The sequence below is a fragment of the Apis laboriosa genome, unplaced genomic scaffold (assembly GCF_014066325.1).
Source record: "Apis laboriosa isolate Shangri-la unplaced genomic scaffold, ASM1406632v1 scaffold1_cov151, whole genome shotgun sequence".
Taxonomy (NCBI): domain Eukaryota; kingdom Metazoa; phylum Arthropoda; class Insecta; order Hymenoptera; family Apidae; genus Apis; species Apis laboriosa.
In genome coordinates this window covers 2,578,226-2,722,404 of record NW_025222279.1, presented here as the reverse complement: position 1 = coordinate 2,722,404, position 144,179 = coordinate 2,578,226, and the positions used below count along the sequence as shown (strand labels likewise).

Here is a 144,179-nt window from a genome sequence, read left to right as displayed (position 1 = left end):
TCCTTCCACTCCTCCTACCCTCCGCCGAACCTTCGTTCGTTCATCCTCCTCGCGATTTCAATTATTCGAATAACTTGCAATGAAGTTTTGCTCGCCTCTCTTTGGTATTCAAGCTATTTATCATTTTTTTCATTCTATATATATATGTATAAATATTTTAACTATTTGATAATCAAGTTAAATCACGATTACTTCGATAAATAAGTATGTTAAAAAGTGGAAATGAAAAATTAAACTTAAACATTAAATTAAATTAACTCGTTTGTAATTGAAATATATCATAACTTAAAATATCCCTTAACTTTTTTTCCATAATTAAACGTAAGCTAAGAAGTAATCCTTTGAAGTAAAATTCTAATTCTACCGATTTGTTGTTGGGGATGGAATGGAAAGTTTCAAAGAAAAGAAAAGAGGGAAGAAAATTGGACGCGAAATGGAACACCATATTTGCGCGAGGCTGTAAAGCAGCCGGTCTTAACGTCTTATCTGCGACGAAATACGGGTGACACGAAGTGACGCAGATAAGGTGGATGCCTTTCAAAATGGACGTACTCGTACGGGGGTCATGCCCCCGCGAACGGATCGGCCGCTCGATATCGCTCCTCTCCATTCCTCCTCCTCCTTCTCCTCCTCCTCCTCTTCCTCCTCCTCTCCTCTTCCATTCGCCCTCTACTATGTTTTCACGTTTTTTTTTTTTACGTCCAGCCGCTTTCCTTTCCTTTCCTTTCCTTTCCTTTCCTTTTCAGTGTTTCTCTCTCTCTCTCTCTCTCTCTCTCTCTCTCTCTCTCTCTCTCTCTCTCTCTCTCTCTCTTCGGCGTTACGCAACTACGTATGGTCGCGGGACAATTTTGGATGGCAGAAAACGAAACGGGGAAACGGGGTCGACTCGGCTGTAACTCGCGAGACACGGTCAATGCGGTACTTCGCCGTAAAAGTCGCCCGTTTTTCGATGGAAATGCTCGTGTTAAAACAGTACAGTCGGGGAACGTTACGTGTTCGTATTATCGGTTTATCGATTATCATTTCGAAGGAAAATTTTTGCAGACGTTAAGACGTTAAATTTTTTCTGCTTTCTTTTCTTTCTTTTTCTCTTTAAGGATTCGATTTATTTGTAATCAAGTGAGATTATATGATTCAAGATAAGATCCAAGATTTTCTTTTTTTTTTTTTAATTCTAGAATTTTATTCTAGAGAAAATATTTCATATGCGACGATAGAGGTCAAGAGAGTGCTTTTATAATTTTATAATTATATAAGCAAAATAATTTTCGAAGAATTGTCTGTAGAAAATATAAAAAAAGAAAAGTGTACAAGATACGAGTCATTTTTATTTAGGATAGGATAATATTTACTCCTAAAAAGCTTGGCTATATGTTACCAACACCGTATAAGGTGAAAGCTCATTTCCTGCGAAACGTTCTTCTCTATCATCCAACAGAAAAGACCACTTTCTGCGTTTCAAGCCCACGACAATGAAAAAGAGAAAAAAAAAAAAAACGAATTCGAAAAAAACATTCGAGCAAGAGGAAGTAGTAGTAATTTATGTGTGTTATCAATTTTAACCAAGGCAGGTGCCCGCCATCGTATCAGAAAATCCACCAATTTGTACCTAAACTGGTACTGGGGGAATGAAATATTTTTTATTTAAAAAAAAAAAAAAAAAAAAAAGAAACGAGCCAACGTTCAATCTGTGAGATACGATCGGCTTCGTGACTTCTTTTCATTTGTCCCTTTTTTTGTTCCTTTCCACGGCCGCTGCTCTCTTTCTTTTTCTTTTCTTCTTCTGTTTCTCCAACAGTTCTGCCTCTCTTCTGCCGGTTTAATGAAATTCGACGGCGACAGAGCGTGTAATTACCGGCTTTCGCGGGCCGACGCTTGTTTAGCACTCAATTCATTAACCGGCGAATTCGTAATTATCCGAAAAAGAGGCGGCTGATTCAATTTATTTTCCCCGTCCCTCTCCCTGAATTTTTCCTTTCTTTTTCTTTTTTTTTCTTCTCTCTCTCTCTCTCTCTCTCTCTCTCTCTCTCTCTCTCTCTCTCTCTCTCCTTGTACGCCTTTCCATCTTAAGCATTGAATTTTACAATACGCGGGAGAACGCGATTCGGGGAAGAGATTTCTTCTGCTCTAGTTTTAAATTTCTTTGAATTCGATATATTGAGGGCTTTTTTGAGAATTTGCGAAAGAGTTTGGGAAAATTGGGAAAATTAAATTCACTCGTTATTCAATATCGATATCTGGATAAATTCCATGGCACGACAAGTGGGTAGTATTTGTTGATGAAACAATCACCGGAGAATGAAGTGGAAATATTCCACTTAGAATCTTAGAAAAATTCTGGATATCTTAAACTTATTCGAAAATTATATTTCCACCATAAATAAAATATTTCTTTTTATCAGAGAAACCAATTAAAAAAATTCAAAAGATCGACACAGAATATCGTCTTGGTTTAAAAATATCCCGTTATATCTAGCTGAAACTCAAAAATTCGATAGATCGTACCTTAAATCCAAAGATATCCCATCAACTCTATCATCTTACATTCAATATTCAAATATTCCATTCCAAAAATATTGCATCAACTTTAACTTGAAACTATACATCATCAAATCCAAAAATATTGCATTGGAATATCATTTTAGCCCAAAAATATCCCATTAGATCTACCTAAAATTCTTACTAAATTCAAAATTCGATAGATCACTCACTATCTTAAATAGATATCCCATCAACTTTAACTTGAAACTATACATCATCAAATCCAAAAATATTGCATTGGAATATCATTTTAGCCCAAAAATATCCCATTATATCTATCTGAAATTCTTACTAAATTCAAAATTCGATAGATCACACATTATCTTAAATTCAAAGATATCCCATCAACTGTATCATCTTACATTCAATATTCAAATATTCCACTCCAAAAATATTGCATCAACTTTAACTTGAAACTGTACATCATCAAATCCAAAAATATTGCATTTTAGCCCAAAAATATCCCATTAGATCTATCTGAAATTCTTACTAAATTCAAAATTCGATAGATCACACATTATCTTAAATTCAAAGATATCCCATCAACTGTATCATCTTACATTCAATATTCAAATATTCCATTCCAAAAATATTGCATTTAACTTTAACTTGAAACTATACATCATCAAATCCAAAAATATTGCATTTTAGCCCAAAAATATTATATCTATCTGAAATTCAAAATTCGATAGATCTCACTCCACTATTTTAAATCCAAAGATATTCTATCAACTCTAGTCAAAACTCTACTCAACACATTCAATATTCAAAGATTCCAATCCAAAAATATCGCATCAACTCTAACTTAAAACTATATACATCATCAAATCCAAAAAATAAATTCAAAGATTCACATCGCACACGCTCGATCCAAAAAATACCTCGAAGAACGAACAATTATTATTACATTACTAAAACCAAAAAAAAAAAAAAAAAAAAAAAACCATACGGAATATACATATATATATATATATTCCTAAAGCAGCAAGGAAACGGTTCCCTTTTCTTCCATCCGTAATCCGGGCGCACGGTTTCGAGACGCTCGGATGAGACGGGATGATCGCAGCTGCCGCAAGGATATATAGGAGCATCTGGTCGTTGCACGGTCGCAACATTGGCAAGCTTGCGGGTTACGGGAGCCGTGGCGTGGCGCGGTGGAGGGCCTAGAGGGATAGAAAGGGAGAGGAATCGAGGCGAAGAGGAGACGAGGAAGAGGAAGACGAGAGATGGAAGAAGGGAGAGCCGTGTACACGGCGTGACGTGGCCGAGGGAGAGGAAAACGACGGTGGCCTCTCTCGAGTGGGCTGTTCTCCAAATAGCTCCACCTGCCCTCGCGATGCCAACGCTCTTGGCCCGTCTCTCTCTCTCTCTCTCTCTCTCTCTCATCCCCCGAGCATCCCGCTCGCGATTAATGCGACTCGCCGCTTTTTCACCCGTGCTTCGCGGCTAATGATCGCCTCGTGATCCCAATTCTCCAACGCGCGGGAGAACCAACTCTCTTCGATTCAACGGGGCCCCTCGCACCTGGCCCCGGAAGCGGATTCTCCTTGAAAGGAAGGGCGAGGAGGAAAGTTGAAAAAGGTACGCGGGGGAGAGGGTGCGTTCGCTCGGCGCTCAGGTGGAGAGGAATTTTTATTTAAAATGGCGAAATGAAAGTTGACGAAGAGACGTCTTCGATTGGGGGGGATGCGTTATATAGGGGCTACTTGGAACAAGGATTCCCTTTGTTGCGATGAGTAACGAGAAAATTGAATCATTGACGATTGGTTGTCTGTATTGCAAATTGAAGGAAATGAGGAATAATTAAAATATTCTTCGATTTTTTTATATCTTTGGAAGAATGAGAGTTTGTTATCTAACATCGATTCTTTGATTTACGAAGCTTCGTCAATTTTGAAGATGAAATTTACAGAGCATCTATTAGAAAAAAGAAAATCTAATTAAGTATTTTATTCATCCTGAATGAAATTCAACAATTAACTATTGCTTCTTATTTCTGTTATTATGAGATGTCTTTGATTGGAGGGGATGGGATGCGTTATATAGGGGCTATTTGGAATTTGGAACAAGGATTCGCTTTGTTGCGATGAGTAACGAGTTAAGAAAGTTGAATCGCGACGATTAATTATCTGTCTTGCAAATTGAGGAGGAATAATTAAAATATTCTTCCATCTTTCTATATCTTTAGAAAAATGAGAGTTCGTTACCTAACATCGATTCGTTGAAGCGTTCAATTTTGAAGATGAAATTTACAGGGCGTCTATTAGAAAAAAGAAAATCTAATTAAGTATTTTATTCATCCTGAATGAAATTCAACAATTAACGATTGCTTCTTATTTCTCGAATCCCAACAACTCAAACATCTTTTCGTAATTAATTCTAACATTTTAGGAAAATATTCGATCGGTATACGAAAAATTACGATCAGTGTGGTTTGAAGAAGATAAAAAAAAATCGTCGACTTTGCATACGATACCAAATAATTAATACAACTCAGTGAATCGTGATGTCGTTCCCCTCTTCGAGCACAATATTTTTACGTTGTTTTCGAAACGCGGGTAAATTCATTCAGAATCGAAGAAGATCTCCTCGGTGGAGAAGAGCGGCATCCCCCTATTGGTTACACGGGGGTGCAACGAGAGCGTGGCGTGATTTATTAATTCATCGCGAAACTCGACGTCGGATTGAAGGTATAATGAAAAAAACGCGGCACAATGAGACGGGTAATTCTGGCTGTCCCAGAAAAGCCGGAGGAGCACGATGAACTCGACGATACGTACGTGTCGAGACCGACGAGAAATTTCAACCTTTTATCGTGAAAAGAGACCCCGGCCCCGTGCTCCAAATACCAAATTTTAACCCCGGCGAATTTTTGTTTGGAAAGCATCAATTATGAATAATTGCCACGAGACGAAAACTCTTCAGACGGAACGGGACACCCACTACCTAATTAAATCCCATCTTTTCGAACCGTATCCATATCGTAGTATCTTATCCCAAGATTATTAAATTAAAATTATTCCAAGCGAAAAAAATAAAAAATTAAAATCTCAAAGAATCCCTCGATTACAGAATCAAAAAAATTATTACGATATATGATTCGAATTATTACGATATATTTGATTCCTCGTCCCATTCTATCCCAATCTCCAGAGATACAAAATGAATTTACACTGGTGCTGGATTCTTCAAATACGGCTCGATCAAAATAATAATAATAATAACAACAACAACGAAACGAAACGAAAAAAAACTCAGTTTCAGAATCGGAGGAAAAATTAAAACAGCCTCGAATACAGAAGAAGGATGATCGTTCGTCGGTTGAACAATCCCCCCCTCCGGTTCCCCCTCCACCCCTGCCCCCAACCCCTAAACCGCCCTCGCTCGACCCCCCTCCTCCCCCCGATCCCTTCCATCTGCGACCTCTATTAAGCGTTATATTCCGCTATCCAGCAGCGATGGAGGATAGTTCCAGTGTATTGGCATGCTGAAATACGGGGCGCGTTCGAAGCGCCGGCAGCCGTCAGGGTATTGATTTACAATGCTTACTCCACTCCACCACCGACTCCCATAACTACAGACCCATTCACCCTTCTCCGTCCAACCAACTTGGCCAGAGCTTTGCCGCGACCAACGCGACGTACCCTTTCTCTCTCTCTCTCTTTCTCTCTCTCTTTCTCTTTCGTCTTCCGTTCTTTCCTTCTCCCTTCGCCGACGATCCTTCGCGATCCTCGAATCGAAACGCGGCTCGAATAGGGTTACGAGTGCGATTTAGGGAAGCGCGAATGGAACGAGAAGATTGCTTTACAGTTTTATCGAATTGTGCAACGAAATGAGGGAAAATCGAAAAATGTATGCGAATGTTCGTGAGGGGAATAGGATCTAGGATCTATGGATCTGTCTTTCTTTAGATATATATATATATATATACTTAATACTTAACTTTATAATATAAAGTTTAATTAAAACGCGAATCACCCCAAAATCCTTCCTTCCCCGAAGAAACAATTCTCCTCGATTTCTACTTGAAAAAGAGATCACGATCGGTATCCCGTTAACAATTTCCAAGAATTATTCTCAACTTTCATTGTTCCAATGTTCCATTATCCTTTCTCTCGCAAGCTACGATTCTCCGCAAGAATAAAATAACCCCTCCCCCTCTATTTAAAACACACTTATCCTACTCTCTACCAGTAAGGAAGCCAGTATCGAACGTCGTCGAACCGCATCGATATGAATGAATAAAGAAACATATGAATTTCCAATCGATTCCGTGGCCCAGTTTCCCACACACCCCCTCCCCCTCGTGAGAAATTTTATTTTCGACGGCGCTCGAATATTGCGCGGATTTCCGTGATCTTGCGGGGGAGGGAGGAGGAGAAGGGGTGGTGGATGAGGAGGGGCATCTAGGAGGATCGGTGACGGGCAGGGAAAACGTCCGTTGCGAGCGGAATGATCGGAAGCAAATTCCTCTGGACGAACGCGAAATGAATATTTAAACAGGGACACCCGTCGTGTCCTTTTCCCTTCTTCTCTCTCTCTCTCTCTCTCTCTCTGTGTGTCTCCTCTTCCCTTTTCCACTCTGCTCGAACTCGTTTGTTCGCCAAACCTGCGCGCACACCACCGCCTGCATCGATGTCCCACTTTACCTATATTCGTCTTTTTGCTTTTCTTATTCTTCTTTTTTTTTCCTTTTTTTCTCCCCTGTTTTATCTATTTGCGGGAGGGGATTGTTGTTGGTTGTTGAGGATGGAAATATTCGCGTGGATAACCCATTCCGTGTGGAATGGGTTAAACTGCGAGGAGAAACAGAGTTCGACAGATCGTGGAGAAAAATTGTAGCGATTCGGGGGAATATTTGTGGAGATTTGTTTCAAAGTTGCGTTTGCTTTTTCGACGAGTACGCAGTTGAACGGGCTTCCTGAAGGAAAGGATTCGATTTTTTTTTTTTTTTTTTGAGTATTTTTCAATAGAAAATAGTGGAGGATATATCCAAGAAAAGATCATTTTTATATAATCGAATCTCTATGTCTCAAAGAGATAATAACGATTGATGATTTAAAAAAGATGATTTAAAAAAGAAAAAGATCCATAAAGATCCTTCCCTTTCGAGAAAGTTTCTCTTCAATCGCCACTTTAATAACTTCAGCAAACAGAGCTACAAAGCAACGAAGTTAATCATTTATCCCGCGATCCATTCTCTCCTACCTCTGCATATTTCCCTTTCCTTTCGAAGGAACAACGAAAAGACTAGAATATTCCCTCGACTTGGCAGAAGAAATTCAGGGTTAATGCCTGAACGAAGATTCACCGAGACGCATTTCTCCATCCCATTTCCGTTTATTGAAGCCTTCGAGAAAGAGAAAGCAAAAACAAAAAAAAAAAAAAAAAAACGCGAGCTCTCATCCGAGAGATTCCCTTTCCCTTCTTCTCTCCTTTCCGTTCTTTCCGCGAAGCGCGGAGAAACCGCTAAAAATGCACGTGCACTTTTCCCGCGGCACACCGTTTCTTTCTTTCTCTTTCCTTTCCTCTTCTCCTTCTTTTTTTCCCCTCTCCTTTATCGTCGATTCATCTTGGAATCGCATCCAGCGGGGAGGATGCAAGCAAGCAACTAATAACTACGGTTGAACGAGGCGATTCGAGGGCCCTATTGTGCGCCGCCTTTCCAAAACGTACGACCAGCCGAATCCCGCGTCGCAAGGAAAACGGAGGCCGCTGCTGCTGCGCTGCTGCCTTTTACAGAGCACTGACTCCGCGTTCTTTCACAATACCGACGTCATCGGTGCAGCCATCGTGTACTCACTCACTCACTCACTCACTCACTCACTCACTCACTCACTTATTTACTTGCATGGACGAAAATAAGCGTGAAAGTAACCGCGAGTTCCACGTACGTACCAACGAGGAGGAGAGAGCTCCGAGATTCGATAATTTTTTAACTATAATTTTTTCCATCTTCTTGTTAATTCTTGCTTTTTTTATTATTGTTCCATAATCGATTGTGATAGATTTCCAATTGGAATTTTTGATATATAGGGTAGTTAGTAGGCAAGGGTACTGCGATATGAAATATCGATCGCGTATTAACGTATGCATTACGTCGGTGTAGTTTTAATGAAAAATAAGAGAAACTGAGAACAAATTATACATAAATAATTGTTCAGAAATTGTGAAATAAGAGATTAAAATAGAGATCCTATCGTACTATTTTATGCGTTTTGTAAATTCTCTGCACGATCGATTATCGCCTGTCCTTTCCACTTTAGGTTTAATCCAAAAAACGTGTACCGTAGCAAATATCGAAAATCTTTCTTCGAAAAGATTTTTTTTTTCTTCGAAAAATCTTTCCGACCATATTGAACTCTTTGGCGCTAAACTCGTAAAAAATTGAAAAGAAAAGAGGAAAGGAGAAGGGAAAATAAATAACTCGTCGGTTCCAGAGACACCGGCGACGTAATCCAAAGTAATCGTAAATTAGCCTCGCGATCTTGACATCTCTCCCCTCTCTCCCCAAGACGCGAGCTCGAGGAAAAGGGGAAGAAGACAATCGGAGCCAGAAGAAATTTCCAGACGTGGCCTCCTCTTCTTCCTCTTACCTGCCGAACCAGGGCGACAAGGGTGGCCATAATAAATATATTTACACCGACGTCGTCGCCGTAATACCGCAACTCGGCTCACGACCCACGTGGCCGCCCACACGGGGTGCCTCGACCGGAAGTTTATTACCCGATTATCCGGACTGTAACTCATTTTACGCGGTGTCGTAAAGCCAGGACGACCACGGACGGCCGACCGAATCCCGAGGATTCGTGGCGACATTTCTCACATTTCTCTCTCTCTCTCTCCCTCCCTCTCTCTCTCTCTCTCTCTCTCTCTCTCTCTCTCTCTCTTTATTTTAATAAATATCAGTAGTCGTAAGATTTATTTTCAGTGGTGAGAGAGGGATGAGAATGACGTTTAGAATTATTATATTCGAGAACGTGTTCGAGAATTGCTTTCGAGATTATTTTTTTTTTTTTTTATTTATTTTCGTAAATGATCGCCAGCAATTTTCAAATGTCTTCCTGAGGGAAATAATTCTCGACGAGAGGCAATAATTCTAGATGACAGTTTTAGAAATACATCATCTGTATCCTTAAGGTGAGAAATGTGTTTGGGATCTCAGGTGAATGAGAATATTGTAATGCTGTGGAGAAGTGGGATTTGCGCAATTGGGTTTGTGGAAAGGAGGGGGGAAATGTATGGTGAATTTTTCGTCGATGAGCAATGAAAAAGTTGCTAAGCAGAGTGCTTAAGGAAGGAATTTAAAGCGTGCCCCACATGAAGAATAGATCGCGAACAACGATAAGAGGAACATCATCCCGGTAGCTGCATTCAAGTCAATATTTAGTTGTCGCTTGAATGCACGATTGGATATTGCAATTTGAATACAATGCTATCGTAAGTGGAACATTATTATTCGTAACCTTGATTGTTAAATAGCGAATTGTTGAATCGTTTTGTAATCGCCATGTTATTGCCTCTGTCTGTTAATTATATTATTCGATCGCGTATTGGACTGAAAATAAATATCGCTCGTCTAGCTCGGGGAAAAATAAAAATAAAAGTAAAAATGTCGCAACGAATTAGAATAATTTTATTAAGGAAGAGGCTCGAGCACAATTTACCAGCTTAACCTAACCCTAATAACGTCCACTTATTCGATTCGTTATCGCGATCGTCAGCACTGTATTACGTAGTAGTTGCAACATGCGATGGAATATAGGTGAATCCCACTTTAGTGTCAATGGCTCCCTGGGGATCCTGCCATGTGCGCATTCGCAACGAGCGAAACACGAAATTGCTGAATACTCGTCCAGCGTATATTTTTGTTTCTCTTCGTTCATCGAAGAACGAACATACAAGAATGGAATACCTATATCAATTCGTCGTTAATCCGTTTCCTGAAAAACGGACGAACATGGAATACAGGATCAATTTTTTCTGTAAGAAGTAACGAGGCAAGGAATAATTCGTTCTCTGTCGATAAATAAATATAAATGTTGGATTTTTGAACGAAGCATTTTAAACGAATACGTTGAATTTTTGAAGGAATATCGAGGCACTTGTTCTGATCAAAAAAATATTACGAATATATAATGAGTAAAGAGTGCGTTGAAGGAAAAAATAATTGGTTCTCACTGTCGAATAAAGTGTCGATAAATAAATATAAATGTTGGATTTTTGGACGAATATCGAAGCATTTTCTTTCTTCAAAAAAATATGACGAATATATAATGAGTAAAGAGTGAAGGAAAAAATAATTGGTTCTCACTGTCGAACGAAATGAGTCGATAAATAAATATAAGGAATATGTTGAATTTTTAAACGAATATCGAACATAGGATCAATTTTTTTTATAAGAAGTAACGAAGAAAGAAATCGATTCTCCCTGTCGAAGGAAGTGTCGATAAATAAATATAACGAATATGTTGAATTTTTTAAGCAAGATCGAAGCATTTTCTGATCAAAAAAACGTGACGAGTATTTAACGAGCAAAGGCTGCGTTGTTATCTGACAATCATTCTCAATGTAGTAACGACCCCTCTCGAAAATTTTACCCTCAAATAGTGAGTAAAATTTAATAATCCAAATTGCGAATAAAATTACTTCGATAATTTATTTCGTTCAAAACATAATAATTATTGTAACAAATAATTGTAAAAATTAATCGCAAAACGGGCGAGATTATATAAGAAGCGGATTGACTATAATCGGCTACGAAAATAAATGTTATTTAAGCATATTAACAAATAAAGTAACTTTATTCAAAATTTTTAATTAATTACTTTTCCAACCGGTCAATGCCCAACTCAAATATACCCACACTGTATTTCCATCCAACCAAGAAGATATACACTTCTTTCCAACTCCAGCTAGATCGATAAACACATCGTTCGACGTAATTAACGGGTCAAGTTCTTGAACGATTGAAAAAGATGAGTTTAGCATTTCGAGTACAACGAAATATCTTAAAAAAACACATATACAAAAGAAATACAAAATTAATATACTAACGATACTCCAAATATATATTCGATATAGAAGATGATTCTTTACAAGGCTCTTCTCTCTTACTCTTTAAAAATTTCTTAAAAATTATTTCAACCTACTCTCCGTCCGCAAATACGAAGTATCTAGATAAATTTCTCACGGAGAGCAAATCCTATATATATATCTGTAAATAGTTCCTCAAAAAGCGATTCGAAGGGAACACGAAATGCGGTACACCATTTTCGGTGTACGTAAAAGGCGAGGAGAGCCGTCGTCTTCGCGGTGGCGGAGGAGAAAAGATGATTCGAGCGGGACGTAAATTCACCGGTGGCGGCTACCTGCGCCACTACAAGCCGGGACGGAAGCAATCAATAAGGCGGGTTAAATTACGGGTGGAATCGTCGTCGACGTCGGAAGAAGGGGGAGGCGCGGCGGGGGCAAGCGCTAATAACCCAGATGCAAATTGATAGTGGTCATTATCATAGCAACAACGAGCACGGTAACGCAACCTAAGTAAAAGGACGTGCCGCGCGATTTATTTCGCTCGTTTAAATTCCCTGCCCCTCGAACGACGAAAAACTTGCAACGAGTGGAAACGGAAGTGATCGGGATTTATCCACATTCCTCCGATTCTCATTCCCTTTTTTTGAACGAAATTAAAAGGTTAGAAGGAAATAAGTGTAATAATAATAACGACCTAATAGAAGGAACAACCGTTCGATAATACAAATAATGTTAAATGTAATCTAAATGTAGTTACATTAGTAGAATTAATATTAAATGAGAATGAATATTTAAATGATTTTAATAGCGAGCGAAAAATTTGTTCAATCGTTTTTGGAATCGTTTCTTTGATTATTTTTGATATATTTATATTTGTAATATAGCTATGTCTTCGATGGAAAATCTTCGAAGACTATCATATCACTCGGGAAAATATATATTAGTCCTATTAGGGAGAAGATTCGAAGAATGTACGACGTAAGGAAAAAGGAATTGGATTTCATCGTGATTATAATAAAACGTGATGTATTTATCATCGAATTGAATTCCATATCGTTACGTATACGATACATTAGACTTTCAAAAATAATTTTTATTCAGAATCATGAATTACGCTCGCTCGTGTGTCCTCGTTCAAAACGTATTTATGATATTCAATTCGAATTCATTAGCGATACAACTAGACGGATCTCGATACGATACTTCCCCACCGATTAAGATCTTTATTCGTGCGATTCCATTATTTGTCCCGAGTGCTGAATTCAATTAAACTACTGTTTGTTTCCGCCATGCGAAATTCACCGTTTCTTTTCGTTTCTACGATAAACAATAAGTATCTATACATTTATTATTTTAGAAAAAATTGTACGAAACTGAATAATAAAAATAATTGGAACTCAATTTCAACTTCACGAAATAATTATAATAATAATAGTCAAAGTTTGCTCGATTAAAAATGGTAATGGAAGGTAATTAATAATAAATGTAACGAATCGAAGCGGAAGACGAATCTTCGACGTCGACAATTTCGCTCATCGCGTGTACGCAAGAGATTTCGTCGAAGGAACAATCACGCTTAAAAGTTCCTCGACCTCTTACGGCCGCGATCGATCGACTCTAACTCGATTCCAGGGAAAAACGTGGAAATTCCATAGCGTCTAGGCGCACATCGCCGTCCCGACGAGGTGTCACCTGTTGAATCCAAGCCACCTCGCGAAACACGGACCGCCTGTTTCCCTGGAAATTTCGTACGATGGAACAGCGGATAAAATCGAAAGGGAAATTAATGAGTTGTTAACCATCGTCGAGGACTTGTAAAGCAACTTTTTCTAACTTTTTATCAGAAATATCTTAAATGATAATGTTTTTTGGCAATATATCGTTTAGTTTTAATTAAAGAGATTTATAAATGTTGTTTCTTACGAATTCGTTTAAAATGCATTGCTTTGAGTATCGTTCAGAGTATTTAATTATCAGGTTAAGATCAATATTGGATAAAGTAAAAGAAAATTATTATATGGTTGGAGAAAATTCAAGTTGAGGTACCCAACCTGCTTGGGATTTTAAGGATTAAAGTTAGACAGATATTACTTATTGTCATATAAATGAACGTTGGCAATGTATACATTATTGTTTAAGATTTACAACATTTTTACTGTTTTTTGAAAAAATTTGCAATATATAATACGACGATACAATAAATACAATAGATGTAAAAAATACGTGAATGTAGAATAAAAAAATAGAATAAATATTGGTAATAAAAATTGGAAGAATCCATATAGAAAGAAAAATTTCACGAACGAGAGTAAAACGCAGATGGACGTCCAGCAACAAGTAGAAATCGATCGTGAAACGGGAACAAAGCAGGCCGTAAGCAGGTCGCTTGGTGAATTACACATTTAATAATTCGTATCGCTGTTAATTGAAATCACCAGCTAATGGATTATTAGCCGAACGTTCGCGGTGAACGACCTGGTAAAATTTGATTAAATGCAACAAAACTTATGGGGAGAAACGTAGGTTTAACGACGCGCACCAATTTAGCGATATTGGCCCACCTCACATATGGAATCGTTCGTTTCCTTCGATTAAATTAAAAGCACGTTGGATTCGTGATGTTTCATATACTCGAATAAAGGTGATAAATGGATATGCAATAACGCGTTTTGATTAATAAAGTGCTAACGGATAATTGATAACAAAGTAAAAGAATTTACTCTTTCCATTATTATCGAAAATTCTAAAATTCGAAAACTAAATTTCCCTACTACAAAATCGCAGAAATCATCCAAACATCCAAATCTGCTACGAAGAATCGAGAATCACGATCGAAATCCATCTAATAAAAATAATAACCTAACCTAGAAAAAGATATAAAGAAAACAAAGCGAGAACGCGATCGACGGCTAAAAGAAGAAAGATCTGGGAAAGAGAGAAAGAGAAAGAGGGAGAGAGAGAGAGAGAGAGAGAGAGAGAGAGAGAGAGAGAGAGAGGGAGAAAAGGAAAAGTCACGTGAGAGGGTCGCGTGCACGCGCGTCCCGACATGTATACGCATCGTGAAGCACGCACGGCCGCGTATCCTCTCTGGCTACGTTCACGCCGCTACGCTTCCTCCCCTCCCCTGCGCCCGCTCCACCACCCTACCCTCCCCCTCCCTCCACGCTGCGCTCTCCCTCTCTCTTTCTCTCTCTCCCCCGCCCGAGCCGTCCCCCCACCCCCGACCGGCCGGTTACCCCCCTCTTGTCTCCGCCTCCTCAGTCCTCTCTCGTCCGACTGCGACGGGTCCCGAAGGCAGCGGACAATTTATGCCCAATTACACCCTAATTACCGTAATGGCACGACTCCATGGGTACAGATGGTGCACACTGGAGTTAAGTAACTGTCACGGGCCACGGGAGCACGGGAGCCTCGGTTCTTCGATCGACTGTTACAACAACCGCGGCGCTGTTTTCTACGCCTCTAGCGCGGGCTGCCACGCTCTTCGTTTCGTTCTCGTCTAGATCCACGTCCCCGCCGCTGGCTCTCGCCGCGACTCATTATACACGCGATCCATAAGGGACAACAAGTGGGGGAAGAGGGGAGTTGATGGTCGATTAGTTCCAGTTGGAAGGAATCGTCGATCGGCGTTGTTGCCTTGTGATTTTTTCCATTTCGGTTTTCCGTTCTGGAATATAACGGAATATAACGCGCAGTATCGCGTTATGTAAAATCTTGGATAAAAGCTCGTAAGTAAGTGGAAGTAAACTCGATCGCTTTATCGAGCAGCGGGGAATTGAAATTGAATCCTCTGGCGTGATTCGAGATGGATTCTGGATTTCCATCGTATCTTGGAAGAGGATAAGTGGAGGAAAGGAAAGAGAAAAAAGGAAGGCGAAATAAACGTATCGATGAGTTGCGTCGAAGGGGATCCCCTCCTCTTCCTTCGATTGTTTGGACGATTATTAGGCACTTGTTAGTCTAGAGATCGTTTCTTACGCAATACGTGTAATATTTTAATATCGGTGTCTCATGCAATGATCAACGATGTGATCCAACGATGAATAAATAATGTTCACGTAAGAAGTAGTCACGAAAGAAACGACGAGGCAAGAAATTTATTCGATCGACAAAGCGGTAATCCGTCCATTTTTTTTGCGACGATTTACCAGGAAACTCTCAACGACGCACTTTGTTTTTCTTGCAAAGCCGTTCATCGGTTCCGATTTTCTTGGAAGAGAGAGAGAAAGAGAGATTCAAGATTCGTTGGTCATGAAATTCATTCGTTTACGATTTGAAATTATTGAAAAATTATTGAAAATTGAAGGAGGAAAATATCGAGGAATATCGATGTTGCGAATGAATTATTAATCCGATGAAGTTCTCCATCGAGGAAAATTGATAATGAAAATATATAAATATATAAATATATTCATTCTCGGGTAAATTTGAATTTGTATTCAACTCTTCGTATCATGATAAAATTCATATGAACAAAATTGAAGAAAGTCTTTATAAATATTGATTTAAAATCTCGAATTGAATAATGAATTTCGAAATTTTTAGAATATTTAATAAATATTCCTCTCCATTATTTTGTCATTCCTTATATTATCATTCTACACTGTTACTTAATCGTTCCAAAAGATCAATAATAATCAATAGGAAATCAGAAAAACAACCGGTTATCCGGATAATACAAATACTCGACGCAAAATAGAAATCTAATTAGATTAACGCGACGCTGTTGAATTTTATTTCTTCATCCATTCGTCGAAATAACACTCTTTCTAAAATTGTCTCGTTGCCCTTACACCATTCGCCATTTCTCTCTCTCTCTCTCTCTCACGGTATAATTTCCATCTTCCGTCAATCCATCGGTTCTTAACTAACCAGAAACGTTACAGCGTGCGTGGAAATTAGTTGGATCCCATTTTCGAAGCAAATTGCCAGACAACTTTCCAACTTATCACCTTCGATAACGCGGTTCGCGCGATCCCCATTATCGGGTTCCTGTTGGTCGGTGGAAAGCTTATGATAGGCCCGTGGACGAGGAGACTTGTTAATAAATGGTTCTATTTCGAGGAAACGGTCGCCTAATCGACGTGAACCAGCCAAGATAGAAAAGCAGGCAAACGGGACCTCGGAGTGGCATGTGGGATGCACGTGCTGCTCTGCAAGCCTCACCTTAGAAATCGTGGCTCAGCCTTGTCTCGTTGCTCGGCTGTCGTTGAAAATCGACTCTCGAAATTTGAGAAAATACATTTTTCCAAGCGAGGATTATTCGAATATTTCGCCGTTTCATCGGATAATCAGACTTAAAATCGTGTTAAAATCAGATAGAAGAAAGTTGAAAACACGCAGATTTTGGAATTTTTCGACTCCTTCCTTCGATTATCGAAATCGATTAAAATTGGCGGGAAGAAAATTAAACGGCGTTGCGTCGTAGAAAATTAAAATTTTAGAAGAGAAATAAGACTGACGTTTCGCTATTAAGGGTGATTATGATTAAGGGTTGAATTGAAATTGGCAAGAAGAAGGAAATCAAAGATTTTGAAAATATCGCAAAAGTGTTTGGCTCTTTGAAATTTTCATCGTTCGGGATTTGAGAATTTATTGTAATCGTCGGATAATTTATCCTGGTGGTAACTCGATTCCTGAACCGTGAAATATTATCAAATTCTAGGAAAATCAGTGTCGAAACGAACGAGGGGTTGTAACGACAAGCATCAACCACGACCCCTAGATTCGCCCTTCGACACTCATCGATATTTAATGAGACAATCAAGATAAGGGGAAACCGTAGCGAAACGATGGAAAATTCACTTTATTCCCGAGATTTTCTCTCGACAGGATATTAACGGATTTTCTTCTTACCATATCTAAGAATAATTCTACCGATGTGATCCAATTAGTATTGGTTCGTTTTAAGACAAGGAAAGTTTAAATTATTTCGAATAGAAAAGACTAAACTATCTAAATCGTTCTACGCGCGTGGAATAATCAAGGAATAAACTTTTATTATTATTTTCTAAATTCTTCAAACACCTACCCATTCGATCAAATTTTGGAAAATTTACACATATAGTTTCTTCTCTTATTATTCTTAAATTGGAAAAGAAGAAAGCAGAATTGCAATTTTTCGAGATTTTAAAAATAAATTTCGCTATAATCGATATAAAAATGAAGAGAGATCGAAGTATTGGAAAATATTTTTAATTTTGGACAATTTCGTATATATTTTTCGATAACAGGATCAAAATCAATATGGAGCATGCTATACAAAATAATCGTGTGTGCGTTGCAAATTATCGAGATGCTCTCGAATCTACGCGATAACTCCTATAATATCTTCCTATCTATATTTAGAAATTATCAGTATAACAGTCTCGCTCCAACTATATATGTATATCGAGAAAGTTTAATCTAAAACTGCAGATAGAGCCGCGTTAATGCTGCAAGAGGAACTGATAATGAAGCCAACAAGAGTTTAAGTACAGTTAATCCCTGAATCTGATGTGATAAATCAACTCTTGCCTTCTCGACAAGATTTTCGCATAACATTCGAGCAGTTTTACAAATTATCATTTTACAAATTTCCCGAGAAACTTGTTAACGAGCTCGTTCCACGCTTTCAGACTCGATTAAAATTCGAGTCGTAACGATGATTTACTTGTCACACGATTTTTATTTTTTAATTCATAACAATTATATAAACGATTGGATATTGGAAGATCATCAGATTCGTGTTATTTTTTTTCCCCCACTTCACGTGATGTTGAGTCACTTTGTGCATTTATTAAAATTAGAAGCCGGTTTTAAATACAATTTGATGTATTCTACAGAAATAGAACTTGGACAAACAGAGTTCGCAAAAGGCATTTAAATACATGTAATTCGTTTCCAAGAAAACATGAGGTTGCAAACGCCTTTCATAACCAAGCCTCTCTCTCTCTCTCTCTCTCTCTCGTGTATTTCACATTGTAAATTTTAATCAATTCGCTTTCCAGCCGAGTCGAAGAAAACATCCACACGGAACGAAATTTCTTCTCCGATTGAAAAAAAAATATATATTTTCCCGACAAACGCCACAAATTAGTTGCACAAAATCGCGGACAAGTGTAAAATAAATTTGTTCTCGAGACCAATTGCCAATTGCTGTCGCGTAAATTACCAAACAAAAGGACAAAAGTCGGCGAAGATGAACTCTCGTTCGGAGAGTTCCGTGTCTTTCTCTTTTTTTTTTTGTTCCGGATGGAAGAGAGGGAGAGAGAGAGAGAGNGAGAGAGAGAGAGAGAGGAAGGAAGGAAGGAAGGAGAGAACGAGGCGTGGCTTCGACCGCGACCCCATGGTATTTCACCATACCCCTTTAATTCGGCGTATAACGCTGCTCGATAACGACTACCACTACTCCCCCATGGGACTCGTTTTCACGGCTTTCCTTTCCACTCGATTCGCCCCTGTGTCGAAATTTTCGACGTGCTTACTTTGGACACGGATGATCATCGTTTCGAAGGATCGGGATAGAGATGATGTTCGAGTAAATGGGGACGAAGGGCACGAGGAATGGAAGATTTCATTAACTTTTGAGTCGATTTGAAATTTACGATCTACGAAAGTAAAGTAATCGTAAGCATTGAAGTAAAGATCTAGGATCGTTCGAGTTTCGACTGATCACAATTTTCCAATTCCAATTTACAAATTTACAAATTCAATGGACGAATAAAAAAGATTTATGGGAAAAATCTGAGAAACAAGAATCTAGAAATTGTCAAATTGACAGTAATGACGCGATCGATGATCAACAGGCGATTAAATCGCGCACGTAGAATCGTCATTAAGACGATTAAGACACAAACGTTCCCTTTACAGGTGCAGCCCTTCGTTGAGCCACAGCGTCGAGGCGAGCCGCAAAAAAGAAAGGAAAGGAAGGGATGGAGACGAAGGATGGGGAAGGAAAAAGGAAAAAGGAAGGAGAAAAGAAGGAGGTGATAAAAAGGAAGATAAAAAGGACAAGTGGGAAAAAAAACTCGCATTGAATGGAGACGGAAACGGGGAAACAAGGGAGGCGGCCGCTAAACGCGGTTTCGCTTTCTTATTAATCAAACCCCGTCGTCGGCGAGGCCTAAGATCGTAATTACATAATTACGCGCCACGAGATGCGAGATAATGGTACGCTGCGAAACGCGTTCTGCCTCCTCGTTATTCGTCCGATCTTCGAGGTATCTGCATCGCGATGCTCTTCGAGAGCAAGGGGAAGGAAAGGGAAGAGAAGGGAAGGGAAGGGAAAGGAAAGAAGGAGAGGGGAGAAGAAAGAAAGAAAGAAAGAAAGAAAGAAAGAAAGAAAGATGGAAACGCGGGAAGAGATTATTAGGTTTGCCGGTAAGGTAACCGGTTGGGTCCCGATAGAAAGATACTTTCCTAGTTTTCCCAACAATCCGCAGGCTTTGGACCGCGGCCAAAAATAGTTGGCTGGCTAGACTTTCGTCAAGTTGCGAGGCCGGCAATCCTCTCGCAGCAACGAATTTTTCTTCTTTTTCTCTTCGCGGGATATTACAGGAAAAGTTTTTCTTTATCGATTTTAGGTTAATCACTTGATACGAATACGATTTGCATATCGGGCGACGTCGGTCGGTTTAACCAAACCCTCGAATTAGTGATTCGTTCTTTTGTTTCGCGGGAGATGACGTGGGAAGAGAGAAAAGGATCCAAGAATCCTAATCCTCGCGGTTAGAATTAGTACTTTGGAAATTGGATCTCTGGAAATTTATATAATTAAAATACGTATAGTAGTCTTTTCTCGAGAAGTATTTATATTTTCTCTTCGTCTCTCTCTCTCTTTCTCTCTTTCTATTGCGAGCACGCCGCAATATCTATACTTTCCTTATCTTACACCATTACAATCATTCCACCGTCACGTGATTTGAATCGAAACGAAAAAGACAAAAAAAGAAGCAACTAGATCGATCGCAAATTCGAAGAAAATTCGAGAGTTGGCGTTTTATATCCGACTTATCGACATTACGGACTTCTTTGCCCTATGCATACAGAAGGAGAAGGCCAGAAGCCCGATTACCGATTAAACCCGGCGACCTTCTTTTTCTCTCCCCCTCCTCGACTCCCCCTCCCCCGTCCCCCCTCCCCCCGCGGTTAATATTAATTGGACAGCGCGTTTAACCAAACGAGTAGTAGCAAACTCTCGGCTCTCGGTTCCCTTGCTTGCTGCCTGGCCCAATGGCTAATGGATAAAAGCAGACGAGTTATGCTAATAAGCGCGCAAAGCCTTCGCCAGAACGCATGCGCCCGGCTCATGAATATTCATCGCGCTATCTGATTACGTCACTGATTGCCGGTATTCGAAAGTGTTTGCTCGCCAAAGTCCGGTGTACGGCGTATTGCACGTATATCGTGACGACCGATCATCCGAAACGCGATGATCGTTCCTTTGTCTCGCGCCTGTTTCCTTCCTGCCAACGATTTTCCAACGAATTTCCGAATTAATAATACGAATGTAAACGGTGTTCCCCATGATTCGCGATTCGCGAGTTTGGAAAAGCGTTCACGATGGTGATCGAGTCGAATATTTTTAGATTTTAAGATATTTTTTTCACGAAATTTGTCGTTGTCGATCTTTTTCACCTTCGCATAAAATATAATAAAGTTGTAATTGTATGAAGAGGTAATAAAGTTGTAATTGTATGAAGAGATAATAAAGTTGTAATTGTACGAGAGCTCTATTGTGTTCGTGTGTAGGATCGTGTTTGAAGGAGAGTTTAGATTCTAGAAAGTAAATTGAAATTTAGTTAGAGCTTTTTGGTGTAATTAGGATTAAGGAAGCATTTCTTTTTAGGAAGAGCTAATCCGTTAGGGTATGATTACTTCTATTCCACTATTCATTGATACTGGACATCGGTTGATGTTTCTTTAAAAAGTAAATAAAAATAGGGTAAAATTATGCGTGTCGGATTGCAGACAGAATATTATCAATTATTTTATGTCAAGCGAATCGACTCGTCATTCGGCTCACTCTCTCCGAACTTAATCATTTATTCGTTATGTCCGTTGTTTTCAATACGTGGTTATATCTAAAAGAAATTTAGATATACATCATATCCATCTACATTTATAAAAGAATTCAACCGATTAGAATTAATCATTTTCCACTCTATATTCCGTATCATCGTAAAAGAACTTGTAAACAGTTTCCTAAAATTTACGAAATAAATGCGTATAACTATAAACTTTTGTCGCGTCTTTCGATCGACCTATCAATTTAAATATCTACTTAAAGAAAAGAAAAAAGAAAGAATTTTGAATTTGAAAACTCCAAGAATCCATATCGGAAGGAAAAATATAATTGGTCGTAGACATGGATTGGAATCAAGGGACGACGAAAAATTCGATGGATAAATGATGGTCTGTCACGTTAGCAGGGTGCGAAAATAGAAAATCCGATTGGCCGGTGCGAAAGAGAGCGGAACAAAAGCTTCATGCAGAATTCAGTGTCGGCCGCTCCTCTATAATCGGAGCGGAGTATCGATCGGTAACCAGCAGATACACCTGCTCGTGTGCAAGGCATTCCCTGTGCACATCGTAGCCTTCTCTCTCTCTCTTTTCCTTTTCTTTTCACTCTCTTTGTCTTTCTCTCCGTCTCTCTCTCTCTCTCTTTCTCTCCGTTTTCATCCCTTCCTTCCACCGTCTCTCCCTTCCTCCCTCTCTCTCTCTCTCTCTCTCTCTCTCTCGTTCCCTCGTACGATTCTACGCGTATCCCTTTCTTCCTCTTTCTCTCGGTCCCTCTGCGAACGTCCGTCTCTCTCGCTCCCTTTCAGGAATTTCACCCAGGGCTACCTTGTTAATCTCGGCCGCCGACATCGCCATCTTTACGGCGCCAGCCGGCGAGATCGTGGTCGATAGCGGGAAACCTGCGATAATGCACTCTATCATCGGCGACACCTCGTGCTTCGTTCACGATTCGTGTCTATCGAGGTGTTTGCCGATTTTTTTTTAAGATTCTACGGATTTATCCAAGGTTTTCCAGGTAAATTTTTCACTCCTTGAAGAGGAATCTTGAGTGGCAAGAGTGATCGAAGGAACATTTGTCACTTGTTAAATTGGTAAAGCGATTGGTATTTTGCACTTTCGTCGATTTTTTTTAAAGATTCTACGAATTTGTCAGAGGTTTTCGAGATAAATTTTTGATTCTTTGAAGAGGAATCTTGAATAGTAAGAACAGTCGATGAAACATTTGCGATTGATATTTCGCATTATCATCGATGATTCGTCTTTATAGATTCGTCGATTTTTTCGACGATTGTATAGGTATATCGAAGCTTTGCAAGATAAATTTTTGGCTTTTTGAAAAGAAATCTCTTAAAGAAATATATATTAAATTGGTGAAGGGTGATATTTTGCACTATCATGGACGACTTGTCTTTTTTCACGATTCTATACGAATATATCGAGGATTTGTGAGATAAATTTTGGCTCTTTGAAGAGGAATCTCGAATGGTAAGAATAGTTGAAGAAAGATGTATTAATAATTATCAAATTGTTACCAATTATCGAAATAAAATTTTGCATTATGCTTGATATTGAAAAGACAAATCAACGTAACATTTTTTCCACAAAATTACATGATTAAACCAAGAATGACATCAGATTGAGATAATGAGACAAAATTACTGGATGACGAGTAAAATCTAAAATGAGCTAACATATCCCGTCGCCTGTTAATGAATTATTTATGAGGTAAAAAATATGGTTTGAAGAATCGATCGATCGATCGATCCTTTTTTATTATTTCGCGAAAACAAATCCATAATCATAATCGATATAAATTGACAAATTGGAACAAATATCGAACATCTTTCCGACGATCAAGTTTCGAGAAAACAAATAAAAACAAACAACGTAAATAATAAAACCTAAATTAGATTCATCTCCGACCATATTCATATTCATATTCGAATATCGGCACCAAAAAAAATCACCAAAAATCTGAAAAGAGAGAAAAAGAGAGAAAAGATATCTCCAAACAATCTGGAAAAGCTTATCAAAACCGTTCCATCCGATCTAATCGGCTGGCAATCGACCGAGAACCGTTCGGCCATTCGCCGCGGAGGAACAAGGAGCAAAAAGGAATCTCCTTGGGATTCCTGGTCCCAATTTCACGAGCTCGTGGACTCGTTTCAAGGCGGCAAATAAAAGATGGTCGACTTTTTTTCATTTCACCTTGGCGTTGACAGCGTCAGGCGATTTTGGCGCGCAAACGAATGTCTTTTGGAACGTCTCCAGGTGCGGGGAGACCGGGTTCCCCGCCGTTTAGGACGGACGAGGCGGATAAAAAACCGACTCTAATTCGGGAACGCCACGTTCCGCGCCCCACACACGCACCGCCTCCGAGAATAATAAAGTATTCTCGTATACGGGAGCGTAAATGTTGATCGCCAACCCGTTTTCCCGTGGAATACCGATTTAGAGCGATCCTTCCTCTTCGCGCCTCCGCGAGAATCGTGAATGAACGAATTCTTATGGTCCACCATTTACTATGCCGCGTACATCCCACGTATTTTGCAAGTTTCGCGAACAACAACCTAGCTAAAAGAGAAATTTTACGTACGTTTCCGTAAAACATTCGCTGTTCCTTCGATATCGTGAGGATATGAATATTGGATTCGTTGAGAAATTTTTCGAACGATTCTTGTATTCGATTTCGGAAGAAATAATATAGAATCGGCATTAATTCCAATTTTATCCTATTTTTGCTCGTTTCTTTTTTCGAGTAATTTAAACGATTATTAATTGAAGATATAATTCGACGTGTTTCGAGTATTTAATTCTAGAAGAAATATTTCGATTCGAGATTCGTTTGCTAACTTTTACTTCGAAGGAACGTTTCTAGTGGCGCTTTGCGATCGAATATTCGTGGAACAGCAGCAAAATTCTTTTATTCGAAAAAAGAGAATCGGCATTGAAACGGCGTCTATTCCTCGATGTTGCTAAATTTGATTATTATTATTATTATTATTATTCGAGGAGGATCGACGACAAAAGACATTCTCGATCGATGAGGCGATCAAATTGGTCGATGCGCGTTCCATTCGCGATTGGATGGCCGCGAATGGGAATTGGAAGCTCTGGTTTCTTCATGGCGCACCTCGGTTAATTCTACCACCGCGATTGAGTCAGAAACGGCGCGGCGGTGACGGCCGAAATGGTATTGCAGTGAAATCATCGTTTCTTCCAAAGCGCATACCGATCCCTTGCTGTCACGACGAATCGAGATCCATCCGCGAGATCTCTCTCTCTCTCTCTCTCTCTCTCTCTTCCCTTCTTCTCTTATCCATTTTCCACGTCCGTGAAACGGACGATCGGTTATTCACCATCCGACTCCGATCCCCCGGTACTCGAATCACCTTTGCGATCCCCCGCTTTCTTGGAACCGAGACAAAGCGTTCGTGTCGCGAGATTAGATCTGAGATCCTTTTGTCGTGCTTGGTATTTGCTAATTGCTCGGAATCGATTTGCCTTGCTAATTTCCTCGAATGAAATTTCAACTGCCCTCGTGTATCTTGAATTCAACGGAAAAATTTTCTTGAAAACTTTTCCATTCCTTGAAAAATCGAATGTCGGAGAGAGAACATTTTTTGGATACTGATCCAACGTTTAATTCGACGCCATTGAATCGTTTATGAGCGTGTATTGAATACTTTTTTTTACATCTGGCGAGATTAGAATTTGTTTTCCATTCTCCAAACGATTAGTGAAAGTGATAAATTCGAAAGAGTTCACTGGTCGCGAGACGAGATGATTATTATTTAGATATATCGTTTCATATATCGTCAGATACATAGATTTTAAGCATTGGAAAAGATACAAGGGAACAACATTATTGTTTGGAAACAATTTCTTGCCACGAAGATAATAATCAATATTTCGAAAAAATAAAAATTAGTTATTTTATTTTCAAGATAGATACGTAATTCGAATAAAATGACAAATAGGTAATAACAATAAGAAGCCTGTAGTAACCGATCATGCGAACAAATTTTGACAATTCTAGTGTCGATCGTATAAAATATATATATAAAATATATAAATATATAAAATGCTACGCGCAATGCACGTTCAACAATTCTTCTAAAATCGCGTCGCAATTTCGCGCCACGATTTCACCAACTCTTTTGTCCCGTTTTCGCCAGACGACACTCGTGACCGCGGATCAAAGCATCGGTAACCGCAATTACCGGGGAAAAAGAGTGAGAGTATAGGTTAGTACGTTAATTAAAAACCGTCGTTTCGCAACCACTACTATGGGGGAGGGTGTGGAACAAATAACTTGTACTCGAATGCCGTCAATTCGATTAATAATTAACACGGCCGGGTTTTCTTCGACGGGAACGCCGACACTTTTAACAGGACCAGAAATATAAAACCGATCAAACGGCGAATAGTCTCGTGTTTTTTTTCTTTTTTTTAATCCTTTATAAATACGTTTCTGTGAAGAGAATCGGCATCAATTCCAATTTTATCCTATTTTTCTCGTTTTTTTTTTTTTTAGAGTAATTCAATTAATTAAAGATACAATTCGACGTGTTTCTAGAGTTTTTCGAAAGTTAATTTCGAAACGGATAACATCTATGAATTTCTTTTTAAAAACCATCGCGTTTGAACGTTTAAATTATAATGACCAATGCCAATGTTAAAGGTTTTTTAAAAACGAGCTTCCAGCCGAAAAAATGATTAGAAGGGGGGCACGAAGGGGGTATCGAAGTCTGAAGAAGAAGGGAGAGATCGGACAGGATATTATTGAAGTCTCTGGAACGTCGTGGCGGTAGGTAACACGGAGACGTTTTAATTGTTCCTCGGTCATTATCTCGACGGTGTCGTAACTAACATCCGTTGCCTATCACACACTTCCCCCGTCTACGATAAACGCACGCCGCCGGCTGTATTGCAGGGGAAACCGCATTCCAGTCACCTCCGTTCAATTTGCTCAAGCTTCTTCTCCTTCTTCTTAGCGGTTTCCTCCCAACGAGAGGAATACGTTATTACGTAGTAATATAATATTCACGGCTATTTCTCAAATTTTTTTTTCTTTTACCACGTCGTAATAGGAAAACGAAAAAAATCTATCCCCGTCCCGGGAACCCGCTCGTCTGACGAAAAATTCCTAAAAATCCTTCGATAAAATTCAAGTAAAATGCATCGTAAGTAATAAAAATCCTACGATACAATTAAATCAAGAATCAACACTTCGAGTAGATTGATATCTCGTATCTTTCTGTGTTATTTCTAAAAAAAAATTCCTCGCCACTGACGAGATTAACGAATTAAACGCATTAAACGAATTAAAAATCCTTCGATAAAATTCAAGTAAAATGCATCGTAAATAATAAAAATCCTACGATACAATTAAATCAAGAATCAACACTTCGAGTAGATTGATATCTCGTATCTTTCTGTGTTATTTCTAAAAAAAATTCCTCGCCACTGACGAGATTAACGAATTAAACGCAATTACGATGGCCGAGGGTGGATGCTCGTTCCCTATATATATATATATATATATATATATATCGGTACCAAAGCGACACCCATAGCGGTGGTGCCACTGCGACCGTTTAATGGAATGATGAGACAGACGGTCTGGCCTGTCTGCGGTTTCACCGACAGACAGAGACGGCCGTGGTCACAGTTCGACTGACTTGGCGTACGAGGCGTGCACAGGGACCACCGGAAGTGGCCCATCACCGCCCCACATTCTCCACTTCCGGTCTCGCGCTCTTGCCCGCGGACTCCCTCCCCCCTCTCTTTCTCTCTCTCTCTTTCTCTCTCTCTCTCTTTCTCTCTCCAAGGATTTCCAACGTTTCATTTTCCGGCTTGCGCAGGTATCGTTGACAGGACACGAGGACGTGGAAATTACCAGGTGATGGAACAACCGGATGACGATTCTTTTCGCGGACAAAAGCGGCTACTTCCACGAATTCAACCAGGCAATTACCGGGTTCGGGGAAGATTGTCACGTGTGTTTATTATATCATTCCAGTGTTGCTTCCATGTTGTTTTTTTTTGGGAGGAGGGGGAAGAAGGATTGATATGTTTGGTTCAATTAGGAACAAATAGGGATGACAAGTGAGTTATGAGTTATCACGGAGTTTCGATTTATAAAGATCAGAACTAGGTTTTGCAATGATTGCATTTTTATTTTCGTGATTTTTCGAAGAAAGATTCATGGTATAATTTTTCGATTGTTTGTTTTTTAATCCTAATCCAAGTTTCTATATTGTATAGGGATAACAAGAATTTTATGTATCATGACAGGATATCGAGGCGTAAATGGAAAATCAGGTTTGCGAAGAGAGATGCGGTTTGCGAATAGAGAGTTGGTTAAAAGTTAGAATCGTAATCCTGTTCTCGGATTTGTTCGACGGATAAAAATTTAAAAGTAAAGAAACGATCCATCGTTCGAGGCAGGTGTTTGCCTCGTGTGATAATGCGGCTTATAGATAATACTACGGTTTAGCCGAGAAGTAATGGGGCATTAACGCGTTACAAGTCCGCTGATAAATACGTTTACGCGGAAATCGGGCTGATTTATGAGAACGAACGAAGGAGTGTTTGAATGCAGATAGGGCGGAGTCTGTGTAGAGAGCCTGTTAATTCAATGTAGTTCTTTTTCACGCGTCATTTCGCAATATATCGCGTGAAATAGTAGATTAAACTCTATTAACGATATTCCGTTGTAAACCGGTCTTCCTCCGATCTTATGGTGAATTATCGGGTGAAAGTTGAGAAAGGAAAATTCAGAATGTAAAGGAAAAGTGAACTCTTGCATCTTAAATCTATTTCCTTTTCACTTCGTTCGTCAATTATTCGAAACGGAACATTTGATTCACAATTGAATCTTGCATCGAATTAAAATTATTATATCGCAGATACACATCATGGAAAATCTTTTTAAAAATTAAAATGCTCTATTTATTCCCACGAATTTGAGGCTAATTATATTATGCTCGTAAAAATAATTTTAAGAGAATTACTGAGAGAAGTTGAAATTTATATTACGATAAGAAACGAATATCATTGTGTTCCACCATGATTAATTATATTTACGTAAAAATCGACAATCATCCACGATATTTGCGATCAAAGATCTTCGAGAAATGTCTTCGAGACTTTGAAAATACATCAAATATCTTCAGAAATGGGGGAAAAAAAATCGAGCCCACTTTTGAATAACATCTATTCTTACTTCGATTATTAATCAAAATAATATCTTTTAAGAATCTTCTGAAAAATTTACCAGACCAATTATGAATTTTTCTACAACTTCTAGAAGCTTAGGAAAAAAAAAAAAAAAAAAAATAAGATTCGTGATCGATAATTTTCGCCGATCCTAAAACCTGGGCCGCTTTACGATTAACCAAGATATTTATAATTCGAAGCGGAACTGCCCCCACTCCACGCGGGGCAAACGAGCAACACGAAGCAACCTTCACAAGGTTGAAACTCGCGCGCGCCTCATTGCACGAGGGAGTCACGTGAGTCGTGGTCGGGTCACTTAACTCTCATTCTCTCTCGTGCACCTCGTTTCGGGTTTTCGGTATGCGGCCCGAACGAACAACGCTCGTTCCCGCATTCCTCCGTTTAACACGCTTCTCCTCACCAGCACGAGACGAGAGAACGCGCGGGGGAGACAAACGTCTCTAAACGGCGACTGTAAAAAAAAAAAAAGACGAAGATTCGATGAAAGGAACGCGCCGCGTGTAAACGTGAAAGGGTGGAGGAGATGGAATAAAAGAAGGAGGAGGAGAATCAGTGGACAGGAAGAGAGGAGAAAAAGAGTGGCGGTGAAAGAGGCGTAGGCGCGACGAGGACGGTTGTCAAAGGCCGGTGAATTAACTGGAGCAAGATAGAGCGGTTGTTGAACGAGGGAGGAAGTCAAAGAGAGTTTATTAAAGGCGACGCGAACAAAAAGGAAAGAAATCAATGAGCCGCGCCGATGATGAAAGAAAGAGGGATACGGAAGGCGAGAAGGAAACACGGGGAAAGAAGGAAGGAATGAAGGAAAAGACGCGGCCGCGACACGAAAGGGTAATTATAATTGCGGGAGGGAATCGGCTCTTCCTTGTTCCGCTCGCGCTCTCTCGATCGTTCCTTCTCCCTCGCACTCATAGGATAGCCGATGGGGGCGCCACGAGCGAAAGAGAGAGACGGCGAATGGCACTCATAGGAGCGTAACAATGGCTTTCCATGCCGGCTCAACCAACCAGACGACCGACTGACGATCATGACGAATCGTTCCCTGTGGGATTACTGGGACCAGGCCACGACTCGGGGGGGTTGCTCTCGAGTTTTCTAACGAGAATCGTCTTGGCCGAGTGTTCCAAGTTGTTGAGGATCGGCGGTAAGAGTTCACGCGTTTCGTATCGACAATGGACGGAGAAAATTGGAATATCATGGTAGGAGTGGAGAGAATTTAGATCGCCGATAACTCGATCCCCTTTTGTACGCGGGAAGAGAATCTATTGTTATTATTTAACACTTAAATGCGAAGTCAAGATGGACTTTAATGATGCAACGAGCTCGTGGCAATATTAATTTTCCGTCTGACCGAAAGTAAAACCGAAAGGATAATTCTAGGGATCCCTAGAATCGTTTTAACATTCTTTACCGAATTCTATAGCGTTCAATGAAACACGTTAAATAGAAATTTTATCTCTCGTTTCTATTGCAAATCATTAATCTGCACATGTTCTATGTGAATCTATCCCCCGTAAGAACAATCTTTATAAGAGGTATTAACGATAAACCCGTATACACGTATACATGTTTTTCGCATAAATTCCATTCCATTCATCCGTCGATCAATTACAAATCCATTACAAAATCGCGTAAAAAGGCGTAAAAACGAAAAAATAAGCAAATGTCAAAAGAGGAGGGGACGAAAATATGGCTATGGCCACCATGGTTGACGGTGAAAGATCGCCGTTGGAAAAATGATTGTTGATAGAATCGTTAATGGAGGCCAGGCAAACTTTATTACTCGCGTTATAATGTCGTTATACAGCTGTAACATTCGATGTTTATCGTGCGACACAGCGATAGCGTTTTAATCGCGCATCGAGCAGCTCGTATACCGGTTGAACGGAATGATAGTCGCGTTAAAAAGCCGAGGAGGAAGAAAAATAGAAAGAGGAGAGGAACGGAAAGGAACCCGAGGAAAAATGTGGTCATTGAAGCCTCACGATGCAGATACTTATCTATCGCGAGAGAAGCCAGCCACGTCGTACGAAGGAGGAAGCCATAATTTTACGAAGGTAATAACAACCGATAATGCACAAATGTGATAAACCATCTGATAAACTATAATCGCGAGATCAACGTGTCTTTTTTTCTTTTTTTTTTTTTTTTTACGAATATCGAATCGATTTTCAGATCGAGGAATTCTTGATGATCTTCTTGATTTTCGAGCATTCTTTCGATATCCTCGATTTATTAATCATTAATATCAAATCTACAATGGGAACGAGGCGTGCAACGAACTAATTTCGAAAATAAATCGAAAAAGCGCGTACCACGAACAACATTCTGAGTTCCAATTATATTTTCAAAGCGCAAAGCGAGCAGATTCTACTGACACACACATACATGCGCGAGCACGAAAATCGTTTAATCCGTTCAGGAAATTTCGCGCAGAATTTTCGCGTTAATTAAAGCACGGCTTGTCGCTATACCTACGATCGAATTCAGCTTCACGCGTATTTCTTCTCTTCGTTTTTTTCACGATCCGGCGAAAATTCGCGAAATTTTCGATACCGATTCCAATTCCATCGTGTCCACATCGCGTACGTGAGGTAGATCACCGCGTATTTAGTCAATCAGGGGAAAAATTTAGTTGGAGTAAAACCATCGATTATATCTTCCTTCGTGTAGGAAAAATTTAGATTTGTACATTATTTATATATTCATATTCAATTCGTGGTTGATAATATTTAGATTTTAGAAGAATAACAAACGAAACGAGCGGGATATAATACGAGATTTCATCTTTATTTTTTTTTCGTATCGCGCGATATGTTACTGTTATCAACCCCCTGAAGAATATATTACCGACGAGGTTCATTACATCTCAAACGGTTAAAAACTCGAACGAACGATGCACCGTTAATTAAAACACAATATTTACATGCATCATTCTGACGATTTCCATTTTATTAGCATTCGCGGAGCCGACATTTCAAAGGGACTTTCGATCCAAGGGAATCGAAGCTTCGTCGTATCCACGAATATTATTAAAACGCATCCGATGTAAAGCGATGCGTCTGGCTCGTTGGCCGTATCAACGATGATACATTCTTCTGCCAACCTGTTTGCTCCTCTTATCGTTAATTTCTTTAAATATGCAACGAATCGAAGACGAGAGGGGACGAAAAACGAGAAATAGAACACGTAGCTGAAATCAATATGTTATTTTGAACGAAGATAAAATACGAGAATTATATTTGGATAATGGAGTTGGAAATGGAGGATTCGAACGAATTAATATATTTATATCTCGTATGTTTGAAATTTTTACCTTTGTAGAGATTTCATTAATTCATTCAAATTTCTGCGCTTGAATTGAATTCGGGAAATATCAAGTTATTAGAATTTATCCTGCGGCGGATTCTATTTCTCCTTTTCAAAGAAAAAAATCTTTTTTCTGCGAATGGAAACAGTGTCGATACAGTGATAATTCGTATTAAAAACTATATTATAGTAATCAGAGAAACGGAATTTCCGCCCAACATTTTCCAAATACGCGATAATATAATGAAAGCGGTCCCGTACATCATACGAAACTACGTTCAACCATGTCAAAGCGACACGGGGACAAGTTTTCTAGTCGCTAGAATTCTTACCTATTGCGTCATCCCACGAAATTTACATAATTATCTATCACGCTGCATGCATAACGTATCCCATGGAAATCTTCAAACGTTACATCAAAACATCGGAGGAAAAACTCACGAAAGATATCAAAATGTCTCTAAAAAGATATATAAAATATTATGATCATTAAGATCGTTCGACAATCATATTTCCAATAACATAAAAATCCTTTCGTGTAACAACACGATTATCCATCCAATCGAAAATATTTTTCGCGATTGAACTCTAAATAGATTCACGTTCATTCAAAATCATCCAGTATTAACTTCAACTCCATCTCTTATATATATATATATACATAAAACGTTCGTTTTCAAAATTTCTCTCACTCTACTACACGCAAAATTCAATCCGTTGTTACGGGCATACGTGTAATAGGCACGTTGTTGCACGTCGGCGCCGTAGATCCCGCGGCGGAGCACCGATCACGCGGTGAAAGCGAGAGAGACGTATTATGGAACCGTCTGCGCGCACGACGAGGACAAACCTATACTTTATCGCGTTCGGAGCGGTTGCGCGAGAGAGACGGAAGAGACGAGACAGCGACCGTATCGGAGCGAGACGGACGGCCTACTCTCGGTCGACAGAGAAGAGAGACGTTACCAGCCGAACGAGTCGAGAGGGAGAAGGATGGCGAGAATGCGAGAAACCAACGGTTGAAGAAAGACGGATAGAAGCGAAACAGGCCGAAGAAGCGCAGTGGGACAAAGATAGATACTCGGATAGATTCAGGGAGAAAGAGACGAGAGATAGACGCACGGAGGAGAGGGAAGGAGAAAGAGAGAGAGAGAGAGAGAGAGAGAAGGTAACGCGAGAGTGGCGAGAGGGCTGGCAAAAGAGACGAAGGTCTCGCGCTCTCTCGCCGTAGACGGATAATACGCTCGCGCACAGCGGCGCGTCCGCGTGTGCACGTGCACGTGTACGTTGTTAGTGAGTCCGTATCCGCGGATGGCTTACGCGCTCGAGAGAAGAGAGGAACGAGGAAAGAGAGAAGAAAGTGAGAGAGAAAGAGCGAGGAAGAGAAGAGAGGAGAGAACTCGGAGCGATTTGTTGTCCCTTTTTCTTTTTCTTTTTCCTTCTTTTTTTCCCCACTCGTTTTTCAAAAGAGCAGACGCGCGCATCGACGCTGATGCACCGACGCGTTATATCTGCGTTTCCTAAAACTTTCTAGCGGCTGTCTCGGTACGCCAGAGAGTACGCCGGCTGGAAAACCGGACGATGTCGATTCGGATACGCGGCCGGGATCTGGATCTAACAAACGGGACCGATCCTTCTGCGTTCTCTGGATTATCATTTCAAAATCGTTATAGAAAATTTATTTTATCCATCGAATTATTATACGCTTTAACGCGTACCTCTTTGGATATATTGATTTATCGATAAATTTTTGATTTTTCGACACAGCTATCGTGTCGTATCAGTCTGCAATAATATTACGATTATTTCACTCGTTTGCAGAATACGTGCACGAAAGGAATCGACGAGCATCGTGCGACAAAGACGAGGTCCATCTCTGCCGGAATTGGTCTAACCGCTCAACTGGTAGCGACGAGGAACGCTTCCGTATCCGGGCGAGGAAACGAGCGTGCTAGGATCCCGCCACGCGTACCTAAAGACGGAAAGAGGAACGGAAAGAGAGTAATCAGAAGGGGGCACGAACTAAGGGGAGCTCGAGCGGGGAGGAGGGTGCCGCGGAGGTAGGGGTTAGATCTTGTTACGCGGCGGGCAACCCGGAGGAGCTAAGCCTCGAAAGGTCGAAATCGCATGAGCACGCCTAATTCCACGTCAGACATCGACACACGGATCCAAGTTCGATGATACGAGAAACAAGAGTCCAAGAGTTCCACCAGCTACGTGACGTTCAGCCTCTGGAAAGGAAGGAAGGGGTTGGAACCAGGCAGGGGGGGATAAAAATCGAAGGGAAACGGTGACTGTCTGTCAGGGCAGCGTGGTTTGCATTAGACCGTCCCACAAGTAATGAGATTTTTTTTTAGGGAGATTTTTTTTTTGGGTTCAACCCCTAACATTTTTCTTTCGTAGCAAATTAAACTGACGTTAAGTCAATTCATCGTATTGTTGTGATCGGTACAATATGTACGTAAAAGAGATTTACAATTTGGAATTGGCGAAGGATTAGTAAAAATTTATCGTTGTACGTAACTGTTGTTCGAAGGTAGACCGAGAGTTAGGGCAGTCGCGCGGTCAGTTAGGCCAAGCGCGTCCCCAAATCTGAAACAGCCTGGCCAATAAGGAGTCAAGAAATCCTCGCTGTCCGTGTCTCATTGGTAGTTTGCCAAAAATAATACAGCAGGTATAAACGACATAGCAGGGTTGCAAAATGGGCGAGGAGCAATACTCGTAAAGTACGAGTAATTTACGTGTGACCTTTTTTTAAAAAAAGGGTCCTTCTTTCTTCAGGTATCGCTTTTATCTCCGATAAACTACTAGGTTAACGACCATTTACCCTAACATCGAGCCATATATCTTAATATAAAGAGTCAACTCAATCAACAGAGTCAAATATCCTATCCTAACCTGGCATCCATAAATACTCATATCACATTAGAAATGCAACTGTTTCGATTAACGCAAACTTCGAATAATTCACTCGTTCGACAACTAATATTCTATAGAGCAAAGAAGCGTCCCGGTCCACGATCGAACGAAAGGAATTCGATTCGTAGACGTCTCTGCAACACTCGACAACTCGTTCGAAGATAGCGAGATGGAACGCGTGGAGGAAACACGGGCCGAGGAGACGCGGCGAGATCCAATAACGCGCGATTCCTGATAACTCGCGGAGGGGGAGGGGGGGGGGGGGGGGGCGCGCGTCGGAAAGGGAGAAGAGTACTCCTCGCTCCCGAAATAAGGACGACGAGGACGGAGAAAACAGAGAGAAGCCAACAACGAAACGAATGGGGGAAGAAGGAGCGAGGTGAAAATCTAGGGAAAAAGAGAAAGATAAACAGAAGGGGGGAAAGAGAGAGAGAGAGAGAGGAGAGAGAGAGAGAAACGATCCCGTTGTCAGTAACACTCCCCGTAGAATACGTAGGACCTCGAACTCGTCTGCGGATCGATACGAGTTCCTGGTGGACTCGCGAAAGGGGGGCTCGAGGAGAGGGGCTGGAGGGTGGTAGAAGAGGCAACGGGCGAGGGGAGGTAGAGGGCGGGTGGTGTTTGTGGGGTGCGGGGGTGGACTGACATAGGGACGCCTCGGAGGTGTTTCCATGACGACGGGAATTATCGTCCCGGGGTGGGTGTAGGGTTCCCCGTCTCTTTCTCCCTACCCTCCCCCTCCTTCTCCGTCTCTCCTTCCTTTCTCTCCCTTCGAGCCTTCTCTCCCCGCGACTGCACCGGTACGTGCCCTTTTTCTCCTTCTTCCAGCCAGAACTTCTCTACGATTTTCGTACCGTTGCCTTTCCCTCGAAGGGGTGGTTTACACCGGGGAGAGGAGAGAGGTAAAACGAAGTAACAGGTGAACAGAGGATCTGTGGAATCTGTCCTTTCTATGGGAATTTCTCAATTTGTTGTTAACACCACTTGTTTTTCTTTTTTCTTTTTCTTCTTTTTTTGTAATATTTGTTAATCATCACTCCGTGCATGCATACCATCTCCCCGAATGAAAACGATTGATTTTCTTTCTCTTTTTCCTTTTCGAAGAGATAATTCGAGGGAGAGAAAGAAAAGTAACACGAATGGATGGAGAGTGTCATCGATCTATCGTTGGATAAAGTTTATATAGAGAATATTTATTTCGTATAATTAGATATTTGTTGATATAGGGAAGGGATCGAGGATTGTAGGTAGGTACAGAAAAAGACGGGGAGTATGTAAGGGATTTTCTGGAAGCGCGAATTCGTTGGTGCCGGTAATTCGTTCGAAACAGGTTTCTACCGTGCACCGGGGCAAAGAAACGAGCACGAGGGAATGATCGGCGGTCTCGTAAACGCATCCGCGAAACGGAAGAAGAAAGAGAGAGAGAGAGAGAGAGAGGGGCAACGAGAGGGGCTTGATATATCTTTCCACTGGAAGCATCTCTCCGTGAAACGCCAAAGATGAGAGTATCTCCGAAGATCCTCGTCATTCTTTGCGAATACACGATTCATCAGACCCTGAAGACTACCAATTTCTTTCATATGTTTCCGGGTTAAACCGATGATTAATCCTTATACAACGTTCTTTCGATCGTTCTTCGATCCAGTAGCAGAGAGGCGTTTTCGTGTATCTTTTCGGTTTGGAGAGGAAGATGTAAAAAAGAAAAAACGTTCAATCGTGATTTCCTTTTATTCAATTTTGCTGTAAGTTGCGCGTTGAAACGAGAACGAGTTAACATCGTGTATTCAAAGTGTTAAAATAAAAAAAAAAAAAAAAAAAAAAAAAAACGAGTTAAACCGAACGAGAAACTCGTTTCACCTTATTCTTCCTGTTTTGGGTGCAAAATTCTTTTTGGAATCGGTCAATGAACTATTTAAGAAACGGAAATTATATAGAAAAATCAACGGTCAAACTTCTAAAATTAGAAGATATTAGAATTTCGTTGCAATAGAAGAAAAAGATGGATGGAAAACGAGAAGACGAGAGAACGAGAAAAAACACTCGAACGAGCGAATATCGATAATGTAACATTCTATCGAATAAGAAAAGAAAATCTTAACAAAGATATTGGACAAAATGGAAGGAAAAAACGCGAAAGTTTCGAAAAAGAGGAGCGACGGCGGAGGAGAAGAAGGAAGAGTCGTGGATCGTATCGGCCAATCGAGATCCCGGAAAAATAATAATCCGATCGAATTTTATGGGCAGCGGGTGGTCTCGAGGCACGATCGAAACACGATGATTTCACCTCGAGATATCGATACCAACGTCGAGGTCGTCGAGTCTCGTGCCGTGGAAAGTTCCACTTGGCTCGAGAGAGGCAGGAAACCTGCGCAGACGCGGTACGCGATTTCGTTCGTCCGCGCGCAGACCGAAACCCGCTAATTAATATCTCGGCTTCTGAACAAGATATCGGGATAATTCTTTCACGGGCAGATTCCTTATCGTTTCGCCGTCTTACGTTTCAAGTTTCGTCGAAATCGGCCGAGAATTGTAAAAGTTAGAACGATTTTCTGGAAAACCCTCTTCGACGTCCATTCCCAGGGGAAATATCAATTTTTCTGGGCAACCATCGATTCCTAACCTATTCTTCGCGTCTTTTTGATCATCGGTGTGATCGCGTCTTGGCGATACTCGGATATAGTTGGTTAGGAAGAGTGAAAAATTAAAGGGTGGAAAGGGGAGAAAATTGGTGGACGTTTCGAAGACGTCGATGAGTCGTTCGCGACACGATCGATAAATTTTGATCGGGAATGAAGAGCAAAGAACGAGGCAAAGTTTCGATCAATTGTTGAAGAACGATTAACTTAGATTCGATGCTTGTTTATATTTAAGGAGAATGTAAATCGAAGAGTAAATCGCGAGTCGGGATTCCGTTCGGGGAACAAAAGGAGGGTGTGGCGGATTTACGCGAGTTTACGAGTCGAAATCGAAAATAGAACGGCCCGTAAAGACGGGCACGCTTCGCGGCCACTAGGATATGTGAAAACTGAAGACATAGAGAGTGCCGAAGATTTGTCAATCGCGTCGAAAATTCCACGATACGAATTCCTCCATGATTGGTCTTTGTTTCCGTGAAAATGGAGAGATTATGATATATACATATATATAATAAGATAAAAATATCCGGATTATCGTTACAATCTCGACTTTGTTTTCGTATTTGAGAATAATAATAGATTCAAAAAATTATTATTTCTCGAAAGAAAAATAGAATAAGAAAAAGTGAAAGAGAAGAGAAATGTTTTCGGGAAAAATCCCGAAGAATCCAGCGTAAATTTTATATTTAATCATTTTATGCGCTTTGATAATTCTTTTAACGATCGAGTCAAAGATCTCGATACGATTAGCCAATCGTCGCGTTTATTTCATTTAAAAAAAAAAAAGAATAACGTTACTTAAATACTTAAAAGAAAAAAAAAAAAAAATAAAGCTCGTTTCGATTGAATTCGTAATAATTCGTATTCGCTTAATTTGTTCAATATTTAAGTTTAAATTAAATATCGTACAGACGTATTAGAAAAATTGCGATGGCCGAAAGCCAAATGGAAAATTGCCGAGTCTCTCTGATATTAAAATTAACGCTGATCGACGTTTAATGCTGAAAGCGTCCATTTCCATTTTCCTTCGTGGAAAATAATATATCTATCTCCTGCTTTATATGCACTCGCGTTACAAAGAAATTTATTAAGCTAAGAAAGCTCGTTAAGGAAAAGATGTTCTCGCGAATAACTATCGAATCATGAAAAACAAAAAAAACCGTGAAAATTTATTAATACCCAACAACTTTTATAATTTCCACAACTCTTTAACGAACAACGAATTCATCTAACAAAGATGTGATAATTTCTTAATTGAAATTGGCAGATAATACGGCGTAAATTATAGAAAAATCGTGATAAAAGTTTAAAATTTCAAGTTAAGCGAGGGAAAAAATTGTAACGAATGTTTCGGTCCCTCCCCAGAAATCGTTAATTCGTCGAGGCAGGAAAAGCGCATTTGAAGAAAGAGAAGAAAGAGAAGGAAGGAAGAAAATGGGGGTGGAGGATAAGGGAATAGAGAAAGCAGCTTCGGTCGGTCTACCACATTCGTGTTGGGACGAGTGGTCGAAGGGAAGGCCCCGGAACCTGGCAAGCTAACAAAATGGTAGGGCCCAGCAGGCCGGGCTCAAAATCGAGCAACAAGTTGCAGGCCGCCTCTGACTCCTATAGGGTGGACCAAAAATAAACCGAGGGTATCTTGTTTCCGTGAAAGGAGCTGGGAAAATTTGTAACAGAACGCAGGTAGATATCGTCCTTCGTGATCGTTTTTGACCGAATCTTTTACGTGTTTTTATCATTCTTTCGTAGAAAATTTTCAAAACCATCGGTCTCGAAATAACGTAACGAAAATTTCCCTAATTTTTATAAATGTAACGAGACGAAAAGCTAGCTGAGAAAAATGCTAAGAATCCGAAAAATTGTGTAAAATTGTGTAAAAAAAATGCGTGGAACGATGATGAATGCGCAAAAATTTCAAATTCATCGGAACAATAAGTAGGATAAAAATAATTCCACTTCGAATCTAACACAGTAACTACAAATCATTGAAATTAATCGACGAATTGTTATCCATAATAATACATTAAATTCAATAATTTACTTCCTATCAATCTATATTGGTAATAAATTATAGCACGCATAAAACGGCCGGGTAATAATAATCTCTCAGATTAACAGGTGCAATTTGACGAAGATCGCGCGAAATCACGGTTTCCATCGAATCGAATGGAATCATTTGATTGAATGAGCAACCGTATTCGATACAAAATAGGTCATATAATATTCGACTAAACATTCGCAACGTTTCGCCATCTATCTAATTACCAATATCATCTGTCGATCGTACGTGGATAGAATTAATGGATGATATCGAGGGAAAACACGAGTGAAACCAGCATCGGTTGGCGTTCGTCGCCGCCCATGAAAATCTAGTTTATAATTGAATAATGATCGTGCCAATTAGCGGCACGTCCGATGAATATACGTATCGAGCCACGATCACTGAATCCGATATCACCTCTATGAACCGGTATAATCGAATTTTTCATGCTTTACGAGGCGGGAAAATTTTCTCTCGTGCCGACCAACTTTGTACCAAATGCAAATGTAACAAAAATTCGTCGTTCAACGATTATTTTTCATTATGTTTTAAAAGTATATGTCAAAAGAAATCTACTATAAAACGTCTACTTTGGAGAATTATTATTATTATTATTTTTTTTTTTTTTCGAAGCATTCTAATCTCATTTTCGAGTATTTCATTCCACAGATCCGATATTGCTTTCGTGAATAGGCGTAATCAAATTTTCCATATTTTACGTGCGCCACGAAAAGTGTTCTCTCGAATCGTAGGGACATCGATGATGATAATAGTTTCATTTCAGTTTTACAAAATCGGAATGGAGATAAACAAGTAATTCGAGTAAATTTACATTTCTGCTTGTAAACAAATTTTCGCAGTTAAGCGAAAAAAAAAATGAACCAAAATTCCAATTTCTAATTTTCCTTGGCTCGATCAAAAACGATTATAGAATTATCCAAGTGCGAGTTTATCTTAGAAAAAGATTGATTTTTCTCGTTCGAGACGAAGCATGCTTGAAAATCGAACGAGTGCCGACACTTTGATCGAGATACGATATCTATCGCGTATATTGTCTGTATTTATCATCGACCAACACGCGCGGTCGCTCGTGCGATGAAAAGGAACGTCCTCGTTGTCTTCCCACGCGTTATCGCGCGACTCCAACACTCGAGCCAACGACCGTTTTTGACGACGCGACGTTAAATTTTGGTCGGAGCACCGGTTGCCAAACAGAAAAGTAGCTCGGTAACGCTTTCAGGTAGTAACTACAATAGTGTGTTACGATTACAGTAGAAATCGACATAGATATCTGAAACGTGTCGAGGAACAAACAATTTTCAACGATTTTTCATTCGAATGGAAATGATGAATGATGAGAGGGAAAAGGATTTCGAAAAGGATTCTTGGGTATTCTTAAGATTTAATTATTCACTTATTTTTTCCCCAGTTTTATATTTTTTAATGGAGAATCGCGAATTTTAAAAGTTTTTAAAAGAATGGATAACTTAATTTGAAAATGATGATGGAATATAATGAAAAGTTTAAAAGAAATATTTGGCTGAATCAAAACGTTGACTAAAGTTATCTTTAATCGAAAGCAAACATCCTAAAAAGGAAATTGTTAATTAATTTAATTATAACTTACATTACGCTTGTAAATGATAAAATGAAAGATTTAATAATATTATAGGTAATTTAAAAAAATATATAATAATGCGATTAAAAACCTAAAATAATAAGTTTTTTTAATTTAAGTAAATAAGCACTTATGAATGAAACGAAACATCGATTATCAGGATTTAAATTTTCAGAACTATCTTTAATCAAAAATAAATCGAAAAGAAAAAAGTTTCTAAGGGAAATAACATAATTACGAGTGATTCGCGATTGAATATGATTTGCTTATTAAAATTCTTAAAAACTGCGAATTTCGGTTTATCTTTAACATTGACGCCATATAACGATCAGAGAAGTTGTATATGCACTTTATGCGCCATTATAACCGGTATTACGTAATTTCTGAGTGGCCAGCGTATCTTTATTACATCCTCGCGTTACTAGATGAAACGATACTTTAACGATCAGCGAAAAATAGCTTTCCATTTAACCTTTTAGCCACTTCGATTCAGAATATTTCATGCGTGCTATATCATAAGATCATATGCGAATCTTGCAACACCGTAATTTAAAACAACACGGTAATCGAACTCAATATTGAGACCAATTGAGGGAATCGTAATAATAAAGTATTTAAGTTAATTTGTACCTACCTATATGAAATTGCTGTATCAATAATATTCTTATATTCTTCCTACGATGAAAATTAAGTAATCTTAAAAGATGAAAATGTTCATTAAACTTAAAATTAACAGTCTAAATATGAATAAAAGTATATTATATCTATCCATTTTAAATATATACTTTAAAATACAAAGATTGTATGAACGTAAAAATATAAATCGCATAATAAAAACTAGACATATTCGAATAAAATTCCAATAAATTTTCCTTTTAAAAAATTCTTTTCCGCAAAATTCATCACATTAACACATCGAGGCGAACCTTATACAATTTTATCCATTTATTATATTATATTATATCAGAAATTAGGAGAAAATTAGTAAAAAAAATATTGCGCGCGTGATGCGTTATTTCCTTTCCCCAAAAATTCCCCAAATTTTCCCCCAAAACTCGAAACGAACGTACTCAATACTCAAAATCGTTCGTTTCTAGGTAAAAAAGATGAAGCAAAGAAAGGAAATCTTCGATGCATCGATCCTTTTCCCAAATTTTATCGGGGCGAAAATAATAAAATAATAACCAAAATATCAAAATTGTTCGTTTCGAAGCGAACGACCAAGCAAAAAAGATACTCGTTCGCCGTTACCTAATCAGTAGAGGCTCTCGAGCGTCGAGAAGTTTTTCACTGGTACTCGCGCGAACGCAGGCGCGCGCGCGCGCACGTGCATGTATAAGCAATATACGTGGGAGTCGCGGCGTTCCGCGTGAGCCAACGGAGCGCACTTAAGCGCCGTGAGACGAGTTCACGGCGATAACACGGGCCCGATAACGCGACATACACTCGCTTTGCCCGTAACATCGTACCGATTTGCAATATACACGTGCATAAGCGCACGTTCGCGAATTAAATCTGTTGTATACTGATAGATATGTATAGAATATGGGAGATAAAGATGAATGATGTAACGATTACCGGGAGATTGTCGGCGTAATAATCTAGTAACTGTACTCAAACTAGAATTGAAGCAAGTGGTGGAGGAATTTAATTTCGATATGTTCATTTCATTTTTTTCGTTGTGCAATGGCGATCAAAAGGACAGAGAAAATTAACAGAGAAATGCACAATAAAGTAAATAATTTGATAAAATTTCTACCATGTAACGAAATACATGCATGAAAAATCGTTTTCGATTAATTTTTTTCCAGATTATCCTGTATTCGGCGGAACAAATTAACAAAATCGCGATTAAAATTGATAAAACGCAGCGTTTATGTGTTTGAATATTTGAATGTATGAATTATGAAAAATGTATAAAAACAGAGATCTGAATCTCAGCTGATCTGATAAAATGTACCTTAACTTTTTTAATTCGATTTTAAAAAACGTAAATTTATGTATGATCTTTTATAAGTTAAATTTTTCCCACTAACAATATATTAGTCATCCCTTAAATCACACGATATTTAAATTTTGTACCGGATAAAATTATTTAATCTCATGTTTTTTTTCACAATTTTACAATTTCAATAATTAAATAATGTTCTTTTACTAAAGTATTTAATTTTTCATTCAAACCCTGTATTATTATAGATACCTACATAATTATTTTATTAATTTTGATTCCTTAGGATTCATGTAAAAAATGATTTGAACAATAAAATTAATTGAGGGATGTCTATAAGCTCGTCATGCTTATGCACAAGGCGTAATGCGTCCGTCCGTATAAAGAGCGGTATATTGCATCAAGCCTATACAGCGCAGGTTTCCACTGCTGAATTAATAATCGACTTTACATAGGTACTTACACGTCTACCGGATCTCTACGTGCATGCATGCTTGATAAATCACCGATGAAGGTACCTAGCGCCAGTCGTTCATACTCGAAAAACTGCCTGAAAATAAAGAAAATAGTGTTAAGTTGATGATGGTATTAAATCTAGACAGTGATGAATTAAGAATGATAAGAACCGTGGTAAAAAGAACCATGCAGAAATCTATTATAAGCATTTTTAAGGTATTGAATTGATAAATAAGTACTGATAGATAATTATTGCATTAGCAATTATGAAAGTAACTTAATTAGAAAACCTAATAAAAGAAAATTTATGATTCATTAATGATTCACAATGATATAAAAGGAAATAAAAGTCAAATATAATAATATAATATAATTTCTATCGACTAATTTAAAATAAAGGAAAATTTTAAAAGGTAAATAATTTTTTCTAAACATGCTATTTAAACAAAAAATAAAAAATTCTATCTAATCAAATCGCAAATTAACAATATTTAAAGATAAAAAGATTCATTAAAAATTTTTTGAGAATTCTGATAATTACTGAAAAATTACTTGTTTAATACGCGAATTAATTTATTTTATTACAATTGACACTTCTGTGATATTCTACACTATATTCCATCAATACAGATGGATATTAAGTATGCGCAAAGTTTAGATTACAGCTAGCATGTTTCCGTTACAAATTCACTCGGTTAATCCAGCGAAACGACAAACGAATACAATATCAGTCGAAAATATTTACGAACAAAATAAAATTTACAAATTCATAGAATAGGTTAGAAACGGATTATGAACATCCTAATAATAGATATCAAACGAGATAGCAAATAAAACATAAATCAAATTTCTATTGTTGAATGAATCTATATGAAAATTAAATAAAAACAACTATAAAGAAAAAAAATAATGAAATTACGAGGCCTAATTTTCATGAATATTAAAAACAAGATATATCAATAACGATTTCTTTTTGAACATAATCGAATTGTTATAAATGTTAATAAACAATTGATATAATCTCTTCACTTGTAAAGATTATAAAATGTATACATTGTCTTAGAAAAAAGCGATAATGTGATGGTATATGAACTATAGGAAATGTGAAAAAAACAATTAAATATAAAGTTTTTAAGATTTGCGACATTTTCAATGATTTTCGTTTCACGATTGTTAAAATTAAAAAATGTTTTAAAATTCTATTAATAATATCTTAGAAAAAAATAATAATAATGACGAATAATACAATAATGCATTTCTAATTTTCAAACCGACTTTATACGAGTCTTCGAATAAGCTAACCTAAAACATCGATTATTTTGACAATATTTTGTCGAACAGCGATGAATCTTATATAAACAAACATGACAAATGATAAAGAAAGATATATGAAAAGTTTTACCTTAATATTATAAATTGATTTCGAATTATTAAATACTCACTTTTTCTACCAGACGACTACTCAGTTCTAATGGATCTCTCTCGAATGCTCGTGTACATCGAAACTGTTTGAATACACATTGAATCATAGTTTCGTACACAATACACTATAAAATGTAAATTGTTTAATTTCATTATGTCATTTTCGATATTTATTAGTTACGTATCAATTAAGTAAATTAAATTAAATTAATCACTAAATGTAAAATTGCACAATAAACTACTTTGATAAAATTAAGATGGCTGCCTTGTCACGAACCTGCAAGTCAATCGATAATCGATTTCTTACTACCAAATGCTATTAATCGATAATGACAACGATACGAAAGTGATGGATTAAAAAGTCGATATATGAAATATTTCTATCGATTGTCATATTCATTTAACACTTATTTGTAATAATAATTGTTTTTAGATAACCTGTACAATATTGAACTAATAAAAAATAATTATCATAAATATATAAAATATTGTTCAATCTTACGTGTGCAACGATTACCAACAATTCCATGCAACGTTACATGCTTATTTTTCTATAATTTTTAAAACTTCCGATTGATTTTGTGATATTTACAATCGATAATCTCCGATTCGATATTTTAAGCAATATATATATTGCATATTATATTTAAGCATGTTCCTTTATCTCTATATGATATATATCATTGTTTTTATGTACATCCTTATAAATATTATCTCTTAACCTATACATGATTTTTTTAACCTCAAACTATAGTTCACGAACACAAGATCTAGACATAAACATGATACAATAGAGATATATGGCAATATGATTGTATTCTTGAAAGATATATAAATCATAGAAATGATTTCGATATTCGATAAAAGACTTTTTAACCGACACGACGTACTATTCGATTTAGATCCACAAAGAACGCGCCACGCCCTGCTTTCGACGTTGCCGTGTCCGCGATGGACGGCCCGCATAATGAGAAACACGAATCAGTGGCCTCATCGTTCTCCCGTATCTTTGGTCGCGTGCGCTGCGGCTACGTGCGCGTTTGCCCTTGCTTATCGCGTTCTTGCGCAGCTTTAATTAGCTAGCCGCCATCTCTTGGTCACTACTGTATTTTTACGTATTTTCTCATTTTTATTATCTATTTTGTTCATATCCCTTTTATAATCAAAGACCGTATAGTGATTTCAAATTATATACATATAACTTATTATATATATATAACATATTATATATATGTAACTTATGCGAATTAGTGATCCATAGAATATATTTGTCAAGATCGCAATTGTAATATATATATCTTACGATTACGCAATTAGTACTAAATTCTAAAATTAAATTAAAATCATCTTTCATCTTTAATTTATTATAAATCACTATATAAATGAAGTAACAAATCTAAAAATTTCGCATTTGAACTACATTAAAATCTAAAAAAAATTTAAAATTACTTTAAATAGATTTCTTTAGACGATATTCAAGATTAACGAGTTACTTTAAAAATGTGAAGCAGCAACAACGATAACAAAGAACAAAGAAGAGTATTGCTAATGCAAAGGAAAAAAGAAAAAGGAGGGGACGTGCCATAAGCTGCGTACCCGCGGCACGCCATCTATATTGGCTTTGTGTATTCCATGGTTGCGCAATAGCGCGCGACTTGAGAAAGCCGATCGCGCGACGTTGGTATTTTTGCTTTTGTGCATCGGTCATAGGGTTGCGTATAACACTTCGTATAACAATTGATTGCTCTTCAAAGGGAGGCGAAACTCAAATCAGACGGGAAAAGAGAGAAGGGGAAAAACGAAGTCGTAAAAGAGGGTACGCAACATCTATCCCGCCAACAAGCCGCCTGAACAAGGGCACAGAGACGGATTACGAACATTTCAACCAGACGGAGTGAAGGGAGAAGGGTGCAGAGGATGGAGGGAGGACGGAAGACGTAGACAAAGAGACGAAGAAAGGGGAAAGGTGCATGCGATGAGAAAGGGTGGGGAAGAGGAAAGGAAAGGAAGATCGGTCTCTTGGTGCAGAGCGTAGTGGTTATAAAGAGAAGCGGCATCGCTGCACGGCTACTTGGCTCTCCAGGGCCAGGATATTTCAATACCAACGGTGGTCGGACACCGCCGACGTAGAGAGGGGAAATGCTTGTGACGATGTGCGCTCGTACATATATATATATATATATATATGTAAATGTATATATGTATTTCTCCTTGTGCCCCTCACCCACGTGCCCGCCCTACGCGACAGCATATACGCGATATATACGGCTTTACACACCCGTGGGCGTTAAAGAGAAAGAAGGAAAGACAGAGAACGAGATATGACCGGTGGCACGGTAGTGCTCCGCTATTCGGGTTTCCTGCACAAGGGGAAGAGTGCTGGAGAGGGAGAGAATTTGCTGTCTCTGTTTTAACATACACAGAGGGGGAAAGTTGCGGCAAAACGGAAAGGCTGTTGTCGAGGGGAATACAGGGACGCGCGCGGTACGGCAATGGGGACCTCGAACTGAACCGTCGACTGACGATTGTCCGTGAGCCCGCCTTCTGGACGAGTCGAGGGGAATGGACGTGGGCTGTGCCACTCGTCGATTGGTCGCCGTACTGTGCGGGGTTAGAAGCATTGGTGGCGCTTCGAGAATCCCACCAATCGAGCGCCACTATCGTGGCTTTTTTATCCTGCTATTTACGCTGAAGGACGGAGAAGAGCAGGCTTCCCCATCTAACTCTCTCGCTCCTTTTCTATCCCTCTCCTTTTCCTTCGCTCAACCGCTCTCCCTGTGTGTTCGTCGACACAGGAGAGGACACTCTCATTTCGGGATCCGTTGAGGTTGCACACGTTTTCACATACAGCGCCGCCCGTTTATTGCGACGCGCTATATTCTACGTCGATTTTATTCGATACGGTGTGTTATCGTTACAACGAGTTTGCGATTTTGTCAGATAATCCGATTTAAACGTCTGTTTACTGTAAAAGCATCGTATGCGACAGCCGAAGCCGTGCGGTAGTGTTATGTAGTGTGACAGTACGTCGCAAGAGGATACAGTGTTGTCAAATCGTGGGCGCGAATACAGCAAAAGCGGTATCTCGATTTGTGAAATATTGTAATTAAACTATAAGTGTGTTTTTAGAAAGACACAGCGATTGACTTATTCAAATTGTAATATTAAGTGATAAATATAACGACGACATAGTAGATTTTTAAGTTTATTGTATAATACGCTAGTGACATTTGGTGCGGTGCTATCGACGAAATAGAGTTGGCAACGTTGCATCGACTACTCTCATACACAAATATACGCATACACGTACCTAGAAGGGAACTTGGGGTGGCTGGCTAGCAGGCAGGCGGCAGGCAGGCAAGCAGGCAGGCAGCTTTCTTGTTCCGAGGACGGCGCTCCTGGTCGTGCCGTCTCTCTTTTCTACCTCCATTGCGCTTGCTCTTTTCTCCCTCTTCTCCCTACCCCTCTCGTCCTCGGTCACTCAATCACACTCTCCTCCTTTTGCTTTCTCTCTTTCTCTCTCTCATGTGCGGCGCACGTACCGTTGAGAGTTTCTCCCTTCCCCTTCGATACTCTTTCTCTACCGTTACCCCCTCCCCTTCTAACCTCGAGCGGGTCGGGCGAGTCCACTAAACTTGCGAGGGGAGTTCGGCAGACCTCGGCTCTAGTCGGCCTCGATCCGCAGAATGTGCTAGACGCTGTGAGTCGATCGCTCCAGTTTTTAAATATTTGCATATAAAGAGACTGTAGAGCGTTCACGGGGCTTGAAAACGGTTTTCCGCACTTCGTACGCGGATCCACAAGTTGCTAGTGCCTATACCGACGTTAATTTTCACCATCAGTTTGGGACGCACTCGATCAGCGTATATCCGTACGACGGCCATGTTTGGTGTTTACGAGGTGAGGGGGAATTGCTGACGTCACGAACCCCGATCTTGCACGAAGGGAGCAGCAACACCAGCAGAAGCAGAAAACGTGTTGCCGGCCAACACAGACACCAAATCTAACACAACTTCGAAACAAAACGAAACGCAGTCGAGTATCTCGAGTGCTCGACGAATATCGTACACAAGATTATTGTGCGTGAACACACGAAGAAGAAACTCAGGCGCGCAAACTGTGCCGCTTGAAATTCCCTTTCCGATGGGACGCGCGTTTTTTGTGTTTACATATGGTGTTACATTACTCAGTGGTGTATTTCAGTGACACGCATCACTTTCTTATTGGATATATTAACAACTTTCATACGCATCTAAAGAACAAGGATTAAAACATCATGGATCTAGGTGACAGAGTTTACGCTGCGGAACGGATTACGAAGAAGAGGGAAAAGCGGGTAAGTAAGAGAACTGCGAACCGTCACCGGCAGATAGCGCCACTATATGGAATCTGTTTGTCTATGCGCCGTTGCCGGTTCCTCCCCTCTTCATGATCTTTCTCTTTCCCACTATCATTCCGACAATTTTGCCCCTCCCGTGGTGATTTCTATCGTATGTGATGCTCTCGATATCTCTCTTTGAACTCGAACAAACACGTTTTATTGATAATCATTTAACATAAAATATATTTATTTATTTTTTTATATTCTATTGTAAACAAAATCTTAAAAATCTATTTTAGTTCATTTATTTATCTGTTTAAGATATTATAAGTTCTATATTTTCTATAAGGATACATTTATAAAAATATTACATTTATTTTTTCCGTCAAAAATTTTTAAATTATCATATTTTCATCGTATACATGATTAGTAATTTTGATTTATTACTGCATGAATCTTTATAGTAATATATTTTAAAACAGTCACAATTTATACAAGAATTTATGCGTTTTTACCATACCGGTAATCTTCGGAGTAAAATAACGATACTGGTTGAAATTGGCAACGTTGTAAATCGACATAAAACACGCGAGTCTTCTCAGCTGCGAACGGCTCATGCGCGATAAACCGACGTGTCCTATACCTGCACAGTTATGTCATTGTTTTTCAACTGTCACACTGGCTGCGCACCTCGATCGGTCGGCATGCTTTCGTTCGTTGGCCGACGGCCAATAGGTGAGTCGTATAAGCAGCTCTCGTAGAAGTCAACACCGCCCGTTTTATCGACCGTACACTTTTACGAGATAGATTCGAAAATCCGTTGTTTGACGCAGACGCGCGAAATGGATCTTTGCGATCAACCACATTTCAATATCGTAATCAACGAGGACTGGCGCCAAGAGTTTTTTTGTCAGTCGGATGAAATGGAATAAAAATTGTAAACTTGTTTTTTATTTTAAATTCTCGTTATATTTATATATATCAAATCAAATCAAAATTATCTATAATTTTATAAATTAATTTCCATTCGTATTACGGTATTTTTTCAAAAATTACAAAAATCGTCTGGATTTCGAACATTGTTACCAAATGTTAAGAATTTTCTTCTTTTTTTTTAACGGATACTTTTTATTGAGAAATAAAGGGATAATTTAAAAGATTCATTGATATTATGATTGATGTTTTAATATTTAATATTAAATGATAATTATTAAAAAAAAAATGAAAAAATATATATCTTTTTCGAATTCTTAAATCTTTATTTTATAGAAATTATTTGTTTGCATAATATGATGACAGATGAAAAATATAATAAAAATGTTCAAATTTTTAAAAAAATTTAATTCTTATTGTACTTATTCATTGTATTAACTATAAATATAATATTAAATATAACATTTAAATTGATAATCCATAAACATTTTTATAGTTAAACATTGAAAAAAATATATGACAAATTAATGAAACGTGTTTATATTTATATTATTATTTATTTAATAATATTTTCACAAATTTAAAAAAAATATAAAAATTCATCAAATTTTTATTTATAAATAATTGTTTAAAAATATTACGAAAGCTATATATATATAATTATCAAATTTAATTTTCATATTTATTAATTTTTTGCGTAAATATTTTTTTGTAATTATAAATCATTTTTGTTTTTTATAGGGTAAAGTAGAATATTTCGTAAAGTGGAAGGGATGGAGCAAAAAGTAAGTGAAAAATAAAACTGATAAATATTATGTGACTCCTTCAAATAAATTAAGAATATAATTTTTCTCTTTACAGATACAACACATGGGAACCAGAAGAGAACATTTTAGACGTCAGATTAATCGAATTATACGAAGAAAGTCAAAAAGGTGGAGATGTAACTACAAGAAGACCTAGACGGAGGGATACTAGATATAGTGTAAATAATTATTCATATTTCTCTAAAAAATAATATTATTTTCAACTTTAATTTCATAAAAATTTCCATGTAATATATATATATACCTATTATATCTATATATTTTCAAATTATAAATTATATGATCATTTTTTAAATTTTGGATCAAATAAAATAAGTTATTAAGAATTAAATTTATATTGAATATTATATTAATTTATATTGAATTTTTTAAATTTTTAATCAAATGAAATATGTTATTAAGAATTAAATTTATATTAAATAATATTATATTCTTAAATTTTTTAAAATTAAATAATTTTTTATTATTTTCTACAATTTTTGAAGAATTATATGATAATATATATAAACGTTATAAAATTAAACATTTCCTCGTATATCAGGAACATGTTTTGGCCAACATGGTTGTTGAAGAAGAACCAGGTGGAGATGAGAGAGTCGGAGAAGATAGTCAAGACGAATCGACTACCGGTAGCACTTCTGCTCCTCGTCTAAATCCCGTTGCACCTGATGAAGACACGCTTCCGAGTTCTCTCGATGGGCACGAATCGCCCACAGCTCCAGAATTATCGGCATCCGCTTTCAGCGTCGATTCAGATAGTTCCAATAGCAGTGTAGATAGTCCTTTATTGCCCAGGAGAGAACCGAGTGGTACAAAAAGAAAAGCTGAAGTTCTTAGCAAAGAATCGGGAAAAATTGGTGTTACTATTACTACAAGTCCAAGTGGAAGTCCTCCACCAAATAAGATTCCTCGACTATTGCCACTAAAGAGTAATCCAACATCTCCTTCTTATCACGTAAGTATTCATTCACATTCCTAAATTGTTATTAATTGTTGTAAATTGTTGTAAATTTATTCTCTAATAATCGCTTAAAATTTATTTTTGATTTTAAAATAATTATTAAAATGCATGTTGTAATAATGTTTTTGAAAATTTTTCTACATTGAAAATTTGAAATTTTGAAACATTTATAATAAAAATTATAATAAAAAAAACTTTATAATAATTAAGACATTCTAAATTTCATTCCAGAGTCACAAAGTTAATGGTAGAAGGCCATCATCATCGAGTGTGAAGTCGACACCAGAAGAACCGTTGCCAGCAATGCCAACAACGCCAGCTCCTGCAGTACAAGAGAAAAAGCGTGCCGAAGCCGATGTGCCTCATGGTCCTCCACCCTCGTTGCCACGTGCACCACCCGCACCTTTATCTCCTCAAATAGATACTCCTTTGGAACAGCCTAGCAAAAAGAGGCACTTGTCCGAGCAAAAACAAGAAAAATCGAACGGAACTGTGGCGGTAGATACGAATGGTCATAAGTCACCCAGTCCTACGGATTCATACACGAATAACAACAGGTTATCAACTGTTGTTAATGGGCATCATAGTCATAACAATAATAATAACCATACCAACAATAATAACAACAATAATAATAATACATCGAGCGTGAAACAAACAGAAATTACAAAAACAGACATGTATATTCCTCTCTCGAGTCCTGGTACGGATTATTGGCATGCAAGGAATCCAGTTGCCGATCAAGTGTTCATTACAGACGTGACGGTGAATTTGAAGACCGTTACCATCAGGGAGTGTAAGACTGAAAAAGGATTCTTCCGGGAGAGAGATCCGAAGAGCGATATCTATTAACAAGTTCTGAATAAGGACGCTTTATTGTGAATTTCTAATACTGAACCACGCTTGTAAATATAAATTATTTTCACACGTTGAAGTGTAGAGCCGAAGATGGTTATATATATATGTAATCATATAGTATGTGACGATATTGAGCTATATATATATATATATATAAGAACGTTTTTCTAAAGAAGTAAAACGGATTTTTTTGTGGTTATAAAGAAGATCAAAGTTATGCGTAAATTATGACAAAATATATTAAAATTTATAACTCGCAGTTTCTGGTATATTATGTATTCTGAACGAAGTTCCAAGAACTTCCAGAAACAAAAAATATGAGAACTTAAAATTCAATATTATGGATACGATATCCTGTGAATTTTATTGCAAACAAAATTGAATAGTCAGATTTCCAGTATGTTAAGTGAAAAATTATTGTGTGATTATCAATGGATAAAAGATAGTAAGACTATCATCATGCGACAACCTTATGCAAAAGAACAACGGTACGTCATGAGTCGCTGTCATGTCGTGATATATACTTGTACATTTTTTAAAACGCTTGATAGTCCATAAATCTCTGTATTAAAAGACAGAGAAAAATGCAAAAAGATCTGAACGAAACATTTTAGAAGATAAATACATTTTCTCATTGATTGCATTTTCGCTTGTATTAGAACTCTGCAGAAATAATAGTATATCTTGTAAATTAGTTGATTTCAAATTTTACTATGATAAAATAGTACAGATCTGGAAAGAAATATTTTTCTAATTCGTTTTTAGAATAATCAAAGCAGCTTCGTAGAAGCGATTTAAGAAAATATGAAAAAAAATTTTTCGAGTATGGGATTGAAAAAAAAGAACTGTTATCTTAATAACATATTTCTCAACATTATGATATTATATTATATTTAACGATGAATATTCTGATTTTTTTCTCTTTTTCTTAGCAATATTGTGTCACAAAAAAAAAACAAATATTTATTTGTAAATTTTAAATTTGACAAAAGCATTACTGATTTTTTTCAAGTTATAGCATCACAGATATACACACATGGAATTCAATACATATTGATAAAGAAATTGAAAAAGAGAAGAAAAACGATGTACGTTTACCATATACGTACAATATAATAGACGATCATTTTATTATAATCTCTATAACGTGTTCTATATCGGTTATCGGAGTTTTTGTTACGAATCGATGAAGTATTGTTTAAATGTGTTAGCTGTTGCATTTTTTTATACTGTCAAATGTGTTTTCTTCTTTTTTCTTTTTTTTCCTCTTATTCGAATTTAAGGACTGACTGCGCATCATACGTTTTTACGCGTGCGACATTTAATTCCAACGATATATATGTATATGTATATATATATATATATATATTGAGAAGTATTTATGCATATCCTTGCGAAAGCGCCATTTTATTTTTTAAGATAGGTTGTCGACATGTATTCACCAAATAGAGATGTTCCTACCTCGAAAACGGTCATCCTGAACAGAGAATTGAGTACAACAACCAAATTCTAACAATTTTTATCCAAATTAATTAATGTCGCTAAACTTTTTCAAATATCATGATTTACTTTTTTTATTTTTTACTGTTTATTTTACTTTATTTTACTTTTTTTTTTCTTTTTTTCAACGATTTCCACCGTACAATTGGCGCGCGAATGCACCAATTTCAGAACCAGTAAATCCGTGATATAATTATATAATCGTAAAACTTAAAAGAAAAAAATCATATACGTTGCTTATTTATTGTAACTAATATAAAGAAAGAAAAGTTTTTAGGTTTTTACATTCTTAGTATAGTATTATTAGAGACTATATGTACACGATATGTCCTATTTGACGAAAAACGAGCCTCGTTCGAACAAGTTTTCTTTAATATTATTATTATTATAATTTAGAAAGTTTTATTAATTATTTAAAACAATTTAATACATCTCTGCAACGAATGTTAAATATTTAATATTAATATTTTATTCTTTCCCTAATTGTATAATCGATTTTCAGCAGAAATAGGGAATGATAATTTTTATCTTTTTAAATGAGAAATAAAATGGGACTAATTGTGTACAATTAAGTCACGTGATTCCTTACAATTTCTATTGTAAGGGATTTAAATAAACGTTTATTAAATTGTTGTGTAATCCAATTGTGTAAACCAACACATTCTGTATATTAAGAGAGAAATATTCTGTAAAAATTGTAAATAGTCGAACATTTACAACTCTATGATAATAGAGTAAGAAAAGAATGAGTGAGAATGAAAGAGAAACTCGTAGCTTTAGACCTTTCAGTTATCGTAATTGTAAATAGAAAACAAAAGCAAAAACCCCTTTAAGTTGTAAATGTAAAATCACAAACTGCAGGTCTAGAGAATCCTTTTTAGCTTTAGAGACTTTGAGATAGACTGCGCGTACCTTTAACATTGTTTCTGTACTTATAGAATATTCAGACTCTACTTATAATAATTAAAAAAAAAAATACACATACACATTCACGGAAAAAGAAAGAAAGTGAAAGAGCGATTACGCAGGCATATACGATATATGAACCCCGGTAGTACCAAATTCTAAACGGCAATTTTAGTTCTGTCTGGTACAGATTCCTTATATTTCAATAAAATCTTTATTTGAATTTTTGCTCGCGTGCAGTACTTGTTTTCCATCCACTCAAAGCCGAATAATCTATGCGCTTTATTTATTAATGCAGTTTCTAATCTGATCTGTTTTTCTCTCTTTTTCTAAGTTTTCATTTATGTTATTATAATATGTAAAGTTAAGGGAGAATAAAGCAACAGTTACTCGAAAATATTTTTTTGAACAGAGTATATGTTATGTTTAATATTAATATAATCAGTATTTTATTATACATATTTTTCTTTTCTTTTTTTTTTTTTTTTTTTATTAACAAAAATATTAGATAAATAATATTTACTATCAATATTTTATAATGTAAAAGAATGCAAAGAAATTTAAGAAAATAGATCACACATTAATTATTTATTGATTTTATATTTTTAATTAATACCGATAGAGTTGATAAATAATAACTTATCATTGTATAAATTTTCTACTTTTTAAAAATAGATAAACTGTTTTACCAATATAAGATATCATTATAAACATATATAAATAAAAATATCGGTTGTTGTTATTCAAAAAGTTAATTGCACAAGAATAAATTTATAATAACTTATTAATTAATTATAATATTACAGATAAGTTGATAGTATTCGTAATATATAAAGATAATTCCAAAACAAAAAATTTTAATAAATTAAAAATGGTAAATTATTTCTAATTTAATAAATTATATTACATCAATAAATTTTAAAATTAACAAAATATTAATAGAATATTAAAAATTATAACATTTACATTTTATATTTTAAAATATATGGTAGAAATCTATAAGTAACTACTTATATTGTTATCGATAAGCAAGTGTGTAATCTTACCATCAAAATAGAGTACTGAATGAAAGAAAATCAGTTTTGCCAATTTTATCATTGCGTTATCATTCAGACACATTAAATACACGTTATATTTTTTAAAATTCCATAAAAATTTTGTGTTCAAACACCAAATTATATATATTATTATTGAAAATAAATGAAAAGCTGTTATTGTGCCATTATGCTATTTATTAACAATAAATCACATATTTTTTCATGTTTTCTTATTCAAAAAATGAATTTAAAAAAAAAGCAAAAAAAGAAATAAAAAAATATTACAAACGGAATTATAAGGATTCCAAAAAAAAGTAAAAAAATTAAGAATTGAAAATTAATGTTATTTTATTTATTTTTTTTTTTAACTTATATTGCTTTAGGATTTCAAGAGATGGCGCTAATTATTTATTCTTATTCTATTTCTATCTTTCTTTCATTCTTTTTTATTTTTTCTTTCTGTTTCATTTGCAGCATTCTAAAGATGACCTTGATTTTAATATTTTTTATTTAATCTTTATCTTTTTCCTATTATTTTCTTTTCTTACTATTTTTAAATCAATATTTCAGAATTGATCCTCATTTTTTTTAGATGTCACTAAATATAATTATATTTGATATAATTGATAAATATTTTTTTAAACTGATTGCATATTTTTGAAATAATATATTTTGTTATTTATATTTTTATATTTTTATTTGTAATTTTTTATTAAATATATAAGAATCATATATAAAAACATAAATTTTATTTTAATGAAAAAATATATAATTTTCTTATAAAGATATATCTAGGTATTTTTTTGATACAGTTGTATAAATGACATATGAAGTTTGCTTCAATATGTGGATGCAACAAGATACCATGTGATTAACATTTGGTTTGGTTAATTATATTAAACACGTGTAGTTGTCAAAATATAATTTTTTTACATATATTTTATATTTTGTTATGTTATTAATATATGAGTTGTATAATACCACATGTAATTATTAGGAAATTTATTGTTTTACGAGTTAAATAACAAAATGCAAATGAAATTGAGTACACGGCGCCAATCTAAAAATATTGAAATAATAGATGTAGATGATTTAATTCTTACGAGAAAAGGTGGAGGTAGTATAATTGATCAACGACCAATTTTTTCTCATGATGGAGAGTAAGTTTTAATTTTATATTAAATATGAATAGTTTTTTTTAATATTTTTTAATAAAATTTTGCTTTGGGAACTAAAAAACCTTAAACTTTTAGTACTTTTATCATTTTTTCAGTTATAATTTTTCAATTAATTGGAATAAAATTAGATTTAAATTTAATTAGATTTAAATTTAAAATTAGACTTAAATTTTAAGTTCATTATCCAATTTATATTATATTATATACATTTATTATTACAGATTATTGTATATAGTATGGAAACATGTTATAAGAGCATATAGTACACAAACTGGAGATTTTGTAAAAGAATTAGAACCAGCAAATTTTAGAATTGCAGGATTAATTGTACATCCTGAAAATCCTAATCTAATCATTGCTTGCACAGAAAATGGAGAATTAAATTTTTGGAGTTGTCAAAGTGGAATTATCACAAAAAAATTAGTATGAATATTAAATGTATTTTATAACAATATATAAAATCATATTTTTTTTCAGAATTTTCATATTTTATTGTTTATTAATTCTATTGTTGTCATTCTTTTTACAGAAATTGAAATTTCAAGAAGAACCAAAAATAAAAACATTTCATATTGTAAATTATAAAACTCATAAAGGAAATGAGTTAAGACAAGTGCTTGTAACATATATTTCCAAATGCAATACTAAAATTTATATAGTTTTATTTGATTTAGATAATGGAGTTTGTACAAAATCCACATGTATATCGTAAGAGAAACTTTCTTTTTAATGAATTCTTTTTATGAATTAAAATTTTCTTCAATTTGTTATGTATTTTTGCTTATTATTGCAGAACAAATTCACATGAATATTATATTGATGTAATTGGAAATCATGGAGAAAACTTAATAGCTATTCTTCATGATGTAGATTTACATATATTAAATCCATCAAGGAATCTTATCGACAAATTGTAAATATTTTTACATAAAAAAATGGAAAATTAAATAAGAATTTAATAAAAAATATTTAAATATTATTTGATTTTATCACAGACACAAAACTGGTAGAACTGGTAGAAGACCAACATGTATTGCTGGACATCCAGAAGAAGAATGTGTTGCCACAGGAGATTCAACTGGTCGTGCAGTAGTATGGAAAGGTTTATTTCAAACAAGACCTTATACAGCTGTTTATCACTGGCATACATTACCTGTTACAGAAATAGTATTCAGTAAATCAGGTATATTTTATATATATATATTTAATATTTTTTTGAATTTCAAGATATATATCTATTATTAAATATCATAGGAGGACATATGTATACAGGAGGAGGAGAATGTGTATTAGTGAAATGGGTTTTAGCAAATCCACATCAAAAATCTTTTCTTCCGCGATTACCTGCACCTATTAAACATCTTACTATAGCTCCAGATAATTTATATGTTGCTGTATCTACTTTAGATAATGGTATAAATATTTTTTAATGTTATTTTATAATTCATTTTCTTTTGCAGTTTACATTATTAATATTTTCTATTAAGAAAGATATATTTATATTTTTCAAATATGTGTAATATATAGGTATTGTAGTTGTAAATCCACAAAGAAAATTGACTTCAGTTATACAAAATTTTACATGGGGTGTAAGTTTATCTTCTAAAGATTTATTTCCTGCTGGTCTTATTGTTGATCCGCGTACTAATTGTTTAGTATTAAATAGTCGCACTGGACATGTTCAATTTTATAACACTCATACAAAAAGTTTATTATATAATGTAAGTAATGATAATAAGATAAAACTCGTAAAAAAAATTTACATGTAACTATTGATAAATTCTTAGATAAATATTACGGCACAAAATTTTTTAACACAAGAACGCAATGCAATTATTGTAAATACGGAAGTTACAAAAATAGCATTAAATAACAATGGTATGTGGATGGCAACTATTGAAGAACGAAATGATAATGTATCATGTATAGAAGTAAGGCTAAAATTTTGGAAATATGATAGTATACAACAAATGTAAGTATAAAAAATATTTTATATATCGATATATAAAAATATATATAAATTCTAAAATAATATATTAATCATTAGGTATGCTTTAAATACATCAATTGAGCTTCCTCATGAAGGTGGTATTAATGCTTTGCATTTTCAACCGAGTACATTATTTGATGAAAATGAAGCACTGGCAGTTACAACTGGCAAAGATAAAAAATTTAAATTATGGCATCTTGTAGAACCTTTATCTATGTTCAGTATGTAAAATTTATATATTTCATTTTTATTTTATATTGTTTTATATCATTTTATATTAAATTTTAAGATTAAATGTGTTGCAGAAAAAACAAAATATTGGCAGTGTCATAGTATAGGAGATTATAGAAATCTACCTGTATCAGATGCTGGTTTCTCGATAGATGGTTCATTAATTGGAATTGGTTTTGATTCTAGTGTGACAATGTGGACTCCAGATACTTGTACATTTAAATGTAGCCTTACACATAGTCAATATCAGTATCCAGTGACGTAAGTATTATAAATAATAATGATATTAATAAAATAATACATTATTTTCATTATTATTTGTATTTTGTTAGACGAATTGAATTTGGAAAACAAGAAGCTTGTCATCTTGTTATAGCAGCTTCCGCACATCACATTGCAGTGTGGAACATTTTATCACTTACATTAATATGGAGCGTATCTTTAAAAGTTGCAACTCTTACAGCAGATCCAAAGTCAACATATATGGCTGTTTTCACAATTGATAATTCATGTAAGTTTAATTTGTCTAACAAAATATCAAATTCGTTTTTAAATAGGAATTAACGAATTAATTTCAGTGTTTATATTCACACCTCAAAAATCGTTACCTATCTATACAAGAAAAAATGTCATTGAAAATAATAGTTCAATTTTGGCAGCCGCTTTTGTACCACACTTACGAGAGAAACGAGATTCATCATATAGGATATGGCAACGAAGGTCACAGCTTTTTTTTTTAGATTCTAATCAAGTATGTAACGATAAATATATAAATATACATAACATGATTTAATATAATGAAAAAATCATTAAAAAATTATTTTATATAATATTTACATGCATTATAATAAATTTATTTGTAGGAATTACTAACATTAGAGCCAGAATCTGAAGTGACTATTTCTCTCGAAATCTTATCTACAAATACAAATGTTTCTGCAACTGCTTTTAGTAACCTAATAGCGACTAAAACTATTAAGGACACAAAAACAGCTGCACCATTTATGTATGAACAATTAGGAGTACCAGGAAAAGGAATAGTGGAAGAAGTAAGTGGATTTAAATATACTTTTATAATTATATGTTTATTATTTTTATGTCTCTTTATATCTTAATTAGTAAATAAATTTATTAAGTAGATAATATTAATTCCAAAATACTTTAGTATTAAAAAAAATAATTTTATTTTAACATATTCTCATTTTATGATGAGATCAAAGAGCATTTATTTATATACAGTTTTTCATATAATAATATAAATAATTAAGTAAAAAACATAAAAGTACAAATAATATTAATAATATAATGAATAATGAATTTTATTAAAAATTTTATTTTAGAAAAATAAAAATTATTTATCTCATGAGATATTTTCATTTATATATATATATATCTTTTTTCTAATTTATATAAAATAAAATTTTAAGATTAATTTTAAAATCTTAGAAGTACAGTCTTAATATAGATAATATAATATAAAAAATTAAATTAAAATATATATTATTTATATTGCTCAATTTATGAACTAAATTTATAAATAATTTACAAATTTTCTATAGAAATATTATTATAACTTGTTATTCATTTTTGTTATTTTTATTATTCTTATTTTTGTTATTCATTATTCATTTGTTATATAAGTTTAAACATATGGAGTAGAATATTTAAAATAGTTGGACGATGAAACTTAAAATATAATGACTTATTTATATTCATCCATCTTGAATTGCGATGATTTTGTATTTGTCAATGTTTTCTTCCTAAACGGTAATTCCGACAGCGACGTACGAGATCAAATTTTCTGTAGCGCAAACAATGCCATTGCGGAATCTGTCGCATATTTTCGATCGCCTGCAAGTTATACATCTTAAAAAAATAATTGACTATATTTAATAAAATTCAAATTATTTAACAAATATAAATAGCATATAAAGAACATAGCAATTGTTTCTCAGTAAAAGAAAATTATAATTTGAATTTTTTCTTCTATAATAATTTCATGTACTTTATGATACATTAAAAAAAAAATCAATTTTCATTTATATAATTTAGATTTGAGTTTAAACATAATTAATAAATTTTAAACATATATAGAAATAAACATATTTCTTTAGTAAATGAAAAAATCTTTATACAAAAAAAACTTGAAATTATTTTTATACAAAAAATTACTATTTTCTTCCAATTTTATTTTAATTCTAATATTATAATAAAATATTATANTATATATATATATATATATACATACATACAAAACAGTATTTTATAAATATTTAAAAAGAAATTCGTCAAATTATAAGTTTCTTTTACAAAATTAATAATAAATGATTCGAAAGGAATTCTCACAAGTATGAACTATGTTTACGATACCACCTACAGTTCAATTTGATTAGATATACCAATACAAGTGGAGGAAAAGAGATTGATTTAATAAGAACCGCTTGCGAGCAACGTCCACTCTTGCTTGCGTATGCATCCCACGTGCAGGCGGAAAATATGAATCTCTATTTATCTTCTTGTTAATTCATAGAATGAATATAAAAAATTTCTTTTTATTTTTGATACATTTTGCACATAACAAATTATAAAATTAATTTGAAACTCCATTATATAGCTTTGTTTTTTAATATCGATGACTGAATTATGTCATCCCAAATAAAATTATCGATATACACGTGTATATTCTCCTTTATCTATTTGCTTTATTTTGTCGATGCAAACTCGACCTAATGATAACATTTTCTGATCCAGAAAAACATGGTTTTTTATAATTATCGCTTTGAACTACAATGATTATTATTATTATTTTTTTTTTTAATAAAAATAAAATTAAATGATTGAAATGGAATAACTAATAATTGATGGAGTAAAAGAAATTGCTTCATTTTAAAGAATTACATTTCAATTTAAAAATTTTTAAATATTTGCAGGATATTCTCACTTTCTATATTACAGATTGAATTGCGATCACGACTTTCTCTGTTTGTCTATTATATCATTTTTTCTACTACTATGTACCTCTATGTACTTCTACTATCTATGTACTATCTACTATGTACTTCTATGTACCTAACTCCTTAAGAGGAACGCAATTTTATGAATCAATTGCCCACGCGCCATTTTCAACACGTGGTTGAATTTCAAACAAGATTCACATCAAGAAATAATATTTTAAATAATTTACGAAAAAGAAAATACATAATATGAAATTTTTAGTAATCAAAGAAAAATGAAATAACTTATAGATGGTATCGAAATTTAAATTTCATAATTTTTACGGAAGAAGATAAAATATCAAAAGAGATACTCACTATTTCTGGATTGCTAGCAGGATATGCAGACGTGGTAACCGCCAGAAAGAAAATAGTTACCAGGATGCACAACACAAAATTCCACGCTGTTAACTTCATAACCGATATTGTTAATGATAACAAAATTTTCTTCTAATTTTTTTTAATGCACGAGAAGATTCACTTCAGAAACACAATCACAAGCTTATTACTGCTTAATGAAATATTTGAAGAATTCTATTAAACATAAAAATTGACTGAAATTAAGTTCAATGAAGAGTATCAGACAAGTTGCAGAATATTATAAGATTTCAATATCTTCTATTTAAATTTACCTATTCTTTCTTATTTATTTTTTAGTAAAAGTATTGAGTGAAACTTCATAAAAATGTTTATAAAGAAAAATAGGAGAAAAAAATAATAAATTTTTCGATAAAACAATCGATGAATAGTTACCAAGGAAGAATTTCTTGTCTGAACGTTCAACGTAGAACTGACTTTGGAAGTGGCTTCGCTATGATTTAATACTTCTCCGCACTCCCACCCTTTCACGGCGTTCCAGTTGTCCTTCTGACCTAGGGCATTGTCTTCGACAAAAAAACCTTCAATTGCGCATTATTCAAAAAAATCATAAATTCGATTTGATTTTGTAAATTATCTAAATATATCCTGAAATCACAGCTTGAATAGATCTTTAAAAAATCTGAATTTTAAATATTTCTTCACGAATAACATTGAAGAATTGTTTGAAAGAATTCCTAAATATTAAACTATAATATATTAATATTTTTCATAAAATAAAAAAAAAAGAAGAAAAAATAATATTTCATCTCATTACTCATTCTTTTACTTTTTTCTGGAATGATAAAAGGTATATAAATAATTGACTGATTGAAAATACAAGTTGTTTAAAAAATAAACTGATTATCACACATGGAAACATTCTCGAGAATAATAGAGATTGAACTTGAGTAGACACATCTATGTATACTGTTATAAAATTTCACTGCTTTAAAACCAATACAAAATCAATAGACCGAGTTTCCCTTATCGTGAGCAAGTTGGAGCAACAAGTTAACGGAAAATAGAGAAAGAAAGAAACATTGTTCAAACTATCTTATATACTCTCTCATTCTATGTGCGATCATTTAAATGAACACGATAATATCAGCTTGTCTAAAAGTTAAATCTTGTCCTATTTGGAGATTGCTTTCAGCGTCTGGAGGCTAAGCAAATTAAGGATCATCACCGAGTTTCTGCGGTCCTTAAGGCCACATAATCATTAATGATAATATGGAAAATACAAATACATTATATTTTGAATAATTAATTTTAAAGATTTTTCAGGGATTAGTATATGTCATCTTTTTAAAATTTATAGAAAATTTATAGGAAAATGTTAACTTACATATTTTATTGCATATAGAAATAAATTGGAATAACTATAATTTTATTAATTATTTAAAGAAAAGATTTTATTATTAAACATTAAGATAAGATTTATTATTAAACATTAAACGTATTAAAATTTTACTTATTATTAAACATTCTTGTTATTTATATAATTTTTGAATAAAATCTTATAGTTTAAATAAAATTTATATAGATAATAGAAATTTATTTATATATTGTTTGTATTCTTTTCAAAAAATATATTGCAATTTATTTTTATATTTTTTTAAGTATTTATGAAAATATTTCAAAATATAAATAATAGGTGCATAATATTCAAAGATGTTTAATGATGTCATAAAAGTGAACGTAAAACATGTACTTTGTAATTAATTAGACAACATCTACGTTGTTACTTCAGTAGACGGATATCCGCTAACTCACTACTTTCTTACAAATTACGTCAGTTCTGTAGAATACTTAATTCTTTATCAGTCATCTCGTAACTATTTCTCTTTATAATTCATCCTAAGAATGTATAGCATAGAACTAGATATATTTATTTTCAATATTTATATTCAAATTAATATTTTCTTAAATTTGTTTTCTTAAATTTCTAAATCTAATCTAATAATTCATTTCCTATTGAAAATTTCAAATAATTAACATACATTTTATTTTTTTCTCAATATTTCTCAATTTTTCATTCTTATAATTTTATTCCGATAAAAATGATACATTCAGGGTAAATTTTGATTAATTAAATTAATTAAATTTTTTTTTAATTAATTCTTCCAAAAGATTAATAAACTAAGAATAAAAAATCAACACTTTCGAAGTATGTTCCTTTATTCATTTTCGTTACGATGCAAAATGGAAAACGGTGGTTTTCAACGCCGTTCCGGAACTATTTGCAAATGTTCCGATAAAACCAGGTCAGGACGAACCTGTTGGGGAAGCTAGGAACAAAGTCTTATCTCTCGCGGGAGCTGTCCTGATTGTTACATTACCTATTAATAAAATCGTATTCCTTTTATATGTAGATGTATGTCGAAAAGAGCATTCTATCTTGTTAAATTGTTTTAAGTTAGTTAGCATTCCCTTGTAAACTTATATAATTAGTATTATTTCTTTGAAATTAAATTCATTTTTGATAATTTGTTTTATATAATTTTATTATATATTTATATAATAAATCTTTATATTTATATCTATATATTATCTATATATGCATTTAAATATATTTTTAATGCATTTTTAACAACTGTTAATTTTATTTATTCTATATATTTTTTTTATAAATTTTTTTAAAATCAATCAGATTACTTTAAATTAACAATTCTTTAAGAAATTTTTTTTTTATTAGTTAGAAATATCGATTAAGCGAAATTATATTATATTAAATATACAGAGTGTACATTTAGATTTTTCGCAGTAACATTACTTGTTTTTTGCTTCATCTTTTCTAGCTATTTTCTGACGAAAATTAGTATATACTGAGAAGAATATTTGTGTAGGTTGAAAGAAACGTGTCAACCTAGATCTGAAATAGAAGATTGCAGGAATTGCAGAAATTTTCATTTGGGAGTATGTTTGCGTCAGTCTTAAGACTAATTAACTAATTGATCGTCACTAACATCATAAATATGATTAAAGAAATAAACGAGCGTTATTTTTTTATTTCTCAAACAAACAAATAAATCAAACAATACTCTCAAACAAATACTTAATATATTAAAAATTTAGTAATTTCTGATATTTGAATTAATTATGTTTCAGCTCCTTAGTGTTTCAGCACACACTTTACCGCCCATGAAAATGTTATGTACATCATTTATTACATCCCTGTTATCGTCATCTGTATCTAAAACTCAATCAATAGATGATAAAATCGATAAGTAATTTAATATAATTTTTAATTTTAATAAATTATAGCAAATCATTGTAAATGAATTATAAATTCAAACTCAAATTCAAATTTGAAAATAATCGAATAAATTTTTAAATAATTTTTGTTATTTATTATATTTTATTAAAAATTATGATATAATACTTATATAACTTATTTTTATTTTAATTTTTATAGAGATAACACAACTCAAAAAGATTTACAAGAAGATTCAGCTGAAGAAAGTGAAGGAGAATTATTACGATCAAAAAAACAGGAATTACCATCTATAATTGAAATCAATGATGTTGATGAAACAAAAGTGCAACTAGTTGATCATAATTGGTCTTTTCTTTCAACTATACTTCCAGATCGAGAAGAAATTGAACATTGATTTAGTATAAATTTTGTTTTGATTTTGTTTATTTATATTATTTTCACATTTAAAAAATTAATTATTTGTAAAATTGCAAGAGAAATAATTTACTCTTTTTTAATGAATCACTAAACGAATACAGATACAATTTATTTCATGAATTATTTATTACATTAATAAATACAATGTCCATATTTATATATATTTACATAATATTGTACATATTTAAAATATCTTGTAATAATTAACAATATTATATTTTATTGAAAACTTATCTTAAAGTGCAAAAAAAAATATGCTCTATTAATTAACTAATAAAAATTATGTTGGTTTCGGTAATTCATTTAACCGAAAACTAAACTCAACTAATTCAGTAACAGTTTCTGTTAAACGTTTATTATATATTGGATCAATTTCCATGAGTTTAAGTACTGTTTCATTTCTATTTTTAAATTCAAATTCATGATAACTGTTAGGATTACCCAAAATTTCTGCTCCTAATTTCTCATCTAATAATACAGTTTGAAAATATATAGCTGCAGTAATTATAGCGGCTAATCTCTGTTCTTCTATTCCTTCAATTAATTCTGACCAAGCTGGAATTTCCACAGAAATTGTTTTTGTTGAGTTCAGAGTTTCATGTAACACACTATAGTAATGCTTTAACATAGTTTCTTCCCAAGTTACTCGAAAATCACGGTCAGTACAAAGATATAGGAGTTGTGCTACATCATGCGCCAAAGGACAATATCTGATCAATTGAAAATCAATCAACAGACACTTTGGAGGTACACTATTATTAAACATCAGATTGTTTCCCCATAAATCTCCATGACTAATTACATTCTTTTTTATAGATGACATTTTCAAAGCTGCATATACTTCTTTACAAGTTTTTGGTATTAAACTAGCATCCAGATTAAGATGTTTAGCAATGGCAACTATAGCATTCACACTTACATCAAACCATTCGCTAGTCTTTCCAGTCTCAGAGAAAGCATTTTCTATGAAAGCTTGCGGATATAATTCCTTCAGAGATTTTCCAAGACGTGCTTCTGCCAACAAAGAGCATGCATGTAATTTAGCAATGGTTGTTAAACTAGACACAATGAGTTCCTTGTTGAACAATTTATTTCTCAATGAGTAACCCTTGATACTTAAATCTTCGAATAATAACAAATTTTTTTTTACTAAGAAACAAGTTGCCGTCCATGATTCATCTTTATAATTATGATATAACTGTGGAATTATGTCACGGTAAAAAATTTTTTCTTTCAAAAAGACACATTTATCGAGCACGTATTCAGCTTGAATTGGTAAATCGTATGGTACAGTTTTAACAAAAAAAGTTAGTATATCTTTTCCATTTGTGGTTTTAATTTCCACGTTGAGCCTTTGATGGGATCCGAGAAATCCAAGCTTTCCATCAGAATATGATCTCAGAGAGTACTTTTGTACAACTGCTTTATCACTTGAGATACGTTTGACTAGAGTTTGCACTTCTTGAAATGTGAGCAAATTATAACTATGAATATTAGAAAATAATTTTTTATCATTCAAGCATTCTGATGCGATTTCAATTTCTAACTCTGATTTTGACATGATTGAGAAAGTAAATATCATATCGTGAAATAGTCTTTATATAAGTATCAATGATAAAGTGATTTCTTTATGTATTTATGATGTACTTATGATACTTATATCTTTAATTTCGTATGCATATCTATCGACAAATAATATAAAGATAAAACAGCAATAAATTTTCGGATCATGTTAATATAGAACATATATTATCTATATTATTAAACTATTTGCTCTATCTTTTCTTTGAAATATACAATATGCAAAATTCGTGAAATAATTACATTTAATGTGTAAAAAATCAATAATTAAAAAGATAATATAAATTTAATCTCTATTCACATTTTAATATTTTGATTCAATAAAATTAGGATCTTATATTATTTTGTCTCGACGAATGAATAACCAATATGGTATTTCAAAAATACTTAAAATACTGGCACCCATGAAAAGACCAATTGCACTTCCAACTGAAACTAAAAATAACATCATTAAATTATAATAAAAAAAAATTTTATAGTATAATATTGTAAGATAATATCATGCAAGATACTTCAGACATAAAAAAATTTAGAAATACATGATACTTATCGATAAAATATCAAAAATCTTTTTACAAACACAAAATCAGAGTTGTTTGCTATAATATAACAAATTATAGCTTCAATGTATTCATATATAACAAGTAAAAATTTTCCTATATGGTAATCACAATAAGAGATACATATGTTAAACAATTGATAATAGCAAAAGATTATATTTAAGAATGATAATGAGTATATTCTATATTTTGATCATCACATAATATATATATATATCTTTATCTCAAACAAATAAAAAATTGATTACTTATGATGATACTTTATGAAACAAAATATTTTGTATAACATTACATTTTATAGTTCTATAATTAATTAAATTATTGATATATTATCTATATATGAAATCCGAGTAAAAAATATAGTTTTTTGTAAGATTTTTATCTGAATTTTTGAAGGTAACTTTATATCTTTTCGCAATTTCTTCATTAATTTGCCGGAAGCATTATTTGTTTGATAATGATAATAGCATTAATCATGAAGGAAATTTAAAAAAAAAGAAACATAAATATTTAACTTTGAATAAATAATTTTCATTTTTTTATCAAATGATATATGATTTAAATAGATAGAATTATAATTGCTCATAATAATAATTAAATTACCTATAACGTTTAAAAGATCGTTGACCACATATCGACGATATCGTATCATTGGATGTGAAAGCAAAGTAAAATGAAGACGTGTATATTTTTCACCTAAAGGATCATATTTATAAGATTCAAGCAATTGTTCCCTATAATACAAAATATCATATTATATTTAAGAATATCATAAGTTAATTTTAAAAAAAAATTAATAAACATTTTATGTTTAAAAATTGAATCACATAATGCTTTATGCTTAAAAAAATGTTATTTGTAATCTAAAATACAATATGTATATATTTTTTTTATATTAAGATATTTTCAATCATTAATATTTTTACAGGATTCATACACAGCCAATGATGTTCCCTCACAATCCGGAACACATTCATCCATAAGTGATTGCATATTGAAATTCATCTTATTAGCATATATGCAAGACATTTCCGTACTATTGCAAACTCTTGTTCCATGAGGCACAAAATAATAAAAATTTACGCAACCACAGAGCTTTATCATCCGTTCTATAATTATCTATAAATAGCATTCATTTTTTACTATTAATAAAATCATAAATTATATGAAATTCTTTAATTGATCGATAATAAGTATAATATTTGAAAAAGATTTGGTATATTTGTTCTGAAAGAGAAAAATTGACGTACTTCTACATAACATGAATCTCTACTATAAATGTCAAATAAATTGTATGCTCGTTTTTCATTAGGAAATCGACAACCTCTGTGTTCGATCGCAATTTTTTTTACGCCATCCTCATTAAATGTGTCTTCCATTGTAAATCCAACTCGAGTTGTGTGTCCGATTTTTAAAATTACATGACTCAAGCTTTTAAATATTGGTAATTGTAAATTGTTGAGAACATGTACCTAAAATTGCATAATTTTTATCAATTGTTTTCTTTTTTTTTCTTTAAATAATTATATAATAAAACATTTTCTCGAAATGTGTCAAAATATATTATATATTAATAATACTAAAAAGTATTAATAATACTTCAACATATATCTTATATGATTTTATAATCTTCAATAGGCGTTTTCTATAAATTTTAATATATTAAATATGAATCTGCAAAAAATTTTTTCCACGATTGTTTAAAAAATCAATTTTAAAAAAATTACAATTTTTTAGCTTTGAAAATGTTTTGTATTCTCACAATGATAATTATTCAATAGTAATAATTCATAAAATGATTCTATGAATTCTCACGAATCACGAAAATAATAAATTATTAAATTATAAACATTTAAATATGTTTAAATAATAATTAAAGTTAAAAAAATGCCGAAAACATTCATTTTTGCTGGTATTTTTTAATTTATTTTAAAAATTAATCATAATCTATGTGATAAAATAGATTCTAGATTAAGAAAAATATCGAAAAAAATTACAAAATTATTTTTATTTTTAATATAAAAGTAAAATAAAAATATGTAATAGAGATAATCGCCCGTCATTGATTACTATTACTACAACAATATAAATATAATAAATATAATATTATATAAATTCGTATTATTATCTACTTATTTATAAATACTTAATGATTCATTAGTGATATTATTATGTATTATTTTAACATGACCTCAGACAATTGATAAAACTAATTGCATTGCTAATGGAATTTTGAAAAGCTTTATTAAAAATCAACAATGTAAATTTAAATCTCTGTTTTTTATGTGTATTTTACTTTTTTAAAAAGTTTTTATAATGTGCTGCCATATTTCTTCAATAATAATTGTAATTTTTCGATAAATACTTTTTCTTAGATCATTGAATATTGTTAATAATATTGTTTATTATATTATTTATAAATATAATATTGTTATAAATATAATATAATTTATAAGATATATGTATATAAGATATCTTTATAAAAATTATATTAAAATAATTAAGAATTAAAGATTAATTATTTAATAATTTCAATTCTAATTCTAATTTTGAATTTCAGCTGAAATCATTGCAATAAAATGAAAATTGGTGAATTATTAATTAAATTAAAATATTAAAAAATAGATACGAACTGTAAATCCATTATAAAGATGTTGTTTCATTCTTGCATCTACAGAAATATCAATGATAAGATCACCATATTTCACGGTACGATTTACAAAGAAATGCACGTTTGATTTATCAAATTTTTTCAAATGAAATGTATTTATCGCAAGGCAATAACCCACGCCAGTTTTTCTTAATTCCTGGAATTTAGTACAACAATCGAATTTTATGTTGTTCCAACTGCATTCCGCAAAGAACTCTTTACAAGGAATACGTATCTATGATAAATATTTATAATATATTAACTTGTTCTGTATTCAATAAGTATAATATATTTAATTTCATAAAAATGAATAATAATTCTTCACCTCTTCGTAGAAAGACAGAAGTTCTTCAGATGAATATTTAAAAACTTTTCGAGGCGCATCAGTGAATGATCCTGGATTCCTTAAAAACATTTATTTATATTTTATTCTTAGAAATTGATAATTAGATGTTTTTAGAAATATCTTTAAAAAATTCGAGTTTATGAAAATTAGTTTCAATTATAATATAAAATAATAAACCATTTTAATTTTAATATAACATACAATATGAAATATCTTTTCAATATAGGAGCGGAAGTAATACAAAAAGCAACGGCAGGAAAAGGTATCTGCCAGTCAACATAAGTAGTTTCAGCAGTTAAAGCAACAGGATATTGAACATAATTTATCAATACATCTTTAATCATGTTTGTACAACCCCACCAACATAATACACAAAATATGAGCCAGAATAATCTGTAAATTAATATAATAAATTAATATCGTTATTATAAAAATATAAAATTTCTTTGGATTAATTAAATGTATTCAATATGTATAATTCAAATTTTAAATTCTAAAGTATGTAAATTTTCTGTTTACATATATAAAAATATATATATATAATAATAATTATAATATATAATATAAAATATATAATAATAAATATAATTTTTATAAAAAAACATATATATATGTAAAAATTAAAATATTATATTTATATATTTTATATAAATTTATATATTAATATATATTATATTTATATATTTCAAATCTATTATCTATCAATTATTTAATTACAATTTTTATAATAATAATTTTTAAATAAATACGATTACCGTTCTATATATGATAATTGATCGTCTACGAGATATTTAACACCATGTATATTGCAATTTGTTAAATATTGTTTGATAATTTTCCACCAAATGAATTTTATTTTCATTATTAAATCAAATAAATACTAAAATAGTAGATTAAAACTAACAAAATTGACTAAACTGTCGTGATTGTAACGAATCGATTTAATATAATATAAATAACTTTATAAATTATACAGAATTTGATTTAATCTTTTATTACTTACACAAATTAATGATTATTTTATTACGTAGGTATATTTCTATGTATATTATTCTATATATTTTTATAAATTCTTTTAAAAATTAATTGAATAAATGCAGAAATATTCAAATTATTTATATTATATATAAATATATTTATACATTTTTATTAAAATATTGATAATTGAAATATATTAAATTTATAATTTGATTTGATTAAAATGAACGAGACACTATTTGAATAGTTTTTTTATTGATTTAGAATAACAATATTAATTATAATTATTAAAAATTTTGTAAGAAAACTTGAATTTTTTGCGAAATTTTTCCATTCTGATAATATATAGTTTTATAATAAAATTACTTAATAATATAAAATTAATAAAAGTAGTTTCAAATAACATTATTGTTATTAGAATAGTTAGATAATTGCATTTAATTTATATTAATTTATAAATATCTTTTTTAAATCCATGTATAAATACATGTTAGCATTTATACCGATAAATTTACTCATATAAGTAGTAAATACTTTAAGGTTAAAGTTACTTTTTTACAAAAAGTCAATTTTATATCAGAAATTGCTATTCAGTTTAAATTAAACAATTAGTAACACGTTATAGTTAAAAAATGAGAAGATATTTTATCAAATTTTCATATCTTGGTACACAATATAGGTATAATTATATATATGTATTTATACATATTTAGATCATAAATTTATTTCTAAATTTAATATTAAAAAATATTATTGTTAAAAAATGTTAAGAAAATATAAAATATATAAATAGCAGAGAATAAAATCTGAAATTTAACAATAAAAATTTATTATATTATTTATATAGTATTATTTAAATATTAAAGTATTATTAAAACATAAAAAAATTTTATTTTTATATTTAGAGGAATGCAAAAAAATGTAATTCAAGATGAAAATATTATAATACGTGATATTGATACTATTCAAGGAGTTTTGGAAAATGCTTTTACAACTTTAATACCAAAATGTATAGAATGGCCAAAGATAACTTGTTCTAGCAGGTAAATATTTAATTATATATATAATTAATATTTAATATTATATTGAATAAGTATATATTATACAATAATTATAAAATAATTAAAATTCATAGAACAGATATTGGTGTACATAGTATGTGTAATTTAGCTCACATTGATATAAAAAATAAATATGACTCTATTTATTATCCCAATGATACACTTAAATTTGTGAATCGATATCTTCTTAATTGTGATCATAATATAAGGTAAATATATATTTAAAATTTTCATATTTTTTAATCATATTATTTTATATTTTTTAATCACAAATTATTTATATATTATTTTCAGGTTATTAGAATTTATTCCAGTAAAAAAGACTTTTCATGTAAGGAAACTTGTAAACTCTAGAACTTATCTTTATAGATTTTTAGTAGCTAAAAATAAAGATGAACATAGAATTCCCGTTACAGAATTAAATCAGTGTTTTCATGTCAGGTATAATTTATATCTGTGAAAAAGATATGTTTATTATATAAAATATAATAAATATGTTTATTGTATAAAAAATTATATAAATTGTTTTTATTACAGATCAAATACTTTTGATTCTGAAAGAATAAAACGTGCAACACAACTTTTTATGGGAACAAAAGATTTTAGAACATTTTGTGCAAAAAGTATAACTAATAAATCAATTAATTATGTACGAAATTTGAATAGTTTAACTATAGAAAAAGGTTATCCACTTATGCCAAATGATCCTTTATCTCAAAACTTTGAATATTGGAATATTATATGTTCAGCAAAAGGTTTCTTATATAAACAGGTATGATTAACAAATATTTTTTTATAAATAAAATTCACACATACATAAAGGATATAGATATTAATTTTATTATTAATTTTTTATAAATATTATATTATTATAGATTAAAATATATAATAATTATAGATATATTAATATTATTAATATTTTTTTTTATAGGTTAGACGAATTGTCGGTGCTTTAATTGCTTTAGGTTCAGATAAAATAACAGAAAAAGATATAAGTGTAATGTTACAAGTTCCTGGTCATCATAATTATCTTCCTCAGATACAGACAGCTCCAGCTTATGGTTTATATCTTATGAATGTAGGATATTGCCATGAAAAATTAAATGAATATATTGTAAAATACAAAATTTCTGATAATAATATAATTATACCATTAGATACAGATGAAATCTAATATATATTTTTAGAAATTTATGTAAATATCATTAAATGATTTTTTTGATCAATTTTATATTTTCCTTTCTTCATATTATTTGCATATTGATAATGGATTTAAACAGTTTAATAAAAAATAAAAAATTAGAATTAAAAAAATGTAAAACTATTGTAACTAATACACTTGGTCAAAAATATGAAGAGTATAATGGAATAAAAAGGAAATTATCCTTTACAGGAACACCATTTGTAATAGATAATAAACCTGATTTACAGATTGCACAAGTAATACAAGGATTGTTCCTAAGCTCACAAGATCCAATTATAAACAAAGAAATATTACAAAAACATAAAATTCGTCATGTTTTAAGTATTGGTATTGATGTACCAGTAAAATTTGATGACATTAAGTATTATTATTGTGAATTGTTGGATTTACCCGAATCTGATCTAATTGTAGTAATTAAAAAATGTATCAGAATTATACACAAACATCGCGATGAAAATATTCTTGTACATTGTAATGCTGGTATATCTCGTTCACCAGCGATTATTATATCTTATATAATGGCTCTTCAAAAAATATCATATGATGATGCATATAATAAGGTAAAAAATATAAGAAATTGTATTAAACCTAATGAAGGATTTGTACAGCAATTAAAAACATTACCAAACATTACAACTATGTTATAATAAATAAATGTCAAATGTTATTATAATATATTGTCTCATAATTTATTTAATGCTATAAAGAAAAAAGAAAAAATAACACTATCTTAACAATAGATTAATTATATATATATATATATTATTACAGTAGAGAATTTATATATTATGACATAATGTGTACAGAGAATATTATTTCATAATTACAATTACTTTGTATTTATAATTCATTAGAAAAGGTACATTCATGCACAGCATCTATCAAATTGTTAGCCAAAACTAAGCATATTAAAATTGCTAATTCTGGCATTTTGTATAAACCATGCATTGGAGATGACATATAAGTCGTCGTACCAAGTAGTTTTATAAAAATTACTGTAAATCTAAAAAATATAGATGAATTTCTGTATACATGATAGTATCTATTTGTGATAGTAGTATATTATTGTACCTGCAAGTACAATAGCTATCATATTGATTATATATATGTATATATATAATAATGTAATTATTATCAATATTTATATAATGTATATATATATACATTTATATATATATGTGTATGTATATATATGTAAATATACATATATATATACATGTATATTTATATATAATTATGTATAATCTAATATTCACATTCCTCCAACAATTGAAATGAGCTGTCCTGAAGAAAATAGACAAGGCACTTGAACCGAATATTTTTTTCTTAGCTAGTTGGCCTCATAAATAGTAGAATGCAAAAATTTGCACATCATACAGCAAACAGTAAAATAAAAAGAATAAATAAAATCAGCTATTCAAAGAATACGACATATCACTTGCATTATAAATATCCATGATTCTTTTCTTTTAATGATGCCAATGATTTCGTATCTGGTCTTTAATAACTGCGTAAAGCAGTACAAAAATAGCAAGGCCTTCTAAAGATTATGTTCCTTCAATATACATTATATAATCACTAATTTCTGCTTTTCTTAAGTCCAGCATTTAATAATATACATGATCAACTATCTTTTATTGGCAGATTCGTTCACTTTATAGCACATTGCAATTTCAAGAGCATAAAGCGATTTTATTAATTAATATACTAGCTATAAAAAAGCAGGAAAATTATACTTAGGAACGTTTTCCTTAGAAAGACCTTAAAGCTTCACATTTTGCAAAAAATTTGTATAGACTCTAATATCATCATAATGTAATTCAGAAACAATTCCACTTAAGTCCAACATAACAAAAAAATGCAATTTATATGTACAAAAAATATAAATAAATTAACAAAATATGCTTGGTTAAACGCAAACGCATTTAGCCACGCAATCTATACGAATAGAGACAATCTGGGAAATATATAATATACACAAAAAATTAGTTCCTACAAGAGAAGCCACAGTCTTAAGTACAACATATCTGTACCTGAAAGGCATATTAGCAGAATTAAAAGTTATGAAGAAATCAAATGTTTTTTTGTGAATGAAATTACGCATAATTTGCGTCTGACTGTATGTGTGAATATTTCTAACATGGCAATCAACTAAAATCATGCGTTACAGTTACAGATACATAGGTAATTAGTATATGAACTGTAAATATAAACACCATCGTCAAATGTTATGTAGTAAACCAGTATCAGAGTCCAATAGAGTGGCCAGGTCGTATGCAGCAACATCAGTAATGGAACAGGGAACCACCTAGCACTAATGTGTGTACCCTTCTGTATTGTTTGTCAGAGGAAAGTTCATATATTATGTTTATCTTATGTTTCATTGACTTTTACTCTATATAAATATTAACGTTTCACACCCCAAGGACCATCAGGATTAGTCACAGGTACGTGAGAATATCCAGCAAATTGTGGAAACTCTTCAACACTAGCAGTATTTGGAGCACTTTGCTGTTGCTGTTCCCACGGTCCTCCTTTTACTACAAAGCCCGAATTTCCAGAATTTCTTTCATCTCGTTGAGGTGAACGCAAATTTTCGCGATATTCATTTTCTAAAACATCTTGAATCTAAAATACAATAAATATTATGTAACATAAAATTATTTATCGATTTTATGAAAATAAATGATTTTACATATATTTTATATTAAACTTACATATTCTTCTTCTAAATTCAATAAACGATCCTTAGCATCAGCTACATTTTCTTCTGTACCAACAATTGTTACAATATTAGGATCAGGATCGGTTTTCCTTGGAAATTTAATATCCACTTTAAATTCATCCATTATTTTACGAATATTTCTACCTTTCGAACCAATTAAACGCGAATGTACAGCAGCATTTATATGTACTTCTTCTTTTGTCAAGCCATTCTAAATTATGTGAATATATTTCATTAATTATCATTATATTTATAAAATAAATCTTAAGTAGGCAATATACTTACTAATTCATTAACAATTTTCATAATATCATCTCTTGCAGTACAAGCATTTTTTTCGTAACCAGTGATTGTAATGATATGTTCTTCAGGATCACCTTTACGTGGAAAATTAATTTGAACATCATGATCACTACGTATCTTATTAATCACGGCTCCTTTTCGTCCAATTATTTTTGGATGATATTCTGGATCAACTTCAATCTAAAATAAAATTAGTTAAATAAATTTATTTATAATTTTTCAAAATATTATGTTATAATAATATATTATTAATAATTATTATATATAGTAAATTTACCTTCAATTCAAATGATTTCAAAGCTCTATCTTGTCGTTCAGCTTCCAAAGCTTTACACTTATCAAGAATGGCTTGTTTTGCATTTTCAACACATGATGGTGTTCCAGAAATCTAAATAAAAAAAATAATTTTAAATTAAATATTATATTAATATTATATCTTAATATTAAATATCATATTATATTTACATATATATATATATATATATATATATACCTTAATATAATCAAGTTTTTCCTCCGCTGGAGATAACATGATATGAACATCATACGTATTCATTAATTCTCGCACATCACGACCTTTTTGTCCTATTATAGAGCGATGAAGGTCAAATGGTACCTCTACCTAAAAATTATATTAAAATTACGTAATTCTTTGTAAATTATTAAATTATTTTTTATATAATTACTAATAACAATATTAACTTCTATTGTAATTGGTACAAGATCAAGCAGTGCTTGTTTAGCAGCTGCAACATTCTCTGGTTGTCCTGTGATACGAATAATATCACAAGCTGGAACAGTTTCAGAAATTTCGCCATTTTCACCATTCATTTGTTCTACTACACGTTGTTCATCTAAAATATGAATATCTTGATTACAAATTTTATAATTTTTTTTTTTAAATTTCAATTAATTTTAAATTAACCATATGTATCCCGATCAGGAAATTTAATTTGTACATCATATTCAGATGTAATCATTTGCACTTTACGTCCTTTTGCTCCCATAACTGTACGATGATGTTTTTGAGGTATTATGCATTCTTCTGTTACCATTGATTCCTAAAAAGTAACAATTATATATAAAATAATTATAAGAATATACAACAAATAAAAAAAAAATACAAGTTAAAAAATTTACCAATTCTTGTACAATTTCACGCATCCGTTGTTTCGCTGCTTCTATACATTCATGCGATCCTTTCAAAATTACACGATCACTATCAACACCAGCTCGAGGAAATGAAATTTGTACTCCTCCACATTCATCTGCTATACGATGTAATACACCTCCTCTTCGAGCTACAAAATGTCTATGATGTTTCGGATCGATACGAATTTCACCTTCAGTAATATTATCCTATAAAATAGATCAAATATAAAAAATAATTTGATTTATATGAAAAATAATTTTAATATTAAAGACAGATTTCAATATAATTAAAAATAACTATGATTAAAGATTTACAATTTCGCTAATCGTAGCTTCTAATTCAGCTTTAGCTTTTTCAACAGCTTCCTTTTTGCCCATTATTGTAATTACTTCTTTATCTTGATCATCTTCTGTTGGAAATATAATACGTGCTCCTGTGGATTCTCTTATCTAAGTAAATAAATCAAATAAAACACGATATATATAATTAAATATAACATATCATAACACATTATATGTAATTATATAATATAAGTTATATTATTAAATAACTAACTTTTTTAATATTAGCACCATTCTTTCCAATAAGAAATTTATGATGTTGTACTTTGGCACGTACTTCAGCTGAATAACTGGACAATTGCTTTTCATTTGTAAGTTCAAGTAACTGTTGTTTCGCTTTTTCAACATCTTCTTTAGGCCCTCTAATAGTTACCTATGAACAAAATATTTTAATATGAATAAAATAATATTAATATGAATAATTTTAATATAAATTATAATAATATATAATAATAATAATTTTAATAAATAATTTTAATATGAATAAAATATTTTAATATTTATACATTTAATTCTGATAGTTTCAAATTAAATTACCTTATCACTTCGACTCTCTGCTGTAGGAAATTTAATTGCAACACCACCACAATCTTCCATAATAGAATGAATTAATTTTCCACCAGTACCAATAAGAGAATTATAAAATTTTGGTGGTATTACTATCTCATCAGTAATAATATTGGCCTAATACAAAAAATTACTTAATATAAATTAAAATTAATAATTCAATATTTTTATAAGAATATTAATATTACCAATTCGTTTTGTATTTTTTGAATCATTTCTTTAGCTTTCTCCACGTTTTCTTTTTTGCCCGTGATAGTTATAACATCGCTTTTTTCGCCTTCAGCAGGTAAATCAATTTTAGTTTGTGTTTCTTCTCTAATCTAAAAATTAAAAAATTAAGATAATATATATGTTATATTTGTAATTTATTTTAAAAATATATAAAAATAAAATATTTGGATACCAACTTTACGAATATTAACTCCACCTTTTCCAATGACAAACTTATGAAATTGCTTAAAAATAGGTACCTCTAAGACATAATTATTTTCATTCAGTTCTTTTACTAATTTCATTAAATACTTATGGCACTTGTCTACATCTTCTTTGGGTCCTCTAATTTTTACAATATCTCCTTTTTCACCTGTAAATAAAAAATTTTTAATTAAAAATATTTTTAATTTAAATAAAAAAATAACTTTTTAAATTTTTCGTATATTTTTTTTATTTAATAACTATGACATTGTTTTTAAAAAGTTTAAAAAATTGTTTTAAAAAGTTATAATTTTCTTAGTTTTATACAAAATATAATCATTTTAAAAAATAGGATATTTTGTATTACAACTTTTCATAATTTTTAAATTTCAAATTCGGAATGTGAATAAATTTAATAAAAAAAATATTTTTTTATAGAAAATTTAAATATATTTTATAGAACATATTTTTTATATAACATAGAAAATTTTATATAAATAGAAAATTATAAACTATCAAATTAAATTATAAACTTCTAAATATGAATAAATTCTCTCTTTGGTTAATTGCCAATAAGAATCGAGGTCTTTCAAATGTTTGTACCTGGCATAAATCCGAGTTCTAGTTATTGCATATATTATGCTACATACCTGGACCAGGAATAGTAATCTGTACTTGATTAAACTTATCTCTAATTTCTTTGATATTATCTCCTTTATTTCCAATAATACTAGGATAATAACGATGATCTATTATTACATCTTTCTCTTTTTCATTTTCCAGTTTTTTTACCATTTCTACTAATTCCTATAATGAATTGAAGTATTATATTATAAAATATTATAAAAAAGTTTTGATTATGTAATATTTATAATATATAAAATAAATATTACAAACCGTTTGAGCTTTGAGTACACCAGCAAGATTTCCTTCAATACGAATCACATTACTTCCATCATTTTCAGAAATATTAATTACAACACCTGTCCCTTCTTTTACACGATTTACTAATATAAAATTAAATTTAATAAAAAATTATTAAAAATAATATAGCAATATAAATTTTAATATAATTAAATTATTTCAAAAAAATTTACCATTACATCCATTTTTTCCAATAATATGTTTATAAAATCTAGGATCGACATTTAATTCTGTAAAAGTAAGCTTAGATATAAGATCAGTAGCCATTAATTGAAGCTCATTTTGTGCTTTTTCCACTTCTTCAGGAGGACCTTCGATTTTAATTTTATCTTCTTTTCCAGTAAATTCTACATTCACTTTTGGCATTTCTTGTGTAATACGTTTAATATTAACACCTTTTCTACCAATTATGTATTTATGAATCCAAACAGGTGCTTTCACCACAGCTGTACGAACACTATTTGCTTTTTCATATACTTTATTTAATGCTATAATATTGAATCAAAAAAACGTTTATGCAAACATTTAATTAATGTTCTAATATAAAAATCTCTTAAAAAATACTAAAACGAATACCTTGACCAAGTTTTTCTTGAGGTCCACGAAGAGTAATAGTTCCTGTTGGGGAATCTGATGCAGGCATTTCTACACTGACACCAGTTACTTGTAAGATTTCTGCTATTGTACTACCTCGTGGACCAATAACATATTTGTGTTGAGATTTTGGAACTTCAACTGACACTGTTGTACATCTCTTTTCCTAAATGAGAAATATAATTAATTAATTATAATTTTAATTTTAAGAAGATATAAAAAATAATTTCTATTTAGTAATTTTATAATAATATTTATTATCTATACCATATCTTTATAAATGGCTTCGATTTTTTGTTTTGCTGCTGCAACACCTTCTTTTTCACCAGCAATAGTAATTTCATCTTCTTGTGAATGAGCAGGAGGAATATTAATTCGAGCACCAGTTTCTGCCATCATGGCATTGAGATTCTCATTGTATGCACCATGTATAAATGGATGATAAATTTTTGGCACAGATATTCTTTCAAATGCTTTTCTTGACTAATAAAAAATCTTTGTATATTACTTATATCTTTATATATATATAATATAATTTATATTTAATATTTATATTAAATATTTTTTTTTTTTTTGATATTTTTACTCACTTGTTCATCTGAAATTACTTTAATTTCATGTTCAGCCTTTTCTATTCCTTCTTTAGTTCCTGTAATTGTTATTATATCTGATTGATCTTGCACAGATGGAACATTTATTTTTGTTGCAGTTGTTTTTTCTAGATCTTTTAAACGCTGTCCCTGTTTTCCAAGAATCCAACGATGATGGTCCTTAGGAATACTAATTTGTTTACTTGCCTATAATCAATTGAAAATTCAAAATTTATATTATTTTAATTTTATTATAATATTAATTTTATAATATCAAACCTGGGTCTGAAATGTTGTTAAAATTCTACGTTTTGCTTCAAGCACTTGATTTTGTTTACCAGTTATTAGGAATGTTAAAGATTGATCTTTTGATGTCGCTATTTCAATAATAGTATTTGTTTCTTTCATTATTGTTTTACATGTACGTATAGATTCTCGTTCTCCAAATTTGTCACTATGATCAAATTTTCGTTCCTCACCAGGTACACGAAACATCTAAGTAACAAAATAATAGATGATAAATAATAAAATACAGAATTAGAATAATTAAAAAATTATATAAATATTATAATTAAATTTATACCTGAGTAATAGTTATACGTCCAAGTTGTAAATTGTTATTTATAGAGAAAATATTTAATTTCCCTGAACTTGAACTGGTTGACTCAGGAAGAACTGGGAATGTCTCATCATAAGTAGGTGGCTCATAGGCCGTTCCCTCTTCCATTACTGACTGCTGCTGCATGATGGGGTTGTCCTGTTTCGTGCCAAGTCCTTACAGTAGCACTATAATGAACAATTATATAACATTCATCATAATTTTAAGATTGAATGAAATATAAAAAATAATCTATTAAATAAAATTTTAAAATCTTAAGATTTAATATATTAATATAATTTATAATTCATTTATAATATAATTTATAAGAAAATATATTATACAATTTAGTTTATTGCTATATTTATTTATAATATTTATTCAAAATTATATTTACATAGTAATTCAAATGAAATTATTTTATTGATTAATCATTTAATAACACTATAAAAATTATAAAATATAAATAAAAAAATAAAAAAAAAATGAAAAAGATATGATATTTTTACAGAAATTTAAATGATTGCTGTTTTTGTTTGAACAATCTATATTAAAAATTTATATCTTTATAAAAAAAATTCTGTTTAATATCTTCTTTTAATATAAATATTCAATTATATAATAAATTGATTTTTAAGACATATAATATGAATCATCAAATAGCAATAAAAATTTATAATGATTATTATGTTAAATGAGAAATAGCAAAATAGCAGATTCAAGTTATATGCCAGCATGTCAATGACCACAGAGTAGTTGAACTAGTGACCACCATATGGAATGAAGTATTCACTTGACACGTCACAAGATCGCTAACCTTTTTGAAATGAATGTATGCACGTTGCATAGATCGAAAATAGTACTTGCGTATTTCTATCTCGAAATAAGAAACAGGTAATATAAAGGTGATACCGTTATATTCAAAAAGAAAAAGACAAAATGAAAAAAAAGATTCATATGGGTAGTCTCGACATAACACGAAATAATACTTACTCTACCGTAATAAAGAAATCCGGCCAAGTAATAAACGTATATTACGAAGCCAGTTTAATAGTGATTTGCCTAAAACATTAAAAAATTCATAAATATTAGACACTGATGAACACTTAATCTAATTTAATTATTATCGAGCAAATAATTATCCACTATTCTCACTAACGTACGTCTTTCCTTACCGGTAACGCAAAGTGAAATGAGATAAATATTAGCTGGGTTGCAGAAAGTTACTATAATAGTATAGAGATGTCGAACAGTATTTTCTCATTGCAAACCTTAAGATATAAAAATCACTAGAAAATTGTATTTACAAAAAATATTTACTATAATATTTTTATGATAAAAGTATATTTGAAATAAAACAATTTATTTATTAGAAACTTCATAAAAAATATACATGCAATATAATTATTATAATTTAATTATGATGAAATTAAAATATATATCGATATTTAATTATCTATTTGATACAATAGGAAAACGTATTAATATGCATTAATAAAAAAATAATTGATATTGATTAATGTTGTTATTACTTATTTAATTACATTTTATGAGGAAATATGAATATTCATTTTTTTTATTTTTATTATTTTATTATTTTTATTATTACTTTATACATATTTTCATATATAATATTTTATTTTCAAATAAAAAAAAATAAATATATAACATAGAATTAAGTAATTTTTTTTATTTAATACTTATTCTTAAACTTGCAAATTAAATAATTTCAAAATTTGTTATCTATCTATTTTTTTGTATTTAATTATAATTTATAATGTCACGAAAAATTAAAATACAAATAACTAATAGATAATAAATAAATTCGAAATGTAATCAATATAGAAATATATTGAAAAATAATTAAATGAATTGTTTAATTTTACTTAAAATGTACATTATTATAATTGATTACATTTTTATTTAAAATGTATTATTATATAACAAGATACGATAAAGATTTAACGATAGGTCATTTTTCAAATACACTATATATTTAAATATTCAACTTCAATAAAGAAAAAAAAAATATGCCTGAAAATATCAATCATTCGGGACCATTCATAGGGGCAATTGATGAAGGAACGAGTAGCGCTAGATTCTTAGTAAGTAAATTTTATTTGTGTTTAAGTTCAAACAATAAAAATAACTGACAACTATCTAGTCAAGTTATCTGAATGAAACTTGACCTTTGTCATAATCATTATTTGAATGTGATGTTTATTTTATGATATGTTAGAAAAATATTTTGAAATAAATATTATTTTATAGTTTATAAAAAAATGTTTTACAGAATTTTTTTTTAATTAATTTATAAATTTTCAATATTAAAGTTATTTGATTTTATTAGTTTTTTATTCATGATTCATTCATAACAAAATTTTAAATAAATTTATTTTACAATAAATATTAGGATTTTTATATAAAAATAAGAAAAAAATATATAATATAAAATATAATACAATATAGTACAATATAATAACCTTTTTTAGGTGTTTGATGTATTACATAGAAAGGTATTAGCATCACATCAAATTGAAATTAAACAAAAATATCCACAAGAAGGATGGGTGGAACAAGATCCAAAAGAAATTTTGGAAGCTGTTATAGAATGCATAAAAAAAACAATAGAAAAGCTAAAAGATATTAATATAAATGTATCAGATATCAAAGCAATTGGAATCACTAATCAACGAGAAACTACTTTAATGTGGGATAAAAATACAGGAGAACCATTACACAATGCAATAGGTAAAATGCAATATATAATTTATTGTTAAGATACATTATTTGTAATGTATTTGCATATGTATAATATATAAATATAATTATTAAAATAAAATTAATAATTTTTTATAGTATGGTTAGATATGAGAACTACTACAACTTTGGAAGACATATTAGATAGTGTACCTAATAAAACAAGAAACAAAAATTATTTGAAACCTCTTTGTGGACTTCCAATGTCACCATATTTTAGTGCTCTCAAAATACGTTGGTTAATTGATAACATACCACGTGTTAAACATGCAATAGATGAAGAGAGATGTGCTTTTGGAACTATTGATACATGGCTTATTTGGGTATGTTTTCATTTATTGATTTTTATTTTATACAAAATATTTGCTACAAAATATTACAATTATAATTATTTCATTGACTAATCAAATAAATTATACTTTTTATATAGAATCTTACCAAAGGACAATTACATGTAACTGATGTTTCAAATGCATCTCGTACTATGTTAATGAATATTGAATCATTAAAATGGGATCCTCTGTTATGTCGATTTTTTGGAATTCCACAGCATATTCTACCTGAAATAAGATCTAGTGCTGAAGTATATACAACAATTTCAAATCCAGAAGTTCTTGCTGGTGTACCTATAGCAGGAGTATATTATTAAAATAATATATTTAAATATTAATGTTGTTCAACATTTTATCAATTTTGATTATTAATATATTTCATATTTATATATAAGTGTGTAGGTGATCAACAGGGAGCACTTCTTGGTCAATTGTGCTTAAAACCTGGACAAGCAAAAGCTACTTATGGAACTGGTTGTTTCTTACTTTACAATACTGGAAGTATTGTATGTATTCATTTCAATTAATTATATTATTATATGTTCTATTAAAACTTAATTCATTTATTTAATTAAGTATTTAATCATTTTAGAAAGTAGATTCAACACAAGGTCTTATAACAACTATTGCATATAAAATAGGTAAAAACTCAGCAACTTATGCATTGGAAGGCTCAGTGGCTGTAGCTGGTGCAGCTTTATCATGGTTACGTGATAATATACAACTATTTAATAGTATAACACAATCTCAAGACATGGCAGAACATGTAAGATCTTCAGGAGATGTATATTTTGTACCTGCATTCTCAGGTTTATATGCACCATATTGGCAACAAGATGCACGAGGGTAACTAGATTGCAGTAATAATTATTTAAAAGATCATTATTTTTGATATCAAAGTACAAATTGCATGTATTTTAGAGTAATTTGTGGTATTACTGAAGATACACAACAGTATCATATCATTCGCGCAGCATTAGAAGCTGTTTGCTTTCAGACAAGAGATATTTTAGAAGCCATGGTTAAAGATTCTGGAACAAAATTAACAACTTTACAAGTTGATGGTGGAATGACAGTAAACAATTTACTTATGCAATTACAAGCTGATCTCACAGGAATAAATGTTGGTGTGTATAAAATTTTATGAATTAATATTGCATATATATTTACATATATACTATATTATATTATATTCTAATATCATTTTTTTTTAATAGTACGACCCAATATGGTAGAAACAACAGCATTGGGAGCAGCTATATTAGCTGGTGTTGGAGTCGGTCTTATCGACATAAATGATGTAGATGCATCTCAAGTTACGAAATTTTCACCCTCTATTGAAGAAGATGGTAATTTTTTTTCACAAAAAGAAATTTAAAAGAAATTTTATATTTTTACAAAAATATTAAATTATATATATTTATATTTTAGAAAGAGATTTGAGATATTCTAAATGGAAAATGGCTGTTGAAAGATCCATGAAATGGGATTGTTCTACTACTTTAATGAATAATTAAAATTTTCAAAATATCCCTGTAAATAATAGGAATGATAATAAAGAATTAAATAAAAAAAGATTAAAACAAAAATAAAAATATATAAACAATGAACAATCTTGCTCAAATGAATGCATATATAAAGATTGAATATTGTGAATTTAATATAATAGGTAAAAAATAGGTATTTAAATAAACAATAAATAAGAATCTAAAATATACATTTTGTTAATAAATATGTTGGATATTATTATAGATATTTATTAAAGAAATTATTTTTTGTTAATAATTGTTATGGATTAATTATATTTTTAACAAAATATGTAATTTATAAAATTAATATTTTTATATAATTTATATAATTTACTAAAGTATATTAATAAACATAAGTAAAAAAACATAAATAGATTGAAAAAATACATTTTAAGCAATTACAAAAAAATTTATCTTTGAAATATATATATTATGAAACTATATATTTTTTAAATAATAACTTATAATAATTAAATAATTTTATGTAATAATAATATTTTATAAAATTTTATTTTTTAGAAATTTTTCCAGGTGTTCCGAATTGAGGTTTCTTTGGAATTCCATATTGTCGTAATCCATAATTGCGTGTTTTAAATATTTTTTTTTTCGGCAAGAAATTGTCTTTATCCTATTTATGCAAAATAACACTTTTCTTAATTTTTTAGTTAAATATAAAATATATAAAATAGAAAAGAAAAATTCCTTTTAAATAATACCTCATTTTTTTTCTCTTCCTTATCTCGAGAAAAAAAAGAATTATTTTCGATACAATTAAAATCCTAAAAATTTTATTATCTTTATATTATTATTATTATTATTATTATTATTTTATATTATAATTATTATTTTATATAAAATTAACTGTGAGTATGAGTGTGAATGTTAAACTTCACCTTCGTTGGAGAATTTAAATTGAATCGAACCTTTTTTTCTTGTACTGATAATATCTATAATTAACAGTTATATAATGCATATAATCATGTATATCCAAAAAAATTAAAGTGAATTATATACAATTGACATGAATTAACATGAATTATATATAAAAATAACATATTATATATATAACTTACATTTTGTAACTCATCATTAATTTCTCTGGTACTAAAGCTATATATATCTTGTTCAAGATTTGATATTTCGTTTTTATCTTTGATTATAATTTTTGAGTTATTTATATTTTCTTGATTTTGAAATTCTTTTACTTCACAAACTTGATTTGTTTGACTTTCTATTTTTTTAATTATTTCTATTGGAATAGATTCTATTAAAGGTTGCATTTTTTCTTTTAAATTATCTTGCAATTCATTATGATTTATTTTTGTATATTGATCATGGAAATTTATTTGTTTATTTTGATTTTCTTCATTATTTATTTTACTTAAACTTTCATTTAATTTTAAATATGCAGAATTTTGTGTAGTTAAAGTTTTTTTCATTTCTATTAGTTTAACATCGAATTCTTGTTTTAAGGATTTTATCTCTGTTTCGTATTTTTTTTTCGATAATTTATGAGTATTCTCAAATTCCTATTTATAATAAATGAATTTAACTCATTATTTATATTTGTATTTTTATTTATATTTATATTTGTAATTAATATTAATTTATAGTTATATTTTAAAATTGTACCTGTATTTTTAAATGTTTTTCTAAAAGTATTTGTGCTTTTTCTTTTTCTAAAAATTCGATTTTTCCGTATAATTCCATTATTTTGTGTTCATTATCCAAATTCACCATTTGTAAAGATTGTTCAAGATTTATATTGCGAACTTGCGCTTCTTTTAATTTATTTTCTATATTTAAAAAATCATTTTGCATATTTTTATATTTATTATCAATCATATTAAAATCTTTAGCTAAACTAGATTCTATTTCTTGTCTAGTATTTAAATTTTCTCGTAGTTTATCGATCTTAAAGAATAAAATTAATTTAATATATATATATATATATATATATATATATTATATATATTATATAATTATAATATATTATTGTATACTTCCTGTGTTTTCGTTTGTATTTCTTTTGATAATTTTTCTTCCTTATCTATGGATTTTTCATATTTTGCACTTAATTCAGTATTATAGTATAACAAATTCTCGATTTTATTTCTGCCATAAAATCAATGAATTAAGATGAAATACATGAATGATTTATTTATACATATAAAAATACTTACTGGCATGTAACAATCTCCCCTTGCAATTTTATTATTTCATCATCTTTTTCAGCAAACAAGATAGTTAAGTTTTGTTTCTCTTCCGTAATCTTCTGTAATTGCACTTGTAGTTCTTGATTCATCGACGTGAGACTTTCTTGCTTCTGAAATCGTAATTGTTTATAATATTTTAGATATTTATTATATCCATGATAACAACGTGTGACGATAATGTAGGTAATATATTTTTTATTTTCAAAGAGATTATACACGTCTTTTTACTTAAAATAGAAAAATTAAAGTAAAAAAAAAAAAATAAAGTCTAAAAATAATATATATTTCTTAAAATATATATTTTAGAAATATATATTTTTTACCTTTATTAATTCCAATTTTTCTTCTGTATAAACATTATGCAAATGATTTTTCTCTAAAACTGAATTATTTTTCAATTCTTCGAATTGTTTTTTCAATTCGTTCTCAATATTCATCATTTCATGTATTCTAATAAATGAAACATAAATTTTTCATTATATTTATTCTTCAATGAATAATTTATATGTTTAAGAAGAAATGTTTCATAAATACCTTCTCTCTTGATTTATTACTTTGTTTTCCATTGTACTAACAATATTTCTTTGCTCATCATCTATAAAAAAATTTAATTATAATTTAATTTTATTTTAATCAAAGTTATTTATTATAATTTAATTTTAATCAAAATTAGAAATACAAACAAAGTTTATAATAAAATTTATATAATATTAACCTTTCAATTTCATAATACATAATTCTTGTTGAAGTTTCTTCATTGTAGATTGTTGAATAACGATGATTTCATTATATAATTTTGATAGATTATCCTTATGTTGTTGAAATCCTTTTAAACTCTCTGATATTTCATAATAATATTTAGTAATTGATTCCCAATCGTTATTCAATCTAGAGAAGAAAATTAATACTGTCTTCACTATCAATTTTTAATTGCAATAAATATCTAAAGAATACATAGTAAATATGTATATTACTGTTGTAAAATCTCCTCTTTAGCTCGTAATTCGATCTCATGAGAGATAGAAAGTGAAGATATGGTTTCTTCAGCGATCTGAAGCTTCTTTTGCAACTTTTGAATTTTTCGTTCTTCAATTACATGCATTTGTTTCATTTCTTCCGTAATTAAATTTTCTCGTATCTATTTATTTATTATTTATTTAATAAAATTTTATTTAATACTTTTTGATAACAACTTTTTAATAAAATAAAAATTATATACTATTCCTGTTTCGGACAGTGGTGTTTGGATACCCATATGTTTAGACCATTGTCCTATTAAAGTATTAACAAATTTTCCACTTGGACAAATTTTCTGAATTTTTTCCAGACTTTCATTATGAAATGATTGAATTTTTCGTTTGTTACTTTCTGATTGTGATTTCGTATCTTTTTTAAGTGATTCTAAGATGAAATATTTTATATAAAATGATTTATTTTATTTCTTATATAGCATTATGAAATATTATACCATTTAAATATTATACCATTACTTTGAGGAGTTTTTGAATACTTATTCGGACTATTCTGAGGAGTATAATGAATTTTACGTTTAATTTCTTGTGACATTATATCTTTTTTGTCAAATTCTATAGAATAATTATGATTTTATTATTATTTATGAATCAAAATATAAATTAATAAAACTTACCACTAACTCGAGGTGTTCTTTGCAATTTTTCCGAATTATTATTCATATTATTTTTCATATTGTGGGATACAAATTCAAAACTATGATTATCTTCTTGTTGCATTTTTGCGTTTATTTTCTGCGTTTATAATCTAAACAAATCAGAGTAGACAAAAATTAATTAATAATATACTAAACTTTAAGCATTAACAATAAAATTCCTGCGATGACAATTATTATAATAATTATCTATAAAATTGCTTATTTATATCAAAGTAAATATTTTTTAAATTATTTATAAATAAAATAATCGTATAAAATTTGGTCAACTTTTATGGATATGAAACAATATGATATTAAAGAACCGTCTTTAAATATAAGTAAGCACAATTTTTTTTTTTTTTAATTATTTTCGAATTTTACTACGTAAATAAATATAACTTGTATTATATTAATAATACTACGTAAATAAAATATACTTGTATTATTTTGTACATTAATAAATACTATATGAAATATTAGCATTCATTATAATTGCAATATAGCGAAAACATAAAATTTGGTTATATTTTTGAAGAAAAAAGCTTTTAAAAATATTTTCTTTTAAATAACATTTTCTATAATAGTAAGTGAAATATTCTTACATATAACTATTTTTGTAACTGTCATAATTTTTTTTAATTATTTATCAAACGATTACATTATAGTTGATATATCGATAAAATATTTACGATATAAACAATGGCCGAACATATGGCGCGCTAAATTGATCACGCATCTTTATGATCCATATAATATCTCATTTATGAATTGCTCAAAAGAATCTTATTCCTTTTTATTCTTATAATCAATAGAATTCATTTTCAAGATTATTTAAACAAATAATAACAAATATTTTTCATAATATGATATAATAAATTATCAAAAAATATATATCATATTTAAGTATTTATTGAAACACATCGGCGCAGTAAATCAATGGCGCAGCTTCATAGCGCATGTGACAATTTGCGGAATCTGGAGTATCAGTAGGAAGGAGTCAGACATCCCTCCCTTCTCACGGGGATGCTCACAAAAGAGAGTTAAGCCAGTGTACGTATCGTGACAATCTAATATACAAGCGGAACAATAATAGGTGACATACCAGAAACACGTTTTATCGAACAAAAGAATTATAATATTAAAATGAAGGAGCATGAGGCAACAGGAACCTGCCAAAAGAAACCAACGAAATTGCGAAATCTCATTTACAAGACTGAAGCTTTTGATTCTTTGCACACTGGAAATGCAGAGGTAATGAAAGAAATTTTTGAAATTCTTTTTTTCTATTTATTTTTTTATTTTTTATTTTTAATTTTTTAATTTTTAATTTTTTAATTTTTTAATTTTTATTGCTTTATATATTTTATATATATATAGAAATTTTCATTTAAAAACTTTAATGTTTGATATTATATTATTGAATATTATTGAACAGCGTGGGAGTTCGAATAAAACTGCGAATATAGATAAATTTGTAATAGAATAAATCTACTATCGAAAAACAAGAATTCGTTTCGGTGACACACTAATTGTATAATGCATATATATAATATACATATTTTTTCAAATGATTGGAATAATTAAAATAATTTTGAAACAATTGAAGGAAGTGTATAGTTGGAATGAAAGAAACAATATTTTTATTTGTATCCAATTTATATTATAATCTTTTATTTAAGATTAAATATCTAAGATTAAAAGTTAAAATAATTTAAATATATGTCCATATTTTGATTAGCTTAGTAATAATGATGTTCTAATTTGAATGTTATTGTAATTAGTAATATGTTAAATTATTTTATTTAAATAAATGAAATATTATTATCAAAAAATTTTACAGATAATTAAGAAAATATAATTAAGAATATAAAATTTTATGAAATTAAAAAATATTATATTAATTTTATCTCAATCTTATCTTTTCTTTAGAAAACATTGTGCTCTGGTCAAGTATGTCTTGGTAGTGTTATGCAGCTACCAATTCATAGTACAGAGCCCCGATCAAAAGAAGAAATTCTTTTACATGCGAAAGATTTTCTCGAACAATACTTTTCTTCTATTAGAAGGTAAGAAACATTTAAAACATTTTTATATATAACTAAACATATTTTTATCATTTTCTATTAAATATGTTAAATATTATTTATTTTTCTAAACAATAGATTAAATAGCGAAGCACATCGTATTCGTTGGGAAAGTGTACAAAAAGAAGTTATAGTTACTGGTACTTATCAATTAACTGAAACAGAATTAGTTTTTGGAGCGAAGGTAGCATGGCGTAATGCCACAAGATGTATTGGTCGTATTCAATGGTCTAAATTACAGGTATATAAGAATTTAAACTTATGTGTATTATATATTAAAGTATGTATATTATAAAAATCTAATTCTGAAAATCTAAATTAAAAAAATTAAAAATATATTCAATAATTTTTTCTTATTATGTACTTTAATATTTTTTTATTAATATAAAAATAAAAATGAATAGAAAAAATATTATAATTATCTGAAAGCAAATCTCGATTACTTGTCTTTTCTTTCCAGTTCACATGTAAAATTAAATATCATTCTTCAAGTTTATAATCTTCAATTATAGGTATTTGATTGCCGTTATGTCACAACAACTAGCGGCATGTTTGAAGCTTTATGCAATCATATTAAATATAGCACAAACAAAGGAAATATTAGGTAAATAAATAATAAAAATATTTTTCATTCAATATTATTAATGTTATTATTTTATTTGATTTTTAGATCTGCAATAACAATATTTCCGCAACGTACGGATGGAAAACATGATTATAGAGTGTGGAATCATCAACTAATAAGTTATGCAGGATATAAAAATCCGGACGGTACCATAATTGGCGATCCTGCAAATATTGAATTCACTGAAGTAAAATAATTCTTTTCAATTCGTTTGTTACTTTTAATTAAATACTTTTAATTATCTTTATTGAAAAATTATTCAAAATTATTACACAATCTATTGTTTTCACAGCTATGTATGAAATTAGGTTGGAAAAGTGCACGTACTCGTTTTGATATATTACCATTGATATTATCGGCAAATGGTCATGACCCTGATTATTTCGACATTCCAAATGAACTTGTTTTAGAAGTACCCCTTAGTCATCCAACGTAAGTATTTCTATTCATTATTTTTAGACGATTTATTAATTTTTATTTATTTATCGTAGATATGATTGGTTTGAAAAGTTAGAATTAAAATGGTTCGCAGTTCCTGCTGTATCTGGAATGGTATTTGATTGCGGAGGATTAGAATTTACAGCCGCACCATTCAATGGATGGTATATGAGTACTGAAATTGGATCAAGAGATTTATGCGATGTTCAACGATACAATTTATTAGAGGTATATTTTTATACAATTTTAATATTAACTATAAAAAAAAATAAATATATTAAAATAAATTTTACTTATAGACAATTGCAACTCATATGGGATTAGATACAAGAACATCTACTTCGTTATGGAAAGACAAAGCTATGATAGAAGCTAATGTCGCTGTTTTGCATAGTTTTCAGGTATATACGAGAATGAAATATCTTTATTGAAAAATTTTTTATAAAGAATAATAATAAACTTTTAAAATTTTTTTAGATGAAAAATGTAACAATTGTAGATCATCATACGGCTTCAGAATCTTTTATGAAACATTATGAAAATGAAATGCGATTAAGAAATGGATGTCCAGCTGATTGGCTATGGATAGTACCACCGATATCAGGATCAGCTACACCTGTATTCCATCAAGAAATGGCTCTTTATTATTTAAAACCGTCATATGATGCTCAGGTTCTTATAAATAAATTATATATAATAAAATTATATATAATAGATATGTAACAAAAATTTATTACATCTATTACATACACAATTTTTGTATTTGCGTATAATTATTATAGGAACCTGCTTGGAAAACACATGTTTGGAAAAAAGGTCGTGATAAGAAATCAACTTCTAAAAAGCCAAGACGAAAATTTCATTTTAAGCAAATTGCAAGGTAAATCATTATAAATATATAAAAAGAAAGAAAAATAAATTTACAAAATTTACAAATCAAATTAATTAATAATTTTAGAGCAGTAAAATTTACATCTAAATTATTTGGAAGAGCTTTATCTCGAAGAATAAAAGCTACAGTATTATTTGCCACGGAAACTGGCACATCACAAATGTACGCTGAAAAACTTAGCGAATTATTAGGACATGCTTTCCATTCGCAGGTATTTAATTATTTAATTATATAATTAAATATTATTATATTTTAAATTCCATTAATTAATCTTTAAAAAATAATTATTATATATATTATTATATATAAAATTATTATATATATATTATAATATATATATATTATTATATAATTATTATATATATATTATATATATATTATATATATTATTATATAATTATTATATATATATTATTATATATATAATTATTATATATAAAAAAAATTTAAAAATATTTGAAACTTTTAATTGTAGGTACTTTCCATGTCAGATTATGATATTAGTAATATAGAACACGAAGCTTTATTATTAGTTATAACATCTACTTTTGGAAATGGTGATCCTCCAGAAAATGGCGAAGTAAATTTATTATTTTTTATTCTAATTATTTAAAACTTAAATTATAATTTTATATAAATTTTATTTTTTAGACTTTTGCACAAAATTTATATGCAATGAAAATGAATGAAACGTACATTAATAGTGGCAATAAAATAAGGTATTATAATTTTAATATAATAAAATTCATAAATTATATTATAATTATTTGTATTAATTATAGTTTGGCAACTTCAAAATCGTTTATTAAAGCAAATAGTCAAACTGAAGTAAGCAATTCAAAAAAACTGGATAGGTTGGATTCTCTTCGGGGTTCAACCACAGATTCTCAAACAGAAGATACTTTTGGTCCTTTAAGCAATGTTAGGTATATTATTGAATATATTTATTTACAATCAATTTATAAATGTGAAATGAAATCTCTAATTCATTTCTTCAGATTTGCTGTTTTTGCATTAGGATCATCAGCATATCCAAATTTTTGTGCATTTGGTCGTTATGTGGATAATTTATTAGGTGAATTAGGTGGAGAACGACTGTTAAAATTGGCACAAGGAGATGAAATGTGTGGACAAGAACAAGCTTTTCGAAAATGGGCAGCCGATACTTTCGCTGTTCGTATCTTATCTGTAATTATCCATATTTATTATAAAATGTTTTTTTAACATTTCTTGTAATTTTCAGGTTGCATGTGAAACTTTCTGTTTAGATGATGATGATACTTTGCTTGAAGTTGCCTTATCTTTAGGATCAGAAGCTTTATCAGCAGCAACTGTTCGTTTTATAGAAGCTGAACCTCAACCAATTGGAAAAGGTATATTTATTCATAGTTATTAATTACATTTTTATTTTTATAATTTTAATATTTCAGCTTTAAGCAAATGTCACAACAAAAACGTAACTACTTGTAATATGTTTCGAAAAACAAATTTAAGCGGTGATTCATCGAGGTATTATATGAAAATTGTAAATAAATAATAGTTTCATGATAATAATATAATAAATTTAACTTTATATTTTTATCTTTTATAGTGGAACTACGTTACTCTTAGAACTCGATGATATAGCAAGTATGGAAATATTATATAAACCTGGTGATCATTTGGGAGTTTTTGCATGTAATAGATCAGAATTAGTAGAGGCAATTTTAAAACGAGTACAAACTCCTTTTGATCCAGATGTACCAATTGAATTACAAATACAAAAACAATCTCATACTCCTAATGGTTTGTTTTTTTTTTTTTAATATTATTGAAATTGCTATATTATTATTATTGAATTCATTTTTTATTATAATTTTATTTTTTGTATATAGGGATCGTAAAAACATGGATAGCACATGATAGATATTTACCCAATTCCTTGAGAATATTATTAAAAAGATTTTTAGATATCACTACACCACCAACACCGAATCTTCTTAGATACTTTGCGTCCATTGCTACAAATCCAAAAGAACAAGCTCAACTCAATCTTTTAGCTTCTGTAAATATTTAATTAATTAATTAATTTTAATTAATTTTCAACTTAATTTTAATTTCTATTAAAAAAATTTAATTATGATTGTTAAAAATTACTAAAAAAATATGAAATTTTAATAATTTTCTTTTATAAAAAGGATCCAGCAGTTTATGAGGATTGGAGACACTGGAAATTTCCTAATTTAGTAGAAGTATTGGATGAATTTCCATCCGTAAAACCTTTTGCACCATTATTATTACTTCATTTAACTCCTTTGCAACCAAGATTTTATAGTATATCTTCGTCTCCGGATGTACATCAAGGACAAATACATCTTACTGTTGCTGTTGTTCAATACAAAACACAAGGTAATTCTTAATTTTAAATTATATAATATATTTTTGAATTATAAGAAAATAATTTTTTATTTAAAAATAAAATTATTTTTAAAAAATTAGATGGTTTTGGACCAATCCATTATGGAGTTTGTTCCAATTATTTACGTGAGGTATCAGATGGAGAACCTTTATATGTATTTGTACGTAGGTAAGTTTTTGTTTTTAAATTTTAATAATTCAATATATACAAAATTTCTTCTAGATGTTTTTTTTATTTATTTTATTTAGTGCACCTAATTTTTATATGCCATCCGAACCAAAAGCACCGATGATATTAGTCGGACCAGGAACAGGAATTGCTCCATTTCGTGGTTTTTGGCATCACCGTCTCGCAGAAATAAAGCGCCGACCAGGTATAATTTGTTATATATTATGATTTATTAAAATAAATATTATAAAATAAATGCGTAATATTAATTATAATCATTTCAATAAAATTTATAGATCTTGAATATGGAAAAGTCTGGTTATTTTTTGGTTGTCGTCAAAGAAATTTAGATCTATATAGACAAGAGAAAGAAGAAATGGTAAAACTTGGCGTTTTAGATAAGATCTTCTTAGCTCTTTCACGAGAATCTGGTTTCAAAAAGGTTATAACTCAAAATGTTTTTTAAATAATTTATAATATCACTTTGTTATACTTGAAATATTATTATATATAATTTTAACAGACATATGTACAAGATTTAATTCAAGCGGAAGCTTCACAAATTTATGATATGTTAGTGTATGAAGGAGGTCATTTTTACGTTTGTGGTGATTGTACAATGGCAGAAGATGTTTATCAAACTTTGAAACATATTATACAAACTCATAGTGAAATGACAGATAAACAAGTTGAAGCATATATGTTATCACTACGTGTAAGTTATATCATAATTATTATTAATTTATTATTAAATATATTTTTTAATTTCTTACATAATATAATATTTTATATAATATTTTTAGGATGAAAATCGTTATCATGAAGATATATTTGGTATTACTTTAAGAACGGCAGAAGTACATAATAGATCAAGAGAAACAGCAAGAAATAGAATGGCTGCCGAACCTTAAATTTTATTCTGATGAACATTTAAAAAATTTTGAACGATTTTATAGATAATTTTCAATTACAAGTATCATGCATAAATTAAATTAAAATATTTAGATATCCTTAATTTCCACATATCGCACTATTATACGATTTATTATAATTTTATGATTATTATATATGTATATATTTTTTATGATATTAATGCTTGAATGATTACTTAGATATAATATTAAGATTAATATATCTTTGGCTTTAGCATTAAAAAAGTAAAATTACATATCCAAATAATCTTACCATAAAATTAATTAATATCTCAATAAATTCATTTTAGCAATAATATATTATTAGAAAGATATAAAGAACAAAGATATAAAATATCACATAAAATTATGTAACATAAAATTGAATATATTCCATTAATGGATTTTAATATATTATATTTTATCTTCACATATGAATGTATATAAAGTTATTAATTGAAATATATTAAAAAGAATTTGAACTTTATTTATAGTAAAACATATTCGATATTTATAAAAGATTTGATTCCATTATTTTATTAGATAATTTAGATAACTATTTATTTATTTCTATTTAATCAAATATAAGTTTCTATGTAATCATAATGAACAAAAAATACATATGACTACTTTCATTTTTTTCTTTTATTTATATAACAGTTTCAAGATCAGGTTTTTGTTTCTGACTGATATTAGATAACAATTTTTTTATTTCTGCAATTGCCTTTCCAGGATTCAAGCCCTATTTAAAAGAAAAAATATTAATTTTTAATTGAAAAAGAAATTATATTTTTCAAATTATTTAAATACTATACTTACTTTTGGACAAGTACGAGTACAATTCATAATTGTATGACAACGATATACTGAATATGGATCTCGTAATTTTGCAAGACGTTCCTTCGCTTTGCTATCACGCGAATCAATAATCCATCTATAAGCCTGCATAAGTACAGCAGGTCCTAAATATTTATCACCATTCCACCAATATGATGGGCAAGAAGTACTGCAGCAAGCACATAAGATACATTCATAGAGACCATCCTATATTATAAAGAAATATATTACTATTTTATTATTACATTGTTGATTATACAATTATTTTATTATATAATAAAATAAAAAATATAAATTTTATTAATTTTAATAATAATTTTAACATTTAATTACCAATTTTTTACGATCTTCAACACTTTGTAAATATTGTTTTGCACCAGTCTCCTTTGCATCACCACGTTGCAACCATGGTTGTATACTTTTATACTGATTATAAAAGTTATTTAAGTCGGGCACTAAATCTTTTACTATATACATATGTGGTAATGGATAAATTTTACTAGTTGAATTTAAATTAGTATCAATTTTGCTAAAATAATAATAATTTATATTTTAATATGACAATTGTTTGATTTGAAAACTTGAAAATTTGATGAAATTAATTGAAATATACCTTATACATGCTAATGTGTTTGTACCACCAATATTCATAGCACAGGAACCACAAATACCTTCACGACAAGAACGACGAAAGGTTAAAGTTGGATCAATTTCATTCTTAATTTTAATCAATGCATCCAAAACCATAGGACCACAACTATAATAGTTTTTAAATTAAATAAATTTAAAATAATAGAAAATTATTGAAAAATTATTAAAAAAATAACTTTTAAAATAAACTTACGTATTTAGATCAACTTTATATTCTTGCATATATGGTTTTTCATCAGGTTTGTCTGGGTTCCAACGATATACGGCAAAACTTTTTAATTTAGCTTCAGACGCATTTTGATTTGCAGATATATGAAATCCTCTAACCTAAATCAACAAAAACTAATATAAAAATGAACTCAAATAAATTGACTAATATAAATTATGTAAAAAGAATCTAATTTAGAATTTAATAAATATATATTTAGATTAAATATTTAATTATTTATTGTTGATTATAAACTATATATTGAAATATAACAATTTTCTTAAAGATATAATGATATATTTAATTAAATTGATGTATATTATATAAATACATTATAATGATATATTTAATTAATTCAATTGAATAAATTATTTGTCAATAAAATAAAAAGCTATTTTTATATATTTATAACTTATACAATTATATGTATTAAAGAAAAAAAAGTAACGTTCAAAATAAAAATATTAAGTGGCATTGTTCAATTAATCATTGTTTTAATTAATTGTTAAAATGTCAAAATATATAAACGAAAAACAATTGAATTGATATCAGTAGAATAGATTAAAGTTAGATTTCGTTATAGATTTATAGAATATTTTAAAATATGAAATCAACAAATAATTCTAAGAAAAAATAATTTTTTAATTATCAAAGTTTCGGTTTTTTCTAATGCTTACTTGTCGAAATACATTTCTGCAAGCTTGTGGTGCGATGCCAGCCATTTTTTAAAAATGAATCAAGATGAAGACATTTGCAGTACCTATGTTATGTAAGTTATACACGTGAGGATGTACCAATCTAATTGTAATCTTTGCTTACGTAGAATATTTTTTTGAACCACTGTCAAATTCTATATTAATATTAATAACATATGAAAGAGTTATTTAAAATAATTATTTGTAATTTATTTAATAAATAGATTTTTCTATTTAAATAATATTTACATTATACAATCAATATTTTTTCAATAATATAATTAATACTTTAATTGAAATATAGATTTATTTTATTATGTAAAATGTTATACATTTTATATACTATTTTAACTTTTAATATAAATATATCTTATTATTTTTAAATAAATCTATAATTACTTTTTTTCATATATATTTTCTACTTTATAAATATTTTAAAAAGTTTATTCATATTTTTTAATGTAAATACCTTAATTAAAATTTAGGCATAAATAAAATTAGGCAAAATTTTTTTTAAATATATTTTAAATTTAGGCATTGTTTTAAAATTAAAACAATGAAATGTATTTGTAAAAATTGATAATGCTCAACGTTTACGTATACATATATAGAGATGATATATATAAATATATATAAATTTTATTAATATTACATAAAACGGAATTATTAAATTGTATCATCATGTATAGGTAATATATTCTTTCGATTGTAATTATTTAAATTTCCTATATGTATATGTAAATAATATAAATTTTATATTATTTATATGTATAGGTTATGTTTTATATTCCTTCATTATTTTCTTATCATATTTAAAAATTGAATTATTCTATTTTAATTTCGAAATATATTTAAAATAAATTTATTATTGTTATACTATATAGATTAAATATATTTTAAAAATAAAAATCAATATTGTAATTAAATAAAAAAATTATTACAATACATAACCTAATAAATATATATATTTTATTTGAAAGCGCTTTTAAATATTTTTATGTAAATATATTTTTATAAAAATTGAAAAAAATCATTATATATCATTTGATCATATATTTTTTATCATAATTTTAAAATTTCATTAATGATAATAAGTATAATTAATGATATAAATATAATAATATAAATGAAGCATACAATTTATATATATAATTTATATATATAATTAATGAATATATTACGAAATATTTCAATTAACACCATGGAATTATTTATATATTTAAAGAATTTCAATAATTTTTATAATTGAATTTTAAATCAAAAAAGTAATACTATTTTCAGACGTATTTTATTATTTGAAAGCGCAATATTTCAAAATAAGTGCAATTTTAATAAACAATATATAGAACGAATGTATATGGCTGATATTATGAAAACAAAAGAATATGAAGGTCGTAAATTAATAGGGTGAGTCTGAAATTGAATGATTTCTTATAAATGAATAGAAAATATTAAAAAAAATTGTTTATAACGCAGATTTTCAATGGATCAAATATACAGTGTTGTAGCTGATGTACAAAATTATAAAGAGTTTGTCCCATTTTGTAAAAAATCCGATGTTATATTCAAAAGTGAGGATATGCTCAAAGCTAATCTGGTAATAGGTTTCCCACCTATAAATGAAAGTTATACATCAATAGTAACGACAATGCGTCCACATTTAGTAAAAGCTGAATGTTCAGATGGTAGATTATTTAATCACTTAAATACATTATGGCTTTTCAGTCCAGGATTAAAAAATAATGCTCAAACCTGTGTTATTGATTTTTCTTTATCATTTGAATTTAAGTCGATTATTTATTCACATTTATCAAATTTGTTTTTTAATGAAATCGTGAGACAAATGGAAAATGCCTTTATTGATGAAGCTAAACGTAGATATGGAAGACCATGTATAAAAACAGTACGATTAGAAAGATGATACATAATTATATTAAATTAAGAAATAATAATTAACAAATTATTAAAAATACTGTAATTTATAAATAAAAGAAATACTTTTAAATATTTTTCTTTTTCAATTTTATATAACTTTCTCAAATTAAACATTTAACAATTTTTTAAACATTTTCCTTTATTAAATTTATATAAATTTTTCTCAAACTAAATTATAATACATATATAGTTATAAATTTTAATTTTAATTATAATTATTATATAAATTAAATTAATAAATTAATAAATTTAAATTTTAATTATAATTAAATAATTTTATAATAATAATTTTTCGAAACATTTAACATAATTATACTGCGATAAATTTTAATACATTACATATACATTATTTAATATTATGATATATATATATTTTTTTTTAATACATTATTTAAGTATGTACTTATATATAGTCTATAATAAAATTATTGCAAATTCTTTTTATATAACATAATAATTTATGTTTATGTTACATATATTTATATTATTATTTATTAATTTGTAAATTAAAAACTCAAATATTTGAAAAATAAATTATTATAATTAATTAAATCTATATATTATTTAGTAATGTAATTTTCTTTAATTTTTAATAATTTTCTAATTTTTTTTAATTCTTTAATTTTTAAACACTAATTTATATATATATATTTTACATATATATTTTATGATTTGACATTAGTATAGAATTGAGTCATTGCTAATGCTAGTTCATCTAAATCACGATATGTACTACGTATATTTAAGTATTTAACAGTATTATAAAATTTTATTATTATTGAACAATTCAAATTATTGATTTTAGATGTATATGTTTTATTAATATTGTATATGTTTTCATAATCTTATAAATTTTATTTAAAGTATTATTAACGAAAAGAAATCTTCATAAGAATGTGTTTAATGATTGCTTTAACTAATCAAATATTATTTACTCCGCGAGAAATTATGTATTTTACCAGAAGTATGTCGCGATTTTATTATTGTCGTCAAAAATTATATTGCATAAATAATTTTCTATTAGAAAAACATTCTGTATTCTCGTTTGTCGTTAATACATGGGTTATACCAAGGACATGCTATAGTACAGAAAACAAAATAAATTTTCCTGATTCTTTAACAAAGGACAAAATAAAAAAAATAGTTTCAAAATTTAATTCAGAAGAACGAGAGCTTTTTTTAAAAACTCTTGAAGAATGTAAATCAGAAGAAGATAGAGCTGGATATCAACGTAATTATTTTTCATAAAAATTATCATAAATATCAATTTTAAAAACCTATTATATACACACTTATTATATACACGCTTATTATATACAACTTTTATCTATATATAATTTTTTTATTCTATTATATATATTATATTTTTTTTATATTATATATTTTTTATTCTATTATATATATTTGAGGTCAATTAGCTGCTTTTCGATGGTGCAATAAACTTGGAAGGCCTAGTAAAATACCATCATTAGGAAATGTGGATCCTACAGGCACATATTGTCCTGTACCTGAAGATTGGCTTATGCGCAAGTATGGTAGGAATTTAAAAACATTTTAATTTTTCTAATTTCTCTAATGATTAGTAAATAACAATTCATAATAATAAAGCAAAATATAATATTTTTTATATTATTAAATTAACTTTCAATTTAAAAAGGTAATATTACTATTATAATTTTAATATTACTAAAATATGTAAATTTTATATTATTTTTAGTAGTTTGAATTTTAAAAGTGAAAATATTTATTATTATCATATTGTGATTCAGTATAATTTTCATTATTCTTTAACAGTATAAAAAATTTTCTTCCATCGCGCACTCCATGTGGATATCAATCTGTAAGTCCATTTTACTAAATTAAAACTATATATTTCATACAATTATGTGTTTTAATTATTTTACTTACTTCCTCTATTCTGACTGAACTTTCTGGATGTTTTAAAAAAACAACTACAGAATCACACTTAGGTAATATATTACATTACATATACATTCTATTTTTAACACAATATACACAATAATATAATTAAAATTATTTAAATTATATTTTTATATTATATATTTTTTCAATTATAGAAACTATAAATTTATTCAATATAAGAACATAATATATAATGATAAATATTTGTAAATTTAATAAAAAAACATTTCTTTGCAAGAATGTTTTTTATATTTCATTTTATATTTCATATGTTTTTAATAAATATATATATATATATGTTATTTTAATAATAAATAAATAATAATTCTTATAATTTCATAAAATAATTTAAATACATTTATGATTTAAGATATTGAACACTTTGAAAAATGCATATTTTTTACAAGAACTTTATAATGAGTTTCACCTATTAATTCAACAATGAACATAAAGAATGCAGCAAGATACCCATATAAAAATAAATTGAACATTTAGGTAAATAACTTTAGAAATTTTCATTATATAAACAAAATTATTTAGATAACTTTACATTACATTTTGTTTTTTTTATTACCTTCTTATCCTCAATTTTTATATATTTTATGTTTTTGCATGGCTCTATAAATACTCTTTTCTCAATGTAAAATATGTTTTATAAAATATTAAATATTAGTATATATTTTATTATTAATTAATTAATACTAATATACTTAATATATTTATATATTATATTATTTAACAAATTTAATGTAAGTATTTTTTAAATATAAAATTAAAAAAAAAATGTATTTTTATTTGAATAAAATTTTATTTTTCAAAATTTTGTGTATTTAATTAATTAACTAATTTTCCTATAAATTTTTATTTATTATTAAATAATTAATATCATCAAGTATTTTATTTATATTGTATACTTAGTTATTTAATATTTGAATAAATAATTTATGAAATTATTATTTAAAATCGTATTTTATAAATGGTATATATATATATGTGTGTAAAAAAATAAATGCATGAATTTTTATAATTCTATATGTTATAAATATTAAAAAAAAATTCAATTTTTACAGATACTTATTAATTATTATTATTCTATGTTATAAAAGGACATATCTTCAAATTTTTTTCTTTCCTATTACAGTTGAAACTGTTCCAGAACCATCTACAAAAGATCTAATTTTAGGTATGAATTTTTAAATATTTTAATATTTAATAAAATATTTTTTAAAAATGTATGCATAGTAAAATAATTTATGTAATAGAAAATTATAATATATATGGTTTTATTACAAAGAATATTTAATTAATATTATAAAATTATATAAAATATATAATATTAATTATATATATGTATATAAATATATAAAAACGTATATTTTTGCAGTTGCGATTTCAAATGCAATTCCGTTCATTGGTTTCGGTTTTCTTGACAATTTCATCATGGTAGTTGCTGTACGTATAATGAATATATACCATTTATATTAAAATTAATAATATCATCATTTCAGGGAGATCAAATTGAGATAATATTAAGTAAAAAATTTCCAATTTCAACTATGACGGCTGCCGCTTTAGGAAATACAATATCTGATATAATAGGAATTGGATCTGTACATTATGTAGAACGTTTTGCCCAAAGTGTTGGTTTTAAAGCACCAAAACTTACACCTATGCAATTAAATCTTCGTAGAACAAAAACAGCTGCTAATATGGTATATCTATTTTACTTTTTAATGATTTACATTGAATAAGGAAATTTAGAAAAAATTTTTAATTTAGGGACGAGTTATTGGAGTTACAATTGGTTGTATTGTTGGAATGACACCTATTCCAATTTTTTCCTATTTTCATAACAATGATTAAAATTGTATATGTTAAATTGTAATAATAAAAAAAAAATTATTTATCTTACATAATTTTTTAAATATCTTTAATTTGAAATTTCGTAATTATTCGCGATGTTAATTTAATGACAATCATAATGTAATATATAATATATAATCTCTGTAGATTGATGAATATATATATATATAAAATTGTAATGTATTATCAAAGCTGTACAAGTAGCAAAAGTAAAAAAATAAACCATTTTATGTCTTATATCCTAACATTATTATTATCAATAATTATTATTATTGTTGTCTAAGAATATTTGTAAAATTTATATTTTAAGGTTATTATAGTATAAAAAAATTAATACTTCCATAGATATTTCATATTCTTTATTGAAAAAATGATTTTGTTAGTATAGAAGTTTTTATGAATTACAAGTTAGTAGAAAAAATATATATTTTTCTTTTTTGAAAACTTTTTTAATAAAAATAATATTTTTTGATAAATGTTTAATATATTAATATATAATATTCAATGCTGATGATCAAATGTAAATTTTGTAATATAATTTGCATAATATCGCCAGTCATGCAAAAATATTTTCAAATCTATACTTAAGATTTGTTTCCAGAATTTTATTAAAGGTTCATCTGATATAGTAACATCGAATAGAAATTTAGTTGTTATTGATGTGTCTACATGTTTGGTTTTATCGATTGTTGTTTGCAAGGATTTTTTTGATTCTACATCTGATTGTTGTGGTAACCAGATCATTATGGAACTTAACCATCTCCAATTTATATTAGTAATCTTGTGGATTTTAATATGTTCACAATTCTGTTGAGACTGATTACAATTTAATAAGAGAGAAGTAGATATAAAATCTGTTGTTAAAACATTTTCTGATAAAATTTCAATAGGTGATGTTATATCCATCTCTGAATTAAAATCTGCTTTTATAATATCTGTAGAATTAATTGCTTGTCTTGGATTGTTAAGTACTGTTCCTGGAAGATAGCTTGCAACTAAAGCAGAACCTAAAAGAGTAACTACTCCTGCAGTATATGTTGCCAAGCAAATGGATGATACATTTACTACAGCATGTGCTACTGCAATTAATTGCATTGAATTCATTAAACAACTTAATTCTGTATATGAAAACCAGCCTCTTTTTTGTGCTTCCTTATAAGCTATATCTCTTTCTAATTTCTGCAATCTTTCCCAAAAATCTTGATTATGAACAAAAACAGTCCAATCCTAATTAATAAAATTAATAAATAAACCATAAATTTTAAAATCATAATTGATCATAAAATTTATAAAATATATATAAAATAATATAAATTAATATTAATTTACTTACAATAGCTTTAAGAAAATCTTTTTCTAACCGATTTATTTGCAATATAGTCAAATCAGCTGATTGTGCCCACTCAGTATTGAAAACTTCATCATCTTCTCCTTCATCATTTAAAAATTTACTAGCCACCATCTGCAAAATAGAAAATATCATAATGTATATTTTAAATAATATTTCTTGAAAATTAATTTTATATAATAATTAAAATAATACCAAAGAAACAAGAAAGAGTTCAGAAGGTGCCACTTGTTGAAGATATTCTGGATTACAATCTTTTAATCTCTCCAAATATAACAATGCCAAAACAAGAGAACATGGTGATACACATGCATTTCTAGAAATTCTGCTAGCCTCTTCTACATCTAATCTTTCAAGTGTATAACCACTCTTCACTTCAGTAAATAATTCTGCTGCCAATTCTAAGAATAAATTTTTATTATATAATCATATATTTAATAAAAAATTTTGTTTATTTATATAACATTATTAAAATATTAAATATTCTTCTGGATTATAATAAATAAATTTATCAAATATATAAGTAACAAATAAATAAGAAATAATAACATATAGGTTATAGAAAAATATAAATTATTTTTAACTTAATAAATAATATTATATTTATAAAACATATTAATATAATTAAAACATAAAATTATAAAATATTTATAACTCTCTCTTTATTTAATATAATTTAATCAATAAAGAATATATATATAAATATATAAAAATATATATATATATATATATATAAAAATTAAAAAATTTAGTAATACTAACCAGTAACAGGCAAACTGAGGCAATCAGTCACTGGCAGTTTTGCATAATAAAGCGATTTAGATATACGATTTAAAAAGTCATCATGATTACCCATGGTCTGTAAAAAAATAGAAATCTAAAACATTTTTAAATGTGTTAAAAAATATAGTAACGAATCACCTTTAATTTTGATGGAGTTTTCCTTTTCCTTGAAATATTTGACATTTTAAAACAATAATAAAAGAAAAACAATTTTTTTATATAATATGTAAAAAATAGAAGCAAAAATTAATTTTTTTTTAATTCGAAAGAATGGTATTTTAAAGTAACGATATATAAAACTTAATTTTGATGAGAATAAGATGATTTATATTTCCTGTTCATAATGAATGGGGCTAAAAGTAAAACATCATTCGTACCACTACAAATATTCAATTAAATTTGATTTGAAAAATTAAAATATTTATTCATTAGCTATATAATATATATATATACATATATATACATATATAGAAATTATATTTATGAAAAAAGATTGAATAAAATGAAAAGTGTTGTATATTTATTTTGATTACTTTCATAAAATAACATTATTCAATTGTATTGTTGGCATAACTGTAAGGCAATGAACTCATAATTGAATTACTAAAATCGAACGAATAGAATGAGTGAATAAGAAATTTTAATTTTGATATATAGAAATAAAGAAAAAAATCTCAGTGTTTTTTTTCAATTATAAATAGGATATAATTTTATGTTTAGCGGATATTAATAACTTATATTGTGTTTGTTGATGTTCATATATTGTTTTGTAAATGTAGATGAATATACATACATATTAATAATTCTTTTGTAGCTACTTTCATATACTAAATAGGTTATTTGACATATGTCAGATTTCTTATACTGAATTAGTGACTAATTGGTAGAATCGAGAAAGGAATGAACCAAATAAAAAGCGGTATCAAGTAATAATAAATCACGTGAAAATGTGGTGGTAGTGATGCGTTTAAAAGGGAAAAATAATACAAAATCATTTCAAAGCGTCTATAAGGTGCTCTCGCGTATATGCCGTAAGTATTCTGTATTTAATTTCTTAATTAATTGAATTTTCCAAATCATTTTTTTTGTGAACTAATTTAATTATTGTTGTATCATATTTCTTTTTTCTTTTTCATTGAATTTTAGCTAATTTGATTTTTAGTGAACAAAATTAAAAAAATTCATTATTTTATAATAAATTAATTATAAATTTAAAATATTTATATATAATATATATATTCAGTTAAAAACTTTCATTTCATATATATTCTATGATTATTCTATGATTATGATATAAAAGGAGGAATATTATAGAAAATATTTTTTTATGAAGTGTTTAATGAATAAAAATAATAGATATATAAAATTAGAAAGAATTAATTGTTTCATTAGGAACTGCAGATAAAGGACAACTTGATGGTTTCATGGCTGATGGTGCAGTACCACCAATAAAGAATGGGCATAATTGTAATAATATGGGTTTCGCAACACAACCAGTAAAACAAACTTCCGATGTTTCTAATACTGTTTATGCTGTGGGGCAATATGCTCCAAAAGTTTTAAGGAATTTAAATGCCCAAAGACTAAAAAATCAATTTAGTGATGTAGGCCTGGTTGCTGGTGGTAGTGTTATTAGAGCACATAGATCAGTTCTTGCAGCAGGAAGTGCATATTTTAATGCTATGTTTACTGGTGGTTTGGTTGAAGAACAGCAGGAGTTAGTAGAAATTCATTCAGTATCAGCTAATATTCTTTCTCTCTTGGTGGATTTCATTTATACTGGGAATGTTGATATTACCCAGGATAATGTTCAAGAATTATTTGCAGCTGCTGATATGTTAGAATTAGATGAAGTAGTATTTGGTTGCATTACTTATTTGAAACAGCAACTGCATTATTCAAATGCTCTTGGGATTTATAGGTAAGATAAGTAAAATTAAAAAAAATTTATCTAGACTATTATATAGGATTATTTATAAAATAATTACATTAAATAGATTTGCAGAAGCACATAACAGATTAGATCTTTCGGAGACTGCCCTACGCTTTATACAAGTCAATTTTCCTCAAGTGTCTCAAGAAGAAGAATTTTTAGATCTGCCGAAAGAACATCTTGTTCATTTTCTTAGTAGTGATTATATTCATATTGATACTGAATTCCAGGTTTATATTTTTATAAATTATTTTCTAAATATTAACTTCTTATAATTCAATTATATTTTAAATATTTTTCAAATTTTTAATTTTTTATATTTTATTATATTTTATTAGGTCTTCCAAGCAGCATATAACTGGATTATTCATGATATACCAACAAGAAGATGTTATGTATTTGAAATATTAAGTCATATACGTTTACGGCTGTGTTCATTAGCAAGATTGGAACGAGTTATTTTGGAATGTAAAGATGCAAGTCTTATTGTTGCATTAAGATCTATACAAAAAGATTTAGTATCGAATAAAGGATGTCTTGTGCCTCTTCATGCACAACCTAGACTTTGTGCTAAGAAAAATATTTTAGTGATTGGTGGATCTAGACGAGAACATTCTGCAGACAGTTGGGGAAGAGCTGCTGAAAGTACTTATGAAACAATTGAAAAATATGATATATTTACAGGGTATAATTTTTTATATTATTTAATATTAATTTACTAAAAATGATGTAATTATGAAATATCAAATATCAAATCATTGAATTATAATTATTTTTTTAGTGAATGGAGTGAAGTAGCACCAATTGGTATAGGTCGAATACTACCAGGAGTTGCATTATTAGATGGTAAAGTTTATGTTGTTGGCGGAGAACTTGAATCATGTATTATCGCTAATTGCGAATGTTACGATCCACGTGATAATGTATGGACTTCGATTGCTTGTATGGAAGAACCTAGGTGTGAATTTGGACTTTGTGCCTTGGATAATAGTTTATATGCATTTGGTGGTTGGGTAGGTGAAGATATTGGTGGATCAATAGAAATATATGATCCAATAACTAATTCTTGGACACTTGATGGACAACTTCCAGAACCTAGATTTAGTATGGGAGTAGTTGCTTATGAAGGTAAATAAACTAAACAATGAATAATTAAATAAAATAAAATATATAAAAATATATAATATAATATAATATTATATATTAATTCACCATTTAGGATTAATATACGTTGTTGGTGGTTGTACACATAATAGTAGACATCGTCAAGATGTAATGAGTTATAATCCAGTAACAAGAGAATGGACTCACTTAGCTCCAATGCTCACTCCACGTTCACAAATGGGTATCACTATTCTTGATGGATATATTTATGTTGTTGGTGGTACTAATAAAAATCAAGAAGTTCTGACGTCCGTTGAACGATATTCCTTTGAAAAGGTAATATTTTTATGTATTATAAATATATTTCTTTAAATTTTTTATATATTAAAATTTTTTATTATTTCAGAATAAATGGAGTACTGTTGCATCTATGAATATGGGAAGATCATATCCTGCAGTTGCTGCAGCCGATAGTCGACTTTATGTTATAGGAGGTGATCAATCTCAGGAAATTAATTTTTTTCGGACGCAGATTACAATTTCTACCGTCGAATGTTATGATCCTCATTCAAATAAATGGCATGAATGTGCATCATTGCCGACGAGTAGAGGTGAAGCGGCGGCAATTGTTGCACCTTTTTGATTGAAATTTTTGTTCGATCATATCAATATAATCACGTGCATTCCCTTTTAAATTTCATGATATTGAACATATTAAAAATTTCTTGAACGTAAATATAAAATAAGAAATATCAAAGAAGAAACATGTTACTGATTATGTTCATTTACGTCATATATAAATTTGACGAAACAAACATAATCTTCGATGTATTTTTTTATAGATCAAATTTTAACAATCGATAGCATTTTTTCTAATGAACATATGATGCAAGAGGATTTGAAAGAAAAGATAAATGTTCCATTAATAGTACAGTGCTATTTTCTGTACCCTTGATATTATATTATGTATGCTGATTTTCATATAAAATTACATATGTTAAAAAAAAGAATATATATATATATATATATTTAATAGTGAAGAAGTAGAGCTGAAACTGACTTCCATATATTTTAAATATTTTTTAGTATAAAAAAATTTTATTAATAATTGTAGAAATGATTGAAATCTTCACATTCTATAGTCATTTACCAAAGTATAAAAAATACGAAATATGATATTCTATTGTAAATTTTATCACACTACAACGAGAGAAAATGGAGAGTATATTTCTAATATACATGTAATATGTGTGAAATGAAATATTCTTACTTGTTAGTGAAAAATACAAGTGTGATATATCTAGTTTTCATCAAAAATGTTAAAGTTACGCGTGCTTGTGATATTTATCAATTTTAAATCTCTATAAATTATTATTTTCAATAATAAATCGTATATACATATTTTGTTACTTTATTCATTTTTGTCAGTGTAAGTCAAATACTTAATAATGATATTATTGTCTAAACTAATTTAAAAAAAATCATGTAAAAATATTTTTTTTTCTATTTTTATAAATTGTGAAGTCATTTTATAGAGTCACACAATATTTGTAAGTTGACTAATCAAATTTTACATTATTAATATTTTATAAAAAAAATTTTCAATTGAATTTGTTTTTTAAAGTGTATCTGATATTATGTTGAAATTAAAATCGAACGCATCCTTTTTATATATCATAAAATTTGTAAGTAAACTTCATTTTTAAAATTATAAAATAATAAATTTTAAAATGATATAAGACATTATAATACATTTGAAAGAAAAGTTCATTTTGAAGAATAAGGGATTATATTACACATATTACTTTTGCAACTTCATAAATATTAATAATAAGTACTTAGGCTGAAAATAATTTTTATAAAATGTATATATCAATGTGATTCTATAATCAATTGCTCTTAACATTTCAATTTCTATTTTATCAACTAATATATGTATGTAATTCATATTTTTATCTAATTCTATGTACTATTTATACCAAAGTTTTATTTAACAAATAGTTTATATAAGATATCATTGCAAAATAATATAACAATAATCTATATAGATTTTAATTTGTTACTGTTTAAACTGGTTATTCTTTTTAGATTTATTTTTATTGTTTTCTTTTTTTTGCTATGAATGTGATGCTTTAATAAATATAAAATATTAAAAGCTTTGCACAAAATGTGCTTTTAAACAATCAAATATTTATTCTAAAATATTGTACAAAACATTCATTGGAATGAAACTATAATTTTTATTACATTCAAGAATAATTTTTTATTTTTAATAATTTGTAAATTATTAATTATTTTATATAATATTTTATTATAATTGTATATACAAAATACAAAATTGTATTATATGTTATACTTTTTTCAATAATTTTCTTTTAATAAATTGTAGAAGAAAATTCAATTTACTTATTTTATAATATTTATAAACGATATATTTATTTTTATTTTAATTATAAATTTAAATAATAATTTAAGGATATATATGTATACGTTGTTAAAAGTGCTATTAGATAAATGGTCTTTATATATATTTTAAATATGTAGATGAAATATAAAAAGTTATTTTTTAAATTTTATTTGGTTCTCAATTTGAAAGTATATATTATAATATATATGTAATTGCACTTTTATTAGGATTGAAACTAAAGGAATTGCATTGAATTCAAAAGTAATTGAAAAATATTATAAATATAATGATGTATGTATGTGTATATTTATGCATATATGCTTTATGCCAATTTAAAATAAATCTATTTGGAAATATAGACATTTCACATACAATTTTTATACAAAAAATATTGCAATAAATGTTTCATAAAGAAAAAGAAATATAATGTAATGCAACTATATTCTCCAATGATATTTTAAAATATAATATACATGTAAGTTTGGTATGTGAATATTGTTTTATACAATATTCACTATAAAATATTAAGCTGTCTCAAAAATTATAAATAAATATTTAAAAATAAATTAGTATTGATTTTATTTATAGTCATTTAATAAATTTTAAAAATAAAATATATAAAAAAAATTCTATTTATGTTTTTTTTTTATTATGATATTATTTTCATGAAGAATATAGTTCTTTTTATTTTTATAAGAATCATAAACTCTTTTATTACTGTAAATTATAAAAATATGTTAAAATGTTATAAAATTGTGTAAAAATATATATATAATATTATTTTTTTTATGTTACATTATTATGCAATAAATTTAAAAAAACAATTATTTGAATATTGAAGCAAATACTTTGAAATAAATAAGTAAATTCAATTTCATTGCTTAGAATATGAAACATTTTATTTATAAGGACTGACAAATATTTTTTCTTAAGAATTTGTAATTAAAATCAATTTTTAATTTAAAAGAATTTATATATAATTTGTTTATAGAAAGAAGTCCAAGAAATAAATACTATCAAAGTTTACTGTCTACATCTTATGCATCACATAACATATAACTATTTTAGCTGACTTGTAAACAATAAGCGAATGATACTATGTTTTACGAAGATTATATAAATGTATAATACACATTTTTATATATATATTTAAAATCATTATAAAACATAGTCTAATTCATATCTAATATACTGATTCTTTGGATCATTCATAATTCGAGGATAACCAGCTACAAGAGCATCTTGTCCACCTATATAAAGAGAATTATAAATTTTCCAATATACATCTCGTACTTTTCGTGCTGGATGAAATAATCCCTATATAAAAACATAATCATGAATGATAGTTTATTATGTTATATCTATTATATTAATATTCATACAATTGATTATAATATATACCTGCAAAGTATATTGTAATATTTTAATTGGTCCAAGAGCGACACGTAATCCATCTACTGCATCCATAAATGCTTGTACTAAATGAGGTGAAGTTTCAAAGACATTCGGCCATACATGATTTAATAGATGTATCAACGCATCTTCGCATCCAAACCCATAAACACCTAATGCCATGTGTTTAATAGCAGCACATGCTGTTTGTCTATGTACTAAATCTCTATAATAATAATAGTAGAATTAAATTAGATTATTATTATTTATTATTATTTCTCATAAAAAAATTAGTTTCTTATATAAATATTTTTTTACCTATCCATAAGTGCATCTTCCAACAATGGACTAACAGCATAAATATAATCTTTTCCCATTTCACCAATATATTCAAACAAAAAAGATAAAGATTTTAATACGCCATTTTGTACATTTAATTCTGGTACTCTATATTCATTCATCAATGCAGGAAGTACTGTAAACGGACTACAAGTTTCAGCTACAATAGCTATAGCTACTGTAGTGCATACACGATTTTGACGTTCTTGTACTTTTAAATTATTTAATAAAGTTGCTAATACATCATGAGGACTATACAAATATACAATAAACAATTTAAAACATGTTAATGTTAGAAAATTTTCATATTTTATTAAATTTATAATTACCCTATCGCTTTTGCAATATAACCAAATGTATTTACTGTAGCTCTTCTAATCGCTTTCTTATGAGCTTTTAGAAGTTCCAAAAGTTCAAAACATATTCTCATCCATTCTCTAGCAGATACATATTCAGGTCCTCTATCTGCAATTCTGCCTACGAGATCAATACAATTTTCCTGTACCTAAACATGAAAAATTTTATATTATAATATATTTTTAGAATATATTAATAATTTTTTCATATAAATATACTCGTAAATAATACTAACTTTTTCATGTCTATTCTTTAATATAGGAGTGAGTCGTGGTAATAAATCTTTAATAGGTGGTGTCATTTTTGTCATTCCTATGACATTTACAATAGCTTTTAATGCGCCCAAAATACTACCTAATACTTCTGGATATTCTTCACCCAAATATTCGTAAAGAACAACCCCTAAATGACCCATTAGTTTTTCCTATAAATAAATAAAAACAACAAAAATAAATATCATCTTATATTAATAAAATTTATATGTACAAAATATAAATTTACTTCTTGGCAAGTCTTCATCACAACAGCAATTCGTGATATTAAATCAGCAGCTTGTTGTCTTACTTTTGCAGATTTATTATTTAATCTCCACAATATTGTACCGCATATTTGTGGAAGATATGCTTTTACTCTTTTTCCTAATGTATTCACAATGGTACCAAAACCATTCAACATTACTACATCCTATGTAGTAAATAAATAAATTTATTACATTATTATTCTACAATTTGAATTTATAGAAATTATAATTAGTGCAGACCTCTGTTGTTTGTTCTTGAAAAGCATATAAAATACCATCAATAAGTTGTTCTTCCAAACGAGAATCAACATCCGCTGCTCCTAAATTACCCATTATTTTTTCAATAGTTTCCATAACCATTTTTCTATATTGTTCATTTTCATCCTTCAAATCATCTACTACGCGATTTATAATTTCTGATGCGCCAACTTTATTTGCAATTTCTACAGTTGTATCCACAAGCTAAAAAATCAAATTTTTATGAAATTCATGTATTTTGTAATTTTTTATCAATATGTTCATTAATATATATAATATATATACTTGTCTATAATTTCTACGATCTAAAGCCATTCTGTGATTCCAAAAATGTTTAAAAAAATGTGGGAGGATTTCATCTTTGATATATTGTGCTTCTACACCATCTGTTCCGCAACATTGTTTCACCACCTATATATATATATATATATATATATAATATATCCATTTTGGTACAATAATAATATATTTAATATATTATTATAATTAAAATATTGGTTTATTATTATATTTTTAAGAATTTACTTTAAGAACAATCTTCTTCATTTCTTCATCAGGTGACTGGAATTCACGAATAAGAATTAACATTACTTCACGAGTATAATAATTAGCATATTCAGCATCCATAAGAGGAATTAAATAACCAATGGCCTTTAAGAATGCAGCAAGACCTTTTCCTCTATGAGTACGAATACCTTTCCAAAGTGGTTTTAAAACAGAATCAAAACTTTCAATACCATAAGGTGTGGCTGCTTCAGCTAAAGCAGCAATTGCTAAAGCAGTGATAGTACGAACTTTTTGTTGTTCGTCAACGAGACCTATAAATTAATCAATGTTTTATAATTATCTTTTAAAGTATAATTTAAAAGTTGTAAAGATTTAATTACCATGTTCTATAATTTCAACTAAACTCTTTAAATGTGGTAATATAGCACATCCCATAAGAATAGCAATTTGTTGTACAATTTTTATACCAGTATGACGAGCTTGCCATGATTTTTTACTGCGACATACAGCTTTAAGGAATGGAAGTAAAGAAGGAATTCCTAAGGCTGATGCCACTACAGCAAATGCTCTGGCTGTTGTATTACGGACGTATTCATCAATATTGTCAATATCTGGTCTCATTGTAGAAATCATTGTTGCCAAACCAGCAGCTTTTGCCAAATTAGAGATAATTTCTCTACCTTCGACACGAGCATAATAATCTTCATCAATAAGCAAAGGTTCAATAACGACTAAAATCTAAAAATAAATTTATTTTTTGATTCATAAATTTCGAAATAAAATAAATTTAAATATATAAATTTAATAAATTTACCTTATGTACATAAGGTCTAACTAAATCATCGAGTTTATAAAGAATACGATCAATAACTTTTACAAGAAGATGACGTTCTTGATCTTCTAGCGTAGGAGACATAAGAAGTGGAAGTATCTGATTAAATAAAGGACCTGCACCAAATTCTCTTGCTTTATCTGTAATTTGTCTCAGTGCAGCTTTCCTCATTGGTGGTGTACCATTTTTAATTTTTAATAATAATTTCATGATTTTTCTCTCTTTCTGTTCTTCAGGGCTAAGTGTTTCTTCATCAACATCAACTAATAATTTATCAAAATATTGTGCGTCTTCAGGTTTCATAAAAGGCAAATTTCCTTTTGGCTGATTGTCTACAAATTTTGCTGTTTTATCTTCCGTTTGAATGAAAAATCCTTGTGGTGTACCCGCAATAGGTGTTGGGGTAGCAGTGAGTTTCCTTGCAGGTGTACGAATTGGAATATATCCTATATTATAAAAATATAATTAATAATTAAATTTAATGATTAAAAAAACTTTTAATTATAATTTTGAAATCTTTTAAACATTTTATAATCTACCTGCAGGTGGTTGCAAAACTTTGTATCCAGGTGGGAATAAAGCATCTAATTCATCATCTGAAAGTGGTCTATTCCTCTCATCAATTTCTCGTTCCCAGCGATATGCTTGAAGTTGTTCTGGCGTCATTGACATTAAATGTCCTGGTGTTGGAGTTGCCAATCCCATAGCTTTAGGTCCTGTTGGTGTTACACCACTAGGTGTTAAAATTGAAGTTTGATGTGGTGTTGTAAGAGGAGTTGCTGGAGTTTGTGGCGTCATAGATCCAGGAGTTTGATTCGAAGGTGTTTCATCCCATCGACTTCGACGTTTGCTAGCCGAAGGAGTAGGTGTTTCCTGAATTAAATCTCCCGCAACTCGATCTGTTCTTGGAGTCTCTGCCCAACCACTATGACCAGGTGTTTCTAACATTAAAAAAAATTTATTATTTAACCATGTATTTATATTATTTTTTTAACTATATATTTACATTATTTTAATTATTAATTGTTTAATAAAATTATAATATAAATTTACCACGTTCAGTTTTTGGTGTTTCATCCCAACGATTTCTACGACTTGAAACAGCTTTTTCATGAGATGGAGTTTCTCTACCAGGAGTAGCTGCACCAGGTGTTGCATGTCCTGGAGTAGCATCCCACATTCTTGTACTTAGCCCTGGTGTTGCACCAGGAGTTTCTCCGCCTTTACCATGTCCAGGTGTTTCATCCCATCTAATTGCAGCTGGTGTTACCTAATAACATTTTTAAAAAATTTTTTATTTATTTTCATTTTAGAATTAATAATACAAGCATTTATTTATTTACATCTGCATTATCCCAGGATGTTGGTGTTGCAGTTGTACCAGTAGGTTTTTTTGGTGTTGGAGCATCATCCGTTTGATCCCAACGACCTCTTTTTTTAGGTGCAGGTTTAGGTTCACCATTTGCTTTTAATGTTCCTTCTTTAGCTTTCTCTGCTAGTTTTTTTCTTAACTAAAGCAATATAAACAAAAATATTTTTTATTTATTTAAATATTAATAAAAAATTTTATATAAATTAAACTGAATTCAACTGAACTTACTTCAGTTTCTTCTCCTTTCAATAATTGTTCCCGCATTATTTCAGTATATGTCCTAGAACCGATGTCTGGCGTCTTACCACCTGTAATCAGGAATCAAAAGTCACGCAAAGCGTAACCATTAGATACTTTTTCAATAAATGCTTAAATTTTCAAAAACTTCTGAACATACCTAGCCATTTTATAATATTTATTGTTAAAATGCCCTTAGAATATTTGGATATATTCTAAGTAAACTACTGAATTCACTCTCATTTCCACGTTGCATATACCATTAAATTAAATGATAATAAAACATTTTTAAAGGTAAATATAATAATAAATCGTAAATAATATCGAAATATTTAAACAACGGGTTTTAGAGAGCTGCAACAGTAGATGGCATATAGCATACGTACGTGAAAATTTGGTGCCATAGGGAGCACTGTCCTGCTCATGTCTTCCACATCGAAAAATACTTTAGCCATCTAAAAATCAACTCATTCTTGTTATTAATAATATTTGCACACCAATCACTCATACTATTGTTCAATATTTATGTTCTCCCGAAAAACGTGTGATACAATGAGAATTTAATAACATATGATTTATATATGTAAGTAATCAAAATAATAGTTAAAAAATTTATGAAGAAAAAAACATGAAAATATATTATAATTTATAATTTAATGTAAAAAAAAAAGTCTCATTGTATCATTTATAGGACGTGACTGTAATGTTCTGTGACAATTCAATCTCGCTTAACCTTCGACATAGTATCCTCGGTTAGCAGATGATTCCAAATGTGCAGACCGTCACTAAGATTGGAAAAAAATGTAAACATTAGTATTTATTTAAAAGAATCACATTCACTCTGTTCATTCAAGCCAGTATTATTTATTTCTTAACGCTTCCACAATCTAAGCATAAAGAAATATTAATTCTAATAATTAATAATAACTGAGATAAATATTCAAACTAAATTTTTTATGATATATTAAAACAGTGTATAATGTTTTTATATTTTAATTAATTTAAAAATAATTTAAATTATGATATAAAATATAATAAATTTCATTATGTATAATATAAAATATTTATCTTTATTTTATAAATTTTATTTAATGTATAATTTAAATAGAATTCACTTGAAATAAATTTTATTTTTATTATTATTGTAGTTAACAATCCTACAGCAACAAAAATGTAATGTTCAATAATTTTTTTAAAATAAATTAAGTAAATACAATAAAATTTATTCTTGTATTATTTTTTTTTATAGTTCATATTTAATATTCTGTTTAAATTATTTATATATATAAATCTATTTGATTATACATAGTATACAATATATAATATACAATCTCATATTATTGAATGATCATAGATTTATTAAACATTTTCTGTATTTAAAATTTAAAATGAAATGTATAATAAACAAATTAATTAAAATTATTAAATTATATATAAACTAAAATATCTTTTCATAAATTATTCAAAAAATTTAAATTGTTTTATTAATTATCCAAAATATTAAATAATATAATTATATAAAATTTTATTTATTTTTTTATTATATTTTTTTCAAACAAAAATATAAAAGTATGATAAAAATTATAAATAAAAATCAATACTATAGTTATTCAATTATTTAAACTTTATCATATTTCATTTTGTATTTAAATTTATAATAATATAAGATAATATAAAGAAAAAGTCAACTTGACTATTCAGCTATTAAAAAAAATATAAATTAAATAGTAGTATATATTGAATTAAATTTTTTTCTCATAATAAAGTCAAGTAGACTTTTTTATTCATTCATACATTGAAATATATTTAAGATGACCTTAAATCAGTGATAGAAGCTCTATTGTGCATGTATTTTGTTGCAATATAATTAAAAGCTATGTACATTAGATAATTTTAGAAATATTTTAAAAAATATTAAAAATAAATATATTATGCTATAACAAGTTTTGATAAAATTTATTATGTTTATCATGAAAAAATAAAGATTTTTTTACTCCATTATATTGCTTCAAAATATCAACAAAAATAACAATATATAAACACACTTAATATCTAATTACCTGTTTTGTTTTTGAATTGTTTAACTTAAAGGAAAAAGTACTAACCTTCTGCGAAAGGATCAACACGTTCAGGCGATATGATCATTCTTCGTCTTTTTTGTCTATATTCATCTTCTCTGTCAGCTATAGTGGGTCGTCGTCTATCAGCAAAAGGATCATAATCTTTTTCACTCTAAATAATAAAAATTTGAAAATTATTAAATTAAAAATTATTAATATAATTATTAATGTTATTAATGATAACATTATAATATGTTATATATATGTTATGAATGATAACATTATATAATGTTATAATGATAACAGGCTAAAATACCTGTGCAACATCATTGAGCAATGCTGCTGGTGCAGTATATCCTGGTCTTTTATTAGTACTAAAAGTTGTTGGTTCATAATCTTCATCCTTAAGGAAAAATAATATATTTTATATTTTCATATAAGATTCATATTACAATTAAATTACAATTATATTAGAAATAAAAATAAAATAAAAATAAAATTACCTCAATTTCATCATTGGCTGCAATAGATGTAACATAGCCTTCATATTTATTATTACTTCCATCATAAATATCTTGATCGTAAAAACCAGTTTTTCCTAATCCTACTTGTTCTTTTTCTGAAGATGCATTTTGAATTTCTTTTTTCTTTGATTGTATTTCTCTTATTTGTGCTTCAATATCTAAATATGATTAATATTTAATTAATATTATATAGTATTGTATTAATCAATGAAATTTTATATAAAAGTAACTTAAATATTAAAATAAAATAAAAATAAAATAATTAAAATTAAATATTAAACAAAAAATTAAACATTAAATTAATTATGTGACTTTTATTAGTAAATTTAATCAAAGTAATTTAGATAAAAGATTAGCAAATGTTTTTTAAGATATTTATGTAATTTTTAATTATTAATTATTAAAAATGATTGAATATAATTTTTAAATAGTTAAAAAAATTTAATTTAAAACAATTAAACCTTCATGCGTTCTGGGAATGGAATCCATCGTGTAGCGTTAAAACTTGACAGAAAACTATCTTCGAGAACTCCGTCACTATACTTGATTTTTGTCAAGTCTTTAAAAATAAGAATTATCTTTGTAATATTATACAAGTGTTCTTTGTGCACATCACAATATCATTCAATAAAACATGTAAAACATTTAGCAGAGAACTAAATTCTGTCCTTTTAATCTTTATACTAGTAATATTATAAGATGGCATACTATTAATTATTTTTAAATCGTAAAAGAGCATTTACATGTATATTCACTTATTACAATTAATAAAACACCAATAAAATTATCGTTTCATGAAAATATGTTTAAAGTTAATTTAAAGAATATTAAGTTATCAACAAAATATAATTGTATAATTATATGATTTCATTTCACAATTTGGTAATGATAATAATTGATATATATGTAATAATATCAATATGTATATATTTATATAAAAAAATATACTCGCTTATATTTTATCACAACCTAGATATAAAATAAACTAAAAGAATAGAATAGATCAATGCAAATCTAGTCTGTATCTTATCTATGATCACATGACAAGTATAAACAAAAAAAACAAATAATAGGAAGAGATACAATAACAATTAGCTCTATTTCTCTATGCCGAAAATATAGATACAAGAAGCAAATATTAAAAGAAAAATAAAAAGTAAGAAAATTAATTATTAATATCATCTAATGATATATTCAATAACAAAATTCTCAAAAATTCTAAAAATACTTAAAAAATAGAGTTTATGATATTAATTTTTATTCTACTTTATCCTAGTTTAGAAGAATGTTTTTAATACTCAAAAGATGGCGTTAATAATCCATTCTTATCTTTGTCTATTCTATCTTTATCTTTCTCTTATTTTCTATTCTTTCTATTCTGAAAATGGCGTTATTCATAATTTTTATTTTATCTCTGTTCTTTTTCCATTATTTGTTTTTTTATCTATATTTCTGCAAAATTTATATATTTCTACACATAAAAACGGTTCTGATATTTGATTAACTTAATCTTAACAGAGATCTTCATTTAATCTTAACAAGATTTATTCAATCCAATTTTTTTATAGATTTGATTATGGAATTATTACAATAAATAGATCAATTATTAATTCAATAACGTTATGTATTAAATCTGGAAAATAATATAAATCAACTGTTTATCAAACTAGAAGTATATTTTCGATAATTTGAATATTTGATATGTACTATGTACTGATTTGTAATATTGAATATAATAAATTAAAAGGAATTTGAATTATATTCCTCAATAAATTTTTAATTTTTTATTTAGAATATAATACTATTTTAATTATTTTTAATAATGATTTTTATTTTCAAAAACTGCAATAATATATTATTATTATATTTTATTTATTTTTATTACTATTAATATTAAATTTATTTATATAAAATTTTTTTGATAATTTATCAATGATAATCTAAAATTTTATCAAAATTAAATATTTTATATTCTATAATAAATTTATTAGGATTTCTATCGTATTTTCATAAATTAGACTTTATTATATTATATTATATCTCTTTTTGAGATTATGAAATACATGATCAAATGATTTTATAAGTATATATATTTGCTTTTTTTTATTTCAGATATATATATATTCTTGAGAAAGATATAAATTTTATTTTATTTCACAATTTGTATGTAAATAATATTTAAAGAAGGAATTTTTATGCGAAAGTTGATCATTAAGAAATTGAATTATTATTTATTTTTATCAAATCAGTTTCTTAATTTATTTGCTGCGTTTGAATTCTTTCATTTAATTTCGAAAAATATTGATAATTACAATATCTTTCTTTTTTAAATATGATTCTTATTTTATTTATCATTTTGTTTTATAGAATAATCACACATTTTTTTATGCACTCACAAATAATAAAATATATTATTTACTTACATAAATACATTTATCAATTCTTTCACATTGATTAGACTTCAATATTTTATCTAATCAATAATATGACTTGTAAGTTTTTTAAATAGTTGTAAGAAAAGAAATTGATTTCTTTTCATAGATGTAATATATGAATCGGTAAAAAAAAAAGAATATTATAATCCATAAATATAATTAATATCAATGTCAAATATATATTTTATATTATTTTTTTTATTCATCTCTTTTTATCATTTTTATTATTCGAGTAATTTAAGATTTTTTTTTATTATAATTGCAATTTAATTATAATAAAATACTAAATGTATTAAGATTTTCTTTTTTTATAAAAAAAATTTCAAAATAATTTTAATAGAATATTAAAGAACGAGAAAGATACATATATATTTAAATGATATGTACTAAAAATGTAATAATGTAATATGTAAAGAGATGTCATGTCATTATTATTATTGTTCATAACATTGTCATGTCATTGTAATTATTAAAATGGATGAATTTATGAATGCATTTTATATTTGTTAAATTCTTATCAATTATCTACTTCCGTAGGAGGCTTATCAATAGAACATAGATGAAGTTAAAAATAGAAAATATTTCTTATGATATAGACAATGTATAATCTCATTGTCAGTATATATATATATATATATATATTACAATATCATCTGAAGCTTCAGATTATCGGCAGATATTACAAAGTTATATACTTAAATTAATATACTACGTTTATCTAATTGTATTATTTTATATTCTTTTATATATGAACCAAATATATAAAGCAAAATAACATAGAGATTAATAAGAATTGACTATATTAAGATTAATTATTTCAAAATATATAAAAATATAAAGGAAATCATATCAGTTTTTAAATTTAAAATAACAATATCTAATAATAGAAAAAATGTATGTATCTGTGAAATTATATCAATAGATTCGATTAACATTACATAATATAAGAACCTAACCTAACTTCTTTTTCTAAAAAGAAAATTCGAAAAATTGTTGTGTTCATTACATACATTTATATACATTTTTTATAATTTTTTTTTTAGTTTCGAAAAATGTTTGTAAGAGATATGATGAAAAAATAAAGAATTATGGAAAAGTAGGAATATTGATTGTTATATTATATTTTAATGTCAACAACTATTGATATATCTGATTACAATGAATTGTTTTTTACAAATTTTTGATTAATCGATTTCTGTTTATTCCTGATATTATCGTATCTGATGTTCTAATAATAAAAAATTAAACTCTGGTAAGTGATATAAAAAATTAACTTTTTTCATCAGAAAGAATTTTATTAAATTTTGGAAAACGATGTCAAGATTCATAATTTTATTCTTTATGAATTAGAGCTTAAATTATTTAAAAAATACAATATTATAATTAGATATAATCAACTTTTAAATAAATATCAATTCTATTGATTATGATTGATTCTTATATAAGTTATTTTTTTGAAAATAATTATAATTCATAATTTCAAGAATAATTGATTCCAACAAAATAAACAAACAATTTTTTTGTTAGAATATTTGTAATAATATATTTTGATAAAATGATATTTTTGTTATATTCTTATCATCAAAAATTGTATTTTATTAAGTATTTTCAAAATTATCATGAAATATTAATAGATGTCTTTTCTGTTCATTTTCGCATTGCAGTTTTAGATATCTATTTTATCTAAATATGAAGTGGACAATCATATTAGCAATCTTTTGCAATCAAAGTGATAAAGTTAAATGAAAGCAAGCGTTATATATAAGCGTTATATATTTTAATGAGTTAAATTTATTTTGAGCGATATTTTATTTTTAGGATATATATTTCTGCGTTATTATTAATTTGGTAAAGTTCCTGGAACATATACATATTCGAATTATTTGTAATAAAAATGCCAATAATCGATGAAATGAGAAAACTTATTTTTTTATAATTTATATGTTAAAAAAAATAGTAAACGAAATTCAAATCAAAAATATTTCAAGTAAGGTAAAAAAATATTTTCTTTTAATTAAGTCTTAATTATTTACATTGATTATATCAATCTAAAAATACAAAAAACTTTTAATTAATATTTTTATTTTTTATTGATTAATATTTTTATTAATTTTTATTTTATTTAGTTGAATGAGATAAAATTATTTTATTTAGTTAAATGAGATAAGATAATACGCTATATTTATGGTATATGCAAATAAATTGCTCAAAATTTGTCTATTTTATTAAATGGATATTATAAGTGATAGAAGTCTTCTCGTATTATATATATATTTATATTTTATTATTTTGCAACGAAAAATTCAAATAACAAGTATGAAGCATGCAAATAACAAGTATGAACATGCATATATTATAAGCGAGATGTATAATAAAACGATCTTTTTACAATCTGCTTATCTATTGAAAGTTCCCCAATTTAATTTCTCTTTAAAGAGATTTTCATATAAGTATATGTATTCATCGGAAGAACTCAAAAGAATAAAAATAAGATGAACCATATACAATATATACTCGATGATCTATGAATATAAAAAAGATTATTTTTCTAATAAAAATGTGTATTACCGCAACATAAACTACAATAAATAAAAATAAAAAAAATAAATAAAATAGCAATAGGCGATATGAACATTGTATCATCGAAAGAATTAAACGATTCTATCAAAAGCTTTAAATAAATCGTTGTTATCTTATTTGCATAGTCAATATTAATTAGGAAATTTTTTTTTCACTACTTTTCATCAGAGAAATATTATTCCAAGCAATTGGAATGTCACATCACCATCGTCTTCGCTCAACTCATTCATAATATAAACGAGTTCCCACAACAGCCATTGCATTAAATTTAATATCGTCGCCTGCTTATTATCGTACTGCGTGCTTCTTTATATTTTTCAAAACATCTACGCGACTAAATATAGCGGTGCATGAAGCGATCGGACTTTTGTTGTGACGTTTCAATGAGCTGTTTCATTAATTCGTCTCGCCCCTCGGTAACAGATACTATCTGTTAATGTATATATTTCATAGAAGATTTCTGAAAAATTTTTGTCCTTTTCCTCTTCATTATTTATTTTAAAATGAATTCCTGTAAAATTTTCGATAATGAAGAATTTTATGCTTATTCGTTTTGTTCGGATTATTTTTCACTTGTCCTCGAACGAGATCGATAAAACTTATTCGAGTTACGAGGTTTATTGTTAGATTGGGACGTATTATTAATTCAACCATCGAAGGAAGGAGAATCGAATGGGATTTTTTTTCCCAGAGAAAGAAGAAAAATTAGCTTTATTTATCAGAATACATACTGAGACAAAACAGATTGGATAACTTGATATAAATAGAAATTTTTCTATTGCTCACGATTTTCCATTTTATTATAATCATTGCACATATATAAATATAAAATATATGATGATACAATCAATTCTTTCTAAATAATGAATATATTTTATGTAATAATAATTTATAATTTATATACATATTATCTAAATTTTGTGTGCAAATTTGTAAATTATAAATTTATATATTTTTCATAACATTATTTTTTTCTATTTTTTATAAGTGAGAAATATGTATTTATTTGAATGTAATATTCATGTAATTGTAATGATAATAGATTAAAAATATGATTTTAGTAAGTAAGATACGAATAAATGAAGTTCTACTGTAACTGATTCTTTCCGCAGCAAACGAGATACGCAATCAACTGGTAGGTAGACTATGCGGTGTTTACAATGCTTTTAAGACGCACCTTGTAAGCAAATATGCAATGAAGGCCATGGTAACAGAGGCGCAATGAATCTATTTTCATTTCGCATGTGTTATGCGTTTGCGCGTGCTATGAAACCTAATAATAAAATTAAAGAAACACAATGGAGCACGTGAAATGATTTGCAAATATCGACATGCCTTCATTGGTGAAACAAAATCGAATAATTTGTAGAGAAAGAGATAAAATTTCGCATTTCTGTCTCTGTATCTCTAAAAACTAGAGAAAAAGTTCGTTTTTCAAAAATATATCTAGAGATTAGATTAAATCTCATTCATTAAATTCTTACTAAAAGTAAATCCATTTTCGATATTTATATTTATTTATATTTTATATTCGTAATCAGTAATTTTTATATATACTTCTGAAGATACAAAAATATCAATAATCAATATTTACATCTTTCAATAGATTACACATACGAATATCTATGTACAATCTAAATGTTTAGATTCAAATCTAAACTTCCTTGATATTATATAATTTATAATCGATGATCGATTAAATTTTGGAAGTTTCAAAACTTTTAAAATTATATATTATAAAATTGTTATCGACTCAAAAATTAAAAAGAAAAAAGACAGAAACAAAAGAAGCAATCATTTATAATACATTTAAAAAATATACTATTAATGTGAAACAATTTATTTGATAGATATAAGTTATTGTTAATAATTAGAGATATACGATACATCGGTATAGAATATTTCGCACGTTGTTCCGCAAACAACTGATTTAGATGATGTACGTGAGCATCGTGCGAGATGAAAACGGGCCGCATCCAAATTAGCATGAGAAAACGTTCTGAAACAAGATTGAAATGTGTGGTCCAAAGAGTATAAGTCAATGTGACAAGAAGGGCCGTAGAAGGAAGATGGGTATCTAGAAAGATATCTAAAAACGGAATGTCATGTATCACTATCTTTTTATCAAATTAATATTCTATTTAAAATATAGTATACATGTACTATGTATATTTATTTCATTAACATTTTCAAAATGTAAAATATATAAAAGAAGAAAAGAATTTAATATACAACTGCATAGAATAATTGAAAATAATAATTGATAAACATAATACTTATGGTAAACTTTAAATGGAAATGTTCAATCTATATTATAAAATGAAATGTTGCATAACTGATTTTTATTATATTCAAATATAATTTTATCATCATTTCATGTTATGTTACCTTAAGTTAAAATAAAAAACAAGAAATTGAATATCGGACTTTATTAGAAGATTTTATTTCTGAAAATAGATTATTCAAAATCAGTATGCCATTATAAACATAATCCGCGAAGTCTTTCTAGATATTGACTGATAATATCATTTTTTTTTATAAATATAGATATTGATTATGTTAAATAAATGATTTAAAATGTTCGATGACTAAATTGTTAATGATTAATGATTAAATTATAAATAACAAGACGTTCTGAAAATTTTTGTGTACTCTGTATATTAAATATTTAATATAAATATGATTATGATTATTTCATTCAATTTTTCTCGCTTGGCTTAATCATATGTTTCAACTTGAGCGATAATAATTGATACCAACCATTTTTCTAATATATTTTTTAACAATATTATCTGGAACGGCACAATTAATATAAAATGTTACCAGCTAGAAAATCAATTATGATTTATGACTCAATTCTATTGACTTATTATCACAATCGGTTATGTTACTTCCGAGGCATTGGGTACGAACAATCGAGATCTAATCAAAGTCAAATAATTGGAAGAGGTTCGACCGATTTCTTCGCAGAAAGAAGTCCCCTGTAGTGAAGACGAATAATACAAGTAGTGACTTATCTAACATGGATGTATGTATCACGTGTACTATGTCAGTAATGGCAGAATACATCATACGAAATGTGAGATGCTCGTTAGTCTCGTTCCAGGTGGCTCGTTATCGTTGGTTCCAGTGTGTCAAGTATCACATAAGTTAGCCTCAACGTGTGACACTTGTGTAATGCCTGTAAAAGCAGAATTATAAAAGAAAAAAAAAAAAAAGAAAAACAAGGGATAAAGAAGAACGGAAAGGAATAAAAAACAGATTCATTCGATGAATGATCCATTGACGTGACCCGTTTTTTCAAATCTGCAAATCAACCCGGATGCATCTTAAAAAGATATCTTGTTTCTCGTATGCACGATCGATGAACAAATATTATACAGTAGATAATGATTTAATATTGACTAAAATAATAACAGTGATTTTTTAAAAATTCATATTTTTTTAATTTTTCAAAAGATAATTTACACAACAAGGAATTAAACTTATTGAATTTTATTTATTATTCAAACGAAAGATTTTTTTTATCGCTGAATTATTTTAAAAATTGTAAAAATTGATTCTATTCTGTTGAACTATTCTGTTCGACAGTTTTGACAGCATCAAAGAATATTTGGTCATTCAAGCTTTTGATAAACGATCGAACGAATTGACAACTATTGTAGAATTGTTACGCGACGTAGTAATTGAAGAAGACATACTTAACTGAAACGAATATAATATGCATAAAAAAGATTAAATTCCGGGAGATCGCGTTTCAAGCAAAAATGTTTAACATGGAATTAGCAGAATAGAAACGCGGCTATAATCTTGCCTTTGCGATGAGATTATGGTAATACAACTCGTTTGCTGCTCGACGTACGATGACATTTAGATTTAGTTGTCTTTTAGCGGCAACTGACTGAAAATGATAGAAACAAATGAATATTATATATTTTGATGAAAATAATATATTTGAAATTTGAAATATTTTTTTCATGATACGCAACACTTACCCAATTGCCATTTTTATATAGAGGATTTGATACAATTCTATAATAATCGATTGATACGATGGAATGTTATGAATCTGTTTCTTATTTTTCAAATGAATCTTCTGGTTGTCTGAATAATTATTTGTAACAATGAAAATCTGTAGAGAAAGGATATTTCGTATAATTATAATAAATTAGTTTAATCAATTTTCAGGTTTTTTATGTGATATTAGAAATTATAAAATAATATATAAAATTATCGATTCTAAAAAATGTATAATATAAAAAACAAATAAAAAAGAACTATGATTTTTCTCTAAGATACCGCGATACTAAATGATTCTAAAATCATTTGGAATTATACTGGATTTATACTGCTAGTATTAGCTTATAAATTGCTTATAATAAAACTATTTACGATAGAAATTTAATTATGACTTACGAATATATGTTATTCGTTTCATTTCACGAAAATTGTATTTCGTCATTGACTGATAAGTTTATACATTCTTCGAATCAAAGATACTTCATTATAACTTTGAAACATTTTTCATATCTTTTTTTTTTATCTGACTCATTAATTCACAATTATATACAGAAATAATTTGAAATTTCTCAGAAATTGAAAGTTTATTCGTCAATGTTCATTCAATGATAGAAGAAATGATATGTATTTATGTTATAATTATGTTATAATATTCAATTATGATATGTTATAATATTCAATTATGATACTATACAATGTATAATTTTTTTATAAAGAATTTCATGTGCTATCAGTTAAATATTTTTATAATAAATACGATCCATTTGTATTCAGTACATCGAACGTAGAAAACAAACACGTTATTCAAGATACTTATGCTGATAAAGATTATTTCTAAAACTTAATAAAAAAGAACTTCCGTTGGAAATTTATCATTTTTGCTTATATCATTTTGATTATAATCATCTATTAGATAAATATATATTAAATATTGATAGTTATATCTAATATTATAAATGTGAATATTACATTAAAAAGAATCTTTATTTTCAATTGGATATTAATTTTTTATTACATCCATATTTTTCTCTTACATTTTTTTAAAAATGAAAATGTTTTTATGCATCTTGCATATTCAATTTGCAACTTGTTGTATATATATATATATATATATATATGTATGTATGTATGTATGTATGTTCATACATAAAAATAGAACTCGCAATGTTTTTACTCGTGATTAATTATTATTCTTAAATCAAATATAAATAGTAAATTCACACGAAATTAAAAATTAGTAGATATTCGATAATGATGTAAATTAAATAAGTAGCAAATAAGTAGTTTAACAACTTTGAAAGTTAAATAACTTCACAATTGATTGATATCTCATTTTCCTAAAAAGAGCCAACACTTATCACTTCAAAAATACACATTTCTCAAGAGAGTTAATATTCATTCAATTTCACTAACATTCTCTTCATAAAACACTTCCAAAAAATCAGAATTGAAATCATACTTATCATGTCAAAAAATCTTATTAATCTTTACTCGAATCAAGTTTTAAGTGATCAAAAAACTCGATGTAAATATTCGTCATTATCATTTTTGTCATTACCTAAAACACAAAAAATGATAAAATGATAAAATCACGTCTTTAAATCACGTTTCTTATATCAAAATATCAAAAACTTTTATTGGAGTTAAGTCTAAACAGTCAAGAAACCCGTTTGCAACGGTAGTTTTTGCACAGGTCGGCTGATGTTTGCGAACTGCAATCCTCATCGCGGGAACACGTGTACAGAGACGTGGTACAGAAAAGGCGAAAGAGCGATAGAGAGAGGGAATGAACGAGCGGCGGGGCGGTTTCGAGAAGAAAAGGATTTCAAGCTGTTCTATCGAGAGTGAGCGAGTAAGAAGACGGACCGTCCCACGACGGGTTTGTGGTGGGGTGTCAGCTGCGGCTTATCTGGCGACTTTATGTATATTACGATGCCCAAGGCAGGAACACGAGCAGTTCACTGCTGGCTAACTGGTCGGAGAAGTCGGTAAAGCCGAGTCTGAGCCCGACGGCCCGGTTCATCGAGAGAAACGTGTTCGAGAACTAGCGACGCCGAATTAAGACCTTCGACGCACGTACACATACATACCTACAGATATACAGATACATATCTACATAAATACATATATAAACATATATAAGAATATATATATATTTATATATTGATATATATATATCTATACATTTAAGAAAAAAACATTAATTTGGAATACAATCAAATTATTACGGATACGTACACGCGTGTATACCGGTCAGGTGCGCGAAATCGTAACCGTAGTGGAAGTCTGGATGATCCGAAATTTGGCAAGTTGATCAACTCGCTATCAATACTTCTCAGTGATCACTACGATCCAGGATGATTGTCCTCGCGTGGTCTTTGTTCGTGCTGGTCTCGTTACTCGTCGCCACTAATCAAGCCTTTTTTGCTGCTCCTGCACCAGGTATAGACATGTGATTATTTTCTCTTCTTTCTGTTTATTTTTTTTTTATTTTATTTAAAATCGTTCTTTGCGTTTAAAGTGAAAATAATGGTGAACCGTTACTTTGTCACGTGATTTCGTTTATCGATATGATCGAGAAATTTTAGACATATCGATAAAGTGGTTTTCGAATAATTTGACAAGAAATTGATGGAGGAAACAGTCAACGTTCTCATACGATATTTCCGGCTGTATTTCCGTGTTGACGAGAAATTGGCTCACATGTTTTTAACCTCGCTCGTAACACAGAGAGGCGAAAACTTGTTTCAATAGAAGTTTCTGGTAAACGGTGTGACTTTCTCGCGTGTTTGATAAGACAGCGAGTGTAAACAGTGATCGGCGAGACCCGGGTCTGTTCGGCTTTCACCCGAAGACCCACGCGGATTCGTACGGTTTCGTGAATGAATCGCGACTACGATTTCGTGATGCGTGGTTTGATCGTGTGTTTCGATGTGTCATCTTTAATCCTCTATAAATAGGATTTCACCTACTTATGAGAAATATAGGTTAGTAATTAATTTTAGATCAGTTTTTAATTTCAGATCAGATTTTATCAGTTTTCATTTTAAGCTTTTTTTTATAAACGAATTGTTTGTCATTAATATTATAAAATATAAGATATATATAGAAAATATATATAATAATAAGATAAATATATATATAGTTTTTTAAGTGATATGATAGTACAGAAAATTAATAATTAATTGCCAAACTTTATTTTGCCTGTAATATTGAAGGATTATTATTTATTTTAACACAACTTCCATTAATTTTGACATTGTCATATAATCTCTATAGTTATATTAATGTTATATATGTCATTAAAATCTATGTGACAGCTAATATGATAATCTGCATGTTATGAAAATAATTTTTTTAATTATTTATGAAAAAAAATTTCACAAGAATTATTTCAATTTTTTTTTAATTTTTTTTCAACTCTAATAAATAAAAAGGATAAATTTGAACGGTTTATATACAAAAATTTGTAGTATTTTTAAAATTAAATATATATAAGATATAATAACAGATATTATGTTGAAGATTTATGGAAATTTAGTTAAATTTTAAAACAAAAGAAAGAAGAAATAAAACTTTCAAAAATTAAATTAATATTATGGTTCTTCCAGTATTATCATAATATTTAATCATAAAATTATATACGATTAAATTAAATTTAAATACAATTAGACATTTATTAAAAAGAAAAATCTGATAAATTTTATTCAAATATACAATTAATTCATGTAATTTAATCAAAATAAGATATTAAGTTTTTAATTAAAGTATCCCTTCATAGTTTATAAAATAGTAAACTAATTAACATAAAACATAATTAAAACAAAAATATACGATTTCAATTTCATCTTTTCAGTCATGTTGTTCTCAAAATCATATTGAAGAGAAATTATACATTACGTTTTCGTTATGCTTTTACAATATGTTGATCATTATCAGTTTTAAGATTTTCGTTGGCTAGCTTGAAGAGATTGAAGCAAAGACGAGAAAAATACGTGATTTGTAATCTCTGATGAGATTGTTCGAATAATCGGTCATATCATGATTGATTATGAGTACGACGGAATATCTTTTCATTGATTATATACTTGAATATTTATATTTTTTGTAACCAAATTTATTCCAATTTATTTTTTTGTGTTTAACATATCAGAAAAGAATTAGGATTAATCAGAATTTTTATTAAACATTGAACAGAATTTTTTTAATGAGTTTTTTAATGAGAAGTAAATAATTAAAAATATCTTATTATATATGTATATGTTTTATTATTTTATTCAATATAAGTTTAATAGAATAATGTTTCAATTTTGGAATCTTTTCTTTGTTCAAATTAATTAATTTCCGAATATAATATATTGATTTTTGAAAAATATTAACTTTTTTTAAATGCATATTTGAAGACAACAATTACACTTATTTTTACCATTTGCATGATAAAGCGAAAATTCAAAATAAATCGATTTTTGTATAAATTATAAATAGAAGATGTTGAGATGTAAATTTTAACTTTAAAAAAAATTTAATAATTTTTTATGTATTATTTATGGACTTCTTTCTATCTGTATTCAACAATTAAACAAATTTAAAATTTTTCATTGTTTAAAAATGAACATAATATAAAATAAACTTTAAATCCAAATTGTTGAATAAAAATAATGTAAATAAAAAAATTACACTATTAGCAATTAATCTTTTTTGAAATATAATTATTTGTTTCTTAAAGATTTATTATAGTTCCAGCACTTGAAAACAGAAAATAAAATAGAAATTTGATAGATTATTAATGAAATGTCAGTCACATAGAAAAATAAAATCGTTTATATAATTGAAAAATAATAAATATCATGATATTCCTTAAATCTTTTGTTAGAAAAAAGACGTAAGATAAAAAAAATGCTGCAATTTCGAATATAATAAAGAACAAAAAATATAAGATGTGTAAATTATGAGCCACGTGAACATCATGAATTTCCATTTTTAACTTTTGATGTTTTTTTTTTTTTAATGTTGTTTTAGCTATAGTTATTATTTAAAAAAAAAATAAAAGAATTAAAAAGAAAATATTATTTTATCTGCAATGTTGCAAAAAAAAAACTTTGGAAAAGAAGTGAAACTTGTGAATTACGTATTAGATAGTTTGAACGTCACGAGTTTTCACAGCAAAAACCAAACATTTCTTAAAACTCTTGTCATGTTTTAACATACCTTTTTTAATTCTTCTCTAAAGGATTTATGAAAATAAGCGAAATAATTTTAGAGATAAAATAAAATCTATAGGAGATATAGAATATTTTAACAATATACATAATTTTACAAAGTGCGATGAAAAGATTTAAAGCAAAATTTATTCGATATGAATGAATAATGTATAAATTATATTAATAATGAACTTCTTAGAAATATTATCTTCTTAATTCATTTAAGTTAAAATTACTTTAAATTCACGAAATTCAAGTTCATTTTAATTCAAAGTGAACTTGATTTCATTATTTTAATAATGAAATAACACGAATAAATTTTGATTTACTATTTTTTTCTATTGCAATCGTCGCAAATGTCTGAAAAATTATGTAAGATATTCATAAATTTTTTTTTTTAAACTGGAAATTTTTTGAAATATTTCAAATTTTTATATTCTTATGGAAAAATTCCTCCTCTTTCAAAATCCATTTTCAAGAAAATGAAAGGAAGAAAGTAAAATCATATCGCTAATAGATCATATCGCTCTTAATAGATAATTAAAACTTATATCAATTTAATTCTATTAATATCTTGTAATCATTTAAAAAAAAAAATTAAAATAAAGAAGATATCACGTATACCAAAAATAATTAATTAGAAAAATCAGGAATAAAAACGAAATATCACGTTTTATCATTTTCGTGTGAAACGTACGTCGACCAAACGTCATTCCCTAATCTACTTCACAAAATACTCGACACTCGACGAGAACATTCCCATTGCGCAAACATAAATATCAAAGCAAGCAAAATCAAAGTGCATTTCGACGGAATTTTTGTTAGGAAAGTGAAAATTGCGAGCGCGAATGCGTCTTTCGCTTGTTTTAAAAATCAAATGTATGGTTCGATAGAAGCAAACAGGTTCAACGTTTGTTCATTAATTATAGAACACATGAATAAAGAATGAAAATGAACAGAAAAAAAAAATAATTTTCGAAAGTCTTACATCTATAAATAAGATTATACATATATTGTATATATCGGTGCTCTTCATGCTATGCCATTAGATTTCTCTGTGAAATGTATGGACAGATGAATGCTTGTATGCTATATGATAAATGATGTTTTTGCATAACATACAATTGCTATACTTTTATATTAGAATATTTATATATTCTTATGCATAGAATATCAAAAATCGTTCTCAATATTCATAATTATTGAATTATTTCATTGTTACAGTTATATGAATGATATATTGTATATTTCGATTTATATAATTTGTATAATTCCTTTTAAGTCAAGCCAATGTAAATGATTTTCAATTGTCAATGATTTTTATCTGAGGAAAATTTCATCGAGCTAAGATGTTATCTAGTTGATCTTACATGTTGACAGAATAACGAGAGAGTCGTGAATTTGATTTTACACACGTTAATTACACATACACATAGGTTTGATAGGTAGTAGTTAAATACCCTGGTCCGATCGATTCGTTTACCTTAATTGTCGCTGGTTATCCGTTAATGAGTCTGTCAGCCTTATTGGCAGATTGCCAGTGGCCCTTTTAAACCCGCCAGCAAGCTTCGTCGATTGGATATTGTGGTGAATTGCTGCAGCTGCAGAAAAGGCTTGCATGTGCGCTTGCATACCTAAGGCGGGTCCGGCCTGGCCTATGTATCGGGGCAGAAACAATAAATATCGAAGTTGCTAGGGCTATGATAAATGGCAAAAAGTATATAATCCAGAAAGGGATGCTTTCGATTCTTTCGATCTTTTTTTTTTTTCTTTCTCAATTTTGGTTAAGATTTGTGTGATTTTGGTTTAGTTTTGCCAAAATAATTGGCGAGTTTAAATGGAATTAATTGAAATCGTAGTGAAATTAGCCACCAGTTTATTGTTATTTTTCATGTGTTATAATATTTATTTGTACATCTTGTGATGCATAGGGTGCTCTATAATTGATAAAAAAAAAAAAAAATTAAAAAGATAGAATACACAGTTTTATATAAAGATCTTCCACTACACAGAGAGTCGATGTCCTCAACTTCCGCATTGGTCAATGATCTACACTGAACGAGGTTTGACCATGTCCAAACAAGACGATTTACGTTCGATGTTACGATCGACCGCTTGATAACGCGAATTAGTCACAGGTCCGATTAATCGACGACAAATCAACCGGTATAGGATAATCTGTTCAATTATTCTAGACCATATATGTTATTGTTATTTTTCAATGCACGTCACACCATGATTGCAAAGTCATCTATGAAAAATGTAAAAGATCTATCCAAAAGAGCGATGATCGTTGGAATATAATCATATCATTTATTTTTGTATCTTGTTTACGTATCTTCCTTTCATGAAAGTGATTTTTTTTTAGTTATAGTAAAAATTATATACTTTTGAAAGTTGTATTCATATATATTTTATTATAATTTTGNTATTATATTATTTATTATAAAGAATTCAATATTTTTAAGGTATAAACTTCCTTAATCATCAATGCAAAAAATATATGGATATATAATATGGATTCTTATGCATTCTGAAAAAATAAAATTACAAAAATATTAAGAAATTCAGTTTTAAAAAAAGTAGTCAAGAAAATAACAAAAGTCAAGATATTAACATTCCTCAGAGAGATCATCTTGATTAAGTTAAAAATCTTATTGGCGCCAGTAATATCAATAATAATTTTAATCAAAACGTGATTTGCTTAGAATTTGTGTTATTCAGATGTTTTTTTCGATTTCAACATGAATCAATGTACATAAATAGTCAATCTTAGCAAGAATTCATTAAGAGAATTTTTATGCGATGACGATTTTTATATGTTAAGTATAATTTTATCGTCTCATTTATATCACAATAAATAAAATAGAAATTAAAATGAAAATATTTAAAATAACTTTATAAAGTTAGTAATCTAATTGTTGTAATCATTTACGATCCAATGATATTAATTGAAGATTAATTTGAAAATTTAATTTTAATTGAATTAATGAATTTTTTGTATTTTTAATATCTTGACAATTTCGTGCATCGAAATACATATTTGATTTTCAAAAATAAATTTTTATTGTGCAATTGAATTTAACAATAACTATATAACTATAGTTATATAGTTATTGCACAAATAAAAAAAAATCAATTAATTCCAATAAAATCAATTGATCAATATGTTTACATTAGATATATAATTACAATATAGTAGATAATAAATCAAGAAATTCATGGTAAAATACATATTATTATTTTTGAAGTTAAGAAACCTCATGGAATATCTTACACTAATAGAATAGAATAATTTACAACACAAAAACAAGATTAATGAAGTCTCCTATTACAGACTTAAGACTATCTTTAACAGATTCTAAGTGTTTCTAACAGCTTATCTTCGAAAAATTTGCTCGTTATGATAACGAGCCACAATTTTGCTGGAAGTGTCATCGATTTCAGCAGAAACAACGCTCGTAACGAACACCTTTAATCGGTACAATGCGCTATTCGATTTCCAGTTTGCCCCTATTTTTACCCTAGTTTTTCGTTCATTAATACACATAAACAACAGAATTTCATGTATTTGAGTATTTCGAGCATACACGAGAAAAAAAATAATTCTGAATGAAATTGGGTTGTTTAATGAGTAATATGATTCACAAAAATCTGTTTTAATATTCTGTGATCTTGTAGAATTAAAAATTATATTTTTATTTGTCTTTTTTTTTTCGAGTATGCATATTACATTCTTATTGCATTACTTTATTCTCGAGAAAAAATTGATTTGTAACGATTATTAATTACTGTGACTGCCATGAAAATAAGAAATGTATACATTCAATGGAATCTGAAATCAATCATATTTTTTTTTTCCTTAGAAGTAACGAAAAATCCGGTTTTAAAAAATTTCTTTGAAAACTTCTTCCTTATGTACTGCTTTGCATTTGCATAAAAATATTCTTTATAATGAATATTATGTACAGTTCATTATTGTGTATAGATAATGACATTGTATTTTTCTTGATTATTCTCATTACATAAGACAAATTTTTTTTAATGCTACATGGATTAGCATTGATATTATTTTTTTCGAATATATCTTCTAAGAATAAAGATTTATGGATTTCGTAATTTAGCTTGAATTTTTATCATTTTACGAATATGATAAATTGATAATCCAAAAATAAATTATAGAAAATAGAAAAAAAAGAAAAAAAAAATAAAGTTATCATAGAACACGAAGAGAAAAATATCGATAATCGTCACATGCGAGAAAATTCTTTTGCCTTAATCGTTTGAATTGAAGAAAAACATTTATTATTACGTTTACATTTATATTATTTATAAGAATAATTTGATACAATTATTTCTTTTCATTTTCTTAAATTTTCAAATACTCGATATTTCATTTTCTATTAGCAAATAAATAGAATAGTAACAATTTTTGTAACAATTATTAAAATAAAAAAAAATTTTTAATATTTCGAAATTCTAAACGAACGAATTTAAAAATAAATATTTAATCAAATCTTGATTTGAATTTATATTCATGATTATTTATAATTTATAAAGCTCGTATATTTTGATATTGAGATGTCGTGATATTAAGATTCAAATGTTGTGTGCGTGTTCATATCGTAGATAAATATTAAATGATAATAAAAATATATTGTTTACATATACTTAGTATTAAATACTATATGAACTGAAATACTAATATAAACGAAAAATAAGTACGTGATTATTTTAAATATATTTTAATTGTAATTTTTTGTTTTTTTTTCATTTTATGTTATTTACGTATACCAATTAATAACACAATTATATTTCCTTTTTATATTTAGATAATTATATTTTATAGTAAAAATAAAATGATTTTCATATAATATTAAAAATTAGAAAAGTCAAAAAAAAAAAAAATATCTCGAATACATAAAAAACAAAAAACATTAAAAAAAAATGAAATATTCTTGTTATCGTAAATAAATTATTTTGGAATTATTTATAATAATTTATGTTATGAATCTTGTTACAAATAATGCAAATATTTAAAAAAAAAATAGAAAAACAACAGAGAAATTTGTTATTTAAAAGAGGAACGAAAGAATTTGTACATGAATAATTTTTGAATAATATATGAATAATATAAAATTATGAAAAATGGAGAAAAATATTATTTCAAATATATCATTTATAATTAAATCTACATTGACCTTTATATTGAAAAATTAACATAGAATAAAAATAAAATTCTTAATTTAATTTTTATTTCTAATAAAATATTCTGTTATTACAGTTTATTATTTTATCATCATATTCGATAAAATTATTCATTCTGTGATTAATTACACAAATAACAATTTATCATATCATACAATGCTTTTATAACATTATACCTATACCCTTAATCTCTATCTATAAATCACGATATTTAATTAGTGTCCCAGTTCGAGACGGGACTATCCCATGAATTATCCTAATCTCGGACCGCTAAATTTCTAGTCGAACGGTTCGATGACCTGGCAACGTGCTTTGTGTTGTGGATTTACGAATCTTAACACGTTTATTCTCTGTACAAGCGTTTATAACAGGTCCAGAAAACCGTTATAGCTTGTGGTCTGTCGTTATATTCGCAACGTCGAACAACTGTCCTCGTTTGTGCAAAAATTACCGCGTGAATACAAAGACGTTTGTACGTTGGATGAATATAAATATCATTTTCGTTCCTCGTATTCATAAGTCCGCGAACATCGGTGGATGAACATTGAGTGCATTTTAAGAGACCGGTTTAAAATAAGATCACTCGATGTAAGAGATCTTTATACGTGGAAAGAACCGGAGACGTCTTGATATTGCCGTCTGGCCGTGAAGTTCCGGAAATGGCTACTATATATTGTCATTCATAAATATTCGGATATTTTGATGGATTTATAGCTAGGTATATACATATATATATAATAAGTATATACTTAACTGTTAAATATATACCTGTATATCCAGGTATATACTTAACCGTTAAATATACTTAATTGTTATACCTGTTATAACCGTTGTACCTTTATTTACAGGTATATATTTAACAGTTATATAGCAGGTATAATATATAATACTATAGAAATTTACTAAAAATGTATAAATTGAAGGATTCGAAAGAAACGAAGAAATATATAGACAATTTGAAAAATGTTAAATGTTTTAAATTATTCGAATTTTTAACATTTTTCTATAAAATAAAAAATAATCAAAATGACCAATGGAAAACTAAAATCTATCAGAAATTGTATATTTTCTTATAATATTACAAAATTTTGAACGTGTACAAAGGAATTACTTAAAAGGAATTTTCATTATTCTCAGATA

General features: G+C 28.8%; 17 protein-coding genes and 1 long non-coding RNA gene across 29 annotated transcripts in view; 10 read left to right on the top strand and 8 right to left on the bottom strand.

The window, feature by feature from the left end:
• The first annotated feature begins 49,373 nt into the window (after positions 1–49,373).
• On the top strand, positions 49,374–55,704 carry LOC122712307 (polycomb group protein Pc-like). The gene is made up of 5 exons (XM_043931841.1): positions 49,374–49,506; positions 51,166–51,209; positions 51,286–51,409; positions 51,793–52,206; positions 52,444–55,704. The coding sequence occupies exons 1-5, from the start codon at positions 49,447–49,449 to the stop codon at positions 53,062–53,064; spliced, it is 1,263 nt and encodes a 420-aa protein (XP_043787776.1). The 5' UTR covers positions 49,374–49,446; the 3' UTR covers positions 53,065–55,704.
• Positions 55,705–57,400: 1,696 nt separating this feature from the next.
• LOC122712257 (WD repeat-containing protein 75) lies at positions 57,401–66,981 on the top strand. Its single transcript, XM_043931752.1, has 15 exons — positions 57,401–57,673; positions 57,913–58,114; positions 58,221–58,399; positions 58,485–58,604; positions 58,687–58,874; positions 58,946–59,104; positions 59,219–59,412; positions 59,479–59,663; positions 59,739–59,902; positions 59,987–60,173; positions 60,245–60,423; positions 60,491–60,663; positions 60,776–60,961; positions 66,374–66,492; positions 66,681–66,981. Exons 1-15 carry the CDS (start codon positions 57,543–57,545, stop codon positions 66,874–66,876), a joined length of 2,562 nt encoding a protein of 853 aa, XP_043787687.1. The 5' UTR covers positions 57,401–57,542; the 3' UTR covers positions 66,877–66,981.
• Positions 66,982–67,073: 92 nt separating this feature from the next.
• On the bottom strand, positions 67,074–68,616 carry LOC122712407. Its single transcript, XM_043932067.1, has one exon. The coding sequence runs from the start codon at positions 68,479–68,481 to the stop codon at positions 67,180–67,182; it is 1,302 nt and encodes a 433-aa protein (XP_043788002.1). The 5' UTR covers positions 68,482–68,616; the 3' UTR covers positions 67,074–67,179.
• A 147-nt stretch (positions 68,617–68,763) lies between these two features.
• On the bottom strand, positions 68,764–72,898 carry LOC122712408. Its single transcript, XM_043932068.1, has 8 exons — positions 72,792–72,898; positions 72,238–72,429; positions 72,016–72,094; positions 71,674–71,925; positions 70,291–70,512; positions 69,978–70,159; positions 69,644–69,774; positions 68,764–68,915 (listed from the first exon to the last, which is right to left on the bottom strand). Exons 1-8 carry the CDS (start codon positions 72,896–72,898, stop codon positions 68,815–68,817), a joined length of 1,266 nt encoding a protein of 421 aa, XP_043788003.1. The 3' UTR covers positions 68,764–68,814.
• Positions 72,899–73,554: 656 nt separating this feature from the next.
• Positions 73,555–75,276, top strand: LOC122712409 (tRNA pseudouridine synthase-like 1). The gene is made up of 6 exons (XM_043932069.1): positions 73,555–73,693; positions 73,920–74,057; positions 74,150–74,284; positions 74,370–74,516; positions 74,613–74,847; positions 75,007–75,276. Exons 1-6 carry the CDS (start codon positions 73,647–73,649, stop codon positions 75,247–75,249), a joined length of 945 nt encoding a protein of 314 aa, XP_043788004.1. The 5' UTR covers positions 73,555–73,646; the 3' UTR covers positions 75,250–75,276.
• On the top strand, positions 75,276–75,952 carry LOC122712410 (dual specificity protein phosphatase 19-like). The gene has a single exon (XM_043932070.1). The coding sequence runs from the start codon at positions 75,285–75,287 to the stop codon at positions 75,924–75,926; it is 642 nt and encodes a 213-aa protein (XP_043788005.1). The 5' UTR covers positions 75,276–75,284; the 3' UTR covers positions 75,927–75,952.
• Positions 75,953–76,020: 68 nt separating this feature from the next.
• Positions 76,021–84,550, bottom strand: LOC122712406 (vigilin). The gene is made up of 22 exons (XM_043932065.1): positions 84,482–84,550; positions 83,474–83,676; positions 83,170–83,385; positions 82,891–83,097; positions 82,568–82,783; positions 82,283–82,466; positions 81,880–82,194; positions 81,680–81,789; positions 81,433–81,589; positions 80,776–80,951; positions 80,557–80,688; positions 80,339–80,485; positions 80,016–80,174; positions 79,775–79,909; positions 79,448–79,666; positions 79,233–79,368; positions 79,010–79,161; positions 78,801–78,929; positions 78,585–78,695; positions 78,290–78,487; positions 77,997–78,215; positions 76,021–77,907 (listed from the first exon to the last, which is right to left on the bottom strand). Exons 2-22 carry the CDS (start codon positions 83,633–83,635, stop codon positions 77,686–77,688), a joined length of 3,702 nt encoding a protein of 1,233 aa, XP_043788000.1. The 5' UTR covers positions 83,636–83,676; positions 84,482–84,550; the 3' UTR covers positions 76,021–77,685.
• Positions 84,551–85,434: 884 nt separating this feature from the next.
• LOC122712214 (glycerol kinase) lies at positions 85,435–88,753 on the top strand. 5 transcript variants are annotated; one of them, XR_006346282.1, is made up of 10 exons: positions 85,435–85,593; positions 85,981–86,239; positions 86,348–86,571; positions 86,679–86,870; positions 86,976–87,086; positions 87,173–87,426; positions 87,502–87,707; positions 87,798–87,929; positions 88,012–88,249; positions 88,629–88,753. XR_006346282.1 is itself a non-coding variant. In XM_043931659.1 (9 exons), exons 1-9 carry the CDS (start codon positions 85,519–85,521, stop codon positions 88,095–88,097), a joined length of 1,554 nt encoding a protein of 517 aa, XP_043787594.1. In that variant the 5' UTR covers positions 85,436–85,518; the 3' UTR covers positions 88,098–88,257. The 5 variants fall into 5 exon arrangements, 2 of the variants coding, with proteins under 2 accessions (XP_043787594.1, XP_043787595.1); XR_006346284.1 differs by having other exon boundaries at positions 85,498–85,593; positions 86,679–86,885; XR_006346283.1 differs by lacking the exon at positions 85,435–85,593 and adding an exon at positions 85,643–85,701 and having other exon boundaries at positions 86,679–86,885; positions 88,629–88,751.
• Positions 88,565–92,076, bottom strand: LOC122712355 (uncharacterized protein PFB0765w-like). Its single transcript, XM_043931927.1, has 13 exons — positions 91,977–92,076; positions 91,810–91,911; positions 91,545–91,726; positions 91,300–91,463; positions 91,041–91,213; positions 90,860–90,920; positions 90,649–90,775; positions 90,293–90,435; positions 90,113–90,224; positions 89,742–90,023; positions 89,183–89,638; positions 88,973–89,056; positions 88,565–88,737 (listed from the first exon to the last, which is right to left on the bottom strand). The coding sequence occupies exons 1-13, from the start codon at positions 92,074–92,076 to the stop codon at positions 88,618–88,620; spliced, it is 2,106 nt and encodes a 701-aa protein (XP_043787862.1). The 3' UTR covers positions 88,565–88,617.
• Positions 92,077–93,018: 942 nt separating this feature from the next.
• LOC122712365 (nitric oxide synthase, salivary gland) lies at positions 93,019–99,756 on the top strand. 2 transcript variants are annotated; one of them, XM_043931941.1, is made up of 25 exons: positions 93,019–93,245; positions 93,924–94,060; positions 94,157–94,319; positions 94,591–94,682; positions 94,749–94,890; positions 94,996–95,135; positions 95,195–95,369; positions 95,441–95,542; positions 95,619–95,813; positions 95,924–96,021; positions 96,100–96,244; positions 96,509–96,613; positions 96,685–96,752; positions 96,816–96,959; positions 97,032–97,206; positions 97,277–97,406; positions 97,464–97,542; positions 97,625–97,818; positions 97,908–98,077; positions 98,211–98,421; positions 98,512–98,599; positions 98,680–98,804; positions 98,896–99,041; positions 99,123–99,314; positions 99,403–99,756. In XM_043931941.1, the coding sequence occupies exons 1-25, from the start codon at positions 93,138–93,140 to the stop codon at positions 99,508–99,510; spliced, it is 3,432 nt and encodes a 1,143-aa protein (XP_043787876.1). In that variant the 5' UTR covers positions 93,019–93,137; the 3' UTR covers positions 99,511–99,756. The 2 variants fall into 2 exon arrangements, with proteins under 2 accessions (XP_043787876.1, XP_043787875.1); XM_043931940.1 differs by having other exon boundaries at positions 96,685–96,959.
• Positions 99,757–100,133: 377 nt separating this feature from the next.
• On the bottom strand, positions 100,134–102,033 carry LOC122712239 (succinate dehydrogenase [ubiquinone] iron-sulfur subunit, mitochondrial). Its single transcript, XM_043931717.1, has 6 exons — positions 101,884–102,033; positions 101,192–101,325; positions 100,961–101,104; positions 100,681–100,876; positions 100,330–100,554; positions 100,134–100,252 (listed from the first exon to the last, which is right to left on the bottom strand). Exons 1-6 carry the CDS (start codon positions 101,926–101,928, stop codon positions 100,160–100,162), a joined length of 837 nt encoding a protein of 278 aa, XP_043787652.1. The 5' UTR covers positions 101,929–102,033; the 3' UTR covers positions 100,134–100,159.
• Positions 102,034–102,528: 495 nt separating this feature from the next.
• LOC122712271 (coenzyme Q-binding protein COQ10 homolog B, mitochondrial) lies at positions 102,529–103,908 on the top strand. Its single transcript, XM_043931777.1, has 3 exons — positions 102,529–102,590; positions 103,183–103,308; positions 103,378–103,908. The coding sequence occupies exons 1-3, from the start codon at positions 102,583–102,585 to the stop codon at positions 103,820–103,822; spliced, it is 579 nt and encodes a 192-aa protein (XP_043787712.1). The 5' UTR covers positions 102,529–102,582; the 3' UTR covers positions 103,823–103,908.
• Positions 103,909–104,590: 682 nt separating this feature from the next.
• On the top strand, positions 104,591–107,670 carry LOC122712270. Of its 2 annotated transcripts, none has more exons than XM_043931776.1 (6): positions 104,591–105,067; positions 105,246–105,371; positions 106,916–106,942; positions 107,144–107,211; positions 107,268–107,471; positions 107,539–107,670. In XM_043931776.1, exons 1-6 carry the CDS (start codon positions 104,731–104,733, stop codon positions 107,620–107,622), a joined length of 846 nt encoding a protein of 281 aa, XP_043787711.1. In that variant the 5' UTR covers positions 104,591–104,730; the 3' UTR covers positions 107,623–107,670. The 2 variants fall into 2 exon arrangements, with proteins under 2 accessions (XP_043787711.1, XP_043787710.1); XM_043931775.1 differs by having other exon boundaries at positions 106,901–106,942.
• Positions 107,671–108,115: 445 nt separating this feature from the next.
• On the bottom strand, positions 108,116–109,950 carry LOC122712269 (protein CNPPD1). Its single transcript, XM_043931774.1, has 5 exons — positions 109,892–109,950; positions 109,733–109,829; positions 109,166–109,371; positions 108,956–109,084; positions 108,116–108,849 (listed from the first exon to the last, which is right to left on the bottom strand). Exons 1-5 carry the CDS (start codon positions 109,934–109,936, stop codon positions 108,124–108,126), a joined length of 1,203 nt encoding a protein of 400 aa, XP_043787709.1. The 5' UTR covers positions 109,937–109,950; the 3' UTR covers positions 108,116–108,123.
• A 443-nt stretch (positions 109,951–110,393) lies between these two features.
• Positions 110,394–114,191, top strand: LOC122712268 (actin-binding protein IPP-like). The gene is made up of 7 exons (XM_043931773.1): positions 110,394–110,784; positions 111,146–111,674; positions 111,751–111,916; positions 112,025–112,371; positions 112,468–112,814; positions 112,906–113,126; positions 113,197–114,191. Exons 1-7 carry the CDS (start codon positions 110,715–110,717, stop codon positions 113,431–113,433), a joined length of 1,917 nt encoding a protein of 638 aa, XP_043787708.1. The 5' UTR covers positions 110,394–110,714; the 3' UTR covers positions 113,434–114,191.
• A 1,958-nt stretch (positions 114,192–116,149) lies between these two features.
• On the bottom strand, positions 116,150–124,300 carry LOC122712293 (splicing factor 3B subunit 1). 2 transcript variants are annotated; one of them, XM_043931817.1, is made up of 19 exons: positions 124,057–124,300; positions 123,575–123,753; positions 123,388–123,474; positions 123,117–123,243; positions 121,003–121,082; positions 120,746–120,913; positions 120,456–120,672; positions 119,942–120,343; positions 119,385–119,848; positions 118,951–119,308; positions 118,589–118,881; positions 118,349–118,474; positions 118,046–118,267; positions 117,787–117,969; positions 117,521–117,709; positions 117,258–117,433; positions 116,908–117,180; positions 116,599–116,815; positions 116,150–116,514 (listed from the first exon to the last, which is right to left on the bottom strand). In XM_043931817.1, the coding sequence occupies exons 1-19, from the start codon at positions 124,082–124,084 to the stop codon at positions 116,356–116,358; spliced, it is 3,948 nt and encodes a 1,315-aa protein (XP_043787752.1). In that variant the 5' UTR covers positions 124,085–124,300; the 3' UTR covers positions 116,150–116,355. The 2 variants fall into 2 exon arrangements, with proteins under 2 accessions (XP_043787752.1, XP_043787753.1); XM_043931818.1 differs by lacking the exons at positions 123,388–123,474; positions 123,575–123,753; positions 124,057–124,300 and adding an exon at positions 121,398–121,466 and having other exon boundaries at positions 123,117–123,157.
• A 7,329-nt stretch (positions 124,301–131,629) lies between these two features.
• Positions 131,630–134,448, bottom strand: LOC122712316. 3 transcript variants are annotated; one of them, XR_006346314.1, is made up of 4 exons: positions 133,027–133,458; positions 132,606–132,742; positions 132,317–132,511; positions 131,630–131,791 (listed from the first exon to the last, which is right to left on the bottom strand). It is a non-coding gene; the product is annotated as an uncharacterized LOC122712316 (long non-coding RNA). The 3 variants fall into 3 exon arrangements; XR_006346313.1 differs by lacking the exons at positions 131,630–131,791; positions 133,027–133,458 and adding an exon at positions 134,189–134,448 and having other exon boundaries at positions 131,821–132,511; XR_006346312.1 differs by lacking the exon at positions 131,630–131,791 and having other exon boundaries at positions 131,878–132,511; positions 133,027–133,452.
• A 158-nt stretch (positions 134,449–134,606) lies between these two features.
• Positions 134,607–144,179, top strand: part of LOC122712315 — a 20,123-nt gene continuing 10,550 nt past the window's right edge. For 2 of the 3 annotated variants that reach the window (XM_043931856.1, XM_043931858.1), the window contains exon 1: positions 134,607–135,072. In XM_043931856.1, the coding sequence (XP_043787791.1) occupies positions 134,988–135,072 (85 nt within the window). In that variant the 5' untranslated portion in view covers positions 134,607–134,987. Of the gene's footprint in view, positions 135,073–135,481; positions 135,618–144,179 lie in introns of those variants that run through there. The other variant, XM_043931857.1, reaches the window with a different exon arrangement.

Excerpts from the sequence above, each read along its gene's own strand:
- LOC122712307 (XM_043931841.1), top strand. The coding sequence starts at position 49,447 with ATGGATCTAGGTGACAGAGTTTACGCTGCGGAACGGATTACGAAGAAG. Across the intron at positions 51,210-51,285 it reads TGGAAGGGATGGAGCAAAAA|ATACAACACATGGGAACCAG; the intron begins GTAAGTGAAAAA and ends TTCTCTTTACAG. Across the intron at positions 51,410-51,792 it reads GGAGGGATACTAGATATAGT|GAACATGTTTTGGCCAACAT; the intron begins GTAAATAATTAT and ends CTCGTATATCAG.
- LOC122712257 (XM_043931752.1), top strand. The coding sequence starts at position 57,543 with ATGCAAATGAAATTGAGTACACGGCGCCAATCTAAAAATATTGAAATA. Across the intron at positions 58,605-58,686 it reads AGGAATCTTATCGACAAATT|ACACAAAACTGGTAGAACTG; the intron begins GTAAATATTTTT and ends ATTTTATCACAG. Across the intron at positions 60,962-66,373 it reads GAAAAGGAATAGTGGAAGAA|CTCCTTAGTGTTTCAGCACA; the intron begins GTAAGTGGATTT and ends ATTATGTTTCAG.
- LOC122712407 (XM_043932067.1), bottom strand. The coding sequence starts at position 68,481 with ATGATATTTACTTTCTCAATCATGTCAAAATCAGAGTTAGAAATTGAA.
- LOC122712408 (XM_043932068.1), bottom strand. The coding sequence starts at position 72,898 with ATGAAAATAAAATTCATTTGGTGGAAAATTATCAAACAATATTTAACA. Across the intron at positions 71,926-72,015 it reads TTCTGTCTTTCTACGAAGAG|ATACGTATTCCTTGTAAAGA; the intron begins GTGAAGAATTAT and ends TATTTATCATAG. Across the intron at positions 69,775-69,977 it reads GAGGGAACATCATTGGCTGT|GGAACAATTGCTTGAATCTT; the intron begins GTATGAATCCTG and ends TTTGTATTATAG.
- LOC122712409 (XM_043932069.1), top strand. The coding sequence starts at position 73,647 with ATGAGAAGATATTTTATCAAATTTTCATATCTTGGTACACAATATAG. Across the intron at positions 74,058-74,149 it reads AAGATAACTTGTTCTAGCAG|AACAGATATTGGTGTACATA; the intron begins GTAAATATTTAA and ends TAAAATTCATAG. Across the intron at positions 74,517-74,612 it reads AATCAGTGTTTTCATGTCAG|ATCAAATACTTTTGATTCTG; the intron begins GTATAATTTATA and ends TTTTTATTACAG.
- LOC122712410 (XM_043932070.1), top strand. The coding sequence starts at position 75,285 with ATGATTTTTTTGATCAATTTTATATTTTCCTTTCTTCATATTATTTGC.
- LOC122712406 (XM_043932065.1), bottom strand. The coding sequence starts at position 83,635 with ATGCAGCAGCAGTCAGTAATGGAAGAGGGAACGGCCTATGAGCCACCT. Across the intron at positions 78,488-78,584 it reads TGAAATCATTTGAATTGAAG|ATTGAAGTTGATCCAGAATA; the intron begins GTAAATTTACTA and ends ATTTTATTTTAG. Across the intron at positions 78,216-78,289 it reads TGAAAATTGTTAATGAATTA|AATGGCTTGACAAAAGAAGA; the intron begins GTAAGTATATTG and ends CACATAATTTAG.
- LOC122712214 (XM_043931659.1), top strand. The coding sequence starts at position 85,519 with ATGCCTGAAAATATCAATCATTCGGGACCATTCATAGGGGCAATTGAT. Across the intron at positions 86,572-86,678 it reads TTGATACATGGCTTATTTGG|AATCTTACCAAAGGACAATT; the intron begins GTATGTTTTCAT and ends CTTTTTATATAG. Across the intron at positions 87,087-87,172 it reads TTTACAATACTGGAAGTATT|AAAGTAGATTCAACACAAGG; the intron begins GTATGTATTCAT and ends TAATCATTTTAG.
- LOC122712355 (XM_043931927.1), bottom strand. The coding sequence starts at position 92,076 with ATGCAACAAGAAGATAATCATAGTTTTGAATTTGTATCCCACAATATG. Across the intron at positions 91,727-91,809 it reads AAAAACTCCTCAAAGTAATG|AATCACTTAAAAAAGATACG; the intron begins GTATAATATTTA and ends ATTTCATCTTAG. Across the intron at positions 89,057-89,182 it reads TTAATGATGAGTTACAAAAT|ATATTATCAGTACAAGAAAA; the intron begins GTAAGTTATATA and ends TGTTAATTATAG.
- LOC122712365 (XM_043931940.1), top strand. The coding sequence starts at position 93,138 with ATGAAGGAGCATGAGGCAACAGGAACCTGCCAAAAGAAACCAACGAAA. Across the intron at positions 94,891-94,995 it reads CAAATATTGAATTCACTGAA|CTATGTATGAAATTAGGTTG; the intron begins GTAAAATAATTC and ends TTGTTTTCACAG. Across the intron at positions 96,022-96,099 it reads CATTTTAAGCAAATTGCAAG|AGCAGTAAAATTTACATCTA; the intron begins GTAAATCATTAT and ends TAATAATTTTAG.
- LOC122712239 (XM_043931717.1), bottom strand. The coding sequence starts at position 101,928 with ATGGCTGGCATCGCACCACAAGCTTGCAGAAATGTATTTCGACAA. Across the intron at positions 101,326-101,883 it reads GCAGAAATGTATTTCGACAA|GTTAGAGGATTTCATATATC; the intron begins GTAAGCATTAGA and ends TTGTTGATTTAG. Across the intron at positions 100,253-100,329 it reads GTACTCGTACTTGTCCAAAA|GGCTTGAATCCTGGAAAGGC; the intron begins GTAAGTATAGTA and ends TCTTTTAAATAG.
- LOC122712271 (XM_043931777.1), top strand. Across the intron at positions 103,309-103,377 it reads GAAGGTCGTAAATTAATAGG|ATTTTCAATGGATCAAATAT; the intron begins GTGAGTCTGAAA and ends TTTATAACGCAG.
- LOC122712270 (XM_043931775.1), top strand. The coding sequence starts at position 104,731 with ATGTGTTTAATGATTGCTTTAACTAATCAAATATTATTTACTCCGCGA. Across the intron at positions 106,943-107,143 it reads TACAAAAGATCTAATTTTAG|TTGCGATTTCAAATGCAATT; the intron begins GTATGAATTTTT and ends ATATTTTTGCAG. Across the intron at positions 107,472-107,538 it reads CAAAAACAGCTGCTAATATG|GGACGAGTTATTGGAGTTAC; the intron begins GTATATCTATTT and ends TTTTTAATTTAG.
- LOC122712269 (XM_043931774.1), bottom strand. The coding sequence starts at position 109,936 with ATGTCAAATATTTCAAGGAAAAGGAAAACTCCATCAAAATTAAAG. Across the intron at positions 109,372-109,732 it reads CCTCAGTTTGCCTGTTACTG|AATTGGCAGCAGAATTATTT; the intron begins GTTAGTATTACT and ends ATTTATTCTTAG. Across the intron at positions 108,850-108,955 it reads AAGATTTTCTTAAAGCTATT|GATTGGACTGTTTTTGTTCA; the intron begins GTAAGTAAATTA and ends TTTATTAATTAG.
- LOC122712268 (XM_043931773.1), top strand. The coding sequence starts at position 110,715 with ATGCGTTTAAAAGGGAAAAATAATACAAAATCATTTCAAAGCGTCTAT. Across the intron at positions 111,917-112,024 it reads ATATTGATACTGAATTCCAG|GTCTTCCAAGCAGCATATAA; the intron begins GTTTATATTTTT and ends ATATTTTATTAG. Across the intron at positions 112,372-112,467 it reads AAATATGATATATTTACAGG|TGAATGGAGTGAAGTAGCAC; the intron begins GTATAATTTTTT and ends TTATTTTTTTAG.
- LOC122712293 (XM_043931817.1), bottom strand. The coding sequence starts at position 124,084 with ATGGATTCCATTCCCAGAACGCATGAAG. Across the intron at positions 118,882-118,950 it reads AGTTGAAATTATAGAACATG|GTCTCGTTGACGAACAACAA; the intron begins GTAATTAAATCT and ends ATTAATTTATAG. Across the intron at positions 118,268-118,348 it reads ATCGTAGAAATTATAGACAA|CTTGTGGATACAACTGTAGA; the intron begins GTATATATATTA and ends TTGATTTTTTAG.